At 45.3% G+C, this 144,179-nt stretch overlaps 1 protein-coding gene across 2 annotated transcripts; it reads right to left on the bottom strand.

Moving 5' to 3' along the window:
* Positions 1–74,020: 74,020 nt before the first annotated feature.
* On the bottom strand, positions 74,021–131,052 carry KLF10 (Kruppel like factor 10). Of its 2 annotated transcripts, none has more exons than XM_044294106.1 (4): positions 130,889–131,052; positions 79,035–79,268; positions 77,566–78,418; positions 74,021–76,190 (listed from the first exon to the last, which is right to left on the bottom strand). In XM_044294106.1, exons 2-4 carry the CDS (start codon positions 79,266–79,268, stop codon positions 75,931–75,933), a joined length of 1,347 nt encoding a protein of 448 aa, XP_044150041.1. In that variant the 5' UTR covers positions 130,889–131,052; the 3' UTR covers positions 74,021–75,930. The 2 variants fall into 2 exon arrangements, with proteins under 2 accessions (XP_044150041.1, XP_044150040.1); XM_044294105.1 differs by lacking the exon at positions 130,889–131,052 and adding an exon at positions 82,577–82,825.
* Positions 131,053–144,179: the final 13,127 nt, after the last annotated feature.

The raw sequence follows: 144,179 nt of genomic DNA, 5'->3' as shown, positions 1-144,179 counted from the left end.
TAACCGGACTGTTAAGGGTGGAGAGATCGGAAGCTGGCAGGGTAGGAAGGTGACAGGAGGTTAAGTAAGACTGAAGTGCACTGTCTCTAAGTCCCTCATCGGAGGGGAGGTCAGAGGGTAGGTTGTATAGGGCAGTGTAGTAGGCCGAGAACCTCTCTGCTATCACTCTGGGGTCATAGTGAATCGTTCCATCCACCTCCTTAATAGCACTCGGACCCGCTTGGGGAGTGCGGTTCCTAAGTTGTCTGGCCAGTAAAGTGTGTGGTTTGTTCCCCCAGGCATAGTAACGCTGTTGTGTGTAAAGCAGTATCTTGTTGACACGACCTAAAGCTAGACTCTTCAGTTAGGCTCTAGTGTCGACGTTTCATCTCAGTGTGCAGCACGAGGGATAAGCAGCCATCTTGTCCACTAGGGTTCGCAAACGGGAGGTAAGGGTCCTGACCAGAGCAACCGAGTCCTTCTTTAGTTTAGAGCTTATTGCAATACAATGCCCCCTCATGACCGCCTTATGGGCCTCCCACAGTGGACAGACATCCCCTATTGACCCCTCATTCAGATCGAAGTAGGACTTCAGATGTTCGCGAAGTTCCTCCTTAGTGATGGGCTGCTTCAGAAGGGAGTAATTAAGTCTCCATGTCACGACCATGGTCATGGCCGTGACTCCTGGAACCTCATGCAGTTGCCTGCGGTCTGGTCTTGTTGTCAATCACAGGTGAGGGCTGAAGTATGTTGCCTCACCTGTGGTTGCCGCTGGCAACATATTGTATTTGGCAGTATAGCAGCCTGAGCTGTTGCTAGGCAGCTTGCTGTCAAGTGCATGCGGTTGCACCTGGCAACTTGTGTTATATGTGTGCACTTTCCCTGTTTGGTGTACACAGGGTTTATGTTTGTGTGTGCACTTCCCCTTTAAGTGGCTTCACTACCCTGTCTAGTGTTGGAAGGGTTAATTCCCTTTCCAGTGTGGGTGTGGCTACTTGGGCTATTTAGCCTCAGCTGAGACCTGAAGCTGAGGGGTACTCCAGCCTTGTGGTAAGCTGGAGTCATCCTCCGGGTCTTATACCATCTGCCAGTGAGGGCCACCCTTGTGGTCATAAAAAGTTATGCGTGATCTTTATTTTATCCTCTTGTGATGTCTTATCTTACTGCAGCTATGGAACTGGGTTCCTGTGTGTTTATGTGTGTGTGCTGTGTCCTTTTATGTTTGATGTGGACAACAGCATGTGAGCATGGGATCCAGTCAGTGTGTCTGTGGCAGGTAGGTGTGGAAGTGGTTTCACTTACCTGCCATATCCATAGGCTGTTTATGTTTCCCCTTCCTTGCAGTTTGGCTAGTTTAGACTCCTGTTCCTCCGTGTCTAGGAGGAACAGGTTGTCCTACCCAGCTCCTAGCTCAGGGATCTGCTGAGGGCTAGTAGGGACCCGAGGTTCCTGAGTATGAGTCCTCCTAACATCTGGGTTGGCTCATACAGCTAGGAGTCAGGGTCAGCGTTAGGGACGCTGTAGGAGGTGACCTGCTCCCTAATTCTGTTGTCCTGGCCAAGCAGCTTACACATACGTGTACCATCGCACGGCTGAGGGTTTCCCCCATCCTCAGTTGTGACACTCCAGTGGCATTGGCGAACATGACCCGACCCACTACTAATGTCAACCAGCACTGGGGCGTGATCAGACCAGGTGATTTGGCCCATGTCTGCCCCCTCCAGTAACCTGAGGGTCGAGATTGTACCAAAGAAATAATCGATACGGGTGTGGGAGCTGTGTGGGGCAGAGTAAAAGGAGAAGGACCTGTCAGTGGGGTAGGTGAGACACCAAAGGTCATACAGGGAATATTTCCGCACCAATTTACAAAAGTCCCTATCTAAGCGCTGCTGTGTCGCGTGCATCGGCCTGCCCGGTAGAGCTAAGCGATCCATAGATTCAGAAAAAACTGCATTAAAGTCCCCGCCCAGAAGCACCAAAGGTTCTGGAGAGTCCGCTCCCTCAACAAAAACCTTGCGGAAGATTCCGCTGAGAAAGCGGATCTGCAAAGTATTTGGGGCATAAATGTTACATAAAGTAATGGGTTTATCTGCCAAGTGAACACGGAGAACAATATAACGCCTCTGGGGGGCCAGAATTGAGGATTCGATTCTGAGGGGACACTTCGCAGATATCAAGATGGTGACCCCCGCCCTCCGACGGCAATGAGTAGCCGAGTAAGCAATAGGGTACAAGTGAGAGGCAAAATGGAAGGAGGAGTCGCCATCAAAGTGTGTTTCCTGTAGGAACACAACGTCCGCTTTAAGGTATTTCAGTTCCAGGAGCAAGAGTTTTCACTTGTCAAGTTGAGCCCCTTGACATTGAAAGTTATGCACCGCACCATGAGGGTATGTGATGATAACGGGCCTATATACAGCTACAGCTCACCAAAGGACTCCGTTTGCGTCAGTGGTGTCACACTAAAAAGTGTCGGAGACCAGCGAGTTGAGGCCAGCCAAAGAGCAAATCACAGAAAACGTATAAAATAAACAAGCAACTATAAGGGCCCTACGGAGAGCCCGCACCGTAAGGGAGCAAAAATGTAGTCAGCAACTGGCTAAACAATACTAATAGACGACCCATATGATGATCCATCAGAGTCCAACGTCCCTGTGAACCTGAAGGTGTTAAGAACAAGGCTCAGGATGGCCAATTTCTCCAGGCCAGGAGCGGTCAGGCAGGCGGACGTTGCCCCGGTGACAGAGGAGACCGCGGAGAAGAGGATGCACTTGAGCCGGGCCTTCTTTTCCTGGTTACAGATGACCAAGTGCGCTGGGGACTCAAATTCCCAATCAGGGATGTCAGGTACAGGAATTCCCAGTGATTTGCAAAATGGGTGGAGATCGGTGAAAGAACGGAGAGTCTCTGTTCTTCCCTGATAACGGGCTACCAGGGCAAATGGGAATCCCCAGCGATAGGCAATCTGGCAGTTTCTGAGTGACGCAAGAACAGGTGGAAGGTGTCTCCTTTTCAGGAGCGTAAACCAGGATAGGTCAGGAAACAACTGTACAGGAGCGCCGTTAAAATCAAAGTTGCGCAGGGATCGCGCTTTAGCCATGATGGTTTCTTTAAGGGCGAAGTCATGGACACAACAGATTACGTCCCTGGGATGAGCCGCAGAGCCCTTGGGCTTGAGCGCCTCGTGCGCCCTGTCCAGCTTGATCCTATGCGAGGGTGGGTACCCCAAGATCATACTAAATATGGCTTCCAGTGTGGCAAAGAGGTCTTCTTCTCCAGATGCTTCCGGAAGGCCGCGTACCCGGATATTATTTTGACGACCCCGGTTATCCAGGTCCTCCAGATGCCGTCCCATGCCCCTAAACACAGCTGTTTGGGCAGTGATGGATTCATGAAGAGCAGAAACGTACTGCCTGGTGTCATCGTGGGCATTTTCTAGAGAGTCCACCCTGTCCACCATGTGTTTGATATCAGTGCAAACTGCTGCAATCTCAGCCCTGAAGGCTTCTGTAACTTCAGAGATAAGAGCCCGAAAGTCCTCCTTTGTAGGCAAACGGCTAAAGTAACTCGCCCAAGGTTGTGGGGGTTCAGATGGGGCTGGTGGGCCCATAACAGTGAGTGGCGGAGGGCTTGGTGACCTGGCCCATATGTCAGAGGGCAGTGGAGAGCTGCTACAGGGGGGATGGAGGAGACTTGCCAGGCCAGGGTTCAGAGGGGCCCCAGTAAGGCTAGGTGTGGGGGCCACAGTGGTAGTATCCCGAACCCTAATAGGAGTCCCGGTACCTGTGTGCACTGCCTCTCCACGAGGGACGAATCCAGGAGCCACCATGACAGGGTCCATGCTTCTAGCAGCGGATGGCAGATACTCCAAGGCAGCAGGGGAAAGCTCCAGAGCCGATACTCCACACGGAGGGGCCACAGGTGAGGCTCCGATCCCCTGGGGAGAGCCAGCAGATGTTCTCTGCGCCGATCTGCGCTCACTGTCCGAAGCGCGGCAATCGGGTAGAGGAAGGGAGGAATGACGGGAGGCCCTCTGTGCCCTGGTGTTGCGTGGCGGGAACGCCGATCCAGACGCTCGATCCCAGCACTGCTCAAGGGTCCTGGCAGGTGAGGGGGACCGAGGAGGGAGAGGGGTTCTCCTGGGTGCCGATTTTTTTCCCCATATGGGCCGTTACTGGAGCGCTGCAAGCCGGATAGTTGCGGTGCGGGCAGGAGCTGGTCTTTCAAGCGGCCATCTCCAGCGGTGTCCGGACACGCCCCAGACTCTCTATTTTTATTTTCCCATCCCTCCAATTCTTCCATGCGACATAGATTATTCATTTTGCCATACCACATTGCGATGGTTGGAGGATCTGTGTTTCACCATTTCAAGGGTATGAGGAGTTTGGCTGCAGTAATCATATGAGTGGTTAGGTTAGTTTTACTTGGTCTGAAATCTCCCTCCGGCTTCCAAAGGAGAACTAAAGGGGCAGATCATTTTAATTTGGTGAAGCAAATTTTGTTGATGGTGTCCTCTACATCCCTCTAAAAGTGATGTAGTGCTGAGCACGACCACCATAGGTGTGAGAAAGAACCAGTGCTTATATTGCAGAGCCAACATTGATCTGTGGGCAACAGGCGAACCTTATGCAGGAATTCCGGCGTTCGGTACCACCTGGAAAGTATCTTGTAAGAGTTCTCCTGGACTCTCATGCATCTGGAGAAGACGTGAGAGTGAGACAATATAAATTTAGTCTCATCTTTGCTTAGTATGATATTCAGCTCCCTTTCCCACTCCTTAATATATACAGGATATTGTGTAGTATTGTTTAGTGATAGAAGCCTATATATTGTGGATAGACATTTTGGTGGGAGTGAGGGCAAAAGCATATAGACTTCTAATCAAGAGGCTTCGGGTAGTGGGGAGGATTTGGTGTTCATGAATTTATTACATGTTATTTCGAAGTCCCATTTCTGCAAGATATTTTCTCTCTTCCATGGTTCCCCCATGAGAGATTAATAGTAATTAGAGGAGGTTTGAGATTTTTGCTAAATCGCCTACTCTGAGTGCCGAGACAGATCTCCATATGGGAGTGACTTCGATCGACTTCTCCGTTAAGAGTTGTGGTAAAATATTAAGAGGAGTCAAAGGGGACCATTGGTTTCTACTCATTCTCAACGCAGCAGATTTGGAACATGCAGTTATAGTACTTCTGGTTAGATCACTAGGGAGGGCCTGCCTATTAGGTAGAGATGCCTTGGTCCAAAGTAGATATTCTTTATCTGTTCCTAACATTTCATTTTCCATATCTGCAGAAAAGGTCTTAGAAATAGGATGAACAAGTGTAAGCCATCTTTCTAGTTGAATGGCCTGCATATAAGTGGTGAGCTGTGGAAGCGAGTTCCCCCAATTTTCTTCTTCCATATAAGTTGTGAAAATGGTAACCTGGCTTTTTTGTTAGCCCAAAGGAATCTACTGAAGATCTTTTTCAGAGTATTTAGGTAAGTGTTAGGTAGAGTAAGAGGGAGGGAGCGTAATAAATATAAAAATTGCAGTAGGACATATGTGGTGAGGATATTTTTCCTTCCCAACCATGACACCATGGGAAATGAGGGTTTGGATAGAAAGGATTGTATCTTATTCAGTAAAGGAGTATAATTCAAGTGGAACAGTAACTGTGGGTTCGCTGGGACCATTATGCCCAGATATTTGATGGACTTGTGGGGCCATTTGAATGCCGTTAATGTTTTAATCTTGGTCAGTTGGGCATATGGTATGGATACTGCTAACACCTCCGATTTCTCAAAATTTATTTTAAAGTTTGATATTTCACCAAACCTCTTAAAGGGAACCTGTCACCGGGATTTTGTGTATAGAGCTGAGGACAGGGGTTGCTAGATGGCCGCTAGCACATCCGCGATACCTAGTCCCCATAGCTTTGTGTGCTTTTATTGTGTCAAAAAACCAATTTGATACATATGCAAATTAACCTGAGATGAGTCCTGTCCCTGACTCCTTTCACGTACAGGACTCATCTCAGGTTAATTTGCATATGTATCAAATCGCTTTTTTGAAACAATAAAAGCACACAGAGCTATGGGGACTGGGTATTGCGGATGTGCTAGCGGCCATCTAGCAACCCATGTCCTCAGCTCTATACACAAAATCCCGGTGACAGGTTCCCTTTAAAGATATATTTTTCTCTCTAGTCAAGCTAGGACCCTTTTTAAAATATACCTTTTATTATTTATCTTTAACCCCTTAAGGACTCAGCCCTATTTCACCTTAAGGACTTGGCCATTTTTTGCAAATCTGACCAGTGTCAATTTAAGTGCTCATAACTTTAAAACGCTTTGACTTACCCAGGCCGTTCTGAGATTGTTTTTTCGTCACATATTGTACTTCATAACACTGCTAAAATTGGGTCAAAAAAGTGAATTTTTTTGCATAAAAAAAATACAATTTTTACCAAAAATTTCGAAAAATTAGCAAATTTCAAAGTTTCAGTTTCTATACTTCTGTAATACATAGTAATACCCCCAAAAATTGTGATGATTTTACATTCCCCATATGACTACTTCATGTTTGTAGCATTTTGGGAATGATATTTTTTTTTTTGGGGATGTTACAAGGCTTAGAAGTTTAGAAGCAAATTTTGAAATTTTTCTGAAATCTTCAAAATCCCACTTTTTATAGACCAGTTCAGGTTTGAAGTCATATTGTGGGGCTTAGATAATAGCAACCTCCCAAAAATGACCCCATTCTAGAAACTACACCCCTCAAGGTATTCAAAACTGTTTTTTCAAACTTTATTAACCCTTTAGGTGTTCCACAAGAGTTAATGGCAGATGGAGAAACAATTTCGAAATTTCTATTTTTTGGAAAATTTTCCAATATAATAAATTTTTTCCAGGAGTAAAACAAGGGTTAACTGCCAAACAAAACTCAAAATGGGTTGCCCTGATTCTGTAGTTTGCAGAAACACCCCATATGTGGTCGTAAACTACTGTTTGGCCGAACGGGAGCACATAGAAGGAGGGGAACACCATATGGGTTTTGGAAGGCAGATTTTGCAGGACTGGTTTTGTTTATACCATGTCCCATTTCAAGCCCCCTGTTGCACCCCTAGAATAGAAATTTCAAAAAAGTGACTCCATCTAAGAAAGTACACCCCTCAAGGTATTCAAAACTGGGTTTAGAAACTTTGTTAACCCTTTAGGTGTTCCACAAGAGTTAATGGCAGATGGAGAAACAATTTTGAAATGTCTATTTTTTGGAAAATTTTCCAATATAATCAATTTTTTCCAGGAGTAACACAAGGGTTAACTGCCAAACAAAACTCAAAATGGGTTCCCCTGATTCTGTTGTTTGCAGAAACACCCCATATGTGGTTGTAAACTACTGTTTGGCCGAACAGGAGCACATAGAAGGAGGGGAACACCATATGGGTTTTGGAAGGCAGATTTTGCAGGACTGGTTTTGTTTATACCATGTCCCATTTCAAGCCCCCTGTTGCACCCCTAGAATAGAAATTTCAAAAAAGTGACTCCATCTAAGAAAGTACACCCCTCAAGGTATTCAAAACTGGGTTTACAAACTTTGTTAACCCTTTAGGTGTTTCACAAGAGTTAATGGCAGATGGAGAAACAATTTTGAAATGTCTATTTTTTGGAAAATTTTCCAATATAATCAATTTTTTCCAGGAGTAAAACAAGGGTTAACTGCCAAACAAAACTCAAAATGGGTTGCCCTGATTCTGTAGTTTGCAGAAACACCCCATATGTGGTTGTAAACTCCTGTTTGGCCGAACAGGAGCACATAGAAGGAGGGGAACACCATATGGGTTTTGGAAGGCAGATTTTGCAGGACTGGTTTTGTTTATACCATGTCCCATTTGAAGCCCCCTGTTGCACCCCTAGAATAGAAATTTCAAAAAAGTGACTCCATCTAAGAAAGTACACCCCTCAAGGTATTCAAAACTGGGTTTACAAACTTTGTTAACCCTTTAGGTGTTCCACAAGAGTTAATGGCAGATGGAGAAACAATTTTGAAATTTCTATTTTTTGGAAAATTTTCCAATTTAACCCTTACTTTATTACTGGAAAAAATGGGTTAACAGCCAAACAAAACTCAAAATGAGTTGCCCTGATTCTGTAGTTTGCAGAAACACCCCATATGTGGTCGTAAACTATGGTTTGGCCGAACGGCAGGACATAGAAGAAGGGGAACGGTTTTTGGAAGGCAGATTTTGCTGGACTGGTTTACTTACACCATGTACCCTTTCAAGCCCCCTGATGCACCCCTAGAGTAGAAACTCCATAAAAGTGACCCCATCTAGGAAACTACGGGATAAGGGGGTTGTTGTTTTGGGACTATTTTAGGGGTAAATATGATTTTTGGTTGCTCTATATTACTCTTTTTTGAGGCAATGTAACAAAAAAATTCTAAAATTGTTTCTACATTCGCTATTTAGTTTGTGGAACACCTAAAGGGTTAACATAGTTTGTAAAGTAACTTTTGAATACCTTGAGGGGTGTAGTTTCTTAGATGGGGTCACTTTTTTGGAGTTTCTAGTCTAGGCTACATCAGGGGGGGCTTCTAATGGGACATGGTGTCAAAAAAAAAACTGTCCATCAAAATCTGCCTTCCAGAAACCGTATGGAGTTCCCTTCGTTCTATGCCCTGCCGTGCGGCTATATAGCCATTTACGACCACATATGGGGTGTTTCTGCAAACTACAGAATCGGGGCAATAAATATTGAGTTTTGTTTGGCTGTTAACCCTTGCTTTATTACCGGCAAAAAGGATTCAAATGGAAATTTTGCCCAAAAATTGTTGTTTTGGCACCGTTTTTTTTTATATTTTTAACACCGTTCATCCGAGGCGTTTGGTCAAAAGTTATTTTTATAGCGACGACTTTTACGCACGCGACGATGCCCAATATGTATGGCTCTCAGACTTTGGAGACACTAAGCAGGCATCCTAAAACTGCGGCCCACCAGATGTTGTAAAACTGCAATTCCCACCATGCCCTGCTGATGGCTGTAGGTTTTTCTGGGCATGCTGGGAGTTATAGTTTTACAACATCTGGAGGGCCGCAGTTTGAGGATGCCTGCACTAAAACTAATATTTTTTGGGGAAAAAAAAAATGTTTTCGTGTCTCCAAAGGCTGAGAGCCATAGTTTTTTATGTTCTCTAGTGGACTGTTGGGGATTATAAAAATTTAGTACTCCATGGAAGTGTGATACTCCCTGAAGCAATCGATAACGCAGAGGCCCGGATGATCGGGGCACGTGTCGCACTGAGTGGTGGTGTCCTTCCGTATCCCCCTCCTGCGACACACTCTGCACTTTTTTTGGGTTCGTCCCTTCTTTCCAGTATGGGGGACCACACCTGGAAAGTGTTGGCCAGGGACGATCCGGGCGCCTCCAGTTCCCGAGGTACTCCGGCCTGCTCTTTCCCGGTCCGAAAAGATCAGGTCCTTGAGGACTGCCTCATAGAACTGGAGGAATGTCCCTGTGCTGCCAGCGCTTCGGGATAGTACAAAAGAGTTGTACATGGCAACCTGCACCAAGTAGACCGCAACTTTTTTGTACCATGCCCGGGTTTTGCGCATGGCGTTATATGGCGTGAGGACTTGATCAGAGAGATCAACTCCTCCCATATACCGATTGTAGTCGACGATACAATCGGGCTTGAGGACCGTTGCCGTGGTACCTCGCACAGAGACTGGGGTGGTGCCGTTACCGTGGATTGTGGACAGCATAAGGACATCCCTCTTGTCCTTATACCTGACCAGCAACAGGTTTCCACTGGTAAGTGCACGGGTCTCACCCCTGGGGATAGGTACCTGGAGGGGGTAGGCAGGGAGGCCGCGTTGATTTTTCCGCACGGTCCCACAAGCGAACGTGGATCTGGCGGCAAGGGACCTGAACAAGGGAATGCTGGTATAAAAGTTATCCACGTACAAGTGGTAACCCTTATCCAGCAGTGGGTACATAAGGTCCCACACGAGTTTCCCGCTAACACCCAGAGTGGGGGGACATTCTGGGGGTTGAATACGGGAATCTCGCCCCTCGTACACACGAAATTTGTAAGTGTACCCTGAGGTACTCTCACAAATTTTGTATAGCTTCACGCCATACCTCGCCCGCTTTGTGGGAATATATTGGCGGAAACTGAGTCTCCCCTTGAACGCAACGAGAGACTCATCAACCGCGACCTCCCTTCCAGGTACGTAGGCCTGCTGAAATGTGGCCCCAAAGTGATCGATGACCGGCCGTATCTTATACAGCCGGTCATAGGCAGGATCACCTCGGGGTGGACATGCTGCATTATCGGAATAATGCAGACATTTCCGGATGGCCTCAAACCGGGGACGTGTCATGACCATACTGTACAGTGGGGTCTGGTATAGGACGTCCCCACTCCAGTATTGCCTGACACTGGGTTTTTGGACTAGACCCATATGCAGCACGAGGCCCCAAAATGTCCTCATTTCGGCTGCACTGACCGGCGTCCAGCCACCGGGTCTAGACAAAAATGAGCCTGGGTTTTGAGCGACGAACTGTTGGGCGTACAGATTCGTCTGCTCCACCATCAGATTCACCAGTGGGTTACTGAAAAAAAAACTAAAATAGTCTATTTCAGTAAACCCCACTGTGGGAATCTGGATTCCAGGATTGCCAGCAAAATCCGGAATCTCAGGCTCAAAGTCCACTGGGGGACACCAGCTAAGTTCATCGGCAGGGGGCTCCGGTGAACTTATTTGGTGGGCCGGGAAACCAGTACGAACCCCAGGGCGGCTCGTACTAGGGTGGGCCACAGGATCCCTAGCATGTGGGGCCCCTGGCTCCGCCTGGCGGCGTCTCCGCCGCCTTGGTGGCTCATCGTCATCCGATGATGATGAGGAGGATGCGGATGATAAAAGGAATGTGGGGTCATCCTCATCCTCACTGGGGCTCTCAGAGTCGGAGGCAATCTGGGCATATGCCTCCTCGGCCGAGAACACCCGGCGGGCCATGGGTGTGTGTGCGTGTAGGTGTGCGTGTGTGGCAAACTTTATTATATGTGCGTGTGTGTGGGGGCAACGGGTGTTCGCGTACTAAAAAAGGCAAGAAAAAAAGGGCAAGTGTTAGGAAAAAAAGTTAAAACTTGCTGATCAGCGGTACAAGGCTGATCAGCGGTGGGGTGGTGGGGCGCTAACAGTGGGGTGGCGGGCGCTAACAGTGGACGGACGCTAAAAAGTGCCGACCAGTCAGTGCACGCAGAAAAAAAAAAAGGGGGCTGGTGGTGAAGTGGGGGGGGGGGGGGAAGGGGCTGGTGGGGGTGGGGGGCTGGTGGTGGTGGGGGGCTGGTAGGGGGGGCAAGTGGCAGGGGGGAGGCTGGGGTCTGATAGATGGATCAAAAAAGTTAGGAATAAAAGTTTTTTTTTTTTTCTAACTTTTCCCTTCTTTCCCTGCCTAACGGTGCCTCTCCCTCACTGACCCTAACCTACCTGGGTGGCGATGGGTGCAGGAGGGTGATGGATGGCGATTAGGGGGACACAGGAGCTGGTGCTGGACGATGCTGCCGGGTGCTCGTGCAGAACAGGAAGAGGAGGGGAGAGAGGAGCGCAGGAAGTTTGAATCTCGCGCCTCTCTCCCCTGCACCAATCAGCACCCTGGACAGCAGTGTTCAGCACCAGGGCCAGCACCGCCTCCTCAAATCCTCGGACTGCGATTGGTGGTGTATAATTACGCCACCGATCGCAGTCTTTTTCCGGTTCATCGGGTCACAGGACACCCGAATGGACCGGAAACGCAGAAAACCGCAGGTCTGAATTGACCTGCGGTTTTCTGCGATCGCCGATACGGGGGGGTCAAATGACCCCCCCCTGCGTTGTTACGGGATGCCGGCTGAATGATTTCAGCCGGCATCCCGTTCCGATTAACCCCCGCGGCGCCGGAATACCGATTTAAAGTTAGGACGTACCGGTACGCCCTGAGTCCTTAAGGACTCGGGAAATAGGGCGTACCGATACGCCCTGCGTCCTTAAGGGGTTAAAATATGCCCCATGTTGGTGGCTGATACCATACAAAAAGTGCAGACCTCAGGCCGGCTACCTATTTCTACGCATATAGCATCCACCACAATTGTAACGTACAAACAATACGCAATATGTACAATTAGTAGAATGGAAGGTCATCGGCTAGTATCTTTATATGAGGGGAGTCTTTCGCTAGTACAGTCCTCCTCTAGACTTTTCCCAGGGACCACCCCTGAAGGTATTGTGTTGTGGTGTATTTCATTGTTACCTGACTTATAAGTAACAACCATCTCTGTTGCGGCAGTATCATGTTTAACTGTATGTTAAATGTTCACTTAGCTATCACTGATTGGCTGTTATAGGGAAAGTAGGAGGGTATGTGGACACCGAAACCCCCACCTTCAGGGGTGGTCCCTGGGTAAAGGCTAGAGGAGGACTGTACTAGAGAAAGACTCTCCTCATATAAGGATACTAGCCGACAACCTTCCATTCTACTAATTGTACATATTGTGTATTGTTTGTATGTTACAATTGTGGTGGATGCTATATGCGTAGAAATAAGTAGCCGGCCTGAGGTCTGCACTTTTTGTATGGTATCAGCCACCAACATAGGGCATATATATTTTAAAGATAAATAATAAAAGGTATTGTCACGGCTGTTTAAGGGTAACAAGAGTATACACAGTAAAAAGAGCTACTGACCGGACCCAAACTAGGGAAGAGAAAGGGTGACCCCTGTCAGACCCTCAACACTCTCCCTATGCTGCTAAAGCACATGCCCGGATCCAAATGGTGGAACGAGGCATGCCCGCGTACCTTAGACTGATGAGCCCTGTAACCCCTACAATAGTGGAAGGGGCACGGCCTCCGATGCCCTGCACAGAATATGGAGGGAACCGGGGCCACCTCAGATCCAGTCAGGAAATCACCAGGTACATAACAAAGTCTGCACACTTAGCTGATGGAGCTGCAGCCGTAGAGAAGACGGATCCAAGGACCGCTGGCAATATCCGGAGTGCTTGCAGCAGCAGAACACAGGTCCAGAGAACTAGTAGCTAAAGGACTGAAGATACTCAAGGCAGAGCTACAACTGAAAAGAGAAATATAATCCACGCCCTGCAATAGGAGGAGGGGTGATTTAAAGGCAGAGAAATCAACCGCAGGAGAGACAGCTGGGAGTAAGACCTCATCACAGGGGCGGAGAAACAGAACAGTGAGAAAACCTCCAACCCTAAGTGACATCATCACAGGGGTGGAGACACAGAGCTTTGAGAACGTCTCAAAGCTCTGGTAGTGACAGTACCCCCCCTTCTACGGGTGGACTCCGGACACCCAGGACCCACCTTCCCAGGATGAGCCCTATGAAATGCCCTGATAAGGCGAGTGGCTTTAATGTCCGACATCGGAACCCACATCCTCTCCTCAGGACCATAACCCTTCCAATGAACGAGGTACTGAAGAGAACCGCGGACAATGCGAGAGTCCACAATTCTGGAAACCTCAAACTCCAGATTGCCATCAACCAAAATCGGAGGAGGAGGCAAAGAGGAGGGTACCGTGGGCTGGACATATGGTTTTAAGAGAGATCTGTGAAAAACATTATGTATCTTCCAAACCCGTGGAAGATCAAGGCGGAAGGCAACAGGATTGATGACTGACAAAATTTTATAAGGCCCAATAAACTTGGGGCCCAATTTCCAGGAGGGAACCTTCAGTTTAATATTTCTTGTAGACAACCACACCAGATCACCCACATTCAGGTCCGGACCAGGCACACGTCTCTTATCAGCCACACGCTTATACTTCTCACTCATCTTTCTGAGATTACTCTGAATCTTTTGCCAAATGGTAGACAAAGACGAGGAAAATCTCTCCTCCTCAGGTAAACCAGAAAGAGCCCCTCCCGAGAATGTCCCAAACTGCGGATGGAACCCATATGCACCAAAAAATGGTGACTTATCAGAAGATTCCTGACGACGGTTGTTCAAAGCAAACTCAGCAAGAGGGAGAAATGAACACCAATCCTCCTGGTTCTCTGCCACAAAACAGCGCAAATATGTCTCCAGATTCTGATTGAGGCGCTCAGTCTGACCATTCGACTGCGGGTGAAAAGCAGAAGAGAAGGACAGCCGAACCCCCAGGCGAGAACAGAAAGCCTTCCAGAACCTGGACACAAACTGCGTGCCTCTATCGGAAACAATCTCAGAGGGAATGCCGTGCAATTTAACAATATGATCGACAAAAGCTTGCGCCGTTTTAGCATTGGGTAAACCAGGGAAAGGAACGAAATGAGCCATCTTGCTAAAACGGTCCACAACCACCAGGATCACCGACTTCCCCGAGGAACGAGGAAGATCCGTGATAAAGTCCATGGACAGGTGTGTCCCAGGACGGGAAGGTATGGGTAACGGGAGAAGGGAACCTGAAGGTCGTGAACGAGGGACCTTAGCGCGAGCGCACGTCTCACAAGCCGCCACAAAACCCTCCACAGACTTACGAAGAGCCGGCCACCAAAATCTCCGAGCAATGAGATCTACCGTGGCTCTACTCCCGGGGTGACCAGCAAGAACTGTATCATGATGTTCCTTAAAGAGTTTGTGACGTAGCTCAGGAGGCACGAACAACTTCCCGGAGGGACAACGGGCAGGTGCCTCAGACTGGGCAGCCTGGACCTCGGCCTCCAAATCGGAATATAGAGCAGAAACAACTACCCCCTCCGCCAAAATGGGACCCGGGTCCTCGGAGTTTCCTCCTCCCGGAAAACAGCGAGAGAGAGCATCAGCCTTCACATTCTTGATCCCAGGGCGGAAAGTAACAACAAAATTAAATCTGGAGAAGAACAGAGACCATCTGGCCTGTCTCGGATTCATACGCCTGGCCGACTCCAGGTACGCCAGATTCTTATGGTCGGTAAAAACGGTGATAGGGTGCCTGGCCCCCTCCAACCAATGGCGCCATTCCTCGAAAGCCAACTTGATGGCCAACAACTCCCTATCTCCCACATCATAGTTTCTCTCTGCCGGGGAGAGTTTTCTAGAGAAAAAGGCACAAGGTCGCCATTTGGCAGGAGAGGGGCCCTGGGACAAAACCGCACCCACACCCACCTCGGAAGCATCCACCTCAACAATAAAAGGTAAGGAAACATCGGGATGCACCAAGATGGGAGCAGACGCAAAACTCTCTTTAATCTTAGAAAAGGCTGCAAGCGCCTCCTCCGACCAAGAGGAAAAATCCGTCCCCTTTTTTGTCATGTCAGTAAGGGGTTTGACAATAGAGGAATAATTCAAAATGAACTTTCTGTAGTAGTTAGCAAAACCCAGAAAGCGCATCAATGCCTTCTGATTTTCAGGAAGCTCCCACTCCAGCACAGCACGGACCTTCTCCGGATCCATGCGAAAACCAGAAGCAGAGAGGAGAAAACCCAGAAATTGAATCTCTGATACCATAAAAAGACATTTCTCCAGCTTGGCATACAGTTTATTCTCCTGCAGTATCTGCAGGACCTGAAAAAGATGATCCTGATGAGTCTGAACATCAGGGGAAAAAATCAAAATATCATCAAGATACACCAATACAAATTTCCCCATTAAATGATAGAAAATACTATTAACAAAATGCTGAAAGACGGCCGGAGCATTCATCAGGCCGAAAGGCATAACGAGATTCTCGAAATGCCCGTTAGGGGTATTAAAGGCCGTTTTCCATTCATCCCCCTCTCTGACCCTGACCAGGTTGTACGCGCCTCTCAGATCCAATTTGGAAAACACCTTGGCCCCAACAATTTGGTTGAAGAGGTCCGGGATCAGAGGAAGGGGATAGGGATCGCGAATCGTGATACGGTTCAGCTCCCTAAAATCTAAGCAAGGTCTCAGAGAGCCATCTTTTTTTTTAACAAAAAAAAAACCCGCGGCAACAGGCGACTTTGAGGGACGAATATGCCCCTTCTCGAGACTCTCAGAGATATAGGTTCGCATTGCGAGTCTCTCCGGTTGTGAGAGATTGTAGAGGCGTGCCTTTGGCAGCTTGGCGCCGGGAATGAGGTTAATGGGACAGTCAAACTCCCGGTGAGGAGGTAGCTCCTGAACACCGCTCTCGGAAAACACATCCGAGAAATCAGAGAGAAATGATGGCAGAGTTTTAGTAGACACCTCTGCAAGAGTGGCTGTGAGACAATTCTCTCTACAAAAGTCACTCCACTCATTTATTTGCCTTCCTTGCCAATCAATAGTGGGGTTATGTCTAGTGAGCCAGGGTAGCCCCAAAACTAGAGGAGAAGGCAATCCGTTAAGGACAAAACAAGATATCTCCTCCACATGAGTGTCTCCTACAGCTAGCCGGATATTGTGAACAATGCCTTTCAGAGATCTCTGCGAGAGTGGGGCAGAGTCAATAGCAAAAACAGGTATATCCTTTTCTAATGTACAAACCTGAAACCCATGCAAAGCTACAAATTGAGTGTCAATAAGATTGACGGCCGCTCCACTATCGACAAAAATCTCACAAGGAATGACCTTGCTCTCTAGCGCCACCCTGGCAGACAGGAGAAAACGGGAACTGTAGGTCAGAGGAAAAGCATCAATTCCCACATCAACTTTGCCCAAAGTAGCAGATGAAGCAGAACTTGATGATCCACCTCTTGAGGTTTTTCTCTTATTATCGCTCTTAGTACAGTTCAGGAATCTCCTAGACCAGTGGTGGCGAACCTATGGCACTGGTGCCAGAGGCGGCACTCAGAGCCCTGTCTGTGAGCACCCGCACCCTGAAAAAAGTTGAAGGCATACCAATATGCCTTAGACTTTACCCGCCATTCATCAGCGCAGGGCGCACTATGTGCGGCACAAGCAGCGCACTGAATGTAGGCAGGTTATTATAGCTAAATGATAAAGTACATGGAAGATATACTATATTGGACTGTAGTATTCAGGGTAAATTGCCGTGTTGACACTTTGCCATAAATAAGTGAGTTTTTGGTTGAAGTTTGGCACTCGGTCTCTAAAAGGTTCACCATCACTGTCCTAGACGGACAAACATTTGCCAAATGACCTATGCCCCCACAACAAAAACACACCATATTCTGAGGACTAAATCCTCTTTTATCAGGGGCAAGTCGGCCTAGCTGCATGGGCTCCTCCTCAGAGGGGAGCGAGACAGGATGAGACCCCTGCATACTGAATGAGTCCGCACCATTGCCCCTAGACTGACAATGGCTGGACGGAGAGGTCTTGTTTCTTTCCCTTAGACGCCTGTCAAGGCGTACCGCCAATGACATGGCAGACTCTAAGGATGTTGGTCTCTCATGGAAAGCAAAGGCATCTTTCAAACCCTCTGAGAGACCATGACAGAACTGACTTCGGAGTGCAGCATCATTCCAGCCTGAATCAGCTGCCCATCTCCGAAATTCAGAACAATAAAGCTCCGCAGACAGTTTGTTCTGGCATAGAACACGTAAGTTCGATTCTGCCAGAGCAACACGATCCGGGTCATCATATATCTGCCCCAGGGCCACAAAAAACCTCTCCACGGATCGCAGGGAAGGATCCCCTGATGGCAGCGAAAAAGCCCAAGTCTGAGCATTACCTCTGAGCAGGGAGATGACAATCCTCACCCTCTGTTCCTCATTACCAGAGGAGAGGGGACACAAACAAAAATGGAGTTTACATGCCTCTCTGAAGCGAACAAAATTCTCACTGCCCCCGGAGAACGTTTCCGGAAGTGAGACCTTTGGCTCGCAACAGACTCCATGAGCCGGAGCAGAGCCCAAAGCTTGTAGCTGAGTCAGAGATTGACGGAGATCCGCTACTTCCAAAGAAAGACCCTGCATGCGGTCAACCAGGTCAGAAAGCGGATCCATGTCAACAAGGACGGTTTTGGTGGATTATAATGTCACGGCTGTTTAAGGGTAACAAGAGTATACACAGTAAAAAGAGCTACTGACCGGACCCAAACTAGGGAAGAGAAAGGGTGACCCCTGTCAGACCCTCAACACTCTCCCTATGCTGCTAAAGCACATGCCCGGATCCAAATGGTGGAACGAGGCATGCCCGCGTACCTTAGACTGATGAGCCCTGTAACCCCTACAATAGTGGAAGGGGCACGGCCTCCGATGCCCTGCACAGAATATGGAGGGAACCGGGGCCACCTCAGATCCAGTCAGGAAATCACCAGGTACATAACAAAGTCTGCACACTTAGCTGATGGAGCTGCAGCCGTAGAGAAGACGGATCCAAGGACCGCTGGCAATATCCGGAGTGCTTGCAGCAGCAGAACACAGGTCCAGAGAACTAGTAGCTAAAGGAGTGAAGATACTCAAGGCAGAGCTACAACTGAAAAGAGAAATATAATCCACGCCCTGCAATAGGAGGAGGGGTGATTTAAAGGCAGAGAAATCAACCGCAGGAGAGACAGCTGGGAGTAAGACCTCATCACAGGGGCGGAGAAACAGAACAGTGAGAAAACCTCCAACCCTAAGTGACATCATCACAGGGGTGGAGACACAGAGCTTTGAGAACGTCTCAAAGCTCTGGTAGTGACAGGTATATTTTAAAAAGTGTCCTAGTTTGACTAGAGAGAAAATAATTGATGAGAGGACCTATTACTATCTCAAAACATTAGAAAAACGTGTTAATAACTCTTAAAGATATCCATTACTTTTGACAATGCATCTTGCGGGTTGGAGATTAATAAGAGTAAATCATAAGCGAAGGCCGCCATTTTGTGTGTGTGGTTTCCTATCTGTAAAGCTCTAATATCTGTCTGAATTTCAATAATAGTGTCTCTAAGGTCAATACAAAAAGCATAGGAGAGAGAGGGCAACCCTGCCTAGTCCCATTGGTAATGGAGAAGGCATTAGACATAGTACCATTAATAAGTATTTTAGCCGAGGGTGAGGAGTAAAGTGAGATTATAGCCGCTATAAATTGATTCGGTATACCAAAGGATTCCAGTGCTCTCTTCATGAAATGCCAGTTCACCCTATCAAACGCCTTTTCGGCGTCGGTTCCAAGGAGAACTAAAGGCGTATTTCTTTTAGCATAATATATAGCGTGTAGGACCCTGCTAATATTATGTCTGCCCTCTGTACCTGGTACAAATCCAACTTGCTCCTCCCCAACAAGACCAGGCAACAAGGACGTTATACGTTGGCTCAACAGTTTGGCCCACCATTTAAGGAGGGATATAGGCCTGTAGCTACTGCATTGTTCAGGGTCCTTCCCTTCCTTATGAATGATTGTTACATGAGCCGCCTGCATCTGTGGGGGTAGAACTCCTCCTTGTAATAGAGAATTGCAGAGCCTAACAAAGAGCGGCGATAAGATATCCCTACATTTCTTATAGTGTGTTATTGGAAAACCATCGGGTCCGAGGCTTTTACCAGAGGGAATTGTATTCAATACCTTATTCACCTCCTCACTGGTGAAGGGTCGCAAAAGTTTTGTTTTGTTCTCCTCAGATAATTGGGGGATTTGGATGGAGTGTAGGAAGTTATCTATTTGAGTTCCCAAACAGGTAGGGTCTACATCCCGTGTTTGGTTTCCCTTTTCTAAATTATATATGGAGGTATAGTAATTACAGAACTCCTGTGCTATGGACAGGGTTGTCACGAGTCTCCGACCTCCTTTGGTTTTGATGGCCTGGATGAATGTTTTATTCCTCTGTGAACAGAGGAGGTTAGACATGATTTTGGATCCCTCATTTCCATAGGCGTAGTATTTGAAACGTAAGGACTGCATAATTTTAGCTGTTTTGATGTTTAACAAGTCTCTAAGTTGGGAGCGAAGGGACATAAGAGTTTCTAGTCTCTCTGCTGTCTTTATCGTTTTGTGTATTTTTTCTATAGTAGAGATTTGTTGTAAAAGCGAGTCCATTTTTTTTATTTCTTTGTTTTTTCACCCTAGTACCAAGAGCTATGAGCTCTCCTCTGATGACAGACTTATGAGTCTCCCAGAGAATAGGTGTTGGGGTGTGAGAGGAATCATTAAAGGAGAGATACTCTGAGAGTTTCTGTTGTATAAATGACCTATTAGACACGTCTTCAATGAGAGTGTCATTTAAACACCACAACCACGGTTTAGAAGGGAGATTTCTCAGGATTAGGTCTAGTGTAACTGGGGCGTGGTCAGATACCGTGATGACACCTATAGATATTCCTCGAACTGCAGGTAGCAAATTAGGAGCTATGAACAGAGGAATAGTAAGTGTAATCCCTACCCTTGGGATTGAATATTCTCCAAACATCCAAGATATTTTGTTCTGACAGTGCAACTTGTAACTTACGGATCTGTGCTTGAGGTATCAACGAAGTAGTAGAGGTGAAATCCATTATATGGTCTATTGTCAGGTTAAGATCACCTCCCAGAATTAACAAACCTTCTGTAAAGCTCTTCAGTAATTCTACCGTCTTGAGAAGCCATCGGACCTGTTTAACGTTAGGAACATATACATTAGCAAAGGTTACTGAGGTATTCAAAATTTTCCGCTTAAGGAATATGTATCTTCCTTCTGGATCAACCAATTGAGATCCTAAGATGAATGGGACATTTTTACCTATACCAATAGACACTACTCTGGCAGCAGAAGAATACATGGCGTGATGCCAAGTTGGGAAACATTTACTCAACATATTAGGTGTATGTCTATGTCTAAAATGGGTTTCTTGGAGAAATGCAATGTCTGCCCTCTCTCTCCGCAGCGTATGGAAAATCTGACTGCGTTTCTGTGGTATATTCAAGCCATTAACGTTAAGGGATATGAGAGTAATCTCAGCCATACTGCAACTGTTGGGTGAGTCTGTCATTTCGCCATTTAAAAACTACTGGGTTCAAGGGGTTCATTAAAGAAGAAAAATGGGTGTAGGTTACTATAAACAAGTAAAAGGGACTCCCAGGTCCCAATGACGCATCGTGGCGTAAAGCTACATAATAATGTGTGTGATACAGTTGTGAGTATAGGGGGGGATATAGTGGAGTTACCCAATTGACATTAGGATCTCCACCCGCTAGGTCATTTTAAGTCAAAACATAAACCATCTATAACGACTTACATATTACTTGGGGATGGGAATCAGAGAGATAGAGAGAAGCCCACGCCTCCAAGTCCACCCCTAACAAGTGAAAAATATGCCTTAAAACCTGAAACGAGAGGAAATGTTGTACATCATCACTTTCTCTCACTGGAAAGGTAATGAAAGGGTTAATAGAGTATCTGAATCACTCATAGCATACAACTATTGTGTAGAGATTCAGTAAGTAACAGGCTCCATATAAGACAAATGAGTGACCTCAGTCTTTAGTGGTAGATTTTAGCTTAGGAGACTTGAATCTAGGTGTAGATTGCCATTCCTGAGGCGAGGTCAAGGAAGATAAGTCCTCCATTGATGCAGACGGAAGCCAGGATGAAATTTCCAGTGGGGACATCTCTAAGGCCTCCCAGATCTTGTACAGGTCATCCGTATTTTGAATCACCAACTGTCTACCATTGATACATCAGTTAATGGCCGTAGCGCTCTGCGCTTAGCAAGCGTGCTAGCTGCTAGGTCCTGAAATATCAAAATTTTGCGAGAGTCCAGCAATATTTCATCTTTTTCTCTGGCCGTTTTAAGGATCGCTGCGGTATCCAGATAGTTAAGCAGGGCACAGACCGTGTCTATAGAAGGGTCACTTGCAGGTGGTTTCGGTCTGAGTGCCCTATGTGCCCGTTCAATGGTGACATTGGCTGCACGTTCTGGCCCTATCAAGATAGCAAAAACTTGTCTTACTGTATCCGACAAGGCTTCAGGTGGTACCGTTTCTGGGATTCCCCGTAATCCTGGTCTTCTAGGTACGGGTAGGTATTATTAATCTGATTCCTCAGTGTTTGCAATTGTCTTTGCATACCTTTACTGTGTTGAACCACAGAGGCCTGCCCTTCCTCAAGCGCCTCCACTCTGTGCCCCATGTGCTACACCTCCATTTTGATATCAGCTAATTCTCTCATCACTGGTGACAAGGCTTGAGCTAGCGATTTTTTCAGGAAGGATTTGGTTATCGGCATCGGGTGTCACGGAGGGGAAAGTGGAAAGGAAGTGCACCTCGTAGACTGCCACCCTCAACCCTGTCCCTGCCTACTTGCACTACCCGCCCTAGGCGATGGGGCGCAACTGGGCGGCCGTCCCTGACTTACGCAAGTGCAGAGTAGAGAGAACAGAGAGAGAGAGGGAACCGGACAGCAAGGCAGAGAACGGCACACGTGTGCGGTTAGCAGACGGATGGACAGGGAAGTAAACAAGACGGAGGTACCCTCTGATGGAGAAGGCAATGGCGGGTCAACTAGCCGGGAGGTCAGTCCGGGAGGTCACGTCAGTACAAGAGGGAAAGGCAGGAGACAAATCAGAGAACGAGCCGAGGTCAAATCAGAGAGGTAGCGTCAGTACTAAGGGAGCAGGCAGAAGGGAGGTCAGAAGACGGACAAGGTCAAATTCCAGGAGGTCAAACAAGTAGTAGCACAGAATATACACAGCCTAAATGACGAAATCACAGGCAACCGAGCGCCGAGTGCCTAGCTTGGCGCTCAGCCCCTCCTGGTTCCTATGGTGATGGGGAATGCTGACCGCTCCTGCAGGAGGAGTGCGGCCGGGCATACCGCGTCCCCCGTCACCATGACAACGGAGACCCCGGAAACCAGGAAGCGCAGCAGGACGCAGCGGGCGTCCGGGCTGCAGTGAGAGCGGGTCTCGTTCACCCTGTGTGTCGGAAAAGGCACAGGAGCTGCCGCCATCTGAATCCTCTTCCTGTACGGCTGCACGAGACTCAGCCGCCACCATCTTCCCTCTGTCAGCCGGAGAGAGATTCTTCTTATTAAAGTATTTATTCATATCCCCTTGGGATTTTTTCGGTCTGGGAGTCAGCTCCAGCTCTCTTCCTCTTTTCTTGGATAATTTGCCCATAATTAGCTGAAGAAAGTCACTTATTATACTGTTAACCGAGCGGTGTGGTGAGGAGCTACAGCTTCACACTCCTGCACCATGCTCTGCAAGCTCCGCCCCCTCAGACTCTTTTTTGGCTCTCCCACTTTATGTGCATTTATTTCAGAGCTGCCACCAGTGTCTATATGAGTCCCTACACTGCAGAATCTCATACAAGAACCCAGCAGGCTACCAGTGAAGTTTTTCTAACCCTATACTCGACGCGTTTCTACGCTGGATTTACAACCAGCATTTCATCAATTTGCGGACCGCACATGGCCTATTCCTATTCCTGTCCACAATTGCCTATTCCTGTCCACAATTGTGGACTAGAATAAGAAATCTTTTTTTCAAGGCCGCGGAACAGAACTACGGATACAGACAGCACACGGTGCACTGTCCGCATCTTGAAATGAGCCTCCCGTTATAATAGGAAAGCCACACCCACTGGGCTGAGCAGTCTTGGTAGGATCTCCACGGAGGTGCGTCCTTGATCTTCCCTCCCTGCCTCTCCATCAGGTAGCACGGGCTGCAGTGGGTAAAACAACATTACAAGTGATCTAAAGGTGGTTTGCATACTTTATAACATTATGGGGATAATCCATATTGATAAATAGCAGGGCCAGGGCCGTCTTTAATATTGATTGGATCCTGGGCAAAAATTTACTTGGGCCCCCTGGATCCCGCCTTCCCACACCTTAGCAGGCAATCACTCCCTGCACCACAACACACACACAAAAAAAATCCACACATCTGGTAGAGTACAGTGAATGACTGTAAATACTTCCAGTTCTGAAGACTCCAGCTGCTCAGGATCAGTGCTCTGGGCAGCTGGGCTCAGGCTGGAAGTGGGCACCGCTCTGCAGGAAGGATACCAGGGCTCGGCTCACCCTAGTGTTACAGTGCACCCCAGCACCCCACAGTATGCAGTATAGCACCCTATAGTATACAGCACCACACAGTATGCAGTTTAGCACCCCACACTATACAGTACCTCACAGTATATAGTAGAGCAGTATAGCAGCCCACAGTATACAGCACCCCACAGTATACAACACCTCACTATATACAGCACCCCAAACTATACACGATACAGCCCCCCACACTATACAGTACAGCAGTATAGCACTCCACAATATACCGCCCCCCACACTATACAGCCCCCCCCCCACTATACAGGCCCCCCCATCACTATACAGGCCCCCACACAGTATACAGGCCCCCACTATACAGTAGTTTACAGTATATTAGCATAACAGCCCCTGTCACCTTTTTCTGATGTAATCTTCACACAAAAAAGCTCCACAGTTTACTTCTGTAACACTCCTGGTAGGACCTGTGATGACCTCATAGCCATGTGACCAGTAATTGCTAGGTTACTGGTCACATGGTGATGATGTCATTAAGGTCCTAGATCACAACTTTAACACAGTACGATCATGATGCCTGGACTCAGTGCCGGCAGGCATGGCATGGCAGCACCCCCTGTGTAGCTGACAGCTTGACACCTGTGGCAGTCGCTAGCAGGGCTCAAGAGGCAGCTGCCTTGGGCCCCCCAGGAGCAACTGGGCCCGGGGCAGCTGCCCCTTGGTAAAGACGGCCCTGAGCAGGGCAATATATAATAAAAGGTTTTCAATCTTCCACGACACTCTAGTACATAGCTTGCCTATTAATAATATCACACATTGATGCAGTATATCTGACAGGTCCATAACGTTCAATCTGCATCAGGACTACTTCTATTTGAGTTCTTGCATAGCTTGCATATCAATAATAAGATTTCATATTAGTGCAGTGTACCATTACTGACGGGTCCATAATGTTAAATTCATGTCAGGACCTCTGCTGCCATGTATATAATGAAGGTGTGTAGAATATGTCACTTCTTTTTGACTACCTAACATACCTTACAGGTACAAAAAGTTCAATTCACATTAGGACCTATTCCTTCCTGTATCTAATCCAGATATGGGAAATGTACCACTTATTTTTGAATCTGTCATCAACTTTATGCTGATCTCACTGAGGGCAGCATAAAATAGTGACAGAAATGCTGTTCTCAGCGGTGTGTCATTTATGAGCTAAAAGTCAGTGGTTGCCGAGAACCAGCATCATAATCATTGCAGCCCAGGCCTGGAAAAGAGTCAAATCTACCTGACAAGAGTCCTGGTTATTCCTAATCTCTTGCTCTCCCCGACCATCTGCTGATGATTGGCAGTTCTTTCCTAGAGAGAAAGGGAAAAAACTAGGTAGAAGACTGTCAGTCATGAGCAGGAATTCATGAATAACCAGGACTCTTCTCAGGTGGCCGTGACTCTTTTCCAGGCCCAGTCTGCAATGATTGTGATGTTGGTTCTCAGCAACCACTTACTTTTAACTTTTAAATCACAGACTGAAATCAACTTACTATCACGACCGGCGTGCCGATCACATACGTGACGCAAAGGCAGGGAAAAGGGAAGGTCCTGTCCAAGGGAGAGGGAAAGGTGGTGACCCCTAACTCACCTTGAGGCTGGCACCTGACTGCCCTGACGTCCCTAGACGGGTTTCTCACCCGTACGCCGATCACGTGCCTAAAACCCTGGCTTTCCCTAAGATGAGCCCTAGGTAGTGAATAGGGCGGTGGGAACACTAGTCTGCACCACTAACACTAAAGGAAAACACCAGGGAGAGGACAGACAAAACATATAATCCCAGGTGGGGAACAACAGTGGACAACAAAAGCCCAACAGGGATCCGGAGGGTAACGCTCTGGAACAACAACCAGGAATCACAGCTACACAGCTCCAGTGGGTCAGTATAGAAGTCCAGGCAGGAAGCTCTATATCTGGCAACCAGAGAAGTGAGAGAGGAGAATATAAGGAGGTTGGGAGTGACAGACAAGAAACAGCTGAGGAGGAGAAGCTACGGATCCCTGAGTGAGACAAAATGGATTGCAAGGCAAACACAGAAAGCTACCATTAAGAAGCAGCATGATCTTTAGACATAGAGCGCGCAGCCACCCGCTGCGACTTCCTGACCCTGGGTATAACGGAGTCAGACGTGGCTCTTGACACCCTCGTGACACTTACCTGACGCTACTTTATGTTGCTGTTAGTATGGATACCATAAAGTAGATGACAGGTTCACTTTAAAGGAGTATTCCCATCTCAGATAATGGGGACATATCGCTAGGATATGCCCCCATTGTCTGATAGGTGCAGGTCCCATCTCTGGGACCCACACCTACACTGAGAATGGAGCAGGGAAAGGTGGTGGAGGGCGCTCTGCATGCGCAGCCACCTTCCATTCATTTTTATGGGGCCACTGAAAATAACCAAGCACTGACTCGGCTATTTCCATCAGCTCCATAGAAATTAATGGGAGCGGTAGCCGCACAAGCGCGGTACACTCCCTTGCACTATGGGGAGAGTGTTTGGCGGTGACCGGACCCCGGGAAACTAGGGGGCCTTCAGCCACCGCTTTTCCTGCTCCGTTCTCGGCGTTGGTGCACCTATCAGACAATGGGGGCATATCCTAGCGATATGCCCCATTGTCTTTGATGGGAATACCCCTTTAATTGTCATAACTCATTCATATTACAAGAGGGCCTTCTTACACTGCATCTGTAATTGACCTATCAGGGATCCCCCTAACCTGTCATTACAAGCCCTCCATATCATATGAAACATGTATAGGAAATGAAATCATTGAGTCATAATGGTTTAACCTGCTGCAACATGAACGTCCATTAGGCTTCCTTCTGTAAAAATAAGTTATCAATATCCCCCCTCTTGCGGGCATTCTGACATGCTCTTTGCCCCGGAAACTGATGCAATTACTTTTCCCAGCCTGATATTTCCATACATGCTGTGCGATGGGGGTATCATCTTTCTTGTTAATATTCGATTGGTGTTCACCTCTGTGTCTCCTAAACTTCTGTTTCTTTTTACCCACGTATTGTTTCCTACATATGCATGTGGCCACATATACATACACCTATAGTTTTGCAATTGAAAAAAGATCTTATTGCATAACAGCGTCCAGTGGCTGAACTTGTCACTGTCCCTCCTCTTCTTATTGCTTTACATGTGGTTTGTTAGAGAGCCATGTTTCACTAATGGGAGTGAACCAGTCTGTCCCTCAGGTTGCCTCCCCGTCAGCAAGTGATCAATGGATAGTCACCGACAAGGTGTCCAACATCTGGATCTGATTTAGGCTACTTTCACACTTGCGTTCAGAGCGGATCCGTCTGGTGTCTGCACAGACGGATCCGCTCCTATAATGCAGACGATGGGATCCGTTCAGAACGGATCCGTCTGCATTATAGTTTAGAAAAAAGTGTGAAAGTTGGTCAGACGGATCCGTCCAGACTTTACATTGAAAGTCAATGGGGGACGGATCCGTTTGAAATTGAGCCATATTGTGTCACCTTCAAACTGATCCGTCCCCATTGACTTACATTGTAAGTCTGGACGGATCCGTTTGCCTCCGCACGGCCTGACGGACACCCGAACGTTGCAAGCAGCGTTCGGGTGTCCGCCTGCTGAGCGGAGCGGAGGACAAACGGTGCCAGACTGATGCATTCTGAGCGGATCCGCATCCACTCAGAATGCATTAGGGCAGTACGGATGCGTTCGGGGCCGCTTGTCAGAGCTTTTAAACGGAACTCACAAGCGGAGCCCCGAACGCAAGTGTGAAAGTAGCCTTAAGGATTTCCCAATGATCTTTCAAAATCCCTCACACTTCCTTATGCGCTACATTATATTTTCCAATGATCTGAATTTTTAGTATCTTCCACCTCCCGCTCTTTTGGGTGCAGCAAGTTATCTCTGTTACATGCCGCTGCATGTTGATAGGCTGCTTTTAGGGAGACCTGTGGATAGCCCTTCTGTGTAAACCTTCCTTGGAGATCCGCCCGTCCGAGCTGTTACTCCGGGCCCTTAAATATTGTCCCTTTGGGATCCTTTGTTTCAATGTAATCGTAACTAGGGTAATGACCACAGCGCTCGTCCTGTGAGGCTTTTGGTGGGTGCACGTCTCAGGTCAGTGTCTTTTCCACCTTAGAGACTTAGATGCATATAACTCTTGGAATGTATGAGACAGCACACCAAATGACGTATTTTCAAAATGTTTATTTTATTACATTAGTTTCAGCACCAGTGGTATATAGTAGTGCAACGTTTCGGTGCCCTTCTTCAGGCTGGGGCATATGGTGATCCCATGTGGTCCACGAGTTGTTTCAATGTAATGGGGTTCGTTGCTGTAGGTTTCCGAAACATCCTAGTTATCCCCCTCTCCTGGTTGATATTAATAAAAAACTCCAAAATGGTGAGGTGAGTCTCATTTATTTCACTTGTGAAGAAAAGAACCCCAATTGTTGTTATTCAATGCCAAAACAATATCCTCAAATCTCGTTTTGTGCCGTTCCAGAGGATAAAAATATCGTCAATCAATCTCATCCATAAAACAATGGACAACGTCAATTGATCTATCTCTTCTCCAAATACTACTTCTTTATCCCACCAGCCCAGGTAGAGATTGGTAAATGTCGGGGCACAGGGATTCCCCATCGCCACTCCCCTGAGCTGGTGGTACATGTCTCGGTCAAAGTTAAAAACATTATGCCTCAAGATGAATTGATGCAAATCCGCTACAAATTCAGTATGTAGGGACAGATCTGATCCACTTTCCATCAAGAAGGCTCTCACAGCTTCACATCCTTTATTGGGCGGGATGGAGCTGTATAGAGCCTCCACATCTAGGCTAGCCAAAAGAGTCTCCTTGTCACAGGAAACATCATTTCGGCGCCTCAGAACATCCATAGAGTTCCTCCCTCAGTCCCTCTCTGTGAGGCTTCCAATACCTGATATAATTGGTATACACCTCAGGGAAGCAATCCCTTTGTGAATTTTTGGTAGACTGTAAAATGATGGCGTGACCGAGTGTTCGGCTTTACTGATAAAGCGTTCCTGTGTCGCCTTTTGTCCAATTCACATCTATACCTTTCAGTAGGGTTATGTTTCAGTTTTTTATAGCATGTTTCATCGTTAAGAATAGGCATGCACGTTTTCACATATTTAGTGTTATCTAAGACCACCACATTGCTCCCCTTATCGGAGGGTTTTATGACAATGGTCTAATCTCTTTCTAACATATTTAAGGCCTCAAGTTTGTCTATAATAACTGTTAAAATGTGTCAAGAGGTGAGTATTCACTAGTGGGCGGATTCTTCCTAGACGGTAGACGTAAATCGGTAAATGGCCCTTTCCCTTATCCCTTCTAGAACAGTGATGGTGAAATTTTTTGAGACCGAATGCCCAAACTGCAACCCAAAACCCAATTATTGATTGCAAAGCACCAACACAGCAATTTAACCTGAATACTACAGTCCAATATAGTATATCTTCTATGTACTTCATCATTGACCTTATTTTTCGCCCCATAAGGGAAAAATGCCCCAGTGTCATTATGGAAGCGCTCATGAGTAGCGGAAGACCGGGAAGCGGTGAAGGCTCAGTACTCAACGCTTCCTGGTCGGCGGCTGTGCTGTGGCTGCGATCCGGCACTAATACATTCCTACGGAAAAAATACCGGATCTGGCATTCAGGCAAGTGTTCAGTTTTTTGGCCGGAGATAAAACCGTAGCATGCTGCGGTTTTATCTCCGTCCTGATCAGTCAAAAAGACTGAACCGAAGACATCCTGAACGGATTGCTCTCCATTCAGAATGCATGGGGATAAAACTGATCAGTTCTTTTCCGGTATAGAGCCCCTAGGACAGAACTCTATGCCGGAAAAGAAAAACGCTAGTGTGAAAGTACCCTTAGAAAATTATATCAAATTGTTCCAAAAGGTTTGAGGATTACCCTCACCCCCGCTAGGAGATGCAGGAACACGATGTTAATGAATAAATGGGAGCAGGAAGCTATACTAAGCTCCTTAAGGTTTATGCATCTCCTGCTGGAGGAGTAGAAAACTAATCTCGTTACCTTAGAAAATAAGTTAAAGGAACAGATTGAATCAACACAACTTTTTAGACAAGAGACAGATTTTCAAACAATGGAACTTCAGCTTAAAAATACCCTGGATACATTTTGATTCCACTTAAAGGAACGAAAGCATCGCCAATTCAACAGAGATCTTTAAGACTTCAAAGAAAACCGTGTCTATACTATTATTGATTGAGGGATATCATAAAACAAACCACACAAAACATATATTACATCTAGAGACACGGAGACTTCTGAGGTAGAAAAGGAAAACGGGACAGAGATATGGAGGGAGGAGTAGGACACGCCAGAGAGGTAGGGGTGCACAAGGAGGACGTGATACTAAGTTTTTAGAACCAGGTATACCATACCAGCTGCGAAATCGCAACTATCATAAATCACCCCCCTTCATCAATACTCCCCAGAACAACACGGGCAGATAATTAATCTATCTAAGAGACAAATAAATCAAACTGAAATGGCGATCTTAACAGAGGCCTCTCCTTCATTCCCACTTCCACCTTTAACCTTTTCAATTGGGTTAAAGATATTAACCTTTTTTGCAAGAAAACTTAGGTGGCACAAACACTTCTCATTAAAAGCCAAGCGTGAAGTAGAGAGCTAGGGATCTCACCTGACATACTGCAGGATGTCCAGCTACTCTATAGTTTAAGTGAGAGTAGACCTTTGGAGGGAAAAGGTCCCTTTTTCTAACTTGAAAAATTAGAAGTATTAAGATGCCCCCTATAAGTGATCCTACTTGCATAGATGCTTTCATTACTCAGGTTTCAAAAGAACTGGAAACCTTGACACTGAAGAAGCCACACTTTAATTGTTCCAAACAGGAATTTAAGGTATTAATGCATCTGGAACAGGATCAACAAATAACAATAAAGCCCTCTGACAAGGGGGGCAATATTGTTATTATGGAGACACCGCAATATAAGAAAATGTGTCTCAATTTGTTGAATGATAAGGACATGTATGAAAAACTTACCTCTGACCCCATGACCTGTTATCAAAAAAGACTTTTAGACATTTTGTGCCCGGCAAAATTGGACGGCCTAATATCTGAGGAAGAGTTTGACTTTATGTATAAAAAAAATCCTACAGTAGAAACGTTTTAGTTTGCCTAAAATTCACAAGGGGGTCCAATTGTATCGGGCATTAACAGTCTCAGCCAAAATGTAGGAATTTATGTTGATCAAATTCTAGTATCTTTTGTCAAAGCTTTACCTTCATACATTAGGGACACCAGTGATCTTCTAGGTCGTCTTGAAGGGGTCACGGTGGAGGAGGAGATGGTATTTGCCTCAATAGACATAGAGGCGCTATACTCCTCGATACCGCATGATTTAGGTTTAAAAGCTGTGGAAACATTTCCTACTATGAGGGGTTGTCAGTATCAAGCTCACAACCGATTGGTTTTACAGTTACTTGATTTTACTTTAACATCTAACTATTTTACCTTTGATGGTGCCCTCTACCACCAGCTCAGAGGCACAGCGATGGGGAGTTCTTGTTCCCCATTGTACGCCAACCTGTTCTTGGGCTGGTGGGAGAGGACTACCATCTTTGGGGACACTCCAAGTGCACACATTACCAACGTTGTGACTTGAAGTAGATTTATAGATGATATCTTTCTGATTTGGAAGGATGAGAAACATGACTTCGTTGAGTTTGTGCAGGACCTAAATACCAATGAGATAGATATGAGATTTACCTTTGACCTCAAGAGGGACATTCTTCCCTTTCTTGACATTGAGATTGAAGGGGCACAGGAGTAGAGATTAAAACAAAAACATTTCGCAAACCAACAGCGACTAATTCACTCCTGGATTGGGCAAGTCACCATCCCTCTTCTCTAAAACGGGCATTCCGGTTGGACAATACCTCAGAATGAGAAGAAATTGTTCCACATTGTGGGACTTTAAGGAACAAGCTGATGACTTGCGGATAAGGTTCCTGGAAAAAGGATATCCTAATCCCGTGCTAAAGACAGCGTTCAAGAGAGCCCGTGAAACTAATAGGACGGCACTATGCACCCCAAAACTAAAACTATTGAGAACAACCAAATTTGCTTGATAGGTACTTTTGATACAGCAGCAAAAGATGTGAGAGCGGTTTTAAGCAAATATTGGGGTATGCTGCAGTTAGATCCAGACATTAGTAAGGTCATCACAGACAGGCCTCAAGTTACATACCGCAGGGGACGCAGCTTGCGGGATCGATTGGTTCATAGGCACTTATATTACTCAGGGACGACTTTTTACCAGCAGGGTTACCTATAAGGAATACACCATTAGACATTTTATAAATTGTAAAACCAAGGGGGTTGTCTACAAGGCCACCTGTGGCTGTGGTCTTTAAAATATTGGAAAGACCACTAGGGAACTGCGGAGGCGAGTTGGTGAACACTTGAGTGATCTCAGACATAAAAAAGACACCCCTTTGGTTAAACATATTGAAATGGCACATGGTGAAGATTTTTCTAAACTCAGATTTCTGGGTATCGAGGTTGTGCAGCCACTCAAGAGAGGGGGAGACTGGGACAGAAAAATAATCCAACGTGAAACTTGGTGGATTTTTGAATTAAAAACTGTTCATCCCAGGGGACTGAATGAGCAACTGTTATTTGGTTGATTCATTTAATCCATTCTCCCCCTTTCGAGACCCCTCCATCTGGGATATACACCGTGGTGCCCCTTCTATTTATACGGTATATATCTTCTCATTCTGCATTTTGTGCATCATGTGCCCTAGAATAAAATATGCACATACTGATGCATCTGTACACATCTCATAGTGCATATGTATTTAGAGTAAACTTTGACATACGTGTTTTGTATATCTTTGTTCTTCATAATCTTGCACAATGCTGCATTTATTTAGTATATTTAATTTTTTTGCAGCACTTGAGCCATTTGAGTTGCTTAGTGTTATTTTTTATTTATTCTTTACCTGTGCCTCTGTGTTAGTGACGTGCTTCTTTGATCACGCGGGACGCCTCTGTAGTGGGCGTGTTTTGTTGTCAGTGACGCGCTCCTCCGATCACGTGGGATATAGTGTCAGGTGACTGCACACGTGACCGGTCATGTGACATAAGGGGGCGGATAAGGAGCGGAACTGCGTGCTATTTAAAAGCGACCAGGTCTGGCGCTCAAATTGCTGCTGCCACACGCGGAAGGCCATTTCATGGACTGCCATACGCAGGACCTGTGCTGAAGTTCTACGGCCGACCTACACTTTGGAACTTATCGGACAGTTAAATAGTCTTGTTAGGCGATTGATCACCGCTTTATATTGATCATAATATCATTGATTTCAACCTTGTAACATCATTTGGTATATTGGTCATTGGTCCCCTGATGATTTGGCACAAGCCAAGGAAACGCGTTGGGACATCTTTGTTACAGCTGTTTATATTTCCCTCCTTTCTCTTTCCTGATATACCTTGATGAAGCTGGGCAATCACTGTCCTGTCTGGAGCAGGGGAAGATAGGGGCATTGAGTGAGAAGGGTTTGAGGCTATTTATGGAGGGAGATATAGGGTTATAGACCCAGCACCTTGCCTTTCTAATACCTCTTCTCTATTCTAATTTACCCCGGTGCTCTCTAGTTGTATCCTTGTGACATATCGTATATTTTGATATGCTTGTTAGTCTCCCACGTATACCTGGTTGACTGTAGGTTACATCCTGTATGGGAAGGCTGAATGTTTTGTACTTTATTGAGACTTTTAATCTTGGGCTCATATTTTTTGCAATTTATACATTAAATGTTAAGTTTTAATGTCAGTTACCTACCCTATGTGAATTGCTCTTATTGGGGTCTTATTAACATTGGGGTTCTGATTGGGGCTGTCAGCTGAGGTCTGATTAACATTGGGGGTCTGATTGGTGGTCTGACCCAAGGTCTAATGAAAAATATTTTTTTCCTATTGTCCTACTCTAATTCCTAGGTGCGTCTTATAGGACAAAAAATACGGTAACTATAATAGCCTGCCTTAATGCGCTGTCTGTGCTGTTCATAGTGCGCCGATGAATGGCAGGCAAAGTCTAAGGCATATTGGTACACCATAGACTTTTTCCAAGTGTGGGTGCCCACAGAGAGGGCTCTGAGTGCCGCCTCTGGCACTGGTGCCATAGGTTCTCCACCACTGTTCTAGAAGGTCCACTAACAATTTCGCATCCCGCAATTCTTCCTGCTCTATACCCAACACTGTTTCCTATCGTGGGTCAGAAAGAACTTGCGACATTTAAGTTAGGAGGGAGAGCCAGAAATGAGTCAGTGAGAGAAAGGGATTTCATTTTTAGCGATTCTTTTGTTTAGGGTTCATATAGTCCACATAGGTGTAGAACATGTCCCTATAGCACTAGAAAACCAAATCTACCCAGTTATGCCCGCATCTACATATTAGGGCCCGTGTTGAAGGCCTCGGACATGCCTGACCTATGGGCTGGGATCGGATTGCTTGCCATAGAAGAGGTGCACAGCCTTTTATGGTCCAAGGGCCACATTGTGAGGTTCTGCTACTCCCAAAGGATGCAATACAATGTAAAGGGAATAACCAAGCATAATGTCTTGTAGGGCTAGCTCAGCTGAATGTAATGATACCTTTCAATTCTGTTCCTTCATTCTGGAGAAGAGGTACTTTTAATCTATATGCAAATTAGCAGTTAAGTGCATTGAGGGCAGGCCCATGATACTCTATGCAACCTTGCTCCTCCTTCCTCTGCCAGCCCCTCTCTCTGCCAACCCATTTAATTTGTGACTAATTCTGTGGGGCAGTGTGAATTGGGCACTCTGACGGGGCCCGGCATGAAGTACAGTGACGTGCCGGGCCCCGTTACATGTGAGTGAAGACTGGGAGCAGTGGGGGCACTACCGGGGACAGTAGGGGACATTATAGAGGCAGTGGGGGGCACTACCTACTGGGTCAGTGGAGGACACTACTGGAGGCAGTGGGGGAACTTCTTTCTATTGATATGAAAAAATCCATGATCTAGTGTTGCCGCCTTTCGATTTTTGGAAGTTTGTGGCACATATTGATACTGACACCGTACAGTATAAAATAATCTGACAATCCGCTTCTTAGAGCACCTGTCAGAAGGCTCAGCCTTATTAAAACCAGGTATACTGCCTAACTCATGAAAATAGGTTGCGACTTTTATTCTATATGCAAATAAGGTCTTCAGTGCACTGAGAGGCGGGGCCTAGCCGATTCTCCTCAGCTTTCCCTTGCTGGCCCTGCACCTCGGTGCACTGTAGCCCCTCATTGGTATAAAGACTTAGGGGGAGATTTATCAAACTGCTGTAAAGCAGAACTGACTTAGTTGCTTATAGCAACCAATCAGAGTCCACCTTTTATTTTTTTTCGCAGCTCCTTTGGAATTTGATTGGCTGCTATGGGCAACTGAGCCAGTTCTACTTTACACCAGTTTGCTAAATCTTCTCCTTAAAGTCTTTTGTCTCGGGAACGCTAAAACAAATTTTCACAAGTCAGGAATCATTTTAATCAGCAGGATCAACCCTACTAGGCAGTATGCCTAGTTTCATAGGGTTGATCCTATTGAGTGGTGCTTTTTAAGAAAATTTATTTTTTGGGAGGACCTGCATGGTGGCTTAGTAGGCAATATGATTGTCTTGTACTTCAGATCCCACCATGCAATACATCTGCATTTTACCCGTTACGCCTTTAAGACATCCCCTTGATAACATAGCTGTTATGTACTTGTCCTGGATCCAGCAGCGGGTGCTGCACCTTTCCTCTTTTCTCCAGCCGGGCCTGTCTCCTCTCATTGCATCACAACCTAGCATGCATTGATGACATCAATCCAACTCCACGACTCAGCTCTGCTACATCAGCTCAAATCCACGACTCAGCTTTGCTACATATGTTTAGCCACAGAATAAGGGATAAATATTAGAATGGTGGGACTCCAACTTATCACATGAACCGAGACCCTGTATCCCGTGTGGCCCCTGAAATGGAGCAGCAGTTCGACCATGCACGCTTCTGCTCTTCCGATTTCTGTGGGAATCTTGGAGATACAACCGCTCGGTTATCTCTGGCAGCTTCACACAGATAAACGGATCAGCAGCGTGCATGCTCGAACTGCCGCTCCATTCATCTGGTAGGGGAAGTGTGGGGTCCCAGTTCTTGTGTGTTTCTGTGGTTAGATAAACCCCCACCGATCTAATAGTTATCTCCTCTCCTGTGGATAAGGGATAACTTGTTAACATCGGAATATCCTGCTCATCTGGACTAGCGGCTTGGCAGATCCACCCAACAAGGTGACACATGACAATACTGTAGGTGAAGACTAAATGCTTAAAGGGAGTCTGTCAGCACATTTACCCCTTTTTAACAGTTCCCATAGCGCTGTAGCCGCAACACAGATGATTAAAACGGTAACCTTTATATGCTTTTGTGGACTTTTAAAACTGCCAAAAACGAACTTTGATGCATATGTAAATGAGGGCTCGCAAGTGCCCAGGGCGGCATCCACCGCGTTGGAGCCCAGGCAGCTCTGCCTCTTCGGCTCTTATCCCCGCCCAGCCTCTTCCTCTGCCCGCCCATCTGTTTTCTCTCCCCCTCAGCGAGATCCCGCGCCTACGCGATAACTTCCTTGGCAGGGGCATTTTTTGGGCGACTATTTTTAGGGTAAATATGATTTTTGGTGGCTCCATATTACATTTTTGTGAGGCAAGGTTACCAAAAATTGAAATTCTGAAATTTCATCTCCATTTGCCATTAACTGTTGAGGAACACCTAAAGGGTTAATAAAGTTTGTATAATCAGTTTTGAATACCTTGAGGGGTGTAGTTTCTTAGATGGGGTCACTTTTAGGGAGTTTTTACTCTAGGGGGCCATCAGGGGGGCTTCAAAAGGGACATGGTGTCAATAAAAAAGGCCATCAAAATCGGCCTTCCAGAAACCATGTCGGTCCTTTCCTTTTGCGGCCTCCCTTTTACTGATACAGCAGTTTACGACCACAAATGTGGCATTTCTGTAAACTGCAGTATCAGGGTAATAAATATTAACTTTTGTTTGGTTGTTAACCCTTGTTTTGTTACCGGAAAAAACGGATTGAAATGTAAAAGTGGCAAAAATTGCGTTTTTGGCACCGTTTTTTTTTTTTTTTTTTTTCTAACCGTGTTAATTTGAGGGGTCAGGTCATGGGATATTTTTATAGAGGAGATTCTTACGGACGCGGAGATACCTAATAAGTCTACTTTTTTTACAATTATTTAGGTTTTTGACTATATTATCCTTTTTAATACAAAAATAAATTTTTGGTATCTCTAAAGTCTAAGTGTCATTTTTTTATTTATTTTTTATCAGATTATCTTATGTGGGGGCTCATTTTTTGCGGGACAAGCGGACGGTTTTATTGGCACTATTTTGGGGGCTATATGACTTTTTTATCGCTTGCTATTAAATTTTTTGTTATGTTTGGTGACCCAAAAAATCTTTTTTTGCACTTTTTTTTTTCTTTTTGACCGTGTTAATCTGGGGGGTTGGGTCATGGGGTATTTTTATAGAGGAGATTCTTACGGACGCGGCGATACCTAATAAGTCAATTTTTTTTACATTTATTTAGGTTTTAGACTATATTATCCTTTTTGATACCCCAAAAATTTTTGGGGATCTCTAAAGTCTAAGTGTCATTTTTTTTTTTCTTTATCCGATTATCTTATGTTGGGGCTCATTTTTTGCGGGACGAGCAGACGGTTTTATTGGCACTATTTTGGGGGCTTTATGACTTTTTGATCGCTTGCTATTAAATTTTTGTTATGTAAGGTGACAAAAAAAAATCTTTTTTTTGCACATTATTTTTTTTTTCCTTGACCGTGTTAATCTGGGGGGTTAGGTCATGGGGTATTTTTATAGAGGAGATTATTGCCGACACGGCGATACCTAATATGTCTACTTTTAATAAATTATTTTAGTTTTTTTGGGTGTCTCAAGTCTGAGAACCAGTTTTTTTTATCTGATGTCAGTGCTAAATTGGGATATAAATTTAGTACTCTATGGAAGTGTGATACTCCCTGAAGCAACCAATAATGCAGAGGCCCGGATGATCGGGGCACATGTCACATTGAGTAGTGGTGTCCTTCCGTATCCCCCTCCTGTGACACACTCTGCACCTTTTTTGGGTACGTCCCTTCTTTCCAGTATGGGGGACCACACCTGGAAAGTGTTGGCCAGGGACGATCCGGGCGCCTACAGATCTCGAGGTACTCCGGCCTGCTCTTTCCCGGTCCGAAAAGATCAGGGCCTTGAGGACTGCCTCATAGAACTGGAGGAATGTCCCTGTGCTGCCAGCGCTTCGGGATAGTACAAAAGAGTTGTACATGGCAACCTGCACCAAGTAGACCGCAACTTTTTTGTACCATGCCCAGGTTTTGCGCATGGCGTTATATGGCTTGAGGACTTGATCAGAGAGATCAACTCCTCCCATATACCGATTGTAGGCGACGATACAATCGGGCTTGAGGACCGTTGCCGCGGTACCTCGCACAGGGACAGGGGTGATGCCGTTACCATGAATTGTGGACAGCATAAGGACATCCCTCTTGTCCTTATACCTGACCAGCAACAGGTTTCCAGTGGTAAGGGCACGGGTCTCACCCCTGGGAATAGGTACCTGGAGGGGGAGGGCAGGGAGGCCGCGTTGATTTTTCCGCACGGTCCCACAAGCGAACGTGGATCTGGCGGCAAGGGACTGGAACAAGGGGATACTAATATAAAAGTTATCCACGTACAGGTGGTAACCCTTATCCAGCAGTGGGTACATAAGGTCCCACACAAGTTTCCCGGTAACACCCAGAGTGGGGGGGACATTCTGGGGGTTGAAAACGGGAATCTCGCCCCTCGTATATACGAAATTTGTAAGTGTACCCTGAGGTACTCTCTCAAATTTTGTATAGCTTCACGCCAACCTCGCCCGCTTGGAGGGCACATACTGGCGGAAAATGAGTCTCCCCTTGAACGCAATAAGAGACTCATCAACCGCGACCTCTCTTCCAGGTACATAGGCCTCCATGAATTTGGCCCCAAAGTGATCGATGACCGGCCGTATCTTATACAGACGGTCATGGGCAGGATCACCTCGGGGGGGACATGCTGCATTATCGGAATAATGCAGACATTTCCGGATGGCCTCAAACTGGGAGCGTGTCATGGCCGTACTGTAAAGTGGGGTCTGGTATAGGACGTCCCCACTCCAGTACAGCCTGACACTGGGTTTCTTGACCAGGCCCATATGCAGCACGAGGCCCCAAAATGTCCTCATTTCGGCTGCACTGACCGGCGTCCAGCCACCGGGCCTGGCCAAAAAGGAGCCCGGGTGTTGAGCGACGAACTGTTGGGCGTACAGATTCGTCTGCTCCACCATCAGATTTACCAGTGGGTCACTGAAAAAATGACAAAAAAAGTCATATTCAGTGTAGCCCACTGTGGAAATCTGGATTCCTGATTGGCCTACAAAATCAGGAATCACGGGCTCGTATCACTCTGGGCTACACCAGACAAGTTCACCGGCAGGGTGCTCCGGTGGATTTAACTGGTGGGCCGGGAAACCAGTACGAGCCCCAGAGCTGCTCGTACTAGGCTGGGCCACAGGGTCCCTAACATGGCGGTCCCCTTGCTCCGCCTGGCGGCGTCTCCGCCGCCTTGGGGGCTAATCATCATCGCTAGATGATGAGGAGGACGCGGATGATAACTGGAATGTGGGGTCATCCTCGTCCTCACTGGGACTCTCGGAGTCGGAGGCAATCTGGGCGTATGCCTCCTCGGCCGAGAACGTCCGGCGGGCCATAGGGGAGTGTGTGTCTGCGTGTGTATGTGCGTGTGTGGAAATCTTTATTTTGTGTGCGTGTGTGTGGGGGCACGGGTGTTCGTGGACTTAACCCTAAAACTAACAGGAAAAAAAAAAAACTAACTAAAAAAAGGCCAAAAAATGTGAAAAAAAAATTAAAACTGCTGATCAACTGTCCGAAGTTGATCAGCGGTGGGGTGTGCGATGCGCTAACAGTGGCCGGACGCTAAGAGTGCCGGCCACAGTCAGCGTACACAAAAAATAATAAAAATTAAATCCTGCACCCCAAAAAAGTGTGGGGGGGGGGGCAAGCAGCAGCACCCCTGGGGGGTCTAGGGTCACACAGCTGTGCTGTTCAGAAACTAACTTTCCCTTTTTTTTCCCTGCCTAACCCAAACTTTCCCTATGCTGTCCCTATGTACCTGATGGGGTGCTAGGGGCACAGATCGGGTCCTGGGGGCACAGATCGGGGTGCTGGCAGCAATGGCGGACACACGTGCAGGCAGCTCCTCTCTCCTCGGCTCCGGAACACAAAAGGAGGAGGAGAGGAGCGCCTGCCTCTTTTGAATCTGCCACCGGACCGCCCACAGACCAATCAGAAAGCGATCCTGAGTGGTGATGTCACCATCACCACTCAGGATCGCTGGATGGTGATTGGTGGGGTGAAATCACACCACCATCACCATCCTGTTCCGGGTTATCAGGTCCTCAGAGACCCGAATAACCCAGAAACGCAGAAAACCGCAGGTCTGAATTGACCTGCTGTTTTCTGCGATCGCCGACATGGGGGGGTCACAGGACCCCCTGGCGCATTTAGCCTAGGTGCCTGCTCAATGATTTGAGCAGGCACCGGGTTCAGATCACAGCCCGCCCGGCAGCAGTGATCGGAACCATACATGACGTACCGGTACGTCATGTGTCCTTAAGTACAAGGACATCATGACGTCCCCGACGTCATGTGTCCTTAAGAGGTTAAAGGGGTTGTTCCACGAAAAATATTCTACAGTTTTAATCCAGCTCCTGGACCTGAATACTTTTGTAATTGCATGTAATTAAAAATGTAGCATAGTGAGTTATTCAATCCAACGTATCTGTATAGCGCCACCTGCTGTTTGTTTTTTTCTTATTTCTTTGTCCTGCTCTCTGAGAAGGCCGCACATGCTCAGTTTCACCCTTCAACTGCCTCCTGAGCTGTGATAGGTAGAGCACGGACACGCCCCCTTAGCTGCAGCAGAAAAGACACTCCCCTTGAGCTGTCGGTTTGATATAAATCTAGAAGAGCAATGAATGAGGAGATCTCTGGATCCATGTCAGGTACAGGGCTGGTTCTAGCTTTGTTAAAAAGAGATAGCCCTGTACTATACGATGACTGATTTTCATTTTTTACTTAGTCATGGGATAATCCCTTTAATCCTGCGTCCCAACCCTAGGGAAGTCCACCTCACCACCATCTCTGGGCCACTGGGTACATAAGGTTAAAGATATTCAGAGGATGGAGAAGCTTTACTGCATCCCTCCAGAAAGCCCACGATTAGGGCTCATGCACACAAACTTATTTTCTTTCTGTGTCCGTTCCGTTTTTCTTGCGGACTATATGCGGAACCATTCATTTCAATGGCTCCAAAAAAAAAACTGAAGTTACTCCATGTGCATTCTGTTTCTATATGTCCGCATTTCCGTTCCTGCAGAAAAATAGAACATGTCCTATTATTATCCGCATTACGGAAAAGGATAGGACTGTTCTATTAGGGGCCAGCTATTCCGTTCCGCAAAATAAGGAATGCACACGGATGTCATCCGTATTTTTTGCGGATCTGTTTTGGCAGACAACAAAATACATATAGTCGTGGGCATGAGCCCTTAGTGTTGAGCGAACTTGTGTTTTCAAGTTCGGCGTACAAGGTTCGGGTTTGGGTTGTCTAAGAATTCTTAGATAACCCGAACCTTGTATGCTGAACTTGAAAACACAAGTTCGCTCATCACTACCCACGATTAATTTGTCTTGCCCTGGGCACCTTGGATCCTCTTTCGGGGTTTCCAGGATTATCAGGATCTTTAAGATGAGAGATCAGTACCTAGCTTTAGTTTGGGATACCTCCTGTCCGTGATGAGGGTTGCTGAGTTGGAGCTCCTTCCTCTTTTTTTTTTTCTATCCCCTTCCCCTTTTTTCCCTCTTCTGTTACTTTCCTCCTACTCTCTCTACTTCTCCTTTTCTTTATTTCCCTCTCACGTCTTATATGCTTGCTCCTTTTAGTTTTTACTGAATAACATCCATCAACTCAACAGATTTTGGGGATAACAAGTATCACGCATGTTAGATTTCAACACAGCAATCTTTTTGCACTCTAGGGAGATGCACAGTTCCCTCTCCACATTGATAGGACATGCATTCTCAGCCGAGTGTGTAGGCATATGACAGGGTTGGGAGGAAAAGCTATCTAAGGGCTCATGCACACGAACGTATTTTCTTTCTGTGTCTGTTTTTTTGCGGACCTTATGCAGAACCATTGCAGTGTGCATTCCGTTTCCATATGTCCATTCCGCAAAAAAATAGAGCATGTCCTATTATTGTCCGCATTACGGACAAGGATAGTACTGTTCTATTAGGGGCCAGATGTTCCGTTTTGCAAAATACGGAATGCACACGGACGTCATCCATTTTTTGCAGGCTGCAAAATACATACGGTTATGTGCATGAGCCCTAAGGCTGAGTTCACATCACCGTTTAGTTTTCCGTTTTGATCAGTCAGAAGAACAGAAAAACAAACAAAACAATGGATCCTGTATTTTAAGCATCCGTTTTAAGCATAACCTGCTCAGTTATGCACATTTAACATCCGTTTTAGCCATTTCTGTCTGAGATCTGTTATTTTAGATGGAAAAAAAATACTTAGATTTAACCGCCAGTCTTATTCCCTGTCCGCTGCAGCTTGATACATCTAAGTTATGTAGAGGTGTCGGCCTCTACTTGACTTAGGCGCATGATCCAGGGGCTGTTCAACAAGATTAAATCTAAGCCAGCTCCCTTGCTGGCGTAGATTTGAGTCACTTTCTACGCCAAAAACAGACGTAGAAAATGATGAATGAGACCCAGCCTCTTCCCAGCCCACGCCATGCCCCCTTTTTGCGGAACTCAAGAAAAGAGGCGTAAGTGGCATACACGGAGAAAAAGGCACCGATTTTGCAGCAAAACACCTTTGTGACAAAATCTGTGCCTTAAATACGCCAAAAAGTGGCGTTTATTTTTTAATTTTTTTCCCTCTAAAAATAACAGATTTCAGACGGAAATGGCTAAAACGGATGCAAAATGTGCATTTTTGCTTATTTTTCTGTTCTTCTGATGGATCAGAAGAACAGAAAAGTAAACGGTGATGTGAACCTGGCCTAAGTTGTATGATCGCTATAAGGCCTCATGCACTTGACCATATTTTTTTTTATTTCTATGTGGCCGTGCACACATACGTTGATCCATGTAGCCGTTCCGCAAATTATAGAACGTGTCCTATTCTGATCCGTATTGCAGACAAAAAATAGTCATTTCTATTAATGAAAGTGAGAAAAATGTGGAGTGCACACGGAAGGCATCTGTATTTTTGGGATCCGTTATTTGCACTCTATTTCGTCTGTCTTTGCTAATAGCTGCACACTTTTGCGGATTGCCACGCGACCGTTAACAATAAAGACGGAAGAAACAGAATGTATTTTTAATCCCCTGTCTTCTGATCATAATGAAACAAGCACTGAACCTGTTTCATAGGCCAGTAATAATCTATATAAAATATGGAATTTGAGGTTATTGTAAAAATCTCCACACAAGAATAAGGCTACTTCCACACTAGCGTTTTTCTTTTCCGGCACCGAGTTCCGTCCTAGGGGCTCTATACCGGAAAATAACTTATCAGGCATATCCCCATGCATTCTGAATGGAGACGGATCCGGCATTTCAATGCATTTTTTTGACTGATCAGGCATTTTTAGGACTGATCATGATCCTGATCAGTTTACTAATGCCATCAGGGCATAAGTTTTGCCGGATCCAGCAGGCAGTTCCGGCGACAGAACTGCTTGCCGGATCTCTCTGCCGCAAGTGTTAAAGTAGCCTAAGAATAAAAGCAGAGCAACAACCTCTCCAAAAGCTGCAAATCGAACACCTACAGGGACTGTCCACTTGAAAGCAGAATTTCTCTTCAAAGGGAATTTCCACTGAAATTATTTATTCTCCCTATTGAATTGAGTTGTACAATAGCCCAGCAACATGGTGTGTCTCCAGAGGTGACTTGCTAGCTAGCTATGTTCTGGTCAACTAGCTCCTATTACTGTACAAACACATGCATCTTCTGCGTTTCACAGCAGAAAATAGCCACTGGTCCCAGTCCTGGAGTGGGGTGCGTAATTGGTATTTTTTCTTTCTTTTTTTGTTAGAGCCTTTCATTGCCCAAGGTCCCTTGTAGACAGGCAATATGAAACTGGTAAACAGGGATGAGTTTTCAAACTGACCATACAAGGATGGCGTCTGTCTGTGATGTGTTTTTCTTGCAGAGCCTTTCACGTAAGTGAATGAGTCATACTGGAAAATATATGGACGGGATGGACACAGTGGTTCGCTGCAAAGGGGTTAAACATGTAGTCCCTAATTTATATAATTGTATCCTGATGACTAGGTATATGGGGTTACATTCTCCCTTAGATGTAGTTGCTAGGTGGGCCTAGTCCAACCAACTGTAATGACCGGCGTCACGCACAGGGAGGGAAAAGGGAAAGCCCTGCCCAAGGGAGAGGGAAAGGTGGTGACCCCTGACCCCTGGCTGGCACCTGACTGCCCTGACGTCCCTAGACGGGTTCCTCACCCGTGCGGCGATCACGTGCCTAAACCCTGGCTTTCCCTAAAATGAGCCCTAGATAGTGAACGGGCCGGTGGGATCGCTAGTCCGCACCACTGACACTAAGAGGAAAAACACCAGGGAGAGGACAGACAAACACATAAACCCAGGTGGGCGACCACAGCAGACCGCAAAGGTCCAACAGGGATCCGGAGGGAAACGTTCTGGACCAACAACCAGAGAACGCAGCAACACAGCTCCAGTGGGTCAGTATAGAAGTCCAGGCAGGAAGCTCTATATCTGGCAACCAGAGAAGTGTGAGAGGGGAATATAAGGAGGTTGGGAGTGCTGGACAAGGAACAGCTGAGGAGAAGGAGCTACGGATCCCTGAGTGAGCCAAAAAGGGTTGCAAAGCAAACCCAGAAAGCTACCATAAGGAAACAGCCCTATCTTACTACATAGAGCGCGCAGCCAACCGCTGCGACTTCCTGACCCCGGGTATAACGGAGTCAGGCGTGGTTCTTGACACCCTCGTGACACCAACCCTCAAGAGGGGCTCTGGCTAGGTAGGTAGTGTGAGACAGAGCAGAAGTAAGCAATATTGGAAATTGTAGGGAGCAGTCAGCCCATGAGGATCCAACGAGAAGACAGAACTAGGTGCCAACCCCCAAGGGAGTGAAGATTTGCTTTATTCTGGATGGTAGCCATATAGGAAGACAGTGCATGATACACGTCTGTGAAGGTAACGCACGTATTTCTGACTTTGGACTTCATAGCGTTGGCTGGGCTAAAGGCTTCTGGTTCTCAGTCATACATAAGTGACCCAGATTGCAAGGCTGTAAAAGGACTTCAGCCCGCAGCCCGCATTGTAAAACCATATATAGAAAGGAGCAACAGCATTGGTACCTGGGAAAGTGACTCACGGAGCACCCGAACTGTCCCCCCATACGCAGCCTAAGAAACTGTTGAGGAACATGTATGTGTTGTGCCTGCACCCCATTTCAGATGTATGCAACAGCTGCAACCTTAAACTCATTAGTTTGTGGCTGAACCGTACCACACCATGCTGGCCGCCAACTATCTCCATGTTTCCTGCTTCGCACGCCACAATCTACCAACACCAAGGGCACCCCACCTTCCACCAGGCAGGAGACCGTCAACAGGCCAAAAAGGGAGCGCCACCTCCACAACTGTGCATGGCCCAGGCGGTGCCGGAGAAGGACTAATATCACCATGACTAACCAACACCTCTCACAGACACTACCACTCCCATCCTCTCTGCTTTGTGCCTCCAATGTGGGCTGCTACAATATGCCTATTCAGTCGAATGCGTCAGTGTTCTGCCAGTTGTATACTTTGACAGCACCCTGATGGAAATATTATCCATCTGAAATGGGCCTTATTGATTTTTATTACTAAATTATGACTGAATTCTACTTTAAGGATCTGCTTCCTGCACCCTCATGAGGTGTTTGCTGACAATGAGGGTTATCATTGAGGAAGCCTTGACAGAAAGTGTCTCTCAGAAAGCTAGAGGTATGAGAATGTGTCCTGTCAGCAACACTATTTATTTCTGACTGTCTGAGTGTAACCATCTGTCTTTTCTCCGTGACTAACTGAAACTTATCTATAAGGGCTTATTCAGACTAACAATGTCCTTGTCCGAGTGCTGTCCATGTCTATGGACAAGGCTGGGCTGAAAACTGAATAGGGCAGATATACTAACATTGGTGTGCCAACATTCTAAGGGTACTTTCACACTAGTGTTAAAGTTTTCCGGTATTGAGTTCTGCATAGGGGCTCAATACCGGAAAAAAACGCATCAGTTTTGTCCTAATGCATTCTGAATGGAAAGCAATCCGTTAAGTATGCATCAGGATGTCTTCCGTTCCGTCCCTTTTAAGGTATTTGGCCAGAGAAAATACCGCAGCATGCTGTGGTTTTTTCTCCGGCCAAAATTCCGGAACACTTGCCGGATTGCCGGATCCAGCATTAATGCCGGATCCGGTACCAAGTGTTCAGGAAACTGCCACATTGACGGATCCGGTTTTACGGTCTGCGCAGACCTTTAAAAATGTGAAAAAAATAAAAATACCGGATCCGTTTTTCTGGATGACACCGGAGAGACAGGATCCGGTATTTCAATGCATTTGTGAGACAGATCCGGAAACAAATGATATCCATTTGCATATGGATTTCCGGATCCAGCAGGCAGTTCCAGGCAATGGAACTGCCTGCCGGATTCTTCTAACGCTAGTGTGAAAGTACCCTTAGTATAAAGTCCGTTGGCGCAAATACACCAAATTTATTAAGAGGAACAGACCTCTTAGGGTGGGTTTACATCCCATCCTTTTAACGTATACAAAAAACGTGTACAAAAAACGTATACTTTAAACGGATGCCTCAGACTGATGCCATACAGTGGCATTCGTTCACCATAGAGTTTCATTGTAAAAAAAAGAAAATGTATACTTTTTTTTACTGGACTGTTCAGGATACAAGTTACACAGTTAACACGGTTGAAAAAAGACATAAGTCCATCAAGTTCAACCAAGGGATAGGTGGGGACGCGAATCCCAGAAGTACGGTAAATAAAAAGATTTCTACACGTTTTCATAAGCATTAATGTTGTTTACTTTTAAGAATTCATCTAAACCCTTTTTAAAACTGTCCACTGTTCCTGCTGTGACCACGTCCTGAGGAAGTCTATTCCACAGGTTCACAGTTCTTACAGTAAAGAAGCTTTGACGCTTCTGGAGACTGAACTTTTTCTTCTCCAGTCGGAAAAAAACGGTCACAGATCATGGACCAACAGAACCCCGTTTTGCAGACAGTGAAAAAATACTGTCGTGTGCATGAGGCCTTTCTCTACTTCTATAATACATAGTAAGGCCTAGTTCACACGAACGTATGGCTTTTTCAGTGTTTTGCGGTGCGTTTTTCACGGATCCGTTGTTCCGTTTTTTGTTTCCGTTGTGTTTCCGTTTCTGTTCCATTTTTCCGTTCGTTTTTCTGTATGGCATATACAGTATACAGTAATTACATAGAAAAAATTGGGCTGGGCATAACATTTTCAATAGATGGCTCAGCAAAAACGGAAGGGATACGGAAGACATACGGATGCATTTCCGTATGTGTTCTGTTTTTTTGCGGACCCATTGACTTTAATGGAGCCACGGAACGTGATTTGCGGCCAAATATAGGACATGTAGAACCGAAAAAAGAAAAAAAGGCCTCCCTATAATACCGTAAATAAGGGCAAACAGAGAACCAATCATATAAACCTAAAAGTGTTGCTAGAAAAACAACCATAGAATGCCCAATAAAAATATAATTATATATATATTATATATTTTTATTGGGCATTCTGTGGTTGTTTTTCTAGCAACACTTTTAGGCCTATTGCACACGACCGTATGGCTTTTTCAGTGTTTTGCTGTCCGTTTTTCATGGATCCGCTGTTCCGTTTTTTGTTTCCGTTGTGTTTCCGTTTCTGTTCCGTTTTTCCGTTCCGTTTTTCCGTATGGCATATACAGTATACAGTAATTACATAGATAAAATTGGGTTGGCCATAACATTTTCAATAGATGGTTCAGGAAAAAACTGAACGGAAACGGAAGACATACGGATGCATTTCCGTATGTGTTCAGTTTTTTTTGCGGATCCATTGACTTGAATGGAGCCACGGACTGTGATTTGCGGGCAATAATAGGACATGTTCTATGTTAAAACGGAACGGAAAAACGGAAACGGAATGCATACGGAGTACATTCCGTTTTTTTTGCAGAACCATTGAAATGAATGGTTCCGTATACGGACCGTATACGAAACGCAAAAAACGGCCAGTAAACGGGAAAAAAAAACGGTCGTGTGCATGAGGCCTTAGGTAAATATAGGACATGTTCTATCTTTCAACGGAACGGAAAAACGGAAATACGGAAACGGAATGCATACGAAACACATTCCGTTTTTTTTGCGGAACCATTGAAATGAATGGTTCCGTATACGGAACACAAAAAAACGGCCCATACACTTGCAAAAAAAACTTTTGTGTGAACTAGGCCTAAGGCCTCATGCACACGACCGTTGTGTGCATCCGCGTCCATTCCGTAATTTTTCACAGTTTAGCAGAGGTCCCATTCATTTCTATGGAGCTGTGAAAAAAAAATTATAGTCCTCCGTTTTTTCTCCGCGTCCGTGATCCGTGATTCCAGTCCGTCAAGAAAATATAACCTGTCTTATTCTTGTCAGTGGAAAACGGAGGACGGACCCATTCACGTCAATGGGTCCATAAAAAAAAACGGATGCACAACTGGTATATCATCCGTGTCCGCGTCCGCGTCCGTTTTTTTCTAAAAGACCTTGGTGCAATAAAATTACACTTTTCATTAACCTTCCTTTTTTCCCCTGTCAGACAAAAAAAAAGGAAGACACAAGGAAACACAACTGAAGCAAAATCGGACACGGACCACTGAAGCCAAATCACTGACAGTGAAAAAACACTGTGCATGAGGCCTAATACATACAAAAATTGTTATTACGTTACATTCCCCATATGTCTACTTCATGTTTGGATCATTTTGGGAATGACATTTTATTTTTTGGGAATGTTACAAGGCTTAGAAGTTTAGAAGCAAATCTTGAAATTTTTCAGAAATTTTCAAAAACCCACTTTTTTAAGGACCAGTTCAGGTCTGAAGTCACTTTGTGAGGCTTACATAATAGAAACCCCCCATTCTAGAAACTACACCCCTCAAGGTATTCAAAACTGATTTTACAAACTTTGTTAACCCTTTAGGTGTTCCACAAGAATTAAAGAGGACCTTTCACCAGAATTAAACTTCTAAAGTAACTATACAGGCATGTAGAGCGGCGCCCAGGGACCCCCCTGCACTTACTGTTATACCTGGGCGCCGCTCCGTTCTCCCGTAATTGCCTCCGGTATCTTCATAGTTAGGCTCCACCCAGGGGAACCTGCCGGCGCCTCCTTCTCCCATGCTGCAGCGCTGGCCAATCACAGCGCTCAGCTCATAGCCTGAGAGAGAAAAAAGCCTCTCAGGATATGAGCTGAGCGCTGTGATTGGCCAGCGCTGCAGCATGGGAGAAGGAGGCGCCGGCAGGTTCCCCTGGGTGGAGCCTAACTGTAAAGATACCGGAGGCAATTACGGGAGAACGGAGCGGCGCCCAGGTATAACAGTAAGTGCAGGGGGTCCCTGGGCGCCGCTCTACATGTCTGTATAGTTACTTTAGAAGTTTAATTCTGGTGAAAGGTCCTCTTTAATGGAAAATAGAGATACAATTTCAAAATTTCAATTTTTTGGCAGATTTTCCATTTTAATAATATTTTTCCAGTTACAAAGCAAGGGTTAATGTAACATCCTGGAGTATGTCACTAAACTCTTTTTCCCCGCTACAACATGTCAGGTGTATATGTATTGCCATCTTGTGTGATCTAACTTTGCATTTTCATGTATATGTAGTTTTCAGGCCTGTTTTATGTATTTTGCTGTAATTTCCATGTACACCAGCAGGTGGCAGCAATGTATTCAGCAGACCATAGCCAGTTTAGTATATCTATGCTGGAATAGTTCATTCCAGTCTAGTCTCCCCTGTGTGAGCAGAAGTGGGCTGGTCCCATGTCCTGTCTCATGAGGAGGAGAAGGAAGTTAGGTTAGTGTACAAGCCACCTCTGCTTGGGGCAGGCTGTGTTAGTAGGAGCTCCCAGAAACAGGGATCCCAACCTAGGATCCAGCCTCGACTGAGGCCAAGGATCACTCTTTCCAGCCTGAGCCATCTACCTCAGCTGGTGACAAGCAAGCAACACCTCCAGAACTACAGATCTCCAGGAAGAATCATTCCCTGCGAGCAGTCCTGTGAGTACTTATCCGGAGACCAGGAGAAGCCAAATTCCTCCTCAGCTAGTCAGGCCCATACCAAGCAGAAGACAGACAGAGCAGAAGATAGATACCTGCCAGATTCACTAGGCATATGATAAGGAGCAGAAGAGATATTAATCCCTGCCATACATTGCCAATACCTGCTGGGACCTAAAGACTACTGCTGTAACTCGTATGGATTTCTGTTGCCATCCAGTAAAGACAAGTTGCATTATACTTCAAGTCTGAATTTCATTTATTCCTCAATTACTCCTATTAACAACACTCAATTTATTGCAAGTGAGACAGGATCCAGGAGTCCAGCCATAGCAAGGTAGGAGACACCGTTGACACTACACAGAGACATTATCCCCCTCTGGCATTTATCACCTGGTACGTGAGTTGCAACACCTTAAAGGGCCCTGAGACTATAACCTGCGCACATTGCAATTGGCGTCACAAACTAATAACTATTAATTTTGTGCCAGTGTGCATTAGTCACAATCCGGCTTACTGCATTAACAGCCAAACAAAACTCAATATTTATGGCTCTGATTCTGTAGTTTATAGAAACACCCCATATGTGGTCGTAAACCGCTGTATTCACTGCATACGGCAGGGCGCAGAAGGAAAGGAATGCCATACGGTTTTTGGAAGGCAGATTTTGCTGGACTGGTTTTATGACACCATGTCCCATTTGAAGCCCCCCTTATGCACCCCTAGAGTAGAAACTGCAAAAAATTTACCCCATTTTAGAAACTACGGGATAGGGTGGTAGTTTTGTTGGCAGTTTTGGATACATATGATTTTTGGTTGCTCTATATTATACTTTTTGTGAGGCAAGGTAACAACAAATAGCTGTTTTGGCACCGTTTTTTTTTTTTTGTTATTTACAACATTCATCTGACAGGTTAGATCATGTGGTATTTTTATAGAGCAGGTTGTCACGGACGCGGCGATACCTAATATGTATACTTTTTTTTATTTATGTAAGTTTTACACAATGATTTCATTTTTTAGGCCTCATGCACACGACCGTTTTTTTTCACGGTCCGCAAAAACGGGGTCCGTGGGTCCGTGATCCGTGACCGTTTTTTCGTCCGTGGGTCTTCCTTGATTTTTGGAGGATCCACGGACATGAAAAAAAAGGTCGTTTTGGTGTCCGCCTGGCCGTGCGGAGCCAAACGGATCCGTCCTGAATTTCAATGCAAGTCAATGGGGACGGATCCGTTTGATGTTGACACAATATGGTGCCATTTCAAACGGATCCGTCCCCATTGACTTTCAATGTAAAGTCTGGAGTTCTTTTATACCATCGGATTGGAGTTTTCTCCAATCCGATGGTATATTTTAACTTGAAGCGTCCCCATCACCATGGGAACGCCTCTATGTTAGAATATACTGTCGGATATGAGCTACTTCGTGAACCTCAGATCCGACAGTATATTCTAACACAGAGGCGTTCCCATGGTGATGGGGACGCTTCAGGTTAGAATACACTACAAACTTTGTACAAGACTGCCCTCTGCTGCCTGGCAGCACCCGATCTCTTACTGGGGGATATGATAGCACAATTAACCCCTTTAGGTGCGGCATATTCCCCTGTAAGAGATCAGGGCTGCCAGGCAGCAGGGGGCAGCCCCCCCCCTCCCCAGTTTGAATATCGTTGGTGGCACAGTGTGCCAACCACCATCGGCCCCCCTCCCTCCCTCTATTGTATTAAATCGTTGGTGGCACAGTGTGCCAACCACCATCGCCCCCCCCCCCTCCCTCTATAGCAGTAACATTGGTGGCAGTGTGCGGTCTCAACAGTAGAAGATTCATACTTTACCTGCTTGCTGCTGCGATGTCTGTGTCCGGCCGGGAGCTCCTCCTACTGGTAAGTGAAAGGTCTGTGCGGTGCATTGCTAAAGAACTGTCACTTACCAGTAGGAGGAGCTCCCGGCCGGACACAGACATCGCAGCAGCAAGCAGGTAAGTATGAATCTTCTACTGTTGAGACCGCACACTGCCACCAATGTTACTGCTATAGAGGGGGGGAGGGAGGGGGGGGGGGGCGATGGTGGTTGGCACACTGTGCCACCAACGATTTAATACAATAGAGGGAGGGAGGGGGGCCGATGGTGGTTGGCACACTGTGCCACCAACGATTTAATACAATAGAGGGAGGGAGGGGGGCCGATGGTGGTTGGCACACTGTGCCACCAACGATATTCAAACTGGGGAGGGGGGGGTGGTCTGCCCCCTGCTGCCTGGCAGCCCTGATCTCTTACAGGGGAATATGATAGTACAATTAACCCCTTTAGGTGCCACACCTGAAGGGGTTAATTGTGCTATCATATCCCCCTGTAAGAGATCGGGTGCTGCCAGGCAGCAGGGGGCAGTCTTGTACAAAGTTTGCAGTGTATTCTAACTAGAAGCGTCCCCATCACCATGGGAACGCTTCTGTGTTAGAATATACTGTCGGAAATGAGTTTTCACGAAGTGAAAACATAGATCAGAAAAAGCTTTTATGCAGACGGATCTTCGGATCCGTCTGTATGAAAGCAACCTACGGCCACGGATCACGGACACGGATGCCAATCTTGTGTGCATCCGTGTTCTTTCACGGACCCATTGACTTGAATGGGTCCGTGAACCGTTGTCCGTCAAAAAAATAGGACAGGTCATATTTTTTTGACGGACAGGATACACGGATCACGGCCTCGGCTGCAAAACGGTGCATTTTCCGATTTTTCCACGGACCCATTGAAAGTCAATGGGTCCGCGAAAAAAAACGGAAAACGGCACAACGGCCACGGATGCACACAACGGTCGTGTGCATGAGGCCTTAAACAAACAAAATCATGTTTTAGTGTTTTCATAGTCTGAGAGCCATAGTTTTTCAGTTTTTGGGTTATTATCTTTGGTAGGGTCTAATTTTTTGCGGGATGAGATGACGGTTTGATTGGCACCATTTTGGGGTGCATATGACTTTTTGATCGCTTGCTATTACACTTTTTGTGAATTGTTTATTTAGCAAAGTTTTTATTTTTTATTTTTTACGGTGTTCATCTGAGGGGTAAGGTCATGTGATATTTTTATAGAGCCGGTCGATACGGACGCGGCGATACCTAATATGTATACTTTTTTTTTATTTATGTAAGTTTTACACAATAACAACTTTTTTAAAACAAAAAAAATGATGTTTTAGTGTCTCCATATTCTGAGCCATAGTTTTTTTAATATTTTGGGCGATTGTCTCATTTTTTGCGGGATGAGGTGACGGTTAGATTTGTACTATTTTGGTGGGCAAATGCCTTTTTGATCGCTTGCTGTTGTACTTTTTGTGATGTAAGGTGACAAAAAAATTGTTTATTTAGCATAGTTGTTTTTTTACGGTGGTCATCTGAGGGGTTAGGTCATGTGATATGTTTATAGAGCCGGTCGATACGGATGCGGCGATACCTAATATGTCTATTTTTTTTCCTATTTTTTTTTTTTACTTTATTTGGGGGAAATTACGTTTTTGTTTATTTTTACTTGAAACTTAAAAAAAAAATTTACTTTATTTTTTGTCCCACTTTGGGACTTCAATTTTTGGGGGTCTAATCCCTTTTACAATGCATTCCAATACTTCTGGGGGCTGGATCTCACAGGCTCGTCACAGGAAGGCAGCGCCGATGCCTAAGGAAGGCATCGCGCTGCCTTCCATGGCATCAGGTTCCCCTCTACAGCAGCCGCAACATTTAAAAGGCGCAATCCGACGGTCTGAATTGACCTGCAGTTTGCGGCAATCGCAACACGGAGGGGGGGGGGGGGTAATGACCCAGGGTGCCTGCTCAATTACTTGAGCAGGCACCTTGTTCCTGCGGTGATTGGAAATACACATGACATACCGGTACGGCATGTGTCCTTAAGTACCGGGACATCATGCCGTTCCGGTACGTCATGTGTCCGGAAGAGGTTAAGTAAAATATCACTAATTTTGAAGTATCAATTTATCATACTAACATGGTGTTTGTCTAATGCACTCACTTTAGCCACATCTGTCTGTCATTTGTATTTCACTATTAAATTTTGCAGTGAGCATAGTGTTTTGTAGTCACTTGTGAATAATGTACACCCGGTGGTTATACTTACATATGCTGTGATCAGTGCACTGTTATGCTTGAGAAAGGCTCACATTGGGCTGAAACGTTGCATTGGGTACAATAAAGGGTCATACATGGGTTGCTGCATGGAGTTTTGCTATTGTATTTTATGGACACGTGAACCAGTGTCTAGCAAGGCATGCACCACTTATACATATTTTTTGTAGGTAGGTGAGTCAGAAGTTTGGGAGATTAGGACAGGATTAAATGTGCCCACACCTCTTCAATGAACGCACATACCCGTTCGGGCTTGGGATCGGTGTTCTGTAGATTGTATTATTTTCCCTTATAACATGGTTATAAGGGAAAATAATAGCATTCTGAATACAGAATGCATAGTAAAATAGCGCTGGAGGGGTTAAAAAATAATAATAATAATTTAACTCACCTTAATCCAATTGATCGCGCAGCCGGCATCTCCTTCTGTCTTCATCTTAGCTGTGTAGGAACAGGACCTGTGGTGACGTCACTCCGGTCATCACATGATCTTTTACCATGGTGATGGATCATGTGATGGACCATGTGATTACCGAAGTGACGTCACCTCAGGTCCTGTTACTGCACGCAGCTAAGATGAAGACAGAAGGAGATGCGGCCTGCGCAAGCAAGTGTACTAAGGTGAGTTAAATTATTATTATTATTATTTTTAACCCCTCCAGCGCTATTTTACTATGCATTCTGTATTCAGAATGCTATTATTTTCCCTTATAACCATGTTATAACCATCCCGATCGTCTCCTAGCAACAGTGCGTGAAAATCGCACCGCATCCGCACTTGCTTGCGGATGCTTGCGATTTGAATGCAACCCCATTCATTTCTATGGGGCCTGCGTTACGTGAAAAACGCACAAAATAGAGCATGCTGCGATTTTCACGCAACGCATAAGTGATGCGTGAAAATCACCGCTCATGTGAACAGCCCCATAGAAATGAATGGGTCGGGATTCAGTGCGGGTGCAATGCGTTCAACTCACGCATCGCATCCGCGCGGAATACTCGCCCGTGTGAAAGGGGCCTTAGGGACTCCTCTCACCCTGCCAATAAATCTTCCAACTCCTTCCTTCAAGAAGGCGTTACAGGAACCTTCAGACTAAGGCCCCTTTCACATGGGCGAGTTTTCTGTGCGGGTGCGAAGCGTGAAGTGAACGCATTGCACCCGCACTGAATCCTGACCCATTCATTTCTATGAGGCTCTGCATCTGGGATCTTCGGGCTGCCGAGTACCAGGACCGCTACAAAAAGGATGCTGCCTGGACGGAAATTACCCAGGAACTTTTTGCCCCAATCTGGGAGAAGACACAAGGCCCAAGTAGAAGGAATTTAAGTAAGTACACAATGTATACCATGTTTGAGCCTTTCAGTACTCCCTAGTATATAGACGTAGTTATACGTTATTGTTTCTAGTATATAGGCGTTAATTGACTATTTTTTATGAATAGATGTAGATATTGATACCTGTTCCTTTCATGTCTTTGTATTGCCAGTTGAGGAGGTCAAGAATCGTTGGCGGAGCTGCAGGGACCAGTTCCGCAAAGAGATGAAACATTGTGGGCGGAGCGGGTCTGGTCCCCCCAAGAAAAGGCCCTATCTTTTCAGGGAGCAGCTGATGTTCCTGCGCGATGTTATGGAGCTGCGTCCGTAAGTTCATTTTATAGTCATACTGAAATGGTCATTTGAGATGTATTTATGGTATGGACATATAGGTTACAGATGTAGCAGGGTAATACACATGCTTTATGTGACATGTGATGCTAACTAAATGCTCATAAATGCATTATGCAATAGCTTATCGCGCCATTTTGCTTAAAGATAACATGATTATTATAGACATTCAAGTTAAAGAGTGTGTGTGTTATTCCTGCTAAATCTGTACTTATAATGTAACTAAAGTATTGAAATTTCAACATATGTTTATTAATTTTCTACTGTTTTTAGAACTGAAGACAACCTAGAGGAGGAAGCTGATGAGTCGGGCCCACACCAATCAGGTGCATGTGAGGAGGACACCACATCAGCCCAGCCTGAAAGTGGAGCTGGACCAAGCACAGCACCATCAAGGCCTCCTGCAGCATCTGGTGGTGAGTCCCCCACCTCCCCTCTGGCTCTACCCAGCAGGGCCAGACGACGGGCAATGCCTCCTGCCGAGTCTAACATCAATTTGCAAGTTCTAGATTATTTATCTAGAGCACGGCAGGAGGATCATCACGACATGTTTGCCCGTAGTCTGGCCCATTTTATGCGTCAGCTACCTCCAGAACGACTACTGCGAACCAGAACTGCATTAGAAATAGTTCTGGAGGTAGCTAATCGCCCCCAAAAGCCGACAGAAATGTTTGACGCGCTGGAAAGCCTGCGCTGTCATGGCAACATATTTAGCCCCCACCACCCCGCAGGTAGTCAGCCCTCACAGGGCCCCTAACAATTTCAGCCCCAAAGGGATCCCTATGGCCCACCAATTGCCCCATATGTGCCACAGTATCAGGGGGAACCCAGTTACAGTCAGCAGGGCCCATCGTCCAGCCAACCTGGCCCAAGCCAATACTCTGGACCCCCTTCCCAGACACAATTTACTGGACCCCAATATCAGGGCCCATCATCCAGCCAACCTGGCCCAAGCCAGTACTCTGGGCCCCCTTCCCAGACACAATTTACTGGACCCCAATATCAGGGCCCATCGTCCAGCCAACCTGGCCCAAGCCAATACTCTGGGCCCCCTTCCCAGACACAATTTACTGGACCCCAATATCAGGGCCCATCGTCCACTCAACCTGGGCCTAGTCACTACTCCGGGCCTCATTCACAGCAACAAATTTCTGCCCTTCATTATCAGGAGCCTCGTCGCCATCAAGACGTTATGTAAATTTATAATTTATATTTGTTCCCTGTTTATTTATTTTTTTAAAAGCCAGAGTATACTGGAATATAGTGTGCAATAAAACACGTTTATTTTTCAAGTTTATAATTGTTAACTTTGGTGTTTATTTTGCACAAACACACACAATACAATATAGATTTATGATTTGTGGAAAACATCATTAGCCACAAAAGATCCATACATTTTAAAGTTTTTATTCACAATCTGTAAACACACATTCATGTATTGGATTTTTGGCCTATAATTGAAGAACTTTGGAGGGTGCGCACGGAGCTCAGCGTACAAGCCAACAAAGAGTCCTTTGCTGGGCCTCTGAGAAAGTATAGGATGCACCCACATGCGCTTCTTCCGCGGCTCCTCCTCAATCATTTCTGGCTGCTCCCCAAAACAACGGGACACCAGCCAGTGCAAAAAGACATGGTCAGTTGATGACAGGGTGAAAGTGGACATCCTGCAAAGGATAATCCAATAACAAAGACACACGTCAACCACACAAAAACCACTCCACCAAAAAAATGGAGCACAACAAAACACTGCATGCTGGGGCTATTTATATTGTCTTTGCATTACAGGTGAATCTAGTGGATGGATCCGTTTTTTTTCGCGCGCGTGAAACGCGACACAATCGCATAGTAAAATTACAGCACTCGCTAGAAAAATCGCAAGCTTTTCACTGAACGCATCCTGAACGCATCCGGCCAAAAAACATGACGCCCGTGTGAAAGAGGCCTAACCCTGGGTTCACACCTGAGCGTTTCCCAAACGCGCGTCAAACGCGCGTTTTTGACGCGCGTTTCTGACGCGCGTTTTTGTAATAGTGAACGCGCGTTTGACGCGCGTTTGTGTCATTGACTGCAGTGTCCTATGGCCACAAACGCGCGTCAAAACGCCCCAAAGAAGCTCAAGTACTTGTTTGAGCGTCGGGCGTTTTACAGCGCGTTCGTACGCGCTGTAAAACGCCCAGGTGTGAACCCTTCCCATAGGGAAGCATTGGATTTCATGTCTTGAGCGTTTTACAGCGCGTTTGAACGCGCTGTAAAACGCTCAGGTGTGAACCCAGGGTTAAACCAGCAGGTTTAGGAACAGTTTCTTCCCCACAGCTGTCATCCTACTGAACCCCACCCCACCCTTTCATCCACACTCACTTAACCCTCTACACTCCTCCTCCCTCCATCCCTTCCTATGACCATGATCATGACTGTCATTCATTCTCAACATTCACGGTATGTTCATATTGGTTACTGCTATATTTGGGACACTGTCATAGCATAAGTCTCTGCTATAGTACGTACTTACACTACATTGTTCACTATTACAGTCTGTCCATGGCGCTACTCTTCCACTTCTGGCGCTATATTCATAGCACTCTGCAGATCTGTTTACTATATATCTGTAAATTTGTATATGTAGCACATCTGTATAACTGTTCATAGTACATCTGTATATTCGCCGTCTGTATAGCAATAGAACAGTTCCTCCGTATATCTGTATACATCAGTACATCTGTATATTTGTATATACGTAGCACATCTGTATAACTGTTCATAGTACATCTGTGTATTCGCCGTCTGTATAGCAATAGAACAGTTCCTCCGTATATCTGTATACATCAGCACATCTGTATATTTGTCCATAGTACATCTGTATATTTGCTCTCTATATAGCAATATAAACACCTGTATACTTAACTTATTTGTACTTAATCTGTACATAACTATTCCTACTTTCTGCACTATCCTATCTGTATATAACGTGTTTTTTATTGCACTTGCTGCTCTTTCCACTTCTGATGAGATGCAAACTGTATTTTGTTACCCTGTACTTTACATGTGTAATGACAATAAAGTTGAATCAAATCAAATCAAAATATATTTCCCCATTGACTTCTATTCCTAACCGCAGCATGATCGAATCAAAACCACACAGTGTGGTCATACCCTTACGCTGGGTTCACACCTGAGCGTTTTACAGCGCGTTCAAACGCGCTGTAAAACGCTCAACACGTGAAAACCAATGCTTCCCTATGGCCCTGGTTCACACTTGAGCGTTTTACAGCGCGCTTGAACGCGCTGTAAAACGCCCGACGCATAAACAAGTTCTTGAGCTTTTTTTGGGGTGTTTGTCGCGCGTTTTGGCCATAGACTCATTGGACAACACTGCAGTCAATCACACAAACGCGCGTTTACTATTGCAAAAAACGCAAATAAAAACGCGCGACAAATACGCGCGTAAAACGCGCGGCTCAGAAACGCTCAGGTGTGAACCCAGGGTAATGTGTATAGGCACCTTAACCCTGCTTTTCACACCTGAGCGTTTCTCAAACGTTTTTGTCGCGCGTTTTTATGCGCGTTTTTTGTAATAGTAAACGCGCGTTTGACGCGCGTTTGTGTGATTGACTGCAATGTCCTATGGCCACAAACGCGCGTCAAAACGCCCCAAAGAAGCTCAAGAACTTGATTATGCGTCGGGCGTTTTACAGCGCGATCGTACGCGCTGTAAAACGCCCAGGTGAGAACCATTCCCATAGGGAAGCATTGGTTTTCATGTGTTGAACGCGCTGTAAAACGCTCAAGTGTGAACTTAGGGTAAGACTGGCCTTAGATGTACAATAAGATAAATCAATCTCAGCGACTGTTCCCAAATTCTGCTGTTAAGGGGTGGTGCGAATGAGGCTTTGGATTTCATACATGGTGAGGTTTAGGTTAAACAGGGTTGGCTGTAAGGAAGCCCTCCTATGTTCAGCATCAATTAATTACATTTAGTCTATTTGTTAGTTGTGTAACTAAGGTGACAGATATTTTCTATTTCCCTTTCCACCCTTCCCTTCCTTCCTTTACTGATACATTAGGAAGGTTTTATTTTCTTTAAAACTTTGGATAAAAGGTGTTGGGAACTGGGGAATTTCCCTGATAGATTTTTACCTCTTCCTCCACATAGAGAGCTGAAGAATGAGTGATGGCAGACGCTTGTCCTTATGTCAAAACAGTGCAGATATTTTTACAACTTTAGGCCTCATTCACACAACCGTTGTTTCATTCCGTGTCCGTTGTTCCGTTTTTCGTGATTTTCTGCGGACCCATTGACTTTCAATGGGTCCGTTGAAAACTCGGCTAATGCACCATTTGTCATCCGGGTCCGTGATCCGTGGTTTCAGTCCGTCAAAAAAATATAACCTGTCCTATTTTATTCACGGAAAACGGTTCGCGGACCCATTCAAGTCAATGGGTCCGTGAAAAAACACGGAGGCACACAAGATTGTCGTCCGCGTCCGTTTTTTTCCTATCATTTGCATGGCAAACTTGACTTAGACTTTTTTTTTCTTTCCTTCATGTCTGGTGATCCTCCAAAAATAAAGGAAGACACACGGAAACAAAAACGGATCACGGAACAACGGAACCCCATTTTGCGAGGCCTTACCAGTATGTTGCTATATTTTAATATCTATGAAGCAGCAAATGAGCAGCAGCTGTTTCGGGTATAATGGTGTTAGGCCGGCTCTTCGTGTCCACCTCTGTCCTGCTTTCCCGAGCAGGTGCCAGCGTCGCTCTACTCACCCTGTGTGTATTGGAACTAGTGCTCAGTGAACTTCCCTACAGCACTGCTAGAGTTAATCCTTCCCTCTTGCTCTCTGTCCATCTGCTGACTAAGGAGCTGATCAGCCTTCCTAATTAGCTAGAATGGTGGTTCCACCTTCTTGTCTGAGCTTTAGGTTTTCCAGTGTCTAGTAACCAGCAATGGTGTGATTTCCTGTCTGACTACCTAGCCTGACTACCGATTCTGCTTGTTGCCTCCTGCTTTGACCTTGGAATTGCTATCTGAATTATGCATGTACTCAGCCTGCCCCGACCTTGGAATTGCTACCGGGAATACACACTTTAGCCTACCCTGACCTTGGACGGTATTCAAAGTACTCCTTTTGCCTGATCCCTTGGTACTTCACACCACTGTCCCTAGCCCCAGTGCCTTGCACTGTTGGTTCTGACCCAATGTGTCTGCAGCAAACTACATCAGGACTACTCCAGGAGGTAGCGGCTTGGATGGTTCTCTGCAGCGAAGTCCAGATCTCTGTACAGGGGTTAAAGAATGAATGCCTGGGAATCGCCAGGACAGTACCCTTAGGTTTAGCCCAAAGTCAAACTGGTTAATTTGCACACCCACCTTCCATTACACATGGGTGTAAACCAACACAATCTACATAAAAGAATATGCATCGCGCGTAAAACAATAGACTCAAAATCACGTGGTTGTTTGGTGGCGTGATAACATCAAGCAGATTCATCATATCGCTGTGAAGCAGAGTTTGTAGCTTAGCAGGAACTGCACGGAGCTGAGGTAGCTGAAGCTGTGACATCCAATATAACGCTGCTTTCCCATCCTTGGCTTGTTTACTTGGACATGGTCACCTGAACTGCTGCAGCCAATGACTGGCTTCAGTAGAGACGTGTCCTTAAGCGGCACATGACCTAACAGTGACATGCTGCTTGGGGACACTTCACTGCTGAAACCAGGTATTGGCTGCAGCGGTGCAGGTGAAAAAGTCTGTCTCCCTGATGGAAGGGAACAACCGGGGACAGGAAGATGAACAAATGGGAGCCAGGGCGCAGGAAGACAGTGGTGGGGAGCAGCTAAATATGAGGTCATACACATTACTAGACACAAATAAATAGCGAAAATTCAGGAAAAGCCATTTAAAGGGTTTCTGTCACCAGATTTAACCCTATTAAACTAGCCTATTCCTACTTTTATCTATGCCCCGTTACTCCAGAAATATAACTTTTATAATATGCTAATTAGCCTCTAGGTGCAGGGGGGGCATTGCCCCTGCTCCTAGCGGCTCCGTTCTCCCACCTCTGGCCACGCCCTGCTACACTAGATTGACAGGGCCTGGCAGTGTTGGGTTCCTACTGCTGGCCCTCTCTGCCATGTAAATCTCGCGCCTGCGCCGCCCCGTTCATTATGCGGCGTAGGCGCAGTGAGTGAAGGGCGCTCGCCGCCTGCCGTCTTCCTCACTGCGCCTGCGCCGAATACTAAACAGCGCGAGATTTCCTCAGTGCACAGGGTCGGCAGTTGGAGGTGAAGGCTGCCTGGCTCTGTCAATCTAGTGTAGCAGGGCGTGGCCAGAGGTGGGAGAACGGAGCCGCTAGGAGCAGGGGCAACGCCCCCCCTGCTCCTAGAGGCTAATTAGCATATTATAAAAGTTACATTTCTGGAGTAACGGGGGCATAGATAAAAGTAGGAATAGGCTAGTTAGGTTCAGCTGACATTGGCACATCGCTAATGTTAGCTAGTTTAATAGGGTTAATTCTGGTGGCAGAAACCTTTTAAGGCCTTTAATGCTCTGGGGGTCAAAGGTTTAGTGAATGCAAACCGCATAATTAATGAGCTATGGTTTATGTTCTATCTCAAGCTGACAGCTCTTCATGTTCCCTTCCTTCATGATGATGTGACTGCTGCATGGAGACTGATGCACGGCAGGAAACAGGAAACAGTGAGCTGAAGAGGTCATCAAAGAGGAAGCTTTCACAGCCACTTCCGCTCTGTTTGCTCTTTGCAGAGTCCATTAGGTTCTGCTGTGAAAACAAGTAATTTTACACCAGAGCAAACTACAGCTGTTTACACACATTAATGTCGGCTCACAGATATAAATCTAATCTCTCTGACCACCCTTGTACCAGGGCCTCCCCCCTTGCCAGTGGCGGATTAAGACCCGGAGACAAGTGGAGACTTCGGAAATTAGCACTTCTCTTTTGGAGACTCTAATCTCTCTATATCCAACTGTATCGTTATCCTCAAGATAGCGATACAGTTGAATGCTGCGGAAGGGCACTGCAGTGATGTCTCCCTGCCCCGCTGTTACCTCCGATAGGCTTCAAGCCTAGTGCCTGTACCCTGTCGGAGGCCGGCACAGGTGGCGTAATCAGCGCGCCGCCTGTGCCTGGCCGGGCAGCATATAGCTTAGGATACAGTCTGGAAAAGGCATGCACCACATCGCTGACAACCGCATGGAGGTAAGTATTTGAGTTTATTATTTTTTATTTGGCGCCATGCTGTTGGGCAACTATGGAGGGGGGCAGAGAGGAGCACTATGCGGACATTGTTTCTACTGACAGCACTAAATAGAGGCATTTTGTACTGGCACACATAAGAGGGCATCTTTTTGTACTGGCTCAAATTATAGGGAGCATTATGAGAACATTGGCTCTACTGGGGACACTATTTTTGTACTGGCACACAGAAGGGACATTCTTTGCACTGGCAGACATTAGAGGGGGATATTTTTTACACTGGCACGCATTACTGGGGGTGGGATTTTTTGCACTGGCACATATTATAAGGGGGCATTTTTTGCACTGGCACACATTATAAAGGGGCATTTTTTGTACTGGCGCACATTATAAGCAGGTATTTTTGTGTACTATCACACCTTGTAAAGGGGCATTTTTTGCTCTGGCGCACATTATAAAGGGTCTTTTTTGTACTCGCACACATTATAAGGAGAATTATTACTACTGGGGCTCTATGGGGAACATGATTACTAGAATGGGCACAATGAGGGCATTATTTCTATTGGGGGCACTGTTAACACTAAATGCACTCTGGCACAGAATTATTACTATTGGTGGGAGCACTATTACTGTTGGGGGCACCTTGGCACAGTAACAGCTTAGCAGAATTATTTTTTGTGGTCATTATGTTTACGACTCTATTAGTGTCTGGGACATTATTTGCTGGGCCCAGTTATTTGCATGCCAAAAATTATTGAAGGAGGCACTTTCTGTGTGGTACTAGTATTTTCAGGGGGACTTTCTGCAGTGTAGTATTGGGGAGCATAGCGGATACAGTATTGGGGGTGGCAGGATGAGGAGTTCAGAAAGTGGGAGGATGATGGAAAAGTAGGAAACTAAGATATCAGTCTGTCAAACTGCAGAGACGAGAGATGGCTGAAAGAAATCGTTATGGTGGTCTGGTCTGAATGGAGAAGATGAGAAAAGAATGTCTACATCAGAGGAGACATCACTGGATGTAAGAGGTATGTGGGGCTGTATTATCATGTATGTTTTATAGAGCTGTTGTTAGAAAAAGATTGTCATGCACTATATGATGTCTAATTTTAATTTTTTTACATTAATCATGGGATAACCTCTTTAATAAAGGATAAAATATCTAGAACTATATCCGATCATCTGTGAGCTAAACAGTCAGTACATTACTTTACCTACCCTCAGGGCGTTGCTAGGGTGTCAAAAGATTCGGGACCCAAGCCCTAATGTACCGTATTTTTCGCTTTATAAGACTCACCTGATTATAAGACGCACCTAGGTTTTTGAGGAGGAAAATAAGAAAAAAGTATTTTGAACCAAAAGGTGTGCTTTTGGTAGGTTTTGAACTAATGGTGGTCTGTGGATGACGCACTGTTATGGGGGGATCTGTGGATGACGCACTGTTATGGGGGGATCTGTGGATGACGCACTGTTATGGGGATCTGTGGATGACGCACTGTTATGGGGCGATCTGTGGATGACGCACTGTTATGGGGCGATCTGTGGATGACGCACTGTTATGGGGCGATCTGTGGATGACGCACTGTTATGGGGGGATCTGTGGATGACGCACTGTTATGGGGGGATCTGTGAATGACACTGAGGGGGGATCTGTGGATGACACTAAGGGGGCTCTGTGGGTGACACTGAGGGGGGCTCTGTGGGTGACACTGAGGGGGGCTCTGTGGGTGACACTGAGGGGGGCTCTGTGGGTGACACTGAGGGGGGCTCTGTGGGTGACACTGAGGGGGGCTCTGTGGGTGACACTGAGGGGGGCTCTGTGGGTGACACTGAGGGGGGCTCTGTGGGTGACACTGTGGGGGGCTCTGTGGATGACACTGTGGGGGGGCTCTGTGGACGACACTGTGGGGGGGCTCTGTGGATGACACTGTGGGGGGCTCTGTGGATGACACTGATGGGGGATCTGTGGATGACACTGATGGGGGATCTGTGCATTACACTGATGGGGCTCTGTGGATGACACTTATGTCATCCACAGATCCCCATAAGTGTCATCTACAGATCCCCCATCAGATGGTTCAGTGTGGAGGGAGGAGGCGGGGACACTCATGGCGGGGCCCGGTGCAGTGACTCTACTCTAATACACCGGGCCCCGCAACTGTTAAACATTCAATTTGATCTCTATATCTAATTGTATACGCGCTGTATGGTACTTACTGTAGTACCAGATGTATAACATTAAGACGGCGCAGACCGGCATCTCCCTCGGTCATGCGCCGCCTGTCGCAGCTCCCTCCTGATGCGCCGCCTGCCCCAGCTCCCTCGGTCATGCGCCGCCTGCCCCTGCTCCCTCCTCATGCGCCGCCTGCCTGCTTATCTCACTTTATGAATGAACAGGCAGGCGGCGCATGACAGAGTGAGCTGGGGCAGGCGCCGCATGACAGAGGGAGCTGGGGCAGGAGGCGCATGAGGAGGAAGCTGCAGCAGGCGCTGCGCTGTCTTAATGTTATACCTCCGGTACTACAGTAAGTACCGTACAGCGCGTCTACAATTAGATATAGAGATCAAATTGAATGTTTAACAGTTGCGGGGCCCGGTGTATTAGAGTAGAGTCACTGCACCGGGCCCCGCCATAAGTGTCCCTGCCTCCTCCCTTCACACTGATACTTCGCTGGCCGCTCTGTGCAGCATAGCGGCCAGCGAAGTATTCGCTTTATAAGACGCACGGCCATTTTCCCCCCACTTTTGGGGGGGGGGAAAAGTGCGTCTTATAAAGCGAAAAATACGGTATATGACCCAAAAGTCGAATAACACTAGCACTAAAGACATTTTGCTGTACTTGCTATACAGCAGCACATACCTCTGACCACCAAGGCCTCCAGGTGACGTCTCCTCTGATGTAGGTATTCTCTGTCATCATCTTCTCCATTCGGTCCGTACAACTTCTCTCAGCCGCCTCGTCTCTGCAGACTGTGACACACGGACATCTTAGCTTCCTCACTTTTCTATCATTATCCCCCAACCTGGAGTCCCCACAGTGTTATCCTGCTGCTCGCTGTGCTCCCCATTACCACCAAATACTATCTTGAATAAAAATATGTGCCCCTCATAGTAATAGTGCTCCTCATAGTCACACCAATAGTAATTCCCTTCTAGAATTCCCTCATTAGTAATACTGCCCCCTACAGTGATAGTGCTCACCAAGAGTGCCTCCATTAGTAGAAGAGTCCTCCAGTATTAATAATGCCCTTACAGAGCCCCCAGTAGAAATAAGGCCCCCCTATTGTTCCCCTAGTGGTAATAAAGCTCTCTACAGACCTTCAGTAGTAATAAGGCCCCCCCATAATGCTCTTAGTAGAAATAATGCGGATCCCTCCTATAGAGCCCCCAGTAGTAATAATAACGCCTAATGTCCCCTGGATTTAAAATGCCCCCACAGTGCCCCCAGTATTTATATCGCCCCCTATTGTTATAATGTTCCCCCTGAAGCGCCCCCAGAGTTTATAATGCCTCCTGCGGTTATATTCCTCCGTTAAGTGTCCTCGGAAATTATAATTCCTCAGCCCCTCTACCATACAGTCCCATGTAAATAACATTATTTCCCTCCCTCTGCCATAGAGTCCTATGTAAATAACATCACACCATCTCCCATGCCCCCGCCTATATACAGTCCCATGTAAATAACATCACCCCCTCAATACTCAGTTCCATGTAAATAACATCACTCCCTCCCCCAGGCACCTTCAACATACAGTCCCATGTAAATAAAATCACCCCCTCCCCAGCCACCTCCACCATGCAGTCCCTTGTAAATAACATTACACCTCAACATTCAGTCCCATGTAAATAATATCACTCCCTCCCACAGCCGCCTTCAACATATAGTCCCATGAAAATAACATCACCCTGCCCCAGCCACCTCCAACTTTCAGTCCCATATAAATAACATCACTCCACCCACTGTCCCATGTAAATAACTTTCCTCCCTTCAGCCCTAACATACAGTCCCAGTTAAATAACTACAACTCCCAACATTGCTCTGCCTCTCACACTGAGTAATCTACCCCTTCACTTACCTCTCCTCATGTACAGACCTCACCACAGCTTCTTCCCAGGACGTCTCTTCACTGCTGAGCCATTTTCTCCTGCACTAGTCACATGATGGTGACATCATTGCAGGTCCTTTTCAGCTACTGCACTTAGAACTGATCACATGGACTGTGATGTCATCACAGGTCCTTCAGCTCTTGCAAGGCATTAGATTCAATGGGGTAAATGGGGTAGATTGTATTGCCGTCCTGAGGAGGGCAATAGTTGTATCTAACAGGCAGTACATTTGGGCCCAGGCCCCGAATGTTTTAACCTAGCAATGCCCCTGCCTACCCTGATACATTCAGTATTAGCAATTAGTGTTGAATGAAGTATTTAAAGCGGAATTTGGACCGAAGTTTAGGAAAACTTTGATTCGCAACTAATCCAAATTTACTTGCGCTTTGTGGTAACTAATGAATTTTTCCTTAAATGGCAGCTGCACATGTTGCAAAGTGAAAGTAAGAAGCCCAGTAACGCGAGATCACTAATAATGCCGTGCAGTCAGCCAATCCGCAGATTGCCATTCCCTGTGATGTCACAGCCCTATAAAACCCTCATCCTGTGCGGTCTCTGCAATTGTCCTGTGAGCTGAGCATACAGTGAGTGCAGAATTATTAGGCAAATGAGTATTTTGACCACATCATCCTCTTTATGCATGTTGTCTTACTCCAAGCTGTATAGGCTCGAAAGCCTTCTACCAATTAAGCATATTAGGTGATGTGCATCTCTGTAATGAGAAGGGGTGTGGTCTAATGACATCAACACCCTATATCAGGTGTGCATAATTATTATCCTTTCCTTTGGCAAAATGGGTCAAAAGAAGGACTTGACAGGCTCAGAAAAGTCAAAAATAGTGAGATATCTTGCAGAGGGATGCAGCACTCTTAAAATTGCAAAGCTTCTGAAGCGTGATCATCGAACAATCAAGCGTTTCATTCAAAATAGTCAACAGGGTCGCAAGAAGCGTGTGGAAAAACCAAGGCGCAAAATAACTGCCCATGAACTGAGAAAAGTCAAGCGTGCAGCTGCCAAGATGCCACTTGCCACCAGTTTGGCCATATTTCAGAGCTGCAACATCACTGGAGTGCCCAAAAGCACAAGGTGTGCAATACTCAGAGACATGGCCAAGGTAAGAAAGGCTGAAAGACGACCACCACTGAACAAGACACACAAGCTGAAACGTCAAGACTGGGCCAAGAAATATCTCAAGACTGATTTTTCTAAGGTTTTATGGACTGATGAAATGAGAGTGAGTCTTGATGGGCCAGATGGATGGGCCCGTGGCTGGATTGGTAAAGGGCAGAGAGCTCCAGTCCGACTTAGACGCCAGCAAGGTGGAGGTGGAGTACTGGTTTGGGCTGGTATCATCAAAGATGAGCTTGTGGGGCCTTTTCGGGTTGAGGATGGAGTCAAGCTCAACTCCCAGTCCTACTGCCAGTTTCTGGAAGACACCTTCTTCAAGCAGTGGCACAGGAAGAAGTCTGCATCCTTCAAGAAAAACATGATTTTCATACAGGACAATGCTCCATCACACGCTTCCAAGTACTCCACAGCGTGGCTGGCAAGAAAGGGTATAAAAGAAGAAAATCTAATGACATGGCCTCCTTGTTCACCTGATCTGAACCCCATTGAGAACCTGTGGTCCATCATCAAATGTGAGATTTACAAGGAGGGAAAACAGTCCACCTCTCTGAACAGTGTCTGGGAGGCTGTGGTTGCTGCTGCACGCAATGTTGATGGTGAACAGATCAAAACACTGACAGAATCCATGGATGGCAGGCTTTTGAGTGTCCTTGCAAAGAAAGGTGGCTATATTGGTCACTGATTTGTTTTTGTTTTGTTTTTGAATGTCACAAATGTATATTTGTGAATGTTGAGATGTTATATTGGTTTCACTGGTAAAAATAAATAATTGAAATGGGTATATATTTGTTTTTTGTTAAGTTGCCTAATAATTATGCACAGTAATAGTCACCTGCACACACAGATATCCCCCTAAAATAGCTAAAACTAAAAACAAACTAAAAACTACTTCCAAAAATATTCAGCTTTGATATTAATGAGTTTTTTGGGTTCATTGAGAACATGGTTGTTGTTCAATAATAAAATTAATCCTTAAAAATACAACTTGCCTAATAATTCTGCACTCCCTGTAGAGAGAGACATTGCAAGCGCTCATGCTCTAGGGACAGTGTTGCTGAAAATGATTAATAGAAGAATATTGGAGAGAAAGACTGCAGGGAGAGTGCCGGGAAACTTATGCTCCGTCAGTTTTATTTATTTATTCCTACATTTACTTATTCCTACATCAGCCGTACATGTAATTTAATACCAAAAAGATGAAAGCCTTTATTATTCCTGTGCCAGCGTGCCAACCAATACCATCCAGTCTGCACCCCTTGGGGGGGGGGGGGGGGGGGGGCAGGTCTTAATGATGATCATCCTCATCTTTTGCTGGCTTTACTTCTTCCAAATCATTCTTCAAAGACTCCATGTCCTAGAAAAGTCAGCAAGATGCAGAGAGAGGAGGAGCTGAATGTTCCTGATGACATATTCTCATCGATATTAGATGATGTGGAAAAGGAGGACAAGCAGATGGCAGAAGAAGGGCTCCCACCTGTAGGGCAGGAGAGCACTGGAGTTAGAGAAGTGGGTATGCCAGAGCTGATTAATATTCTGTGTTTACTGTCAAATAACCTGCAGGAGATTGCAGGCAAGAACAGCAATAATATGCATATTGTCCCCCTACCTAACCAACCAAACCCCATACCAGCAACAGCCTGATTAAAGGTGTTAACAATTCATTATTACATGAAAGGCAGCTGCGGCCTAATTAGCTGCGCAGATCTTTACTTCAGCATGGCTGCATTCCGCCCGCTCCGTGTGGCCGTACCCTAAGGCAGAGTGGCCTGGATATACTTGATATATATAACGATTTGTGATGAATTAATTCGGAACAAATAAAATTTCTCGGCTAACTTCAGCAAAGTTGCCGAATCTCTACTAGCTATTATGGATGGAGTGTCACCACTGAGGCCACGGTCACCAGATGTCCCCTCAATATTTTGAGCCCAAATTCATACATTTTAAATTCCAGAAAATTGTTAAATTTTGTTTATCTATTATTATTCATTTCAGGCTTCATTAGTATACAGACCTCAGAGATTATCTAGCTAGCTGTGTGTAATGTTCTGCTATTTGTTTGACTTCCGGTTTATGCTTGATAGTGAATTGGTTTGTGTTTTTGCTTTGCGCAATGTTTGATTGCAGTGTGTATCTTTTATGAGGACGTCTTGTGCATCGCAGATCGTGTTCAGCATTCTGTGGTATGGGTATGTGGTGTTAACGTGCCTGCCTGCTAAAGACATGCGGAAATAGTCCAGATGGATATGTACATGGTTCACGTACTAAACGTTGTAGGAACTTTGTGTTCTTCTAGAGCCTTTCACCTAGAATTACATATAAATAAGGCTGAGTTCACATCAGCGTTCAGCCTTTCTGTTCTCCTGCTCCGTTACAGTAGAAGGAGAACGGAAAGGACGGATTTGGCACATAACGGAGCCAAACGGAGCCTACGGACTCCATAGACTATAGTGAGGTCCGTTAGGTTTCCGCTCAAATGATTTTGGAGCGGAGACAAAAGTTGTGCGCGCAGGACTTTTGTCTCCGCTTCAAAAATCTTCCTCTGAGCGGAAATCTAACGGACCCCATTATAGTCTATGGGATCCGTAGGCTCCGTTTGGCTCAGTTATGTGCCGAATTCTATAACGGAGCAGGAAAACGGAAAGGCTGAACGCTCAGCCTAACCGGTCAATACAGCTCCTTCAATGCTTCTGTCAAGTCATATGCTGCTTAGAAGTTTCTAAGTTATACATGCCTTTCAACTGTCCCGGATTTTGGTGGCTGTCCCACGGTCCTGGGATGACTGTGGCATGTCCTCATTTCACTGACCTGTTCTCTCCTGTCAGGCAGGTGTAATGCAGTAACGTCATCTCGCTGAGCTGAATAGGAGAGAGGACAAGCTGGGAGATGATGTGCTCAGTTCATCGTAGGAACAGTGCTAGGTGAGTATTACTTTTTTGTGTTAAAAAAACTATACGAGCAGCACTTTTGTGAGAGGGCACTAAAGGAGCATAACTACTGTGTGGGAGCACCAAGAAGCACCCTTACTATAAGGGGTGCACTAAAGGAACATAACTACTGTGTGGGAGCACCAAGAAGCACCCTTACTATAAGGGGTGCACTAAAGGAACATAACTACTGTGTGGGAGCACCAAGAAGCACCCTTACTATAAGGGGTGCACTAAGGGGGCATAACTACTGTGTGGGAGCACTATGGAAACTAACCAGGATTGGGTGTATGTGGAGAGAAATAGGGTGGGGTCAGAGACGTGGCTGAACATAAACTTGGTTCCTCTTTGCATTAGGCCCCATTCACACTCCCGTATTTTTGGTCTGTATCTGATCCGCATTTTTTGTGGATTGGATGTGGACCCATTCATTTCAAAGGGGCTGCAAAAAATGCGGACAGCAGACCGTCAGAAAATAGTGTAGAAACCCTAGATGCGGCTAATTGTCTAATAAGTGGGGCAAAGAAAAAAAAATAATTAAAGCACCCCTAGTAGAATCCAGAAAAGCTTGGCACATGCCCCAATATGGGCCAGATCCCGTATGACCCTTTTCAACAATCAAAAAAAAAAATATAAAACGGCAGCACCCGTATTTGTAAAAAAGAAGAAAAGCATGCTTGAAAAAGGTGAAACATCGCATTTACTGGACTGCAGTATATGGATTAAAGGATTTCACCTTTTCGCAAATATGGGTGCTGCCTTTTCTTTATTTCCCACTTTTCAGATTTTTGGCGCACCTTAGTAAACCTGGTCCATTGTTTGGATGCATTACACGTGTAATAATAAAAAAGACTGCTGTCCATTCCCCAATGCTACAAAATTGTTCTTTATTTTTTTTTTTTAAGTGTATAAAGTACAACATATGAAATACTGTGCAAAAATTTCAAATAGTCACAAGAATGCCCCTTCTGGTCTGTGCACACATCCGTTCAAAGCTTTATCATATCCTTTCCTTGTGTACCTACGGCCTGCAGTAATCGGTGGCAGACGGTTTTTTGTTTTTTTTGGCTATACAGAGATAGGTATACAGCCCACCAGAAGTATTCATCGGCAGCCGCTCTCCATTACGTGCAGACAATAGGTACACTTTAACGCATAAGGGTACTTTCACATTAGCGTTTTTCTTTTCCGGCATAGAGTTCCGTCACAGGGGCTCTATGCCGGAAAATAACTGATCAGGCATATACCCATGTATTCTGAATGGAGAGTAATCCGTTCAGGATGCATCAGAATATCTTCAGTTCAGTAATTTTGACTGATCAGGCAAAAGAGAAAACCGTAGCATGCTACGGTTTTATCTCCGGCGAAAAAAACTGAAGACTTGGCAGTTTAGGCAATGGAACTGCCTGCCGGAATCAAACAACGCAAGTGTGAAAGTACCCTAATATTATAAAGGATGTACAGTATTATAAATTACCTCTTGACAAAGCTTTGCGCGCGTCTTTATAGGCATTCATGACCAAAGTGCAGCTCAAAGAAGAAGAAAAAAAAAAAATATGTAAAAAACTAAACATAACGAACACAGAAATGAAAAAAGAAAGATGCAACTGAAACCTGCAGCTTCTTCTCTTACTGTAGTACATCTAATGAAGTAATAATGGATTCAGTAAACATTTACGGGGGTCCGGAAAATGGGAACTTTACCCCATAAGATAAACACTTACATGAAGCTATGCTGTCAGCCATAGCAATGACATATATGTGCGTGCATCCATGCATTTCCTCTGAATACATGTATGCAGGTAATTATATATAGTACATGAACAAAGAGTGCCCTAGACGTGCATTCAGAATGGGACTTTTTTATTGTAGGTATCTAATGACAGAGGAAAATTTCCAGTGTCCATAGTCTGAGTTCACACAAGGTATTAAGGCCTTCAAGGTAAGAACCCAGCCTGATGGATGTTAGGATGACTATAGTTATAGAACAGGGGCAGAAAACCGGAGCTGGACAACCCCAGGTGCCAGTGCACTGAAAATATCTGTGTTGGCCCCTTTACACTGCCCAATGTTCGGGCAGATTATTGCTAATGAGCGCTCGTTAGTGATAATCTCCCTGTGTAAGGCCGAATGCACACGGCCGTGTTCCGCGGCCGAGAGCAGTCCGTGGTATGCCGGGCTGGATTCCTGTTCAGAGCAGGAGTGCACGGCGTCATTGGTTGCTATGACGGCGTTCGCTTCATGCCGCCGCTGCACTACAGTAATACACTATACGAGTGTATTACTGTACTGCAGCGGCGGCATGAAGCGCATGGCGTCATAGCAACCAATGACGCCGTGCGCTCCAGCCCTAAACAGGAATCCAGCCCGGCATACCACGGACCGCTCTCGGCCGCGGAACACGGCCGTGTGCATTCGGCCTTACACAGGGAGATTATCACTAACGAGCGCTCATTAGCAGTAATCTGCCCGAACATTGGGCCTAAAGGTGACGCCAATTCCTGGATAAATAAGTGTTTCCCTCATTTATCGGGTAATAGGATTGTTCGTGCCGACAACTAAAACACTGTTTGCCGGCAGCAGATCGTGGCGTGTAAACAGTGTTCGTTGCCGGCAAACAATGATTCTGTATGGAGACGAGCGATGGCATTTAGTGATCACTCCTCCTCATACTGTAAATGCAGCAATCTCCTCCACTGATGTGCAATACCTTCTTCCCAAAAACTGTCTGCTCAGTCGGGCCACCTAAAGTGAACTTTAACAGCTGGCCTGTTTTCTGTTGACGTCTATAGGTTTTATTGTCTGGCTGGCGCCTGGCAGGGTCTCCTTGGCTGTTATAGTAATCTGTTTGCCCTGTCATTAAAAGACAAGAGAACAGATTCATACAAGCCATTGTACATTGTTCTATAGCAGAGATGCCCAACCTGCGGCCCTCCAGCTGTTGCAAAACTACAACTCCCAGCATGCATCGACAGATTACAGCTATTAGGGCATGTTGGGAGTTGTAGTTTTGCAACAGCTGAAGGCCCGCATGGTTGAGCATCCTTGTTCTATAGAAACAGAGGTGAAAAACAAGAAAGGGATGAACTCACATCCTTTACAGTGCGCTTTTGTTGAAAAAATGTTATTTTTGTTTCCCACTGTATTGCACGTATTTGTTCTTTTTTTTTCTATAGGGGTGTCCAAGATTGGAATAAGGGGTCTGCCTTTTTTCTTCAGAAACGGCGCCACTTGTCTGTGCCTAATATTGCGGCGCAGCCTCTTTCCCTTATAGGATAGGGCTAAGCCGCAACACCTGACAAAGCCCATGGGCAAGAGTGGTACCTTTTCTGGGTAACAAAAAAAAATGTTATCAAAAAAAATCTGATTCTGGACAACCCCTTTGAGCAAACACTATTCTTCAAAATAACTGCGGACAGATCCAAATCTGATCTGTATGTCTTATATTAGAAAAGTCAAAAAACTAATCCAGTAACAAAGTGCATAGGTTGCCAAAGAGAATGGCATCAATATACCCATGGAGCTGGGTGAAGGTAAGGTGACTGGCGGACACTTTTCCTGCACTGCAGACAAAAAAAAAAATATGGAGCTCTCCTTTAAACTGAATATCCTGCATCTTTTTTTTTTTGGTAAACTGAAGATCGCATAAAATACGTTATTATTCCTGAGTGTAAGGGCTCATTCAGACGGCCGTATGCTATCCGATAAAATACGGATCTGGTTTTTTTTTTGCGGGCAGCATACAGCTGTCTGAATGAGCCCTAACATTAACACGTTAAAAAATATAATTTGTGTTGTCACCATTACTGTCTCTATTGAGCTATGAAAGCATTATCTGGTTAGCGATATAAAACTCAGCTGGTCAAAGTATTGACTAGCTTTTATAGTTAACTAGAAGTGTTAGTAAATCAGGTACTGGTTTCTCTTCACTATGGGGCCTACGTAGCCCCACGTTATGTCAGGAGATGACAAACCAGTGTGTTATAGTCAAGGTCACGCCACTCATCCCTGGTAATCTTAACTACCCGGCAAAATATTGTAAGCGGTGAAAATATTCACGCCCCAGATCACCCTGGTCACATTGTGTACTTGATAGCTCTACACAAAACTGTCTGCATTTGACATATTTCAACAATGCAGTAGAACAAAAAAAATGACAAATATAGGAACCCGAGTCTTCGTCAAAGTCTGTCTGTATTCGCTACCGTTCCTTCACGGACCACATTTCCTTCTGAGAAAGATCGAACCAGAGTCGCATCCATAATGGAGCGGACGTGATCTTTCATCATGGTTTGGGACCATGGCCACTTTATCCTGAGAGTTGTAAGGCCTGTAGGTGCCTTCACTGGACAGGAGCCGAGGCCTGCGGCATGACGATGTCGCTTATCCTGCTCACTTCCATCTGCCAAGTGGGGAGCTTTTTTGTCGATAGGTGGCGCCGTGCGTGCTTGGTCAGGTGATCGCTGCGCATGAATCGACGGTCACACTTTGGACATACAAACTTCTTCTCCCCTGTGTGTGTCCGCCGGTGCCGAGACAGTTCATCAGAGCGAGCAAACTTCCTTTCACAACCTTCCCAGCTACAGCTGAAGGGTTTTTCTCCTGTACACAAATGAAGAAATGAGAATTTAGCAAAATGTACAGATATACCGTAATAGCTGAGGATAAATTTACTGTGCAGGCATAAAAGTCTTTACGTAGAGGGGTTGAAATATTAAGACAACCCCTGTTCATATGCACAGGCTTCCACTCTGGAGCAGTGATGGCCAGTTCGCCAGAAGCAGGCAGTTCCGAGAACAGCCGCCGGGGGCCTTCATCAGGCTGTTCTCAAAACTGCCTGCTCCCAGTGACCGCATTTTTTTCAGACCGGCTCGCGGCACAGGTAAGGGTTTACCTGTGCATCGCCGGACTTGTGAGTCAAAATGGCAGCCCGCATGTGTTCGTTGGCGAACACTGCGAACTGGCCATCACTGCTCTGGAAGCCTCAGTAGGAATATACATTACATGGTTTCCCATTGATTTGAATGGGTGCCATGTTTTACCACATATCACCAGCAGTGGCCGCTGCAGTAATGTGCAGCTGCCTGCAACTTCCACCAGTGGTAACAGCTTATTGATGGGGGTTTCAAAAAGGACAACCCTTTAACTTGCCTCTAAGTAATAAAAGTAATAATTCATAATATAAAATGAGTGCAAATTCTTATATATTCAATCATTTAAAAGGATTACTGGGAGTTTAATATCGGTGGCCTATCCTCGGGCTAGACCATCAATATCTGATCGGCGACGATCAGCTGTGAATGTGTGCCGCGGCCTCTTCCTAGACCAGGGATCAGCAACCTTCGGCACTCCAGCTGCCGTGAAACTACAACTCTCAGCATGCAAACATGCTCGGCTGCTCTTCTAACTCCCATAGAAGTTAAAGGAAGATTCTGGGAGTTGTAGTTTCTGAACAGCTGGAGTGCCAGAGGTTGCCGATCCCTGGCCTAGACCATTGACATCATGTTGTAGGTCTCGTGGCCTATATGCGGCTCAGTCTAATTCAAGTGAATTGTGTAGTGGGCCTGAGCTGCAGTACCAAGAACAGCCACTATACAATGCGTGATGCTGTGCTTGGAAAGCTGTTAGGAGGCTGCAGCAGTCACCGAAGAACGACGACCCCTTCGAACAGCGGGGTTGCCTGGTGTGGGACCCCTACCAATCAGACACTGGTGACTTATCCTGAGGATAGGCCATCAATACCAAACTCCCGAAAAAACTGTTTATTAAAATTAAAAACAATGAACCTACAGCTGCATGTACAACAGTTGTCCAATGCTTGGATATACAAAGAGGTGTGGTGGCATCTCTGCTTAGGTCTGGGTTCCTGAAATATTCTGTGCTGCTGTGAACATTATAGTACATGGACAATCCACTGGACAAACCAGGTGTAGTAATCTATACCGCAGACTTTCGACACTTGAGGCTAGCATCTTACCTGTATGCGTTCTCATATGCGCCTTCAAATGTGAGCTCTTGAAGTATGTCTTGCCACACCCGGGCTGGCTGCAGATATGACTTCTAATTCGGGAGGAATCTAGGTGCGATGAGACCTTTCCTTCTGAAGGTGCAACGCTGGGTGCTGGTGCAATGGGTGACAGGCGATGACCACTGGACACAACAGTCTTTGTGCTTTGCACCACAGGTTGGGGCATGACAAACATGACTGTCCCTTTTGGCACTTGGGCTCCCATGTAAAACAGAGGCTGCATGACGGCTGGGGGCTGGGCAGGAGTGTTTGTGACTACTCTCGTCACCATGGAATTGTTAGAAGAGAAGGGAACCATCTGACATAAGACTGGCACCTGGGACATGGCACTTGCATGTAACGGTGTGGAAACGAGCAGTGGCAGGGACGGGATTTGCATTGGAACATGGCTGGCATCAGAATTGGCTTTCCCAATGCAATTCTGGAGAGCGGTCGGAGGATTATTATGTGCCGGCAGGACAACGGGCGCTGTCTGAGTTTCAGTCTTGATCTGCTCGTGCCTATTATTCTCACACGTTGGCACCGCCATGCCAGGGGAAGTCCTCAGCTGAGCGTTGCTGTTTGCAATAGGACGTTCGCAATTCTTTGGCAAAACCGGATGATGCTGATCGTAGAGTTGGGCATCGGCGGTATGGCGGATGACGCTGGTCACCTGGGCTTTTGGTTGGGTTGGGCCTGAATTACTATGGCTCATGCCAGATGCAGACCTGTTTTTCTCAGTAGCTGGTACTGGGCACACGGTGTGGATGCCAGGGGAATGGGACATTTCGAATTCAGAAGGGCTATATGGTGGGGTCAGGCACTGTAAAGGCATAAAAGAAGCAGAAAGTTAATGTGAAGTTTGAATGATTGTGCAATTTACAAAAAAAATCCTTAATTTTTTTTTTAAAGGGCATCTGTTTTTAGATCTGTACCCGTCACATGTGCGCTTGGCAGCTGAAGGCATCTGTGTTGGTGCCATGTTCATAATGATGTATTGATTTATGCAAATCAGCCTCTAGGAGCAACTGCCGCACCCCAGGCAGTGAAAACGCCATCATGCCATGCCCCGTCAATCAAAGTGCTGAGGGTGCAAGAGTTGCAGAGAGAGCAGAGCCTCTAGGTGTAACAGCAACGCCCCCATTGCTCCTAGAGGCTCATTTGCATATAATAAAACATATTTTTTTCTCAGCAATGCGGGCACATATGAACATGGGACCAACACAGATGCCTTCAGCTGCCAAAAGCACATGTAACAGGTAGAAATCTGCTGCCCTATTAAGCTCCAAAGCTCCCTCTAGTGGTGGCTGCAGGCAATCCAAACATATTGGCAGTATTAATAATCTCTAGGTCCTCAAGGTCCTGAGGGTCAAAGCAATTTATCGTAGTCTGACTGCACAATGACACCTCGGCAAATAAACAGAGCAGCGGGCACTTACAAAGGCTGGCATGGTGGCACTGCTGAATTCGGCTGTCATCAAGCTATCTTCGCTCTCCGAGAGGTCAGACGCTGGGGTAATTGGTCTCAAATCGCTATAACATTTGGACTCCAGCTTCCAGCGGTTGCTCATGTACATAAGCGCTTCCACCGCTTCAAAGTCTCCTTTCCCCGGAGCGGACTTCCAGGGGGCGCCACCGTAGGGATGATGTCTAAGGACTTCCATTTTATCCATCTATTAGAAAGCAAAAGAAAGCAATACTGGGTCATTCTACAGCGGTTTTACCCTCAGGTTCACAGGTGAAAGTCGCTGCCGTGAGAGGGTTTTTGTCAGACAACACATGGGCACACTCACACAATACTCTATTCCCTATAGGGCGCATTCACACGGTGCGTTCGTGTTGCAGTTTTTGATGCAATTTTATGAAAACCGTGGCAAAAAAACTAACAAAAAAAAACCATTATGTGCGAATAAACTCCAAAGGTCGTGGTGGGGCGGAGGGGTGCTCGCTGTTCTAGTAATGGGTTAGACCCCCACCAATTTCCTTTTTTAAAGGGGGTTTCCTGGACTCCTATACTGATTATGCATCCTCATCAATATCCGATTGGTGGGGGTCCGACCGCTGCGATCTCCCGTCAATCAGCTGTTTGAAGAGGCTGTGGCATTCTCACAGCGCCATGCATTGTATAGTGGCTGTGCTCGGTATTGCAGCTCAGGCCCATTCACTTGAATAGGACTGAGCTGCACCTACTGTCATGTGACCTGGCCTAGGAAGCAGCGGCCTCTTCAAACCACTGATTGGGTGGGGGCCGACCGGGTATCAGACCCCTGTACCGACCAGATATTAACTGTCCTGAGGATAGAGCATCAGTGTACTGATTCCTGGAAAACCCCTTTCTTAAAGGAGCTGTCCAGGCGTACTCTGAGGAGAGGGGAAAGTGCATGCTGGGCCGTCAGGTTGCCAAAGCAACCGCCCAGCCAGTATTGTGAAGGGTCCTATTCTAATTGATAGGACCCACTGGGCCTCAGGTGGTTGCCCTGGCAACCTGACCACCCAGTGTGACTGACAACAGCTGGAATACACTTTTTTTTATTTCTCTATTCACATCCTATTTGACGTGAGCATAGCCTAATAAGCAGGGCATGCTGGGTCTTGTAGTGCTCCAGTTGTGCAGGTGTTTTATTTCATGGTTACATGTACGCCATTACGTACTTCGATTACTGGTCTATTTCTTTTTTCACCTCTACCCCCACCCCAGTAGGCCTGCAGCCAGCACAGGTCATGTGCCGGCGGAGCGCAGACCTCTAGTCAGCCTTTGTGTTATTCTCCCACACGCCTCACTCCCGCCTCCCGGCCCCAGTTACACAAACACAGCGCTGCCGCGCCGCGACCAATCACCGTCCTCGATGACGCCCATTGGCTGCTAAAGTCTACTGGGACGCGCCGCGATTGGCCAACGGTCTCCAAGGCGTGCACGTGAAGGAAGCGTGATCAGCTGCTGCCTTACAACCCTCAGGAAGCGTGAACTCTGGAACCTGCCGCTCTCTTACCTTTCACCCAGTTTCTGTCAGGGCGCGCCCCCGCTCTACGTACATCTATATACACACACACACACACACAGTGCCGGGGACGAGCACCCGGTGCTACTTATTACTGCTGCAGGGGAAGTCCTCAGTTATACACAATGGCAGAGGTAACGAGCTGCCCTAATGAAGTGAAAGTGTCAGGGGGATAATGAGCGACGCCTGAGGCGGCAGATACCTCACACTGCCATTACAAGTAGCTGTCCATAAATAAAGTGCGCCAAACACCCATCTGTAATGGAGAGAAGCGTATAATGTATATAAAGGAGTGTGTAATAACCTGTATATAAAAGACGGTAGTGTGTAATAACCTGTATATACCGGACGGTAGTGTGTAATAAACTGTGTATAACGGACGGTAGTTTGTAATAACATGTATATAACGGACGGTAGTGTGTAATAACCTGTGTATAACGGATGGTAGTGTGTAATAACCTGTGTATAACGGACGGTAGTTTGTAATAACATGTATATAACGGACGGTAGTGTGTAATAACCTGTGTATAACGGATGGTAGTGTGTAATAACCTGTATATAAAAGACGGTAGTGTGTAATAAACTGTGTATAACGGACGGTAGTGTGTAATAAACTGTGTATAACGGACGGTAGTGTGTAATAACATGTATATAACGGACGGTAGTGTGTAATAAACTGTGTATAACGGACGGTAGTGTGTAATAACCTGTGTATAACGGACGGTAGTGTGTAATAACCTGTGTATAACGGACGGTAGTGTGTAATAACCTGTGTATAACGGACGGTAGTGTGTAATAACGTGTATATACCGGACGGTAGTGTGTAATAACCTGTATATAACGGACGGTAGTGTGTAATAACCTTTATATACCGGACGGTAGTGTGTAATAACCTGTATATACCGGACGGTAGTGTGTAATAAACTGTGTATAATGGACAGTAGTTTGTAATAACATGTATATAACGGACAGTAGTGTGTAATAACCTGTGTATAACGGACGGTAGTGTGTAATAACATGTATATAACGGACAGTAGTGTGTAATAAACTGTGTATAACGGACGGTAGTTTGTAATAACATGTATATAACGGACGGTAGTGTGTAATAACCTGTGTATAACGGACGGTAGTGTGTAATAACCTGTATATAACGGACAGTAGTGTGTAATAACCTGTGTATAACGGACGGTAGTGTGTAATAACATGTATATAACAGACGGTAGTGTGTAATAACCTGTATATAACGGACGATAGTGTGTAATAACATGTATATAACAGACGGTAGTGTGTAATAACCTGTATATAACGGACGATAGTGTGTAATAACATATCTATAATGGCCAGTAGTATGTAATAACCTGTATATAATGGATAGCAGTGCATAATAACATATATAATGGGTGGCAGTGTATTATAATCTGTGTATATTGGACAGTATGACATATAATGGACAGTAGTGTATAATAATGTGCATATAATGGATGGTAGTGTATTATGTGTATAATGGGCAGTGGCACATAATAGCACATATAATGGACAGTCTGATATAAGGTATATATAATATATCCCATATGAAGCCCCATTTCCTGCGAACCATTGACCCCCCCCCCACCACCAGTTGCACCACATGTCGCACCAAAAGCTTGCAAAACCAACAAAAGTCAACACCTTTAATGCAATGGTGTGCAGCCTGTGACACTACAACTCCCAGCATGTCCTAAAAGTTGCAGATCCCGCCCTTGCACTACAGTTACACAATACAGCAGTATAACGACTTTGGTAAATTAACCCCCCTCCGCCCAGGGTGTTGTTGTGGCTTCTATTCATGGCTCTTTGACAAGACTACAACCCTCAGCATGTTTCAATACAACAGGCAGATTAAATGTCGCGATCGATCAGATCGTTTCCTAGAAAGTAATCGCCGATGACATTGCCTAGGGACCATTTCGTTCAGTTGTAGCAGCAGCAGTGCGGGCACTTACCTGGCTCGGTAGGTGATGGGCAGTGTGGCTCTGCTGCTATGCACTTCTCCCTATACACAGCTGCTCCATTCAGATAGTGCTGCAGCTCATAGAACGTAGACCCGGGCGGGGAAAGCCTCTGCCAATCAGCTGTAAAGGTGTGTAAGGCGGCGACCAATCAGCAGCCAGATCGCACGTGATCAGCTGCTGCTAAACGGCGTGGTAACGCTATAGTCAGTGCGTGGTCCAGAGAGTCCGGGGGCTGAACGGCCCGGGAAGTCCCATAGTGATGCAGCATCCCTGGCATCCTTCACACTCATCCAGGAGGTGGGACCCGGGCGGGGAGGCTGCGTGACTGATGGTCACGTCCCCATTCTGCTTCCATTCCCTTCCCCCTCCTGAAAGCCCACAAAACGCAGAGCAAGGACTAGATATCTAATCGCAGCTCCTTCTGCCTTTGTTCTCTGGGGACACCAAGGGCAATGGTTTTTCTATTATTTTAAATTATATTTGCATGCCTCCCAAGTGTCCCTCTTTTGGAGGGACAGTCCCTCTTTTTGACCCAAGTCCCTCTTTGCTCCTTAAATGTCCCTCTTTTTGACCTGATGAATAAATGCATAAATCTGTATTAATACATTCACTAAATTGCCCCTTAGTAAAGTGTCTTTATGGTTTCTACCTGTATATTATATCATAACTTTTTTTATTTTGTGCAATTTAGACCTTAAAATATCACTAATTCAACTATTTATGTGCTAATATTTAAATGGATATTGAAGCACAAGAAAAGAATTGTCCTATAGGCTGCACATGCTGTAAAAAAATTAAGGAACTTATACTCCCCTAACCGATCCCCGGCTGTTCCAGTTGCGAAGGAGTCAGTAATTATGCTTTTAGAGGCGTGGCCTAGTATGGAAAAAAATTGCTGTGACGCACACCGCTCATATTGTCCCTCTGTGATTTTCAAAAGTTGGGAGGTAAGTATTTGGTATCAAACATTGTGTGAAGGTGCAGTGCACTCACCTTGGGTTGTCAGGTTGTAGTGCCGTTCATTTTTTTTTTTTAGGGTGGCTTTATACCAGGTGACTAGTGTTGAGCGAATCAAACTCGATCCAAATTTCAAGGAAAATTCAATTCGCCGCAAAGCTGAATTTCCTTGTGCTTCGTGGTAACAAATTGATTTTACTTGAAATGGGGTAAAAAAAAAATACCTCATCTGTTTGAGCGCGAAGAGCTGACCGTCACCATGTTGATTGAAAAACTCGCACAAAATCCCGTGCGCGGTGACATATGATGTCATCATGGGCCGCGTGAGATTTCATGCTAGATCTTCAATCAAGATGGAGGCGGCCGCTTCTTTGCAATCAAATGGATGAGGTATGATTTTTTATTTTATTTTTTTATTTTACACTGTATTATTGCTGTCAGATGTTGCCATCAGCTATACACGCGGCATCTGAGGGGCACAATGACGGGGACTGGCGCAATCGCTCCCTGTCATTGCACCCACTACTTACAAAGAAATGCGCTTCTTGACAAAGTAATTCCTTTGTAAAATTCGTCGAAGCAGCCAAATAGAATTTTTGCCGATTTTTTTGGCAGATGATCTCTAACGAACGTTCATATGAACAGTCGTTAGCAATCATTTTGCAGTGTAAGGGCTCATACACACGACCATATTTTTTTTGTTCCTTTTTTTTATTGGTCCGTATGCGAAAATTACTCTGTGTGCATTCTGTTTCCGTATGTTCGTTCCACAATAGAACATGTCCCATTCTTGTCCATTTTGCGGACAAGTGCAGGTATTGTTACAACGGATCTGCAAAAAGAACGGATGTCACATGGATGTCATCCGTTTTTTTACAATACATACGGTCGTGCGCATGAGCACTTTTACTGTCGCCGATTGCCCGATGAACGTGCAAACTCATTCCTTGGGCAACTGTGTTTTTTTTTAATCACGCTTAAAAATCATCGCTAGCTGGCGGCAGATCGGGCTATGTAATTACAATCTGCCAACAGCATGGGGACAAGCGATGGCATAGCGATCGCTCCTGCTCATGCTGCGGAGGAGATCGCTGCATGTAATAGTAGTGGTCTTCTCCGCTAGTGAGCAGGCGATTGCTGGGAGGGAACGCTTCTCTCCCGACAGTCACTTGCTCAATCGGCCTGTGTATAATACACTCCTATCCACAGCCAAGATCCATTTGCTCACTCCATACTGAAGCATCGGGGGAAAAAGCTACTGGGAAACCCAGGCTGTATACCTATTAGTAGACAGTTGTGATGGATGAACATCGGCCGGGATGGTTTACGAACCGCAAGTTCGTAGCAGGCCCCATTTACTTTAATGGCAGGCGAACCTGAAAAACCTTCAGCTCATATTTGCAGCCACCATATACTTAGTAGAAGTGCACAAATAGTCCCACAACATGGACAGTGATACTAGAGGGGGATCAATGACAAAAATTCCAGCAAAAAAAATGTATCTTAATCATGGGACATTTTTATGCTTCTTAAAGGGAAATTCTCTGAAATGTGCCTAGAAAATTTTCATTTTAGGCCACAGGAATACGGGCCTTAAAAATTAGGTATTCATCTGACATAAAAGAAATTATGATTATGTGGCTCGAGGTACATTATGCGGTCAATGGATACAAATTTTACTGTAGGCCACTGGACTACAGGCCCCAAACATAAGACATTCATTAAGAAAAGATCAAGTGATTATGTGGCCGGAGGTATATTACACGGTCAATCGATATCAATTTTACTGCAGGCCAGTACAAATACAGGTCAAATACATATATTTAAAAGAACTAAAAATATAAAATTGGATTAAAAACATGGCTAATGAAATTCCCCCTCTTGAAAACCCCCCGAATGATAATAGTTGAAATTCGATAGCAAGTGGTCGTCACAGGTGTTGAATTCCTCCGTGGCCCCAACAATTATTCATTCACCGTACAGAAAAGAACAAGTAAGTATGTGGCTGGAGGTAGATTACACAGTCATTGGATATCAATTTTACAGCAGGCCATGGACTACAGGCCCCCAAAATTATGCATTCAACGTACAGAAAACAACAAGTATGTGGCTGGCTGGAGGTAGATTACATGATCATTGGATATCAATTTTACAGCAGGCCAGTGGACTACAGGCCCCAAAAATTATGCATTCAGCGTATAGAAAAGAACAAGTAAGTATGTGGCTGGCTGGAGGTAGATTACACGGTCATTGGATATCAATTTTACAGCAGGCCAGTGGACTACAGGACCCAAAAATTATGCATTCAGCGGACAGAAAAGAACAAGTAAGTATGTGGCTGGCTGGAGGTAGATTACACGGTCATTGGATATCAATTTTACTGAAGGTCAGTACAAATACAGGTCAAATACATATGTTTAAAAGAACTAAAAATATGAAATTGGATTAAAAACATGGCTTACGAAATCCCCCCTCTTGAAAAAAAACCTAATGATAATAGTGGAAACATGTGGTCGTCACAGGTGTTGAATTCCTCCGAGGCCCAAAACATTAGGCATTTAACCTGTTGGGGACACAGGGCGTACCTTTTCCGCCAGTATGTTCCCTCTAAGCGGGCGAGGTATGGCGTGAAGCTGTACAAACTTTGTGAGAGTACCTGAGGGTACACTTACAAGTTTTGTGTGTACACGGGGCGAGATTCCCGTATTGAACCCCCAGAATGTCCCCCCACTCTGGGTGTTAGCGGGAAACTTGTGTGGGACCTTATGCACTCACTGCTAGATAAGGGTTACCACCTGCATGTGAATAACTTTTATACTAGTATCCTCTTGTTCCAGTGCCTCGCCGCCAGATCTACGTCCGCTTGTGGGACCGTGCGGAAAAATCAACGCCATGCGTAAAACCCGGGCATGGTACAAAAAAGCTGTGGTCTACTTGGTACAGGTTGCCTTGTACAACTCTTTTGTGCTGTCCTGGAGCACTGGCAACATAGGGAAATTCCTCCAGTTCTGTTAGGCAGTCCTCAAGGCCCTGATCGTTTCTGACCGGGAAAGAGCAGGCCCGAGTACCTCAGGAACTGGAGGCGCCCGGATGGTCCCTGGCCAACACTTTCCAGGTGTGGTCCCCCATACTGGAAAGAAGGGATGGTCCCCAAAAAAGTGCAGAGTGTGTCATAGGAGGGGGATACGGAAGAACACCACCACTCAATGTGATATGTGCCCCGATCATCCGGGCCTCTGCATTGACGGTTGCTTCAGGGAGTACCACACTTCCATGGAGTACTAAATTTATAATCCCCTTCCCCAATTTTAATTCTATTTAGCCTCTTACAATCGCCTAGAAGAAAAAAAAACTATAGCTCTCATGACCTAACCCCTCAGATGAACACAGTCAAAAAAATTTAATAAAAATGGTGTAAAAAATGTCGTGTTATTTTTATAGAGCAGATTCTTACGGACGCGGCAATACCTAATATGTCTACTTTTTAAAATTTATTTAGGTTTTACACTATAATATCCTTTTTTAAACATCACAAAAAGTGTATTAGCAAGCGATCAAAAAGTCATATGCACCCCAAAATAGTGCCAATAAAACCGTCCTCTCATCCCGCAAAAAATTAGCCCCTACTTTAGACAATAGGATAAAAATAAAATTACTCTCAGACTATGGAGATACTAAAATGTTTTTTGTTTAAAAAAGGATATTATAGTGTAAAACCTAAATACATTTAAAAAAGTAGACATATTAGGTATTGCCACGTCCGTTCGAATCTGCTCTATGAAAATAACACATGACCTAACCCCTCAAATGAACAAGGTAAAAAAAAAACACCCCATATGTGGTCGTAAAATGCTGTATGGCCAAATGGCAGGGCGCAGAAGGAAAGGAGCGCCATATGGTTTTTGGAATGCAGATTTTGCTGGACTGTTCTTTTTTTTGGACACCATGTCCCATTTGAAGCCCCCCGATGCACCCCTAGAGTAGAAACTCCATAAAAGTGACCCCATCTAAGAAACTACACACCTCAAGGTATTCAAAACTGATTTTACAAACGTTGTTAACCCTTTAGGTGTTCCACAACAGTTATTGGCAAATGGAGATGACATTTCAGAATTTCAATTTTTTGTAACCTTGCCTAACCTTTAATATAGAGCAACAAAAAATCATATGTACCCTAAAACTAGTCCCAACTAAACTGCCACCTTATCCCGTAATTTCCAAAAACGGGGTCACTTTTGTGGAGTTTCTACTCTAGCGGTGCATCAGGGGGGCTTCAAATGGGACATGGTGTAAATAAACCAGTCCAGCAAAATCTGCCTTCCAGAAACCATATGGTGTTACTTTCCTTCTGTACCCTGCCGTTTGGCCATACAGTAGTTTACGACCACATATGGGGTGTTTCTATAAACTACAGAATCAGGGCAATAAATATTGAGTTTTGTTTGGCTGTTAACCCTTGCTTTGTTACTGGAAAAAATGGATTAAAATGGAAAATTTGCCAAAAAATTGAAATTCTGAAATTTCATCTCCATTTGCCAATAACTCTTGTGGAGCACTTAAAGGGTAAATAAAGTTTGTAAAATCAGTTTTGAATACCTTGAGGGGTGTAATTTCCAAAATGGGGTCAAGATTTGCTTCTAAACTTCTAAGCCTTGTAATGTCCCCAAAATATAAAATGGCATTCCCAAAATGATCCAAACATGAAGTAGATGTATGGAGAATGTAAATTAATAACTATTTTTGGAGATATTACTATGTATTATAGAAGTAAAGAAATTGAAACTTGGAAATTTGCTAATTTTTCCAAATTTTTGGTAAATTTTGTATTGTTTTATAAATAAAAATGAATTTCTTTTACTCCATTTTACCAGTGTCATGAAGTGCAACATGTGACGAAAAAACAGTCTCAGAATGGCCTGGATAAGTAAAAGAGTTTTAAAGTTATTCACACATAAAGTGACACTGGTCAGATTAGCAAAAAATGGCCTGGTCCTTAAGGGGTTAACGGACAGAAAAGGCCTTTTATGCCGCTGTATTTACCTAAGACAGGGACCATTATGTGTTCTGGGTGGTGGCGGATATTTGTGGGCTGTCATGAGGAAATTCAATTAAACGTGGTCAACTCGTCACATGTGTTGAATTCCTCCGAGATCCATGCCTCATTCATTTTTACAAATGTGAGGTAGTCCACACTGTCGTGAGCTAGGCGAGTGCGTTTATCGGTCACGATCCCCCCTGCTACGCTGAATGTCTTTTCGGACAGGACACTGGATGAGATGCAAGCCAAGAGTTCCATGGCAAATTGTGCCAGCTCTGGCCACAGGTCAAGCCTGCACACCCAGTAGTCCAGGGGTTCCTCACTTCTCTGAGCGTCCACATCGGCCGTTAACCCGATGTAGTCGGACACCTTTCGGTCTAGGCGTTCCCTGAGGCTGGATCCGGAGGGCGGATATCGATGGGTTGGCTGCAAGAATGATCTCATATCTGAAGTGACCAACACATCTTCAAACCGCCCTCTTCTTGCATGCGCTGTTGGATTGGTACCCGCAACTGTTTCTCTGTGAGTGGAAATTCCTCTGCCAGCGCCCGCAAAAGCAGAATGCAGGATTTCTTGAAGCAAGGCCTGGAAGTGCTGCATTCTGACAGCCCTCTGTAATGCTGGTAACATGTCTGCCATTTTGTGTTTGTACCGGGGGTCTAAGTACGTTGCCACCCAATTTGCACTAAACTGAAAGCGTTGTGTGGCTTAGCTCCTGCTCATCGTCCAGGATAATGTCGTCCTCGGTCTCCTCCCCCCAACCACAGACAACACCAGGGATCCCAGAAAAGTTTAAATCATGCTCTTCTTGCTCCTCCTCAGCCCCTGCACCATCCTCCTCTGACTCCTCTTCAGACTTCTGTTGACTTGTCTCAGATGGAGTAGCCCCCCTGGGAATTCATCCAGCATTGCGACTTCCTCATCTTCCTGCTCCTCGACGGCTTGATCAATGATACAACGCAATGCATGCTCCAAAAAGAAGGTGTAAGGTACGATGTCACTGATGGCGCCCCGGCTGCGACTGACCAGTTTGGTGATCTCATCAAGGAGAGCAGCCACTGGCGTGGTGAAAAAAAGCTTCCCAGAACCTGTCCTGCCGCAGAGTTCGTACAGGTAGTCGTTAACTACACGTTTCTGCTGGAGCAGTCTATCAAGCCTATACAAGGTGGAGTTCCATGCAAGGTGGAGTTCCAGCGCATCGGGCAGTCACAAATCAGACGTCTGACGGGCAAGTGGTGTCGCCACTGATCGTCAGCAAGGCGAGCCATGGCTGTGTAAGATCTTCTAAAATGGCCAGAGATTTTTTTGGTCTGCCGCAAGACGTCCTGGACCCCGGGGTATTTGGCAACGAATTGCTGCACAACTAAGTTCAGGACATGTGCCATGCATGGCACGTGTGTCATTTTTCCCTGTTTCACCACGGTCAGCAGATTGGCACCATTGTCGCACACCACTTTACCAACTGTCAAATTGAGCGGGGTTAGCTACTGATCGGCCTGTGACCAAAGAGCTGAAAGGAGTGCAGGACCGGTGTGGCTCTTGGCTTCCAGGCACAACAGCCACAGCACAGCATGGCAACGTCTCACCTGGCATGTCAAATAGGTTTTGGGGGGTGCAGCGGAAGAGTCGGTAGCAGTGGAAAGGGTGGAGTCAGCTGAGGAGGAGACGGAGGAGAAGAAGAGGCAGGCCTGCATGCAATCCTTGGCGGTAACACCAAATCCACACTAGTGCCACGGGTTGCATGCTTGACAGCCGTCAGAAGATTCACCCAGTGGGCAGTAAAAGTTATGTAACGTCCTTACCCGGGTATGCTAGACCATGTGTCTGTGGTCAGATGTATCTTGGCACCGACACTTTATGCCATAGATACATTCACTTGTCGCTGAACATGGCCATATAGCTCTGGGATGCCCTTCTGGGAGAAATATTTCCTTCTGGGGACCTTCCATTGCGGTGTGCCAATGGCCACAAATTTTCTAAAGGCCTCTGAGTCCACCAGTTTATATATCAGTATTTGGCGGGCTAGCAGTTCCGACAAGCCATCGGTCAGCCGTTGGAGAAGAGGGTTATCTGGCGTCATCATCTTTTTACGCTCGAACATTTGGGTTATGGAAGCCTGCCTTTTACCAGATGAAGGCAACGACGGCACGGTGGAAGGTGGAGGACAAATTGGAGGAGAGGGAGAAGAAGCTGGAAGTGGAGCGCCGGGAGTGTGGCTTTGTGGGTTCTGACGGTGTTGCTCCCACTAGGCTCGGTGATGGGAGGCCAGGTGCCTTCTTAAGTCAGTCGTCCCTAGGTGAGTGTTGGGCTTACCGCGACTTATGCATTGACATCACAGGCTGCAGGTGGCAACACTATTGTCAGCAGCTGACACATTAAAAAAAGCCCACACTGCGGAGCCATGTGCCGGCGTCCTGGGAGCGCCAGATGTGACCGTGCATGGTGGATGCCTCGTTCCAGATACATTAGCAGTCTGCTTTTTGCCTCCTGTTTACTGTAAGTTCTGCCTGCTTCTCCTCCCTATCTGCTGCTCCATCTCTCCCTCTGAACTCCCCTCCTCTTCCTCTCTTGTGGGCACCCACGTGACGTCCATCGACACGTCATCATCGTCACCTTCACCACCACTGACATTAGAGATCTCGGAGGAGGCGGGGACCACCCTCCTTGGGCTGACCTGGGTACTGTCGTCAGACTGCTGGGTGGCGACCGTTGATACCTCCTCTTCCTGATCCGATGCCAAGAATGGCTGTGCATCAGTAAGGTCTTGTAATGGATGGGAAGATAATTCCTCTGACTCGAGCAGAGGGGATATGGTGGTGGTGTCTTTGGGGATGCACACAGCAGAGAGTAAAGAGAGTGCAGATAGAGAGGATGAGGAGGGTGCAGAAGCGGAAGGCTGAGTGAGCCACTCAACCAAGTCTGGTGCGTCCTTTGATGTAATTGCACGCACCTTCTGCAACTTCCCACTTAGGCTGTGGCCTGGTGCACCTGCCCGACCCCTACCACCCCTGCGGAATGGCCTGCCTCTTCCTCTGCCTGTCATTTTCAAAATGACCCTGTGACAAAAGTCCCTATAGAAGAGCAGTATTTGTGAAAGAAGGTATATCACACCCCTGCCTCAATCACTTTTTTGGGAGGGGCAACTGGTATATTACACCAGTAGAAATTATTTGTCCCAATAGCGTTTGTCACTCTGTGTAGCTGCGGTAACGCAGCAAAATCACAAACAAATGCTGCACTACCTAAATGCACTATATAGAAAGTATATTATTGGTATATAACACCCCTGCTTCAATCAGTTTTTTGGGGGGCAACTGGTATATCACACCAGTAGAAATTATTTGTTCCAATAGCGTTTGCCCCTCTGTATAGTTGCGGTATCGCAGCAGAACCGCACACAACTGCTGCACAATACAAATACACTATAATATACGGTACTTTCTATGTTAGAAAGTATATTATAAGTATATTAGACCCCTCAGTAAGTCACACCTATCGATGGCACACCTATACCAGTCCTTAAAAGGGCTTTTGTGGCCCTATTAGCTAGCGTTTGGTGTCCCTAACAGTTTTTCCCTGCTCCACACAGCAACCTCTCCCTACACTGGCAAAAGACTGAATGTAAAATGGCGGCCAGATCAGATTTATTTATAAGGTGGGGGGTGTGTCCATGTGCTGAAACGTCTCAATTGGCTGTCCTGTACCACCTGATGGATGTGTCATGGGTCAAAGTTCTTCACAATGTAAAAGAATATGGCGCTGGCGGACATCGCCATATGTTCGATGAACCGCGAACGAGCAAAGTTCGCCGCAAAACGACCGCCAGGCGATCCGCAAGGCCTTCTCTAGTAGGCAGTAGCCTTTAAAGGGGCAATCTGCTAACTCCAAGTTGTCCTCTGTCCACTAGATAGGGAATATATACTGTAAATTGGACGGGGATTGACTGCCCCCATTTGAATGGATTAATGGTCAAGCATGAGCACTACTGCTGTACTCACTGTCTGTCAGATATTTAAAGGGGTTAGCTGGGTACCTAATATCCTCAGGATAGTTTGAAGATTCTGCAGAGCTTTGGTGCAATACCAAGCACAGCCACTATTCAATGGATGGCGCTGTGCTTGTGGAACTCTCTTCAAAAGGTGTAGGACCCCCACGGATCAGACACCATTGACCTATCCTAACTTGGGAGAACCCCTTTAATAAATGTGATGTGATCAGAGGATAGCTGTTTGCAACACTATTTCTGCTTACAGTGATTCCTCCTGACCTCCTCATATACATGCATCCTTACTCAGCCGTGTGTGCATGTGTTCACAATGACGAGAGTGGCTTGTGTCCTGTAAGACCACAGCATCAGCATGTTGACATCCAGCATGGCCAATCCTTCACTCCGTCATCTGTTGGGACACCCCCATACACATGAGAAGGTCAGCAGTAGGGATGAGCGAATCGACTTCGAGCGCTCCGTATAGTATTAGAATGTATTGGCTCCGACGAGCTGAAGTTATTACTTTGCGATGTCTCGCAAGACTTCGTGTAATAACTTCGGGAATACATTTTTACTGTAAAAAAACTCAACACAGAACTCAGTTTTGGTTCCAAGGTACCACCAACCCGAGGTCTGTATCAATGTTTTTTTACAGTAAAAATTAATAACCAAAGTTATTACACAAAGTCTCGCTAGACTTCGCGAAGTAATAACTTCGGCTCATCAGAGACAATACATTCTAATACTGTACTGGGATCCCGCAGTTTTATACGAATTGACTTCGGGTGAAGCATCCAAAGTCAATTCGCTCATCTGTAGTCAGCGAGTTCATTGTTTACTCTTCGTGCTGTCTCAAATGAATGGGACAAAGCTGCACTACCCTGCACAGCTGCTGCCGAGTGGACAGGGTGCAGTGTAAACCATGACGGGGCAGCAGCACTAACCTGAGCTTCGTGGTCCCTCCAGCTGATCAGTGGGGTGCAGAGAGTCGGACCTCCACCGATCTGGCTAATGTCCTGCCCTAGGGATAGATTCTTAAAGGGGTTTTTCATCCTGTAGATGTTGACCTATTATGAGGCTAGGTCATCAATATCAGATCAGTGGCACTTCCTACCGATCAGCTGTTCTTAGCTGACACCACAGTGGATGAAGCTGGAAGCAGAATGTGCCATTGACCGTGTGGTGGACATGCCAGTGTACTGCAGCTCACTTTCCTATTTGTTCATCGTAGCCGAGCTGCAGTACACCAGGACAGTCACCACACAGTGGATGGAGCCTTCTGATTCCAGCGCCGTTAACCATTTAGTTACCAGCGCTGATCATGGGGGTGCCTGGGGTCAGAGTACCACTGATCTGATATGGATGACCTAGCCACGGGATCGGTCATCAGTATCTACAGGCTGGAAAACCCCTTTATATTCCCTTTAATGACCCTGGCTATAGCATGAGGAGTGGAAGGAAATGTTTCTTCACCCTGTGACCTATCATGTTAATGTGTGAAAGAGAACACATATTTTAATCTGATGGCCCTGAGATAAAATGATTTGTGATGGTCATGAAAAACCGGAGAAACCACAGAATGACAATTAAAATATAATACCACAGAATACAGACTGTGTGGCGGATTTGGACTACACAAATGACGTCCACCTTTGGGTTCCAGTTTGTATGTTTCATTGTATTCTGTTGTTTTACTTATGTCCTGATCGGGAGGTGTAACTGCAGTATTTTGTAGTTCAAAGCTGCATTCACAGTTCAGAAGGTTTCTATTGGAAACAGTCAACAAGCTTGTTGTCAGGCGTTGGAGGTTTACGTAAAAAAAAAAAGAAAATGGAGTAGCATTTTTGTACAAAAGTATTAGGTTTAAAGATGGGCCAAATTTAAAGGGGTTGTCTGACAAAAAGTATTCTGCAGTTTTCAAACCAGCCCCTGAATCTGAATACTTTTGTAATTGCATGTAATTAAAAATGAATTATAGCTACTGAGTTATTCGGTGAAATCTATCTGTATAGCGCCACCTGCTGTTTACTCTTTTTCTAATTTTTCTGTCTAGCTCACTGAGATGGAAGCACACGTTCAGTTCCATCCCTCAGCTGGTGGCAGCTGCATCGACAAAGGACACATCCCCATAGCTGCCGGCTTGGACTAAATCTAGCAGAGCAATTGGAGCTATGAATGTAGGAGATCTCTGGATCCATGAGAGGTACAGGGCTGGTTCTAGCTTTGCTAAGAGGTTGTTGTGTACTATATGATGTATGGTTTTCATTTTTCACATGAATCATGCGATAACCCCTTTAACAAACAACTCTCACTGTTTGATAAATTTGACAGAATGTACAGTACAGACCAAAAGTTTGGACACACCTTCTCATTCAACGAGTTTTCTTTATTTTCATGACTATGAAAATTGTAGATTCACACTGAAGGCATCAAAACTATGAATTAACACATGTGGAATTATATACATAACAAAAAAGTGTGAAACAACTGAAAATATGTCATATTCTAGGTTCTTCAAAGTAGCCACCTTTTGCTTTGATTACTGCTTTGCACACTCTTGGCATTCTCTTGATGAGCTTTAAGAGGTAGTCACCTGAAATGGTCTTCCAACAGTCTTGAAGGAGTTCCCAGAGATGCTTAGCACTTGTTGGCCCTTTTGCCTTACACTTTGCGATCCAGCTCACCTCAAACCATCTCGCTTGGGTGCAGGTCCGGTGACTGTGGAGGCCAGGTCATCTAGCGCAGCACCCCATCACTCTCCTTCATGGTCAAATAGCCCTTACACAGCCTGGAGGTGTGTTTGGGGTCATTGTCCTGTTGAAAAATAAATGATGGTCCAACTAAACGCAAACCGGATGGAATAGCATGCCGCTGCAAGATGCTGTGGTAGCCATGCTGGTTCAGTATGCCTTCAATTTTGAATAAATCCCCAACAGTGTCACCAGCAAAGCACCCCCACACCATCACACCTCCTCCTCCATGCTTCACGGTGGGAACCAGGCATGTAGAGTCCATCCGTTCACCTTTTCTGCGTCGCACAAAGACACAGTGGTTGGAACCAAAGATCTCAAATTTGGACTCATCAGACCAAAGCACAGATTTCCACTGGTCTAATGTCCATTCCTTGTGTTCTTTAGCCCAAACAAGTCTCTTCTGCTTGTTGCCTGTCCTTAGCAGTGGTTTCCTAGCAGATATTCTACCATGAAGGCCTGATTCACACAGTCTCCTCTTAACAGTTGTTCTAGAGATGTGTCTGCTGCTAGAACTCTGTGTGGCATTGACCTGGTCTCTAATCTGAGCTGCTGTTAACCTGCGATTTCTGAGGCTGGTGACTCGGATGAACTTATCCTCCACAGCAGAGGTGACTCTTGGTCTTCCTTTCCTGGGGCGGTCCGCATGTGAGCCAGTTTCTTTGTAGCGCTTGATGGTTTTTGTGACTGCACTTGGGGACACTTTCAAAGTTTTCCCAATTTTTCGGACTGACTGACCTTCATTTCTTAAAGTAATGATGGCCACTAGTTTTTCTTTACTTAGCTGCTTTTTTCTAGCCATAATACAAATTCTAACAGTCTATTCAGTAGGACTATCAGCTGTGTATCCACCTGACTTCTCCACAACGCAACTGATGGTCCCAACCCCATTTATAAGGCAAGAAATCCCACTTATTAAACCTGACAGGGCACACCTGTGAAGTGAAAACCATTTCAGATGACTACCTCTTGAAGCTCATCAAGAGAATGCCAAGAGTGTGCAAAGCAGTAATCAAAGCAAAAGGTGGCTACTTTGAAGAACCTAGAATATGACATATTTTCAGTTGTTTCACACTTTTTTGTTATGTATATAATTCCACATGTGTTAATTCATAGTTTTGATGCCTTCAGTGTGAATCTACAATTTTTATAGTCATGAAAATAAAGAAAACTCTTTGAATGAGAAGGTGTGTCCAAACTTTTGGTCTGTACAGTACATCAGACTCTGATGTACAGTACAAAACTGACTTTAAATATTCCCCTCATGATAAATTCTCCACTATGGCCAAGGGTGGACTGGCCATAGATTCCTCCAGGAAACTTTCCTGTGGGCCAATGCACAGGGGCGCCCGGGCCCTCCTCACGGCCATTGGCCAGGTACATAATTAATGCTGGGCGCATCAGGTAGTTAGGTACCTGGCCAGTGGCCGCAGTTGCCCTCCTCAAATCAACTGTATCTCCATGCTCAGGACAGCAATGCATTTGAATACTGTAGCAGGGCACAGGAGCTGATGTCTCCCTGCCATTCACACATATAAGCCACAGACTGCTAGGCCTGAAGCCTGTGAGGTAGTCTATAAACAGCACAGGCGTTTCCTCAGCCACTTGGGAGCACTATAGGTGGTCATTACCGGGGGTGTTTTTAATACTTGTGGCACTTATAGGAGCCATTTTTATTATTTGGGCAAATAGGGGGCATTATTAATACTGGGGCACTAAAGGGGGCATTACTGGGGGCTCTATGGTGACATTATTACTGGGGGCACAATAGGAGGACATCATCATTGCTGGGGCATTATTACTACTAAGACACTTTATTTCTACTGGAGCCACTCTGGTAGAAAAGTTTACTATTTTTACAGCTAGGGGTTACTATGTTTTCTGGTAAAAAGTTGGGGGTGGCAGCAGGATGGGGAGTTTGTGTTGAGAAGGTGTAGAGAATGATGGAAAAATGAGTAGATGTTTATGTGGCAATCTCTGCAGAGATGAGATGTGGCTGAAAGAAGTTGTCCTGGAGGTCTGGGCCAAATAGAGAAGATGGAGGAAGAGACCATCTATATCAAAGGAGACGTCACTGGTTGTAATAGGTATGTATGTAGTGCTATATTCTCCTATATGTTTGGTAGTGCTCAAAGACCAGGCAGAATACTGAAGGTAGGACTGGCTCTGTGCCAATGCCTCTTCTCCTCAGCTCCCTCCTCCATATCATAATGGTAAACAACTGGAGGAAGAGGACAGACCGTGGCAGCACTTAAATCGCACGTTGGCTTTTGATGAATGAAAGACTCAAGTTGGGTATTTCTGATCTGTAATTCATTGAGAATAAAATTACAGATTATTGGACATTGTAAATCAAAAACATCAACCACTTGAGGGCTGGATCTCATATCACTCCAAAAAAGTAAAAATTCAAATCAAAGGCACACCCAATTTGTGTGAGTTTGCGTAAATGCATTTCTTAAAGGGGTTGTGCCAAGTTGAGAAGCTATACCCTATACTAGCTGATCGCTGGGGGTCGGAATGCTGGATCCCGTTCCGATGGAGAGGCAGAGTGCATGCATCCATTCTCTATAGTTGAGTACAGTGCTTGACTATCTCCAGCGCTCCGACAGAGAGAGAATAGAGCGGCAGGGTGCATGCTTGACCTGTTGCTCCATCAGAACACGGGTAGGGGATTCCTGTTCTCGGCATTGGTGTTAAGACCCCAAACAATCAGCTAGTTATCCCCTGCAAATTGAGCTTGTTTTGTCTTTTTTCAGAGCTCTGTATCCCTGCATTGATCTTAAGGGGTTGTGCAGCCAGTAATATTGCTCACCTATCCTCATGATAGGTTATCCAATATCTGATTGGTGGGCAATCCGATCAGCTCTTTGAAGAGGAGGTGGTGCTCCTACGAGCTATGCTTCCTCTTCAAGGTTAGGCCTCATGCACATGACCAGTATTTTCAGTCTGCATTATTTGCGGATCGGATGCAGACCCATTAATTTCAATTGGGCCGCAAAAGATGTTCTGATACGCAAAATGCAGAGCGCACACGGCCGGTATCCGTGTTTTACAGATTCGCAATTTGCGGTCCCCAAAAACAGATATGGTTGTGTGCATGAGGCCTTACACTTCATGTCATCTTGCTTGCAGAGGTGGTGCAGGGTAATCACAAGTGCTCATCCAATTCAAGTGAATAGAAAAAAACACTGAGTGCTGCCTCCTCTTCATCCATCTGATTGGCAGGGGTGCCTTACGATAGGTCATCAATATTACTGGCTGCACAACCCCTTCAGAGGGGTCATCTCAGTTATAAAAAAAATAAGCAGGAATTATTAGAATTATTATAAAATAATAAAAGAGCTACTCTGATTCTCACCATCACGGCAGCCATGATGTTATCTTCTTGTCTGGGTGCAAAGATGTGCCTATGTACTCTGGACACTGCTGCAGCCAGTCACTGACCTCAGAGGTATATGACTCATGCAAATACTCCTGTTTTTTGCATCATTTTCTTTCTCTCTTAAAAATGCATGGTTTGTCCTGATAACTGCGCACTTGTTGATCACATTGAGGGAAGAGGATCTGTGCAAACCTCAGTGTAAGGCCTCATGCACACGGCCGTTGTTTTGGTCCACATACGAGCCGCATGTTTTGGCGGCTCGGATGCGGACCCATTCACTTCAATGGGGCCGCAAAAGATGCCAACAGCACTCCATGTGCTGTCCGCATCCGTTGCTCCGTTCCGTGGCCCCGCAAAAAAAAAAATATAGCCTGTCCTATTCTTGTCCGCGTTTTGCAGACAAGAATAGGCAGTTATATTAATGGCTGTCCGTGCCGTTCCGCAAACTGCGGAACGAACACGGACACCATCCGTGTTTTGCGGACTGCAAAACACACAACGGTTGTGTGCATGAGGCCTAATATCTAGTAATTCATCACTGTAAAAACCCTTTGTACATTCAATATGTACTAATTAAAAATAAAAAAAATCACAGCATAAAAATGCAACAAACTGTCGTGTGGGCATCTGGCTATACATGCCCAGTATAATGTGTAGGTCAGCTGTGGATCTTTACATTTTAGCTCAGTTTAGTTTATATTACCCCACATTTTTGTACGGTTGCTGCCCAGCAGTAAGCCAGTGCATGTGGGATGGGATGGGTGTGCAAAGGGGGTGTGCGGAGGTGGAGTGAGATGAATGCCTGGCTTGTGTAATGTTCAGAAAACTGTACAGTGAGAATAAATGAGCGTCTGGGGAGATGTGTTTTCCACAGAGGAGAGAATGCTGCTGTAATACAAAAACAAGATCCATTTCTAAGGAGAACCCAGAGCAGCAGAGCTGCAGAACGTGTTATGTAAAAAATTCTAGGAAAAGCTGAAGTTCACAGGACACCTGTAATGTGTGGGTCAGACATTACAGAAGAAAGTCCTGGACATATGTCTCCTAATCTCTGAGGAATAACATCGCTTACACGTATTTGACGTCATACATTTGAGAAATGTGTTGATGAAGATAATTTTTGTGTACGTTGCCAAAGATTTTCTTTGAGGGCTCATTCACATGACTGTTATTCACACGACCGTTGCTCGGCTGTTCCATGCATTGGGGACCGCAATTTGCGCTGCTCGTACCTAGCACCTTGAGTTTAAGATATCACTGCTCCTGATGATTTGAATATGAAACGCGTCGAGAAGAGTATTAGATAGACGCCATATGAGGGAGAGCTAGTCAACTTTGAACGAAGATTATTAAGATTAGCTATTAGTTTATTGAATCTTCGATCCGGTTAGTGTATTCCTCTTGAGCAGCTGATTGTGTATATCAGCCAGAGGGATCGTTTACCGGCCCATAGTCCCTTAACACGATCGTTCATCCGAGTGGTTTTAAGTACGTATATGTCAATTGATGGTGTTGCAAATTAACCACCATTATTGGCATATATTGCACTACTGTTGCGGTTTTTGTAGCACAGATCGCCGTCTGCAGGTATAATCCCGTGCCTGCGCCGTACCGGTCGTCATTCGGCGCGCTGAGAGAAGGACGCTCGCTTGGCTGCTCCTTCCTCAGTGCGCCTGCGCCAATAACGTCAGCCCTACACCCGGAAGAGAAGTCTCAGGAAGTCGCACTCAGGAAGAAGCAGCCAAGCGAGCGTCCTTCTCTCAGAGCGCTGAATGACGACCAGTACGGCGCAGGCGTGGGATTTGAGCTGTAGGCAGGGCCAGCTGGAGGATGAGAGCGCTCGCTGGCCGTGTCAATCAAGTGGAGGAGGGGGCGTTTTTTTCAGACAGAGGATGCGGCGGCTATCAGCAAGTCCGCCCAACTTGCTGGTAGTGAAGAAATTTACATATTACTAAAGTCCTATTTTTACTAAAATTACACCACAGCCTGAGGTAAGAGGGGTATATATTGAATCTGTAATCATTAGCAAATATATTAAGTCAAAAACTGAAAATTGGTGTTTGGGGGGTGACAGAAGCCCTTTAATTCCTTAACCCCTTCCCCCTGTATGCCTTTTGGGCCTTAGTGATCAAGCAATTTTATTTGTCCAATTCCAAGAGCTATGGGTTTTTTATTTTTGTGGAGGGCTTGTTTAAGGGCCCTTTCACACTTGCGTTGTCCGGATCCGGCATAGAGTTCCGTCGTCGGGGCTCTATGCCGGAAGAATCCTGATCAGGATTATCCCCATGCATTCTGAATGGAGTGAAATCTGTTCAGGATGCATCAGGATGTCTTCAGTTCCGGAACGGAATGTTTTTTGGCCGGAGAAAATACCGCAGCATGCTGCGCTTTTTGCTCCGGCCAAAAATCCTGAAGACTTGCCGCAAGGCCGGATCCGGAATTAATGCCCATTGAAAGGCATTGATCCGGATCTGGCCTTAAGCTAAACGTCGTTTCGCCGCATTGCCGGATCCGACGTTTAGCTTTTTCTGAATGGTTACCATGGCTGCCGGGACGCTAAAGTCCTGGCAGCCATGGTAAAGTGTAGCGGGGAGCGGGGGAGCAGCATACTTACTGTCCGTGCGGCTCCCCGGGGCGCTCCAGAGTGACGTCAGGGTGCCCCAAGCGCATGGAACACGTCATCCATGCGCACGGGGCGCTCTGACGTCACTCTGGAGCGCCCCAGGAGCCGCGCGGACTAAGTATACCGCTCCCCCGCTCCCCGCTCCTACTATGGCACCCAGGACTTTAATAGCGTCCTGGGTGCCATAGTAACACTGAACGCATTTTGAAGACGTCTCCGTCTTCAAATGCTTTCAGTACACTTGCGTTTTTCCGGATCCGGCGTGTAATTCCGGCAAGTGGAGTACACGCCGGATCCGGACAACGCAAGTGTGAAAAGGCCCTTAGTTTAGGGTACACATAACTTACTGATTTATTTTATGAACCCTTTCTGGGGGATGGAAAAAAAAAACTGCCACTGAATTTTATAAATTGTTGATTTTTTTCACCGTAAATAATGTGATAACTTTACTTTCTGGGTCAGTACGATTACAACCATACCAAATACATATATTTCTTTTAAGTTTTACTACTTTTGCACAATTAGAAAACTACTTAAAAAAAAGTTTTTACAACGCGACATGCAGAGCTGTGTGAGGGCTTAGTTTTTTGCGGGAAGACTTGTATTTCAATGGGAATAAAAGAATTGGACTTGGAGCAGGACAATATTAGCAACAGTGGATGAACTTTATAGTACAGTCAGTGCAACAATGTGCTACTAAATATGGGGAGAAGAATTGTTGCACTTTTGTATTGAAAAGCTATTTTATTCAATTGAAAAAAGGTGTATTTTTTAACTTGGAGATTTTTTTTATTTAGTAAAACTTTTTTTTCAACCATTTACTAGTCCCACAAGGGGACGGCCTATTGATCCCTTCTATAATACATTGTACAGATTATTCAGTGTAATGCATTGTACTGTCAGTGCTATACTGACAGTCACCATCATGGTGTGCCAGAGATTCACAGTCTAATAGAAAACACTGTAATTAGGCCGGGGGCCTTCATTAGGTCCCAGGCTGCCCTGCACAGACATTGGCACCCCGCAATGTCATTTGTGGAATGTCGATGGGAGAGAGAGCTCTCTCCCTTTTAAACCACTCAGGTGAAGCGGTCCCTATTGCCTGCTGCATCTAAGGGGTTAAGCAGCCCGGATTGGTGCTTCTGCCGATCTAGGCTGTTAGAGCAGGAGCCTGGCTTTCATGTGATAGCTAAGCCCCCGCCCTCCGCTGCACTGGAGACCTGCGCAGCGCTTGTTCTAGGCCGCTGTGAAAAGGCAGCTGCAGCCTAGAATAAAGCGTGTTAGTGACCACCGTAAAAACACATATTGGCGGTCATTAAGGGGTTGTCTTACTTCAGCAAATGGCATTTATCATGTACAGAAAGTTAATATAAGGCACTTACTAATGTACTTTGATTGTTCATATTTCCTACTTTGCTAGCTTGATTCATTTTTCCATCACATCATACACTGCTCGTTTCCATAACCACCCTGTAATCCAGCAGCGGTGGTCAGTCCTTCCACACTATAGGAAAAAGCACAGGTCTCTCTGGTGGCTGGGACCGCAGGTGTCATGGCCTTGGTGTTGTGCGCAGTAACACATTGCAGTGCATGCTGGTTGCCTTGTTGTCGCAGCATGTATGTGTGCAATAGAGCCGGATCGTGGGGATAATGCACTCTGTGTCTCCTACCTTGGTACGGCTGGACTCCTGGATCCTGGCTCAATTGCAATAAAATGAGTGTGTTGCTAGTAGGAGTAATTGAGGGATTTGCAGCAATAATTGAGATCCAGACTTGGATTATAGTTCAAACTGGTCTTTACTTGATACAGCTTTAATCCATGCGAGATATAGCATTAGTCTGAAGTCCCAGCAGGTATTGGCAATGTGTGGCAGGAATCTATCTTCTGCTTCTATCATGTGCCTGGAGCTCTTTGCAGGAAAATGACATCTGCTTGTGGCTCTGTAATGTGGCAGGAATTAATATCTTCTGCTCTGTCTTCTGCTGTATTGGGGACTGACTAGCTGAGGAGGAATTTGGCTTCTCTTGGTCTCTGGACGTTACTCACAGTTGTGCTCACAGGGTATGTTTCTTCCTGGAATACTGGAGGTGGCTGCTTGCTTTCTACCAGCTGAGGCTGAAGGGCTCAGACTGGGAATGATGATCTTTTGTCTCAGCCGAGACAAGATACTGGCTTGGATCCTTAGAACTGGGAGCTCCTACAAGCACAGCCTTCCCCTAGCCGGGGTGGCTGGCGCACACTAACTTCCTTCCCACCCCATGAGGCAGGAAATGGGCAAGCCCACTTTGCTCACAGAAGGGGGGGAGCTAAACTGGAATAAACTATTCCAGTCTACAAACACTAAACTGAACTAAGTCTCTGCTAAACACATTGCTGCCACCTGCTGGTGAACATGGAAGTTACAGCAATATTCATGTACAAGGCTTAGAATGCACATTTGAGAGAATATTAGATAAAATCACAGTAGATGACAGTATAAATACACTTAACGGGTTGTAGCGGTGTAAAAGAGTTTTGTAACATAACTCTGGGATGCTACATGTGCTTTGCTCCCCTTCTCCTGGATCCTCCCCTGTCTGGTGCTGGAGGGGTTAACTTCCTGGCTGGGTGTGGCCACTTGGTTTTTATCACCTGTGGTTTCCAGGCTGGAGTTAGTTGTACTCAAGCCTTTGTTGGTGCTGGAGCTTGCTCCTGTCCTGGATGTTTTATCTGCCCAGTCCTTGAGGGCCATCGATGTCACCATGATGTCTCCCCTTTGTTCCCCCATTTTGGTACCCTTCCTTACATATCTTTGTTTGGTGTGGGTTTTTATAGTGGTGTGTTGTAATGTCTAGTTTGGTGTTTCATGTCTGGTATGTTTGGTATGTTATCCAGCATGGTTACTAGACATTTCCCCTGTCTATTGTGACCTCTGGAAGGGGGTGTCAGGGTTCCCGGGGGAGGGAATCACAAGTCAGCGTGCAGCTCTGCTGGGACCGCCATGCATCCTGTCCGCATGGGGATCCGTTCTTCGTTGTTGTCGCGGCAGGTAAGTGCGAGTTGTTTAAGGGCTCTTACCTGCCGATGCAGTAGCTGTACACTGCCTGCCTTTCCCTGTATCTAGGCCGGGTGAGACTCCTGTTCATCCGTATCTGAGATGAACAGGTTGTCTTAGCCCTTTCCCTATTTTTAGGGATTATCAGGGCGACTCAGGATCCTAGGTTTACTGGGCATGAGCCAGCCTACCATCCAGGTCCGCTTATACGTTGAGGAGTTAGGGTGAGGATTAGGGATGCAATAGGAGGTGACCCTTATCCCGGCCTAGTTGTATTCTTGTATATCCACCCTATCGTACGATGGGGAGTTTCCCCCCACTCCCCATCATGACAGTATGTCCCACTAGGTGGCCCTCAAGAACTGGGCAGCTAAAACACCCAGGACAGGAGCAAGCTCCAGCACCAACAAAGGCTGGAGTACAACTGACTCCAGCCTGGAAGCCACAGGTGATAAAAACCAAGTGGCCACACCCAGCCAGGAAGTTAACCCCTCCCGCACCAGACAGGGGAGGAACCAGAAGGGGAGCAAAGCACATACATGCTGCGCCCTTGGCAACCAGCATGCACGACAATGTGTCACAGCACACAACACCGAGGCCGTGACAGCAGGGGTATGCATAGCCCAGCACTTTTTTATGTAGTGTGTAAGCACGGCTGTAACGAAACGCCTGGCACCCCGACCGGGTACCTCCGTCGATAGATGCTCCTAGTGCTTTCCGAGGACTCCAAGCACTCCACCTGACACCGTACGCACAACAGACCCCACGAACCGCCAAAGCTTGGTTGGGGTCTCACCGTCCTCCACCCACTGCTGGACCCAAGACCGGGCTTCAGCTTCCAGTGGGGGAACCTCTCCTACATCCAGAGAACAGGAACCTTGACCAAGCTCTTACAAGAGCTTATACTCAGGGGAGTATTGTGATATAGCAATCCCCAAGAGTGTAGTTATCGCATTCCCCAAACATGAGCCAAAACTTCATGAAGGTATAAAGCAGCCTCTGACTGTACTTGCACGTACAGCCTCTTTTATTCACAATCCACAAATATAGTACTGCCCACAGGGTTTTGAAATACAACCAATCAATATATTACAACACATACAATGTAAGTACAGCAACCAATCGGGGACAATGGCACAATGGGACAATAGAAACACACCCAGCATATTCCTCCCCTCTGTCTAGGAGATAATTGAGTCAATTTCTGTATCTACTCAACTATCTCCTATGCTGAAAAGTTACACTTCTTATAAATTGTTACAAATTTGGGAGTTTACATTGTACATACATATAACTTATATCAATTTAACCAGTATAACTTGGGGACAAACCTATCCAAAATTCACTTGAATAGGTTCAGGGGTTTAAAAGTTAGTAAAAGTATCTTAAAGGGCCTGTAATCCTGGGGCAGGAGACTGGCAAACAGCCCCCTCCAAAACACCGTGGCGAGGTTGATTTAGCCACAACGGCCATCGCTGGATTGGAGGGTGGTCGTAACCATGGAAGCAAGCAGTGTATAATGTGATGGAAAAATGAATCCAGCCAGCAAAGGAAGCAATATGGACAATCACAATACATTAGCAACTACCCTGTATTAACTTTCTCTGCATGATAAATGCTATTTGCTAAAGTGAGACAACCCCTTTAATGACCAAAGTGTTTCTAAATAACGGGACACAATTTTGTGATTTGCACATGTAGGGTGGAATTTAAGAAAGTTCTAGGCCAGTTTTCTGTGGATAGGTGCTTTTTTTGTAATAACCCCTTCAATGTTAGTTACTCCTTTTTACAGCAGCCACAATTACACTACAGAAGTGCTCTCACCCCTTGTATTTGCACCATCTGTGCATTCTCTCAATACACTGGGTGTCAGCAGGCTGCCTATCAAATTACTACTTGCCCAGTAATTCATGACTTTGTCACAATACTCTGGTAGTCTGCATTACAGAAATGTCCAGCCTACTCACTGCTATGCATTCAGGGTGAGGCACTCCCACTCATAGCTGAGACACACGAATACCGGGTATAGTGATCTCATTCACTGGCCAAGGGGATGGCATAAGGCTGGCAACCTCACAAACCAATGATGAATATGGCAGTTGATGAAAGCAGGCAAGAATAGATGTGTAAAGACACCTAAAGAATAGGAAACATCACAAGTCTCCATTTAGAAAACTGTATTAGAATTGACAGCAGGGGCATCAATAAAGACTGAAAGACACTCGGATCTAGTACTGAGGATCAGCCATTGTACAGAGCCGTAATAGGGTCTGTTCATGAGACCTCTAGACATTTTTACACTGTACCGTGTGTATTTTTGCGTGAAATCTAAGGTTGACCTTGTGCGCACTGCCGCCAAATCCTTTCGTGGATAAGCCACATTCCACACAAAAACTGCCACATCAGTTCTTTTTTTTGTTTGTAATATAGAATCCACTTCCAGGCATGAAAAAAAAAAATCTACATAAAAAATAAACAGGTCCTAATAGTCTGATAGAGCCTTTATTCCTCCATCTATACTTTGATGTATCTTAGAAAGTGCAATAAATATTCATCAAAGCATACATCCAATTATAAACCGCTTTCAGTAAACCGCCACACAAGGATAATACATTTTGTATCTATCTTATTGCAAGCAAAAGCTTCTTTCTCCAGTTATCAGACTTCTTTCTGCATACCCCCAGCTCCTGAAGTGTCATAGTCTGAAGTCACTGATAAAATCCATATACAACACAAAGATGTTTTTCAGCCTCACTGATATATCAGGTTACAACTCCTGGGCCATGGAAGTCTATGGCCTGTATTACACTGGTTGATGGTTGACCAGATCATTGCTAACGAGCGCTTGTTAGTGATGATCTGACTGTGTAATACTGCTGCCGATTACCCGATGAACGAGCAAACACTCATTCATCGGGCAATCCAGATTTATAAGCATGCATAAAAAAAAAAAATTCTGGCGGCAGATTGTGCCGTCTAATCATGATCTGCTGCCGGCAAACAATGATTCAGTATGGGGTTGAGCGATGGCATTAGCGATCACTCCTCTCCATACTGTGGAGATGATTGCTGCACATAAAAGCAGAGGTCTCCTCCACTAACGAGCAGGGGATTGCTGGGAAGGAACGCTTCCCTCCCGACAATCACCTGCCTGATTGTACAATGTAATATAACCCTATTTATGGGAGGAGGGAGCAGCTTCAGAGACACAGATGCTTCTTCTGCTTCTAGTAAGTGTTTGACTGAAGCAGCACTGAAGGCATTATTCAGCAGTAGTAAGCAGCAGGGACTGTCTGTCGTTTTTGCAAGTGCTCTTTTTTCTTCCTCCCAACCTTTCACCATAGACCTCTATGGGCAGTAGCGGTAACCTTAAATCTGAATAAATCTGTCTTCTCTTCCCTCATGTGTATGGCTTTCATCAGTGAGTGATAGGTGCAGGAGGGAGAAGGAAAGGAGACTGATAAGTAGAGAAAGAGGCCTTTTCTGTTATAAGATATATTACAATGTTTCAGAGCCGATGTCTGCAATTCCATTCCATTACATTTGATAGAATAGCATAGCATGTGGCGCTGTTTTTGCCATCAAATCATCATGCCCATTTAGGACGTGTGATATGATGGAGCCAGTGCAGCAGAGTGATGTCTAATTTTGTCAGCATGTCAAATGTTCCGAGACACTCCAATTCTCTCTCTCACTGGTAAAATTAGGATGTGGTCACTTCAAAGGGTTGCCAACACTGAATGTTGTTTTTCTAAAACTTTTCCTTTTTTCTGTTTGAGGCAAGAAGTCAAATTCCAACATGTGACTTATTAGTGTGATGTGCACTTGTGAGCAGAGAATTCCCGAGTTCAGCAGTTCCTACCAATTTTCTGCTAATTTCTGCATTACTCGTGGCCTGTAGATAATAATAGGTTTGCGCTCATGGATTTCACTCCCTGCACACACAGGGAACACTCTAGTGGATGCTTGTATTATACTGAACTAACCAAGTATTTAAAGAGGCCATCTTATGATACATGCCAATGGCATATTGCTAAGCTATGGCACCAGTGTCCAATTGGAGGAGTCCCCCATGCTGACCATGCTGAGACAACCCCTTTGCAGTCCAATAGGGCACATTTATTAAGACCGGCGATTAAGACCGTTTTAGACGCTAGTCTTAATATCCCTTATAGCTGGTGGTGGATCCGCCAGAATTATGAGGAGGCGCCGGCCTCTACACAACTTCGGCGGATCCTCCAACATTTCTAAATGTAAGACAGCTTCCTAGCTGTATTACATTTAGACCATTTTCTATGCCTAAACCAGGTGTAGAAAATGGTAACTGAGACAGGCCTGTCCCCATCCCACCCACACCACACCCACTTATTTAGACCTGGCGTGAGCAGAGAGAAGTCACAGGTTGACAGAAAGGACCTTTGCACTGCAATCTGCGCCAGAAATATGCCTAATTTATATAAATATATGGCATATACCTCAAATATAGCGTATAGCTCAAATGCTTCTATATGGCGTCTAACTCAAATGTTTGTATTAGATAATATGGAGTATACCTCTAATATTTTTATAGGACTCTGTCAAGGTGGTATTCATTGCATACTGTTTTTCTGCTGTATAGGAAAGCACGTTGGACTGCTCTTTTCTATGCAGAAGGCCACTTTAAAAAAAAAAAGTGTATTGTGCTGTATATATTTTTTCTTTTGGAGTCAATGGGCCACATATTCTGCTGTCTGCATATTCAAATCCAGGGGCGGACATAAATACTACAGGGGACATTTACTGGTGGGCCGATGCCCAGGGCATCCCCCAAGACCTTCTCACAGCTGCAGATCTGATGCTCTCAGCATTAATTAATGCAAGAAACATCAGGTACTTATGGGTACCTGGCTGCCAGGTGCAGGTCCTCTCATGAACCAGCCTCAGGACAATGATACAGTTGAATACTTCAGAAGGGGCAGCAGTATTTCGTGCTGCACTGTGGTATTTTGTTCTGTTTGGATGGTATTTTTGCCTAGAATCTCTATTTATAAGTATAGCATTAGCAATCATTATGCATTTTTGTACTTTATTTGGTTTGCAGAGAGCTGTTGCATTGCATGTTTTACTTTACTATCAGCCCTGGAAAAAAATCTAAAAGTGCCCCCATGTTGTAGGCAGGTCCAGACTGACAGAAGGCAGGGCAACACAAGTAGGCTGGACCAGCAATGCCATAGTGCAGCACAAAATACCACCCCAACAGAACAAAATACCACAGTGCAGCACAAAATACTGCTGCCCCTTCTGCAGTATTCAACTGTATCATTGTCCTGAGGCTGGTTCATGAAAGGACCTGAACCCGGCAGCCAGGTACCCATAAGTACCTCATGTTTCTAACACTGTTAAACAGTTGCATTGCATGTTTTGTTTTACAGTGTTGTTTTCAGCTATAGCAACGTGCCCCTGCGCATTGGGATGTGCTGACTAACCCCCTTTTTCTTTGCAGTTTGTACTGGAGGTGTGGCTGACACCTCAGTCGTGCACTCCTGACCAGCTCGTCTGCCCCATAGGCTGATTTTAATTAGTGTGAGTATATAGCTTAGCCTGCTCTCCCTCATTCACTGGAAGCTATTTGGCACCAGGAGAGGTATAGTGTGTGGACTCTCATTGCATTCTTTGGTGGCCATTTGGCACCAAGAGTGGTGTGGAGTGGGCTGGGCATGCATGCATGTTGGTACCTGCATTCCTTAGATATAATGGAGGCCATTTTAGCACCAAAGATGACCGATATTAAAGCAGGCCCAGCATGCATGTGGAACCTACACTCCCTGAATTGTATGGTAGCCGTTACGGCACATTACAGGTAGAATTTAGTGTTAGGAACCCGTCTTACAGAGATCGCCTTGCCATGCGGCAGACGGGCTCAAATAATTTTATACAAAATGATTTGCCAAGCATCTTTATTTATAAGTATAGCATTAGCAATCATTATGCATTTTTGTACTTTATTTGGTTTTCAGAGAGCTGTTGCATTGCATGTTTTGTTTTACAGTGTTGTTTTCAGCCATAGTAACATGCCCCTGCGCATTGGGATGTGCTGACTAACCCCCTTTTTCTTGATAGTAAAGTAGGGTACACTTATGATGTATTGAGTTTTTCATATTTGTGTGACAAAATGCTGCCTTTTGTGATATTTTTCCTGCCACTTTTTTAAAACAAAAAATTACTGTCCAGATGCCAGCTGAAAGTCTATTGAGAAATATAAATTATACTACAAGCAGTACTTTTATGTCCGTGGTAGGTTTTTTGTGCAGTACATGGCATGCATACTTTGTTTAATTTCTGGTGTTTTTCCCATAGACTTCTCTATAGGACTTGAAAAATGTCACATACTACAAGACATATTACCAGGGGCATAACAATCGCGGTCATAGAGGATGCGACCCCGACTGGGCCTGGCGGGGGGAGGGTGCCCGCTGCGCTCACATGTAAGGGTAGCGCTCTGACGGGGCCCGGCATGAAGTACAGTGACAATGTCGGGCCCCGTCAGAGAGCTCTTCAAACATGTATATTATGCGCCCCGGGCGGAAGAAGATAAGTACAGTTGCAAGAAAAAGTATGTGAACCCTTTGGAATGAAGGGTTTATAACCCTTTCCATCTTTATGCAAGTCAACAATTCTTAATCGTAGGTCTTCTGAGAGCTCTTTTGTGTGAGGCATCATTCACATCAGACAATGCTTCTTGTGAAACGCAAACCCAGAACTAGTGTGTGTTTTTTATATAGGGCAGGACAGCTGTAACCAACACCTCCAATCTCATCTCATTGATTGGACTCCAGTTGGCTGACACCTCACTCCAATTAGCTCTTGGAGATGTCATTAGTCTAGGGGTTCACATACTTTTTCCACCTGCACTGTGAATGTTTACATGGTGTGTTCAATAAAAACATGGTAACATTTAATTATTTGTGTGTAATTAGTTTTAAGCAGACTATGATTGTCTATTGTTGTGACTTAGATGAAGATCAGATCACATTTTATAACCAATTTGTGCAGAAATCCATATCATTCCAAAGGGTTCACATACTTTTACTTGCAACTATGTGTTTGTTTGTTTTTTCATAAAGCTGCAGACTGGAGGCAAAAAGGGGAGCCACAACACAAAAGTAGGCATTTTTTTTTTACAGAGGGGGCACCTAATCTGGCATAAGTACTTTGAGGGGGCACCTAATCTGCCATAACTACTTTGAGGGGGCACCTAATCTGGCATAAGTACTGTGAGGGGGCACCTAATATGGCATAACTACTTTGAGGGGTCACTCATCTGGCATAACTACTGTGAGGGGGCACATATATGGGCATAACTACTGTGAGGGGGCACATATCTGAGCATAACTATTATGAACGGGGCACATCATTATTATTATTTTTTTTTCATAAAGCTGCAGATGGAGGCAAAAAGGGGAGCCACAACACAAAAGTAGGCATTTTTTACTGAGGGGGTACCTAATCTGCCATAACTACTTTGAGGGGTCACCTAATCTGGCATAACTACTGTGAGGGGGCACATAATCTGACATAACTACTGTGAGGGGGCACATAACTGGGCATAACTACTGTAAGGGGGTGCATAACGGCATTACCACTTTGAGGGGGCACATATCTAGCAGATCTACTGTGAGGGGGCGCATATCTGGCCATTGCTATTGTGAGGGGGCACATATCTGGCATATCTACTGTGAGGGGGCACATATCTGGCCATAACCACTGTGACTGTGAGGGGGCACATATCTGGGCATTACTACTGTGAGGGGGCACATATCTGGCCATAACCACTGTGAGGGGGCACATATCTGGGCATAACTACTGTGAGGAGGCACATATCTGGGCATTACTACTGTAAGGGGGCACATATCTGGGCATTACTACTGTGAGGAGTGACAGGAACAAAGGTGGGCATAACTGCTGTGAGGGGCCACAAGGAAGACATACAGTCAGGTCCATAAATATTGGGACATCGACACAATTCTAAAATTTTTGGCTCTATACACCACCACAATGGATTTAAAATTAAATGAACAAGATGTGCTTTACCTGCAGACTTTCAGCTTTAATTTGAGGGCATTTACATCCAAATCACGTGAACGGTGCAGGAATTACAACCGTTTGCATATGTGCCTCCCACTTTTTAAGGGACCAAAAGTAATGGGACAATTGGCTTCTCGGCTGTTCCATGGCCAGGTGTGTGTTATTCCCTCATTATCCCAATTACAATGAGCAGATAAAAGGTCCAGAGTTCATTTCAAGTGTGTTATTTGCATTTGGAATCTGTTGCTGTCAACTCTCAAGATGAGATCCAAAGAGCTGTCACTACCAGTGAAGCAAGCATTAGGCTGAAAAAAAAAAAAACCAGAGAGATAACAAAAACATTAGGCGTGGCCAAAACAACTGTTTGGAACATTCTTAAAAAGAAGGAACGCACCGGTGAGCTCAGCAACACCAAAAGACCCGGAAGGCCATGGAAAACAACTGTGGTGGATGACCAAAGACTTCTTTCCCTGGTGAAGAAAACACCGTGCACAACAGCTGGCCAGATCAAGAACACTCTCCAGGAGGTAGGTGTATGTGTGTCAAAGTCAACAATCAAGAGAAGACTTCACCAGAGTGAATACAGAGGGTTCACCACAAGATGTAAACCATTGGTGAACCTCAAAAACAGAAAGGCCAGATTAGAGTTTGCCAAACGACATCTAAAAAAGTCTTCACAGTTCTGGAACAACATCCTATGGACAGATGAGACCAAGATCAACTTGTACCAGAGTGATGGGAAGAGAAGAGTATGGAGAAGGAAAGGAACTGCTCATGATCCTAAGCATACCACCTCATCAGTGAAGCATGGTGGTTGTAGTGTCATGGCGTGGGCATGTATGGCTGCCAATGGAACTGGTTCTCTTGTATTTATTGATGATGTGACTGCTGACCAAAGGAGCAGGATGAATTCTGAAGTGTTTCAGGCGATATTATCTGCTCATAATCAGCCCAATGCTTCAGAACTCATTGGACGGCGCTTCACAGTGCAGATGGACAATGACCCAAAACATACTGCAAAAGTAACCAAAGAGTTTTTTAAGGGAAAGAAGTGGAATGTTATGCAAATGTCCCAAAAACAAGCAGGAACTGAAGACACTTGCAGTAGAGGCCTGGCAGAGCATCACCAGAGATGAAACCCAGTGTCTGATGATGTCTATGCGTTCCAGACTTCAGGCTGTAATTGACTGCAAAGGATTTGCAACCAAGTATTAAAAAGTGACAGTTTGATTTATGATAATTATTATGTCCCATTACTTTTGGTCCCTTAACAAGTGGGAGGCACATATGCAAACTGTTGTAATTCCTACACCGTTCACCTGATTTGGATGTAAATACCCTCAAATTAAAGCTGACAGTCTGCAGTTAAAGCACATCGTGTTCATTTCATTTCAAATCCATTGTGGTGGTGTATAGAGCCAAAACTGTTAGAATTGTGTTGATGTCCCAATATTTATGGATTTGACTGTAACTATTGTGAAGGGGCCACAAGGTGGGCTTCATTACTGTGAGGGGCCACAACGTGGGCATTAGGGTACTTTCACACTAGTGTTTTTTTTCCCGGCACTGAGTTCCGTCATAGGGGCTCAATACCGGAAAAGAACTGATCAGTTTCATCGCCATGTATTCTGAATGGAGAGAAATCCGTTCAGGATGCATCAGGATGTCTTCAGTTCAGTCACTTAACAGCACTTTGGATGGAGGAAATACTGCAGCATGCTGCGGTATTCTCTCCGTCCAAAGTTCCGGATCAGTTGCCGGAATACCGGATCTGGCATTAATTTACATTGAAATGTATTAGTGCTGGATCCGGCATAAAAAATATGCATGCGCAGACCGGTAAAAATGTGAAAAAAAAATTGAAACGGATCAGTTTGTCCGTATGACAAATGGAGAGATGGATCCGTTCTTGCAATGGACATTGCCTGGACCAACAGGCAGTTTCGGCAACGGAACTGCTTGCCGGAACACTTTGCCGCAATTGTGAAAGTAGCCTTAGTACTGTGTGGTAGCACTTAGGGTAAATGTCCTAGATTACCCTGCTTTACATTGGCATGGCTCAGTCTTACAGGACCAGCACAGCGCCCCCTGCTGGTGATTTCACAAGGGCAGTCACCATCCCTACAGAGACCTTGCTCTGGATCCAGTGGACATCACACCAGCGACACCCTGGATGAGGTAGGACAAGATTTTATTAGTTAGGACTGGGTGATTGTAGCCATGGATTGGGCTTAGTGTAAAAGTTACGCCACTGCATATTACACATATGAAATTCATGCCATCTTTTTAAAAGCAAAAAAATAATTAGCATGTGAAGGAGGCCTTTTGGTTATGAGATAAATGACGGCGCTATAGTCTGTATATGATACCTAAAATAGAAGCTGACAGGCATATACTAACCCCATATCCAGCCTGCCTATAATAATTCTAGAATAAAAAATATTTATGTGCAGAGCGGTGCCAGGAGGTCTGCAAACCCGAAACTGTACATAGCAGGCTTTCTGGCACTGTCTAGTCCACAGATGGCATAAACTTAGACCGGCTGTCTAGACCTGCAACTGCTTTATCACAGCGGCTCAGGCTGGATGATAAATTTGGTGCAGGAATGGACACTTTTGTCTGACGTTATATCATCCATTGCTTTTCTTACTTACAGAATTTGATGCGGTTTTAGTTCAGAATGTTGTCTCTTAGGCTTTATGCACTGAACGCACTGTTAGTGTTTCAGGGCCATTTTTCAACCATTTGTGCATCCATTTTCTGTCCACCTGTCTATTTTTCACAGCCGTTTTGCATCAATTTTTAACAGCCATTAAAAACAGATGAATTTCATTGGGTTTTTACATTAAGCCTCAACCCCTGCACTGCCCCCAGTATAAGGAATGCACCGCTTTGTGCCACTAGTAGTTATCATGGCCCCTAAGTTTTGTCCCAGTATAGATATTAGCCCCTACCCCATACATATACAGGGTGACCCATGAAAAAGTAGCCTGTCAGCGTTAGTATGACAAGATGAACCTGTAATGCTAGTTTCACACTAGCGGCAGGGGACTCCGGCAGGCTGTTCCGGCGGGTGAACAGCCTGTCGGATCTGTCCTGCCGCTAGTTCGCGTGTTCCCCTGGACTGCCACTCCGTCCCCATTGACTATAATGTGGGCGGGGCGGAGTTCCGGCGGCAGCACGGCAGCGCACGCTGAGAGGCGGCCGGACCAAAAGTACTGGAAGATGGAACCAAGAACAGGATTCAACTGTCAAGCACATATGTCTCATATGAGGCTGTTTTATATCTGATGACAGAACCCCTTTAAAAAAAAAAGTGGTGAAATCGTATCTGTCAACACTTATTCTCCTTTTCTGATCCATGCCTGATTTTTGCTTCAAAACTGCAATAAAAAACCTGACAGTTTGGCCAATACCCTTAGTTTGGTCTATTAAAAGGCGTTGTCCCATTTTTGGACATTGGGGTCATATGGCTAGGATATGTCCCCAATGTATAATAGTTGTGGTACCCACCTCTGGAACCCACATCTATCCTTAGAACGGAGCCCGCAAAGTGCTGGAGGGCGAATGGACGACCACCCTCTATTCTTTTTATATGGAACTTTTCAAAATAGACGAGCGCTAGCTCAGCTATTTCCATAAGCCCCACTGAAGTGAATGGAGCGGTGGCCGCTACATAACCTTATGAGGACTTATTTTTTCCGGGACCAGTTGTACTTTTTAATGGCACCATTTAATATTGCATACCATGTAGTGGGAAGCTGGATAACAATTCCAAATGGGGTGAAATGAGAAAACAAAAAACACAATTCTGCCATAGCTTTATGGGTTTTCGTTTTTACAGCGTTCCCTATGCAGTAAAACTGACCTGTAAGGCTGAGTTCACACTTCAGTTATTTCCATCAGTTATTGTGAGTCAAAACAAGGTGCGGGTCGAAAACACAGAACTGATGCAGATCTTTCCATTATACCTTATCTCTGAGTGAGCTTCACTACTGGTTTTGGCTCACAATAACTGATGTAAATAACTGAAGTATGAACTCAGCCTTAGGGCTCATGCACACGAACATATTTTCTTTCCGCTTCCATTCCTTTTTTTTTGCGGACCGTATGCGGAACCATTCACTTCAATGGGGCTGTAGAAAATACAGAAGTTACTCTGTGTGCATTCTGTTTCTGTTTGTCCGCATGGCCATTCCACAAAAAACTAGTACATGTCCTATTATTGTCTGCAAATCACGGTCCGAGGCCCCATTCAAGTCACTGGGTCTGCAAAAAATACGGAACGCATACGGAACACATCCGTATGTCATCCGTACATTACTTCATAGTTTGTATACCTTTTTGTATACAGAAAAAGAGATTTTTGTAGTGGCTTTTTTTACTTAATTGTTTACACTGTACATATTTTACACTGCCCAGAGAAGCGCTCTGCTTACTTTAAAACAGCAATAACAAAAGACAATGGGTGGTCGTAAGGGGTTAAACATTTGTTTGTTGAGTTTTCCAAATAGGTACAGACAATTGTGGAGTCTCATATTTATTTACAGTCTAGAAAAAGATGGTGCAGGAGATAGAAGCGGGTGAAGGAATACATTTGTCAAACAAATGAAGCAAGAAACCATTCTATCAGGAAACAAGACCCTCAAGAACTGTATAGAAGAACCAGGGTAGACAGATGGGGGGTCTGAATGTGGTTAAACCTACGAGGTAGTGTGCACAACAAGATGAACCAGGTTGATATGATAAGTATACAGGACACTAAGGCCACCTGCACACAATGTGGAATACTTGCAGTTTTTCCACAAGGATTTCAGTGTGGAAAAAACGTAGCCGTAGTACAGTACCAGCAAAGTACCAAACAGATGGTGTAGCTCTCACCCGCTAGTGAAGTGATGAGGGAGCATGGACATGCTTAGGACAAAGCAACTTCAGGAAGGAAAACTTGGTCCAGCTTTCAGTAAATAAAAAGTTGAACTTTATTAATCCAAGTAAAAGCCAGAATTAGATAAACATATTAAACAGAGATTCGATTCGTCTACGCGTTTTGGATCCTGCGCTGTTTGATATGTGTATCCGAATGTGGCTTTTACTTGGATTAATAAGGGTGGATTTATATGGAGAAAGACGATAGAGGTCAATAGCGAGCGCTGGGCACTGAGGGCTTATCTTGGCAGCTGGGGGCCTAATGGTGGTCATCCATCTTGGTACTCCCATTACTCCATTCCAGAGGTGTAGTAGGATAACACTGATGAACATAATATACTGCAATACAGAAGTACTGCTGTGGATTATACAAGTTATCAAGTGATCGCATGTTAAAGTCCCCTAGTGGGATTAAAAAAGTTGAATATCAATTTATTAAAAATAAACACAAATTAAAAGTTTAAAAAAACATTATCCCATTTTTCATGTAAAAACAAAAATAATAAATTATTACCACGTCCATAACTGCAAAGTGTCTGTGAAGGTTCTCATTTATCCAGGTCATGGTATATATCTGTAAAGAATAAATCAAGGCAACTGGACGTACTGTAGATTTCTTGAAAACGTTTCACTCGTTCAAAGACCCAACGCCTAAACAGAAGATGGACAACATTATGTACGCAGTCCAGTGCAATGAGGAATGCTCAGAACTGTATATCGGCGAAACAAAACAACAACTACATCAGCGTATGGCTCAGCATAGAAGAGCCAAAACCTCTGGTCAAGATTCAGCCGTTTACTTACATCTAAAAGGAACAGGTCACACCTTTGAAGACAGTCAAGTACGTGTTTTGGATAAGGAGGTCGATTGGTACAAACGAGGCGTGAAGGAGGCCATCTACGTAAAAATGGAGAAGCTAAGCTTGAATAGAGGTGGGGCGGTTAGACATCTATTGTCTGCCACATACAATGCTGTCTCTATCTGACACCTTTTTCTGGGAAGTCTTTATCACCTACTGACTCCAATTAGGATAATGGAATCAACACCTTTGACCCAATGCTGGGTATAATTACCAGATGTGGATTCAGTTACATATTTATTCCCAGAATTTTTGTACAGTCACTCAGAATTGAGAAAGCTCGTTGGAAGAACAAGTAAAACGTTTTCAAGAAATCTACAGTAAGTCCAGTTGCCTTGATTTATTCTTTACAGATATATAACTGCAAAGGTTACACATTTGATATATCTTAAGAAAAGGGCAAAACAACCTAAAAAAAAACAGGAAGCGTAAGGTCCCCTTTAAGCGTACTGTATAGAGGAATGTGATGTAATACACCATGTGTGAGGCCTGACATCAGGGAGGCTTGTGAACAGACATGTCCCGAGGCATAGTTATCACAGGTGAATTACCAGGCTGCTTGATGTGTCGTATACATGATGCAATGAGAAGCAATTGTCTCTTCACCGTCTTACACCCGCTCACACCGTACATGACAGAACTGGACTGGAACCCAGTAATGGCTTAAAATAACACAATGACCTGCACATTAGTAATGTTCTCAGGTCTGCCCTGCCCGCCCCACACAATGCACATTACTGTATGTGTAAGTATAGACCATGACCTCAGCCTGGAGCTCACACAGGGGAAGTCAGGGATCTGGAGCAAATGTTATATCTCTACCAGTTTTTTTTTTTTTTTTGCTGCAGTTTTCTTGCAGTGGAAAAATCACAGCATTCATATTTCTAACCCCCTTTGGAAACTTCACACTTTTAGCTTTGGTTTCAGCATTATTTTTCCCTTCTATTGAAAAACTGCAGTATTGCAAACTGCGTGTATAAGCAATATGGCGGTGAGGCCCCCAGTGATAAATGTTTTGCCGGGGAAACCACCTTCATCCCTCTATATTGTTGACTGAAATGAGGTCTCTGCCTAACATGACCCTGTGCACATGATACGTGGCAATAGTACAGAAATATTCAGGTTGCACAACATGTACATAGACTGCCCTCTAGTGATGAAGGGACTTAGATGCATCAGTGATAGAAAATAAAATCAGTTAATGTGAAAGACCTCTTTGTTGATTAAATTCCCAGTACATACAGAGATCATCATTGTTCACGTGTCACTGTCGCCAATGGGGCCCACTATCAAATTTCGATCATACACTATGGACAATTAATCTGTCATCATAGGTTGGATTCTGGGAGGAAACCAAAGAAGCTGGAGGCATGGGGAGCAAATCCTAAGACCCCTGTGCAGCAAGGAACCGTGCTCAGCATGGACTCGTGATCTCAGTCTGAAGTGGCACCGTGCTTTTATAATCTGGTGATTTGAGGGGGACCCCCTATCTAGCAATGTGCCATCACTTAAAAGTAATTGGGTAAAATGTGTAATATGTGGATTGGTCAAGTCTGCCAGGGTAGGAGACCCCTTGATCATGTCCATGTACTCTAAAAGGAAAGTCACTGGCCATATATATTAAAGGGAACCTGTCACCTCCCAAAAGCCTCCCAAGCCGCCAGCAGTACCTGCGTGTAGCCAGCAGCGTGTTTCTGATGATGCTTTTCTTCCTGAAGGCAGATGCAGCAAAAGTACTGAAAACGTTGTTTTATTCCCTGCCGGCGCGCTTCTCTAGTCATGCTTGAAGTCAAGGGGGCAGCGGCCTCCTTGCTTCAGGTCACGGTAACCACGCCCCCTTCTCTGCCCCTTCGTTGTGACTGACAGCCGGCAGTTCGGCAAAGGCAGCCGAACTCTCTGCATAAGTGCTGTCAGTCACAGCGAAGGGGCAGGGAAGGGGGCGTGGTTACCGTGACCTAAAGCAAGGAGGCCGCTGCCGCCACCAGGGGATAAAACAACGTTTTCAGTACTTTTGCTGCATCTGCCTTCAGGAAGAAAGGCATCATCAGAAACACGCTGCTGGCTACACGCAGGTACTGCTGGCGGCTTGGGATGGTTTTGGGAGGTGACAGGTTCCCTTTAACCACTTTACGTCCGCCCATAGGATATAAACGTCCTATGGGTGGACCTCTATTTCTGAAAGCACATTTTAAAACGTCCTTTCAGAAATAGCAGCTGCACGCTAATCGTGCAGCTGCTGATCGGGTTGCCCGCTGTCAGTGACAGCAGGGCAACCCAGAGATAAGGCAGGGACAGTTCCCAGGTGTCCCTGCCTTCTAGATCGCTGCAGACACAGCGCTCACCGAGCGCTGTGTCTGCAGAGCAGGAAGCGCTATGCGCTTCCTGTTCCGGCCCGGCGCTTATGTGACCGCCGGACCGGAGCGTGCAGGAGCTGTGTGAGGTCTCTCACAGACCTCGATCAGCCCTGCACTGAGGCTGTACAGCTCAGTATTGCGCTGTACAGCCTCTCTGGGGGGTGTATTTCCACTGTAACTGGGGCTACTATGTCAGCCCCAGTTACAGGAGAAATCAACAGTGAAAAAGAAAAGAAAAAGTGAAGCAAATGTCCCCCAGAGGTCTTGTATGACCTTATGGGGGACGAAAAGTGTAAAAAAATAAAAATAAATAAATAAAGGGTTGAAAAAATAAAATAAAAAAAGTGTCACATGTTAAAAAAAAAGGTCCCCAAGTAAGGAATAAAAAAAATAAATTTAAAAATAGAAAAAATAAAATAGACATATTTGGTATTGCCGCGTCCCACAAAATGGTACCAATAAAACCGTCACCTCATCCCGCAAAAAATGAGCCCCTACATAAGAAAATCTCTCACAAAATAAAAAAAACTATAGCTCTTAGAACATGGAGACACTAAAACATCATTTTTTGGTTTCAAAAATGCTATTATTGTGTTAAAGTGAAGCAAATAAAAAAAGTATACATATTAGGTATTGCCGCGTCCGTAAAAACCAGCTCTATAAAAATATCACATGAGCTAACCCCTCAGATGAACACCGTAAAAAAAATAAAAAAAAATGTGTCAAAACAAGCAGTTTTTGTCACCTTGCATCACAAAAGGTGCAACACCAAGTGATCAAAAACGCGTATGTCCCACAAAATGGTACCAATAAAACCGTCACCTCATCTCGCAAAAAGTGAGCCCCTACATAAGAAAATCTCTCAAAAAAAAAAAAACTATAGCTCTCAGAACATGGACACATTAAAACATAATTTTTTTGTTTCAAAAATGCTATTATTGTGTAAAACTTTAATAAATGAGAAAAAGTATACATATTAGGTATCGCCACGTCCGTAACAATCTGCTCTATAAAAATGTCACTTGACTGAACCCCTCAGGTGAACGCTGTAAAAATAAATAAATAGAAACTGTGCTAAAACAACCAATTTTTTGGTCACCTTGCCCCATAAAGTGTTATAATGAATGATCAAAAAATCATATGTACCCAAAAATAGTACTAATAAAACTGGCACCTTATCCCCTAGTTTCCAAAATGGGGTCACTTCTTGGGAGTTTCTACTGTAAGGGTGCATCAGGGGGCTTCAAATGGAACATGGCATCTAAAAACCATGTGGAGTTCCTTTTCTTCTGCGCCCTGCCGTGTGCCCATACAGCAGTTTATGACCACATGTGGGGTGTTTCTGTAAACCGCAGAATCTGGGTAATAAATATTGAGTTTTGTTTGGCTGTTAACCATCGATGTGTTAAAGAAAAAATTGGATTAAAATGGAAAATCTGCCAAAAAAGTGAAATTTAAAAATTTGATCTCCATTTTCCTTTAATTCTTGTGGAACGCATAAAGGGTTAACAAAGTTTGTAAAATAGGTTTTGAATACCTTCAGGGGTGTAGTTTCTACAATGGGGTCATTTATGGGGGTATCCACTATGTAGGCCCCACAAAGTGACTTCAGACCTGAACTGGTCCTTATAAAGTGGGTTTTGGCAATTTTCTTAAAAATTTGAAGAATTTCTTCTAAACTTCTAAGCCTTCTAACGTCCTAAAAAAATAAAATAACATTTCCAAAATGATGCCAACATAAAGTAGACATATGGGGAATTTTAAGTAATAAATATTTTATGAGGTATCACTTTCTGTTTTAAAAGCAGAGAAATTGAAATTTAGAAAATTGCAAATTTTCAAATTTTGGGGTAAATTTGGGATTTTTTCATAAATAAATGTGAAATATTTTGACTCAAATTTATGACTATCATGAAGTACAATGTGTCACGAGAAAACAATCTCTGAATGACTTGGATAAATAAAGGCGTTCCAAAGTTATTACCACATAAAGTGAGACATGTCAGTTTTGCAAAATTAGGCCTGGTCAGGAAGGGGGCAAATGGCCCAGATGGGAAGTGGTTAAATAATAGTCTGGAATATCTAAGCCGACAGTTGGCTCAGGGCTGACTTCATATTGGTTGGCCACTTCTACTATCTGTCCAAGGCTCATTTTGAATGGAATATATCTGGATCTTACCTGCCCTGAGTTTCTTTCGGAGGCCTTAGTCCCATAGAGTTGAGTCTGTTTGGTGCAGGGTCCCAAAATGTTTTGCTGATTGTTATGTTGGCAGATAAGCTCACACAATTGATCAAATGTTATTCAAAATCCATATATTCATTGAGGCAGCTTTACTGATACTATCTTAGATGCAGATGGTATAAACCGATGTGCCAGATGCAGGGCCAGTTCTAGGTGAAATGGGGCCCTGGGGCGAAAAACAATAAGGCCCCCCCCCCCCATGACACTTGATGACTTTTACAGAAGAAACTGTATATTTTGGGGCACAGTGTATGCTATATGTGTATAACATAAACATATTTCATATGAAAACTTACAGTTACTTGGCTTGGCCCTTGGGGATCTCGGACGTGGCCGGGGGCTCGGCGGAGCTGATGTTGTGTTTTATCCTAATGAGAAAGATTTCATAAAAAGAGTTTGGAGAAGGGGCAGAGGGATAGCAGAGCAGGGAGAGGCTGGTGCTGCTACTAGGGGGTCATACCATGGGGGAGTAATAAAGCCCACCATAATGCCCTCCCAGTAGAAATAATTCTCCTTATAATGTGACAGTGCAAAAAATACCCCCTTGTAATGCCCCCAGTTGAGCTAATGTCCCTATAGTGAAGAAGGGGATACTCCAACCCCGAAACGCGTCTGGTCAGACCCCCCCATCGACCTAAAGAGTAGTGCACTACGTGAGAATAGAGACCGCTGCCGGGCGCCTGCTGAAGGTCCACGTTGATAACATCAGTGCATCGGGTCCGAAGCCAAACCAGCGGACTCAAACACGCTGACTTACCACGCGGCAACCAAACCTTGAAGGTTGAAAGGACAACTCCACAGACCACTGCAGGACAGCCGGGGCGCATCAAGTGGGTAAGATCATTCCGACATTGAGGTCGGTGTGCCCAAAGTTTAATATACAGCTGTACTAGCGGGACGCCGCTGAAATCTATATGCAGCGGGACGCCGCTACATATTAGTTTGGTTCGGCATTTGCATAGCTACAGTGTGCGCTATAAACTAAGTACGAAGTTGTCTACTAGCGACACGAACCTACAGCTATCTTTTACTTAATTTATTGCTGAACTTGTGAGGTTGACCTTCTAAAGGACACTTTTTTCCAATAAACTGTGACCGACTACTTCTGCCATCTTGATCGAGCTACCTTAGTTCCATTGCGCCGCTGCACATTCATACTTAATACTCTAATTATGAAAAGTGCATTCTTTTAATGAACTAGTATATTTGCTGCTATTTAGGACTATTGGTGATTTTATTTATAGCACCGTTGGATCTGTTTAATATTTTTTTATTTTATTTTTTTATTTACTTAGTTATTATTGATCTATTTATTCTATAGATACTGGTGTTTGATTGTTTTAAGAAATAAATGTATGGCCCAGTCTTCCACATATTATATGTGTATAAAATACCCCTACATAGTGACCCCAGTAAATGCCCCCATAGTGCTCCTCTCCCTAGTGCCCCCCATAATGTACCAGTATAAAATGCCCGATATATAGTGCGCCAGTAGATGCCCTCAGTGTCCCCCATAATTTGTAAGCATAAAATACCCCTTCTCAGCGCCCCCGTAGATGACCCCATAGTAGTCCTCTCGCCCCTTCCCCATAGTACCAACCACAATGTGTCCCAGTATAAAATGCCCCTATACAGAGCCCCCATATAAAATAACCGTTCTTTGTGGCCTCAGTAGATGCCCCTATAGTGCCACAAATAATGTGCCAGTAAGAAGTGCCCCCATAGATGTCCCCAAAAAATGTGCCAGTAAAATGTGCCCTCATAGATGCCCCCCAATCATGTGCCAGTAGCCTGAGCCCCCCCATCAACATGTGCCAGTAGCCATAGGCGGCCCCCTATCATGTGCCAGTAGCCATAGGCGGCCCCCTATCATGTGCCACTAGCCATAGGGCCCCCTATCATGTGCCACTAGCCATAGGGCCCCCTATCATGTGCCACTAGCCATAGGGCCCCCCTATCATGAGCCACTAGCCATAGGGCCCCCCTATCATGAGCCACTAGCCATAGGGCCCCCCCTATCATTAAACTTATACTTTGTTGAAGGACCTTTTGATTTTATTACAGCACTCAGTCTTTTTGGGTATGAGTCTATCAGCATGGCACATTTTGACTTGGCAAGATTTGCCCACTCTTCTTTGCAAAAACACTTAGATTTTGTTTTACATTTCTCATGGGAGAACCTCTTCAAGCCGCTGTTTCCGCTAAGCCACTCCACCATGTTGGATTCTCGTAAAAAGTGTCTGAAACCTTTAGTAAATGTGGTGTAAGGTATCTGCCCCAGAATTCTGTCACATTTGCAAAGTAAAGTAAATCTGCCACAATGTTTGCGTATACCTTAGCGCTCGCAGGCCCAGATTTAGTAATGCTATGAATGCCGTAAACTTAGACAGGTTGTATAAAGCTTCTCCAGATTTATCACAGGGGCTCAGGTTGGATGATACATCTGGTACAGGGACAGACACTTTTCTCTGACTTTATTCCAACTATTGGTTGGCTTACCTTGCGCCAGAATACCGAAATACCTGAGGCCTTAAAGGGGTTTTCTGACCTTAAAGGGGTTCTGCAGTTTTTTAAAAACTGGGCTTGCGGTAAACAGCAAGAAGGCTGCGGCACTACTGCCAGCGCTGCTGCTTTCTCAAACAGCTGTTCGGCAGGGGTCCCGGGTGTCGGAGCCCCGACGATCAGATGCTGATGATCTATCCAGTGGATAGATCATCAATAAAAAAAGTGCAGAACTCATTTAAGGTCAGAAACCCTTTTTAACCCCTTAAAGGGACACTGACAGGCAAATTCAGCATATTGTGTTATATATCTGACATTACAGGTCTTATACAGTCTATTAAAAGCATGTTAGTATCCCCCCTGTCCACCTTCTAAATACCGAAATATAAAGTTTTATAACTTGCCTGTCTCCTCACCAATCTGCCCAAGGGGCGGCGTTTCATCTGAAAATGCGCCCAGCTAGCCACTCCCAACTTCCGTTCTGTAGCCCCGCCCAGCTCATCAATATTCACTTCGCTGGGCGGGGCTACAACTCTCCCCAGTCACGATCCTGCGTATGGTTGATAGAATCCTCTTGGCAGCGTCCGTCTAATCCTCTGCGCCTGCGCCCCGCCGTGGTTAGATCGCGCCTGCTGTACACACCCTGCCTGCGTTCCCAGAGGCAGCTGCAGCCTCTGCCTCATGCGCATGCCCCAGGCACTGTTCAAAGCAGCGCTTCAGAGCGCTGCTCACTCACATCTCCAAAGGGGTTAATGATAGTGCGGAGAGTTGTAGCCCCGCCCAGCGAAGTGAATATTGATGAGCTGGGCGGGGCTACAGAACGGCAGTTGGGAGCAGCTGGCTGGGCGCATTTTCAGATGAAACACCGCCCCTTGGGCAGATTGGTGAGGAGACAGGCAAGTTATAAAACTTTATATTTCGGTATTTAGAAGGTGGACAGGGGGGATACTTACATGCTTTTAATAGACTGTATAAGACCTGTAATGTCAGATATATAACACAATATGCTGAATTTGCCTGTCAGTGTCCCTTTAAGTAATTGAGACGTACCGGTACTGCATGGTTCCCGAGTCCTTAAGGACCCATGACGTACAGGTACGTCATGTGTTGTTCCGATCACCACCGCCACCCGGCGGTGATCGGAACCCCGTGCCTGCTCAAATCATTGAGCAGGCACCTTGGCTAAATGCGCGGGAGGGGTCCCGTGACACCCCCCCATGTCGGCGATCGGCGCAAACTGCAGGTCAATTCAGACCTGCGGTTGCGGTGGTAATCGGGCGTGCCATCGGGTCCCCATGCGGCTGGAGGGGGGACCCGATGGCATGGAAGGCAGTGTGATGCCTAAGGCCGGAAGCTGTATGAGTAATACACACAGTATTACTCATAAAGCCAATGCATTCCAATACAGAAAGAAGTATTGGAATGCATTGTAAAGGATTAGACCCCCAAAAGTTCAAGTGGGACAAAAAATAAAGTGGAAAAAAAAAAGTTTAAAAAATAAAGTATTCCCCCCTAAAAATTACAAGTTTTAAGTAAAAATAAACAAAAACGTCATTTTCCGCAAATAAAGTGAAAAAAAATTGGTAAATTATAGGAAAAAAAAGTACACATATTAGGTATCGCGACATCCGTATTGACCGGGTCTATAAACATATCACATGATCTAACCCCTGAGAAGAATACCATAAAAAATAAAAACTGTGCTAAATAAACCATTTTTTTTGTCACCTTACATCACAAAAAGTACAACAGCAAGCGATTAAAAAGGCGTTTGCCCACCAAAATAGTACCAATTTAACCGTCACCTCATCCCTGAGACAATCGCCCCCAAAAAATAACTATGGCTCAGAATATGGAGACACTAAAACATCATTTTTTTGTTTGTTTTAAAAAAGCTGTTATTGTGTTAAACTTACATAAATAAAAAAAGTATACATATTAGGTATCGCCGCGTCCGTATCGACCGTCTCTATAAAAATATCACATGACCTAACCCCTCAGATGAACATCGTAAAAAATGTAAAATAAAAACTGTGCTAAATAAACAATTTTTTGTCACCTTACATCACAAAAAGTGTAATAGCAAGCAATAAAAAAGTCACACGCACCCCAAAATAGTGCCAATAAAAGCGTCATCTCATCCCGCAAAAATCATTCTCTACCCAAGGTAATCGCCCAAAAAATGAAAAAGAAAGAAATCATTGTGTAAAACTTACATAAATGAAAAAACAACTTGGTCTATAATCTATAAAAATATCACATAATCTAACCTGTCAGATGAATGTTGTAAATAACAAAAAATAAAAACGGTGCCAAAACAGCTATTTCTTGTTATCTTGCCTCACAAAAAGTGTAATATAGAGCAACCAAAAATCATATGTACCCTAAACTAGTACCAACAATACTGCCACCCTATCCTGTAGTTTCTAAAATGGGGCCGCTTTTTTGGAGTTTCTACTCTAGGGGTGCATCAGGGGGGCTTCAAATGGGACATGGTGCAAAAAAAAAAAAACAGTCCAGCAAAACCTGCCTTCCAAAAACCGTACGGCATTCCTTTCCTTTTCCTTGACCGTACAGCGGTTTACGACCACATATGGGGTGTTTCTGTAAACTACAGAATCTGGGCCATAAATATTGAGTTTGGTTGGCTGTTAACCCTTGCTTTGTAACTGGAAAAAAATTATTAAAATGGAAAATCTGCCAAAAAAGTGAAATTTTGAAATTGTATCTCTATTTTTCATTAATTCCTGTGGAATACCTAAAGGGTAAACAAAGTTTGTAAAATCAGTTTTGAATACCTTGAGGGATGTAGTTTATAGAATGGGGTCATTTTGGGTGGTTTCTATTATGTAAGCCTCTTTTATAAAAGATTAATTTTTTTTTTACTTCATTTTACCAGTGTCATGAAGTACAATATGTGACGAAAAAACAATCTCAGAATGGCCTGGATAAGTCAAAGCGTTTTAAAGTTATCACCACTTAACCGCCTAACGCAGGATCGCGGTCCGGAGGCGGCAGCTCTGCGCACAGATTTCCTGTGAACGCGCGCACACAGGCGTGCGCGTTCACAGGATCGGAAGGTAAGCGAGTGGATCTCCAGCCTGCCAGCGGCGATCGTTCGCTGGCAGGCTGGAGATGCGATTTTTTTAACCCCTAACAGGTATATTAGACGCTGTTTTGATAACAGCGTCTAATATACCTGCTACCTGGTCCTCTGGTGGTCCCTTTTGCTTGGATCGACCACCAGAGGATACAGGAAGCTCAGTAATAAGTAGCACCAAACACCACTACACTACACCCCCCCCCCCCGTCACTTATTAACCCCTGATCACCCTATATAGACTCCCTGATCACCCCCCTGTCATTGATCACCCCCTTGTAAGGCTCCATTCAGACGTCCGTATGATTTTTACGGATACATGGATCGGATCCGCAAAACACATACGGACGTCTGAATGGAGCCTTACAGGGGGGTGATCAATGACAGGGGGGTGATCACCCATATAGACTCCCTGATCACCCCCCTGTCATTGATCACCTCCCTGTAAGGCTCCATTCAGACGTCTGTATGATTTTTACGGATCCACGGATACATGGATCGGATCCGCAAAACACATACGGATGTCTGAATGGAGCCTTACAGGGGGGTGATCAGGGAGTCTATATGGGTGATCATCCCCCTGTCATTGATCACCCCCCTGTAAGGCTCCATTCAGACGTCCGTATGTGTTTTGCGGATCTGATCCGTGGATCCGCAAAACACATACGGACCTCTGAATGGAGCCTTACAGGGGGGGTGATCACCCCATATAGACTCCCTGATCACCCCCCTGTCATTGATCACCCCCCTATAAGGCTCCATTCAGAATTTTTTTGGGCATACGGACGTCTGAATGGAGCCTTACAGGGGGGTGATCAATGCAGGCTTCTCACCTCTAGGAATGATGGTTTTGGCAGGTTGTGAATGTTAGCTAAGTAGAAGAGATCTGATTTAGGGCTCATGCACACAACCGTTGGATGTTTTGCATTCCGCAAATTGTGGATCTGCAAAACACAGATACCAGGCATGTGCGTTCCACATTTTGAAGAACAAAATTGCCGGCCCCTAATAGAACAGTCCTATCCTTCTACATAATGTGGACAGTAATAGGACATGTTCTATTTTTTTTACAGAAAGTCCACGCGGACACGGAGCGATTTCCTTTTTTTGCGGCCCCATTGAAGTGAAGGTTCCACATAAAAAAAATAGGTTTGTGTTCATGAGCCCTTGCATGGTGTGGAAATTCTCGGTGCATAAATTCACCTGCAAATGCAGATTTTGAGATCCACTGCCTGTCAAATCGTTGTGCTGCTTTTCATTGTGAATTTCATCCTTTCTAATGTAAAGGGTGAAACCAGGGCAATTCAACAGAACAGAAACTCAGCACCTATTGAAATAGCTAGCACACACTAAAGTGCCATGCACAATGCTATTCTATAGACCTCACCAATTCAATGTGCACAACAAAAAATGGTATAAAGAATTATTTATTAATACAAGAAAAGTATACATAGACAATGGCGGATAAAAAACACAGGACAAAATGGGACCTCATACCTTAGACACAAAATAAGATATACTTCTATCCTCCTACTGAATGCTCGGACAGATGATTAAACCACCACTTATACGACTTACGTCAAAAGATAGGATATACCAAATACCTACAGCATACTACATTAAAGTGCAAAGTGCAGCACCACAGTGTGGTAGCAAGAGGATAAACCTTGAATAATAAGGTATACTAACCAGGCAGAATCCCAAAAACCCCGACGCACGGTTCGCGTTAGCTTCCTCAGGGGATGTTTATATAGGACTCTTTATATAGATGTTAATGAGACTATATTAAAAACACTTGAGGTGTACCTGATGTGTGGCCACACATGATGATGTGAATGGCATGCGTTCCACGTTGGAACGCACGCCATCACTTCCCTTTTCAAATAGGACCGCCCATATTAGCGCTATCTGACTAATATTAATGATCTTATGAGGACAATAGATCTAACACATTACTTAAATAGAGGGGGGGGGGGGGAGTAAAAAGTTAATATAAGAAAATAAGAAAAACGCTGTAGGCATGTGTACCGATGACAAATAGTATACTGGGCACTCACACTGTAGGTAGAACCATTAATAGAATAGCCAATGTCTGAATGGTCAAATGAATAATTTATTAGTAACTTGTTAATTCCAGTAATAAAATAAAATGCAATAATAAAATAAAATAAAATACAATACTAATATTTATCGGTCAATAGGATACATAAGTATAAAAGCACTAGACACTAGACTAAAAGTATCTAAAAGTGAATAAATTACACAGTGATAGGTATAGATATTCAAGTCTTAGGAATGTGATGGTATGTATGTAGCTATAGTGGCACTTGCTGATTTATCCTAAACAGGTAAGTACTGGCCAAGGAAATAAAGGGTGATCCTAGGACGAAGTCTCTGAAGAAATAAAATCCGATAGTGCAATGTGAAGCAATGTCCTAGTACAGTGAGGATTTTAATGCGGCGTCCCGCTTCTACTCACTGTTCGGTGATCAATGATGTTAGTTATACTGCTTCAGTTCCGATCCTCTGTGTCACCTAATGTTCCTCCTCAGGTTATCTCCGCTGCCGGTTTAAGTGGCTCTGGGCATCGCTCCGTAGGTATAAAGAGCCGATGTCCTCCAAGCCTATGTTAGCCTGCTTCCACGCTGCATCTGACATGCGGTTATAGAGTGGAAATATACTCGCTCTCCGGCTGCAAGAGGTTCGAGCTTCCAGTGAGTCAGCGTGGCAGGTTCTCTCAGATGATGTTCCGGCTTCTCAGCGTCAACCTAGAGGAATTTATGATCGGATTTTATTTCTTCAGAGACTTCGTCCTAGGATCACCCTTTATTTCCTTGGCCAGTACTTACCTGTTTAGGATAAATCAGCAAGTGCCACTATAGCTACATACATACCATCACATTCCTAAGACTTGAATATCTATACCTATCACTGTGTAATTTATTCACTTTTAGATACTTTTAGTCTAGTGTCTAGTGCTTTTATACTTATGTATCCTATTGACCGATAAATATTAGTATTGTATTTTATTTTATTTTATTATTGCATTTTATTTTATTACTGGAATTAACAAGTTACTAATAAATTATTCATTTGACCATTCAGACATTGGCTATTCTATTAATGGTTCTACCTACAGTGTGAGTGCCCAGTATACTATTTGACATTGTTTTATTTGCAAAGGAGGGGCGAATCCTTTTTACTGTGAGCACCTCCGTCTGTGGCTTCATTCACTCCTGTGCGTCTCACAACAGTATATAATGTGTACCGATGAACCGGAAGTGCGATGCGTTCCACAGGAGAGGCTCATGGTAGACAGAAGTTCCGCCTCCCACTATAGAAGGAGACGTAACCCTTAGCATTCCAACCTGGAGCACATTTGTGAAACCCACAGTGCATAAAATAACCATCATTGCTAACCAAAATCTGTCATCAAAATTCCATATAAATACTAATAATAGAACTACAAATGTATAAATATACAAATATACAAGTATATCAATAATCATGAGATGCGAAAATTTAAGATTACACTTACCGGTAATCGCTTTTCCATAAGCCCATGACAGCACCCTTGAGAGACCGCCTCCATCCAGGACAGGAAACAGGAACTTTCGTGGAGAGCTCATAAGGAGGAGCATGGCCCCAAGACCACCAGTTAATCGCAAGAACTTGTCCTAGACCACACTCTTCTTCTTTTTTTTCTTTTTTATATATATATATATATATATTTTTTTTTTAAATATATATATATATATATATATATATATATATATTTTTTTTATTAGCATTAATTCTATACAGGGTGGGAATAAACCCGGGTGCTGTCATGGGCTTATGGAAAAGTGATTACCGGTAAGTGTAATCTTAAATTTCCCTTGCGCCCATGACAGCACCCTTGAGAGACGACTAGAATATAAATCCCTTTATTTCTTAGGGTGGGACTACCGCCTGGAGGACTTTCCTACCGAAGGCTAGCTGTTCTCTATTGCCTAGGTCTAATCTGTAGTGACGAAAGAAGGTGCCAGGCGACTGCCATGTGGCTGCTCTACAAATCTGTTCTAAGGTAGCGTCGGCCCTTTCTGCCCAAGTGGTGGAAACTGATCTTGTGGAATGAGCACCAAAACCCCCCGGGGGAGCCTTTCCAGCTGAAGAATAGGCCAAATTAATGGCTTTCACGATCCATCTGGAAAGGGTTTTAGTAGAGGCTGGGAGACCCTTATTTTTCCCACTAAATTGAATGAAAAGTTTTGAGGTTTTCCTCCACTGACTAGTAACCTCTAAATAATGGGATAGGCATCTTTTTACATCTAAACAGTGCAGTTTTTCCTCTTTTTCATTTCTCGGATTTTGACACAGGGAAGGAAGGATAATGTCCTGTGTTCTATGAAACATAGAAACCACTTTCGGTAAGAAGGAAGGGTCTGGTTTAATGAGTACCCTATCATCTAGGATGTTAGTGTAAGGTGGCGAACTAGAAAAGGCCGAAATCTCACCAACCCTCCTTGCTGAGGTAATTGCCACAAGAAACGCTGTTTTGAAGGACAAGATTTTTATGGGTAACTGTTTAAGTGGCTCAAAGGGAGGCTCTGTGAGGCTAGTGAGGACCAAGTTGAGGTCCCAGGGGGGAACTGAAGGTCCAGATATAGGCCTAAGCCTGCTGATTGCTTTAAAGAATCTTCGGACCCACGGGTGGCTAGCGATGGGAGAATCAAAGAATGCACTCAAAGTGGATACCTGTACTTTAAGAGTACTTGGCCTCAAATTTTTTTCATGACCGGCTTGCAGAAAATCTAAAACCTTACACATAGGTGGGGGATTTAAAGGATTCACCGGATCTTTGGCAAACTTCTGGAAGGTGTTCCAAATTCTGAGATAAATAGAGGAGGTGACATCCTTTCTGCAGGATAGCAAAGTGGAAACTACATTCTTGGAGAGTCCTCTACTTTCTAGGATTTCCCCCTCAAGAGCCATGCTGTTAAGTGTAACTGCTTCACACTCGGATGATTGACTGGTCCTTGGGATAGAAGGTCTTGCCTCTCCGGGAGAATCCAAGGGTCCGTCGAGGATAGCTTCCTCAACCAGGTGAACCAGGTTCTTCTGGGCCAGAATGGAGCAATTAAGATCACTGTCGTTCTTTCTTGTCTCAACTTCTGTAAGAATCCTGGAAGAAGTCTTAACGGAGGAAAGGCGTAGAGGAGCTGGTTCGGCCAGTGAAGGGAGAAGGCATCTATCCCTGTTGGTGAATCTCTCGCGCTGAGGGAAAAGAAAAGATGACACTTTCTGTTTTCTCTGGTAGCAAATAAGTCCAGATGAGGGCGACCCCAAAGTTGAATTATTTGATCGAACACCATTTGATTCAGACACCATTCCCCCTGGTCTAGTGTATTTCTGCTTAAGAAATCTGCCACCTTGTTTTCTGTACCTTTTAGATGTACTGCCATAAGGGACGGAACAGAAAGAATTATAAGGGAAAAGATATCCGTTGTTAACTGCATAAGATTTTCTGATCTGGTTCCTCCTTGCTTGTTCAAATAGGAGACAACCGTGGCGTTGTCCGAAAAAACTTTTATAGACAGTAAAGGAAGAAACTCTTTTAAGGCGAGAAAAACCGCTCTCAGTTCCCTCATGTTTTGGGAGTCTAGACTCTGCTCTCTTTCCCAAACACCTTGTCTTAAGTACCCTTGGCAACAGGCCCCCCCAACCGGAAGGGCTTGCGTCGGTGGTAAGGGTAACAAAATTTTGTTGGATCCAAGGGAGCCCCTGGGACAGGTTTGCAGGATTCAGGCACCAGTGAAGGGACTGGATTACTTGGGGGGTGAGTGTGAGAGGTGTATCTAATGGGCGGAGGGTACCCTGCCATTCCTTCAGAATTTGCCACTGTAGGGGTCTGGAGTGAAGATGGCTCCAACTGACCGCTGGTATAGTGGAAGTCATTCTGCCCAAGACCGCCATTGCTTGTCTGATAGTAGGGTTCTTTGTAGATATCAGGGACTGAACCTTCTATTAATCTCTGAATCTTGTCTTGGGGTAGGATACAGAGTAGTTTCTCTGAGTCCAGCATCATTCCCAGAAAGACACAAACTTGGGAAGGTATTAGATGTGATTTTTCCCCGTTTATTTGCCAGCCGAGGTCTTCTAGGATCTGCACTACTTTTTTGAGGTGTACTTCGAGAAGGGATTCTGACTCTGCTACTACCAGGAGATCGTCTAGGTAAGGAATCACTAGAATGTCTCTTTCCCTTATATGAGCCATGACTTCTGCCATGACTTTCGTGAAAAGTCTGGGAGCTTGAGAAATCCCAAAGGGAAGGGCTGTATATTGTAGGTGCTGAATGTGACCTCCTATTGAAACAGCGATTCTGAGGAATTTTTGACAGTCTAGCCGAATAGGGATGTGATAGTACGCATCTCTTACATCTATCGTAGCCATGAAACAGCCCCTGAAAAGATGTTTTACAACTGATTGGATCGACTCTGGGGAGGAACTGATTTAAATCTTTTAGATTTATGATAGTTCTGAATGTTCCATCCGGTTTGGGAACCAGAAAAAGGGAAGAGTAGAAACCCCTGCCTTTCTCCGCCTCCGGCACCGGAATTAGAACATTTTTTCGAAGTAAGGATGCAATCTCCTGTTGTAAAGCTAGATTTTTTCCTGGGTTTCCTAGAAAATTTGTAATTTTTAATCTGTCCGGTGGGTGGGAGACAAACTCTAGACAAAACCCTTCCTTTATAACGCTTAAAATCCAGGGACTTGAGGAGATTTTTTCCCAAGCGTAAAGGAAGAGAGAAAGTCTGCCACCCACGGGAGAGAAACCGTCATTGCTGTGATGGTTTAGAGGTTGGGGAGGATTGGGAACTGAAGAGGAAACCCTTGCTTTTCCTATTCCTGTTGTCTGCTCTGAAGTCTTTCCTCTGGCCCCTAAAAAAATCCTTCTTGTTTTTGCGAAAAAAACGTTGTTTTTTCGGGGGTCTGGAGACAGGGAATCCTTTTTTATTGTCTGAGGCTTTATCCAAAAGGTCGTCCAAGACGGACCCAAAAAGATAATCGCCCTGACAAGGAATTGCGCAAAGCTTATTTTTAGATCCAGTGTCTCCCGACCATCCTTTTAGCCAAATAGCTCGTCTGGCTGAATTAGAAAGAGCAGCTGACCTAGCATTTAATTTTAAAGCATCTGCCGATGCGTCAGAAATAAAGTCTACTGCTTTAAGTAGAGTGGGAAAAACGGCTAACAATTGATCTCTCGGGGTCTTATTCTGAATGTGAGATTCTAATTCTTCTAGCCATAATTTCAGAGACCTAGCAGTGGACGTGGCGGCAATATTTGGTTTGAACGCTTGAGCTGAGGTCTCCCAAACTTTTTTTTAGGTAAACCTCTGCTCGCTTATCCATAGGGTCTTTAAGAGAACCCAAGTCCTCAAACGGTAGGGCCGATTTTTTTTGAGATTTTTGCAACAGGTGCATCCAATTTAGGTGGTCTGTCCCAATTTACTGAGTCTGCCTCGTCAAAGGGATACTTCCTTTTCACATTTTTTGGGACAAAATTTTTTTTATCGGGTCTTTTCCATTCCTTCTGTATTAAAAACTTTATATTCTCGTTTACGGGAAACACTCTAGATTTTTTCTGCCCGAGGTCACCAAACATGATATCCTGAACGGATTTTGGGTCTTTGGATTCGTCTACTTTCATGGTCGCACGAACTGCTTTTAGTAAAGCTTCCGTATCATCCGGGGAAAAAAGTGGCCTGCCCGTGGATTCTTCATCCTGGGACGAGTCTGGGCTATCTAGGATTTCTCCTGTATCACTATCTTCTAAAGGATCAGAGTCAGATTTATTAGCCGTGCCTGATCTGGTTCCAAGGGAGGTTGAGGCTACAGAGGGAAAGCTCTTTTTGAAATCTTTCAAGGAATCCGAGACCTCTGTCTTCACCATCTCCCTAATACTCTGCATTCCTTCCCTCTGGTTTTTGAAATTGCCTTTCTAGGGCCCTCTTTTATAGTCTAAAAGGCAAGAAGGAAAAGAGGGAAAGGAGATTTAGCCTGACTAAAGAGAAATAAGTGATGGGGAATGATCCCCCTTACCCCACCAGGAGTACCGGTCTGCTCTCATGACCCTCCTGTTGATTGGCGCGTTGGGCACTCTCCTCCTCCATGCTGCTGTGGGATAGAGTGACTCCCAGGATCTAAGTAGGAGAAGGCACTTCCGGAACGCAGGCTACATGCGTTCCAAATACCGGAAGTCTCGACCGAGACCCGGATCTCGCTTGGATCGCGAGATTTTGTTCCCCCCCCCCCCCCCGAGAAGCGAGGTGAGGAGGAGGCCCCGGCCCGCCTGAACACTGTCAGGAAGGACCGGCGTGCCGAACGCACCTCTCAGTGCGCCCGGGACTGCAGAGTAGCGGCCAGCGCGGCGTAAGCCAGACCCCAGCAGCAAGCACCAGACTCCGGCCGGCGGCTCCTAGAGGAGACTTACGCCGGAACAGGTAACCCCACTTCGATATGATTCTCAGGGGCCCTGCAGCCTAACTTTCTCCTTTTCTCCACGAACCATCTCTGTCTAGGACAGGAAACAGGAACTGGTGGTCTTGGGGCCATGCTCCTCCTTATGAGCTCTCCACGAAAGTTCCTGTCCTGGATGGAGGCGGTCTCTCAAGGGTGCTGTCATGGGCGCAAGGGAAATGTAAAGAAATATCAACCAACACATAATTACAGTGATGTAATAATATAAAACATCAATGACTTCATCAAAGTGATAAAACAAAGTGCCTATTGAATATACAACATGGTTAATTAAAGCAGCATAAGTTAATAATGAAAAAGTAAAAAACCAAAACAAAATACTACTTTATATAAACTGTCATTTCTAGTGTAGATAAGAGTTGTATATGGTACACCGGGCGGTCCGAACATCTTGGAGAGTGAACCTCCTCTATTTAAGTAATGTGTTAGATCTACTGTCCTCATAAGATCATTAATATTAGTCAGATAGCGCTAATATGGGCGGTCCTATTTGAAAAGGGAAATGATGGCATGCGTTCCAACGTGGAACGCACGCCATTCACATCATCATGTGTGGCCACACATCATCAGGTACACCTCAAGTGTTTTTAATATAGTCTCATTAACATCTATATAAAGAGTCCTGTCTGTCACTATGTCCAAACAGCCCCTGAGGAAGCGAACGCGAAACGTGCATCTGGGTTTTTGGGATTCTGCCTGGTTAGTATACCTTATTATTCACGGTTTATCCTCTTGCTACCACACTGTGGTGCTGCACTTTGCACTTTAATGTAGTATGCTGTAGGTATTTGGTATATCCTATCTTTTGACGTAAGTTGTATAAGTGGTGGTTTAATCATCTGTCCGAGAATTCAGTAGGAGGATAGCAGTATATCTTATTTTGTATCTAAGGTATGAGGTCCCCTTTTGTCCTGTGTTTTTTATCCGCCATTGTCTGTGTATACTTTTCTTGTATATATAAATAAATAATTTATACCATTTTTTTGTCGTGCACATTGAATTGGTGAGAACATAAACTTGGCAAAGTCTGCATAAAAATCGACAAAATCAGCATCCATCCATTTGTGTGCATTTAGACTAAGGGTATTTTCACATGTGGCATAATAGATTTGCTTTGTGGATTTGCTTGTGACACATCTGCAGCACTGTACGGTATCAGCAAAGTGGATGAAATTTTAAGAACTTTTATCCCCGCACTGTAAAAAAAATATTAAATCCACGCTGTAAATTGACCTGCAGTCTGGATTTGAAATCTGCAGCATGGCACATTTTCTGCGGTGTTGTAACAGTAAGTCCCATGTAGATTTGTGATGCTCACGGCCGGGGCCAGCACCTGGGGCATCCCTTGCCCCTTAGGAGGTTTCTATGAAATATTGTCACGGCTGACGGTGGGGGAAACCCCCAGCCGTGCGGTGCCAGGAGATGGTAGGGTTACCACTTGGCCAAACAACCCAGAATTAGGGAGCAGGTCACCTCCTGTTGCGTCCCTAACTCTGACCCTGTCTCCTACCTGCATGGGCCGACCTTGATGGTAGGAGGGCCCATACTCAGGAACCTCGGATCCCTACTGACCCTCCGCAGATCCCTGACCTAGGAGCTGGGTGAGACGACCTACTCCTCCTTGGCACGGAGGAGCAGGAGTCTCAATGGCCAAGCAACAAAGGGAAACAGAAACAGCTATGGCAGTGACAGGCAAAAGTAATCCACACAACACTCACCTGCCACAGACAACACAACCAGGAACCCATGTGCAGGTGCTGTTAGTTCAAGACACCAAAGAACACAGCACACACCAGACATCACACAGGAACCCTGGACCATAAGCTGCAATAACACAAAACCCCACACACACCTAGATAACACCGAATAACAAAGATTTATGACCAGAAGGGAGGCCCCCACTGGTAGATGGTAATATACAGGAGGCTGCTCCAGCTATGCCTGGCTGAAAGCAACCTACTGAGCCCAGCCAGAGAACGAGGCTTTATAGGCCTAAGTGGCCACACCCACCAGTCAGAACACACCCAGTGACATCACACACACTGAGAAGAGAATTAACCCTTCCAGCACCACAGGAAAGGGAAAACACCAACTTAAAGGGGAAGTACACACAATACATAACACACACCAACACACTCACCTGTTACCGCCAGCAACGGCATGCGTGGCAACCATGTTCTGGGGAACAGCCAGCAGGCCGAGACCCTGCCACCACATGCACACAGCAACAGACGTTGCCGCGGACAACCGCAGGTGAAGGAAGGTGTCTCCGTGCATACAACACATGACCTAGTGCACCACAAACAGGCAAAGGGAGTGCACATAAAACACGTTGCCAAGGGCAACCGCACGCATGCCTGTTATCCGCGGCAACCGCACCTGAGGCAAACCACTAAGTGCCCCCAGCTGCGGTTGACACAACACCAAAACCGCGGGTAACTGCATGCGGCTCCCAAGGAGTCACGACCATGACCAAGGGTCGTGACAAATATAAAGCAAGTAAACGTGACGCCAGTTACAGTTAAGCAACTAGGACATGGAGTCCCCTTTGTGGATGGCATTGTTGGTACCCGGTGTAGCAAGGCCAGAGTGGTGTTAAATAGGCCACAATATCCCTGGAGATGTTGTGTAGCACTTTGTCATGGTGCTCCTACCTGAATACGGGTGGATCCCAGATGTGGTCGACCGAAGCAGTGCAAAAGGGGTGTCACGGCTGGCGGTGGGGGAAACCCCCAGCCGTGCGGTGCCAGGAGATGGTCGGGTTACCCCTTGGCCGGGACCACAGAGTTAGGGAGCAGGTCACCTCCTATTGCGTCCCTAACGCTGACCCTGTCTCCTGTCAGTATGAGCCGACCTTGGTGGTAGGAGGGCTCATACGCCGGAACCTAAAAGTCCCTGCAAGCCCTCAAGTCGGCCCTGAACTAGGGGACAGAGTAAGACGACCTGCTCCTCCTAGACACGGAGGAGCAGGAGTCTCAACGGCCAAGCAACACAGGGGATACAAAAACAGCTATGGCAGTGGCAGTCAAATGGAACCAACTCATCACTCACCTGCCACAGACAACACAACCAGGAACCCATGTGCAGGTGCTGTAAGTACAAGACAACAACGGACACAGCACACACCAGACATCACACAGGAACCCTGGACCATAGGCTGCAATAACACAATCCCATACACACCTAGATAACACCGTGAAACATAGTCTTTACTAACAAAGGTTTTAAACTTATGACCGGAAGGGTGGCCCTTACAAGAAGGATGGAATCCACAGGAGGCTGCTTCAGCCAAGCATGACTGAAAGCAACCTACTGAGCTGTGCTTCAGACACAGGCTTTATAGGGCAAAGTGGCCACACCCACCGGTCAACCACACCCAGTGACACAACACACACACTGGGAAGGAAGTTAACCCTTCCAGCACACAGAAGGGAAAACACACATACAGGGGAAGAGACCAACCTGATCACCCTGTGAAGGGACGATGTCCGTGCGCACCAAACAACAACAAGTGCACACCAGACATACAAACAAAGTGCATCCACACACGCACACAACTCCCCGGGAACCGCACACATAGTTGTTGTCCGCGGCAACCGCACTGAGGCCAACTACAATATGCCTCAGCTGCGGTTGAAACAACAACCACAACCGCGGGCAACTGTATGCGGCTCCCAAGGAGTCACGACCATAACCGTGGCCGTGACAAGGGGTAGTTGAACTTGGATGGTGTGGAACAAAGTTGAGTCCAGACTTTGTAAACAGTTGAACAGTTGCTTTACTTTGCATAAACGGTGATCCATACAGTTTCCAGACTTTATCTTGGTTTCCATTAGGGTTCAGCAGGCAAGTGGCAGGCAAATACTTTCTTTGCAAACAAACTCCTCTCTACTGTATCCTTAGTGTAGCTCTGTCAGCTCTGCTATGTCAGCAGTAGTAGTCTGTCTCTTACTGTAGGCAATCCTATGAACTTCTTATCCTGGCATTTAGTACCTCAAGCTTTAGTTTTAGCTTGGATAAAGGCAATGCAAGCCAGGAGGGGACATGCAGCCATGTAGTACTTTCGCAGACAGAACCTGCAGGCCCAGCAGAGCAGGCAGTGCTCTACTAGCCAACATACAACCTTTCCCCAGGAGGGGGTAGGCCAGACTCACTGAGAACACTAAACTCATCCTCTCCTTCTCCCTCTAGAGGGAGAGAGAGAATGGACAATCCAGCCCATTCCCCACACCAGCACTGCCAAGTGTTGCTGCCACCTTGTGGTAACCAGGTACATTGCATAAAATACAACAGTTACATGGAATAAATATGCACATTATTCTGAGATGACATATAATACACTGGATGACAGGTATTAACACATAGGAAGCAGTAGCAAGGTGCCAAAAGGAGTGGTAATGGTACTCTGGGTCATTACAGATTTACCCTTAAAGGGCATCTGTCAGCAGTTTTGTACCTATGACACTGGCTGACCCGTTACATGTGCACTTGGCAGCTGAAGGCATCTGTGTTGGTCCCATGTTCATATGTGTCCGCATCTCTGAGAAATATGATGTTTTCTATATATGCAAAAGAGCATCTAGGAGCAACGGGGGTGTTGCCATTACAATTAGAGGCTCTGCTCTCTCTGCAACTGCCACACCTTCTGCACTTTGATTGACAGGGCCAGGCAGTGTGAACATGATCACACTGTCTGGCCCTGTCAATCAAAGTGCAGAGGGCGCGGCAGTTGCAGAGAGAGCTGAGCCTCTAATTGTAATGGCACCCCCTTTAGTTGCTCCTAGAGGCTCATTTGCATATATTAAAACATCATTTTTCTCAGCAATGTGGACACATATGAACATGGGACCAACACAGATGCCTTCAGCTGCCAAGCGCACATGTAACGGGTCAGCCAGTGTCATAGGGACAAAACGGCTGACAGATGCCCTGGTTACTGCAACACTGCTCCCATTCTCTTTAGTGGGAGCTGCTCTCCAGTAACTCTGTCCATTACACAGTTTGGATCAGGAGACCTGTGCGGTTCTGACACTGTACAGGGATTACTATTAAGGTATGTGGTGACAAGTTCCCTTTAACAAGCCTGATCCTTTGTTCCCAACTAGGTAAATGCCGCCAGATGTGTGTGTGTGGCTGCTTATCCCCCTCAGTAAACATGCATATTCCTATAGTCCAAGAATGCATGTTTGTGGGGCGAGCTGTAGGGAATTGTAAGCTAACGGTTATCGAACAGGTGTATTCAATGTTATATATAGAGAGCTAACAAATATTGCAGGGGTTGACCTGTTAGGGTATATGGGTGCTTGGGATCCCCCCTCCATATGCCAGACCCCTTGGCTATATGCTCACAATTTAGGCAGATTTATTCCACGGCATGAGAATATGTTTTGGCGTAGTGAATGGGACTGAGCTGCAATACCAAGTACCGCCAATGGACTTAGCTATGCTGGGTAAGCTGTGAGGAGGCTGCCGTGCTCACTGGAGCGCCACAGCCTCTTCAACCAGCTGATCAGTCGGGGCCTCCACTGATCACTTACTGATGACCTATCCTAAGAATGCACTCGGACAACTCTGCATTTATTACTGCGGTGAGCTTACTGTTTGCAATGCAGGACTCCTATGCTTCATTACACGGGGCACTCGTGGCTGAGGGATACTTACATAGACTCCAGTGACTAGACTTTTTGTCCATGTGAGCTGATAAGTGTGCCCAATGCCCATTAGTAAATTGCAATAGTCCTGGAGAATTCCTTCAGTAAGGCTTCATGCACACGTCCGTTGATCGCAATTTGCAGTCCCCAATGAACCGGCAACATCCGTGTGGTTTCTGCAGACGGATGGATGAAGATCCATTTAACTTAAATGGTTCCATGATTTGTCGGCACTGCCAAAAAAAATAGTGCATGCACTATTTTTTTGCGGTGTGGAGGCACAGACACAAGCCCCCTTCCGGATTGTGGACCCATCCGTGATGCTGAGTTTAAACGGCCGGTACCCGCATATTGCGGACTGCAATACAATCACAGCCGTGTGCATGAAGCCTTAGCCTGGACTTCTGGTCAGTGCACACAAGTGTTTTGCTTTTTGGAAAGGATATGGCCTCTTTCACACTGGCGCCATGTTTTTTGCCCGGATAAGATGCGGGTGCGTTGCGGAAAAATGCGCTATTTTTCCACGTGAGTGCTAAACATTGTAATGCGTTTTGCACACGCGTGAGAAAAATCGGCATGTTTGGTACCCAAACCCGAACTTCTTCACAGAAGTTCGGGTTTGGGTTAGGTGTTTTGTAGATTGTATTATTTTCCCTTATAACATGGTTATAAGGGAAAATAATAGCATTCTTAATACAGAATGCATAGTACAATAGCGCTGGAGGGGTTAAAAAATAAAATAAAAAATGTAACTCACCTTAATTCACTTGATCGCGCAGCCCGGCTTCTCTTCTGTCTTCTTCTTTGCTGTGCACAGGAATAGGACCTTTGATGACGTCACTGTGCTCATCACATGGTCCAATCACATGGTTCATCACCATGGTGAGGGACCATGTGATTGGATCATGTGAGGTGACATCACCACAGGTCCTTAGCCGGCAGCTCAACATTACAGAAGACAGAGATCCACAACTACGCGATCAAGTGGACTCGGTGAGTTAATTTTTTTAATTTTTAACCCGTCCAGCCCTATTGTACTATGCATTCTGTATTCAGAATGCTATTATTTTAAGGGAAAATAATACAGATTGGGTCCCCAGCCCCATCGTCACCTAGCAACCATGCGTGAAAATCGCACCGCATCCGCACTTGCTTGCGATTTTCACGCGGCCCCATTCACTTCTTTGGGGCCTGCGTTGCGTGAAAAAACGCAGAATATAGAGCATGCTGCAATTTTCATGCAACGCACAAGTGATGCGTGAAAATCACCGCTCGTGTGCACAGCCCCATAGAAATGAATGGGTCCGGATTCAGTGCGGGTGCAATACGTTCACCTCACGCATTGCACCCGCGCGGAATACTCGCCCATGTGAAAGGGGCCTATCTCTGCAGCATGGCATCAAATTTAGATGAATCATACGATGGCCCAGTGATATGGAGCCACAGGGATTCTGCATGCCTCTGATGAACTGGCAGAGAAATTTGATTTACAACTAAACACCAGAGCCAGGAAAAGTGAAGGAAGTGTTCCCTTACTGCCTTTCAAAAGCATGTGACATGTGAACAGATTTCCAAAAAGTAGGCAAAAGTTCATTGTA

This window comes from Bufo gargarizans, chromosome 5 (assembly GCF_014858855.1).
Source record: "Bufo gargarizans isolate SCDJY-AF-19 chromosome 5, ASM1485885v1, whole genome shotgun sequence".
Taxonomy (NCBI): Eukaryota; Metazoa; Chordata; class Amphibia; order Anura; family Bufonidae; genus Bufo; species Bufo gargarizans.
Note: the sequence above shows the minus strand (reverse complement) of the source record. Positions and strands in the feature narration are given on the sequence as shown.

What these genes read in the sequence shown, in the direction of transcription:
- KLF10 (XM_044294106.1), bottom strand. Translation starts at nt 79,268, where the DNA reads ATGGATAAAATGGAAGTCCTTAGACATCATCCCTACGGTGGCGCCCCC. An exon ending in GTGCCACCATGCCAGCCTTT is followed by an intron (nt 78,419 to 79,034) that starts GTAAGTGCCCGC and finishes ATGCCTTTACAG; the next exon opens with TGCCTGACCCCACCATATAG. An exon ending in GCATATGAGAACGCATACAG is followed by an intron (nt 76,191 to 77,565) that starts GTAAGATGCTAG and finishes ATTTGTGTACAG; the next exon opens with GAGAAAAACCCTTCAGCTGT.